The 142,478-nt window shown below is 40.5% G+C and overlaps 11 protein-coding genes and 1 non-coding gene across 17 annotated transcripts; 7 read left to right on the forward strand and 5 right to left on the reverse strand.

Annotated features, from left to right (window-relative positions):
- The first annotated feature begins 16,567 nt into the window (after window positions 1-16,567).
- On the forward strand, window positions 16,568-43,118 carry LOC106635712 (uncharacterized). The gene is made up of 14 exons (XM_089597223.1): window positions 16,568-16,613; window positions 16,679-16,806; window positions 18,953-20,292; window positions 20,386-21,065; window positions 21,150-21,318; window positions 21,402-21,575; window positions 39,211-39,325; window positions 39,400-39,531; window positions 39,744-39,767; window positions 39,910-39,945; window positions 40,042-40,203; window positions 40,286-40,396; window positions 40,917-40,978; window positions 42,163-43,118. Exons 2-14 carry the CDS (start codon window positions 16,708-16,710, stop codon window positions 42,446-42,448), a joined length of 3,390 nt encoding a protein of 1,129 aa, XP_089453349.1. The 5' UTR covers window positions 16,568-16,613; window positions 16,679-16,707; the 3' UTR covers window positions 42,449-43,118.
- A 1,246-nt stretch (window positions 43,119-44,364) lies between these two features.
- Window positions 44,365-52,414, reverse strand: LOC106635711 (cell division cycle and apoptosis regulator protein 1). 3 transcript variants are annotated; one of them, XM_014347794.2, is made up of 15 exons: window positions 51,925-52,414; window positions 51,137-51,264; window positions 50,795-51,066; window positions 50,482-50,718; window positions 50,151-50,411; window positions 49,847-50,072; window positions 49,488-49,771; window positions 48,229-48,571; window positions 47,220-47,285; window positions 46,930-47,136; window positions 46,680-46,859; window positions 46,288-46,605; window positions 45,852-46,218; window positions 45,439-45,779; window positions 44,365-45,354 (listed from the first exon to the last, which is right to left on the reverse strand). In XM_014347794.2, the coding sequence occupies exons 1-15, from the start codon at window positions 51,980-51,982 to the stop codon at window positions 45,061-45,063; spliced, it is 3,582 nt and encodes a 1,193-aa protein (XP_014203280.2). In that variant the 5' UTR covers window positions 51,983-52,414; the 3' UTR covers window positions 44,365-45,060. The 3 variants fall into 3 exon arrangements, with proteins under 3 accessions (XP_014203280.2, XP_089452672.1, XP_089452708.1); XM_089596546.1 differs by having other exon boundaries at window positions 51,131-51,264; XM_089596582.1 differs by lacking the exon at window positions 51,925-52,414 and adding an exon at window positions 51,473-51,503.
- Window positions 52,415-53,030: 616 nt separating this feature from the next.
- Window positions 53,031-65,500, reverse strand: bel (ATP-dependent RNA helicase bel). Its single transcript, XM_014347818.2, has 9 exons — window positions 65,334-65,500; window positions 63,607-63,841; window positions 62,132-62,222; window positions 61,215-61,702; window positions 60,463-60,926; window positions 60,083-60,387; window positions 59,704-60,003; window positions 59,361-59,627; window positions 53,031-59,289 (listed from the first exon to the last, which is right to left on the reverse strand). The coding sequence occupies exons 2-9, from the start codon at window positions 63,649-63,651 to the stop codon at window positions 59,216-59,218; spliced, it is 2,034 nt and encodes a 677-aa protein (XP_014203304.2). The 5' UTR covers window positions 63,652-63,841; window positions 65,334-65,500; the 3' UTR covers window positions 53,031-59,215.
- A 308-nt stretch (window positions 65,501-65,808) lies between these two features.
- On the reverse strand, window positions 65,809-67,661 carry RpL8 (ribosomal protein L8). 3 transcript variants are annotated; one of them, XM_014364523.2, is made up of 5 exons: window positions 67,575-67,661; window positions 67,118-67,265; window positions 66,693-66,834; window positions 66,254-66,567; window positions 65,809-66,058 (listed from the first exon to the last, which is right to left on the reverse strand). In XM_014364523.2, the coding sequence occupies exons 2-5, from the start codon at window positions 67,253-67,255 to the stop codon at window positions 65,879-65,881; spliced, it is 774 nt and encodes a 257-aa protein (XP_014220009.1). In that variant the 5' UTR covers window positions 67,256-67,265; window positions 67,575-67,661; the 3' UTR covers window positions 65,809-65,878. The 3 variants fall into 3 exon arrangements, with proteins under 3 accessions (XP_014220009.1, XP_014220008.1, XP_014220010.1); XM_014364522.2 differs by having other exon boundaries at window positions 67,546-67,616; XM_014364524.2 differs by lacking the exon at window positions 67,575-67,661 and adding an exon at window positions 67,458-67,539.
- A 1,830-nt stretch (window positions 67,662-69,491) lies between these two features.
- Window positions 69,492-73,372, forward strand: NaPi-T (Na[+]-dependent inorganic phosphate cotransporter). Its single transcript, XM_014364537.2, has 8 exons — window positions 69,492-69,529; window positions 70,911-71,383; window positions 71,454-71,538; window positions 71,630-71,735; window positions 71,830-72,151; window positions 72,459-72,717; window positions 72,790-72,905; window positions 72,977-73,372. The coding sequence occupies exons 1-8, from the start codon at window positions 69,520-69,522 to the stop codon at window positions 73,226-73,228; spliced, it is 1,623 nt and encodes a 540-aa protein (XP_014220023.2). The 5' UTR covers window positions 69,492-69,519; the 3' UTR covers window positions 73,229-73,372.
- A 1,081-nt stretch (window positions 73,373-74,453) lies between these two features.
- LOC106647932 (uncharacterized) lies at window positions 74,454-80,664 on the reverse strand. Of its 2 annotated transcripts, XM_014364508.2 has the most exons (11): window positions 80,273-80,664; window positions 79,783-79,947; window positions 79,499-79,696; window positions 79,308-79,427; window positions 78,915-79,032; window positions 78,719-78,842; window positions 78,508-78,643; window positions 78,241-78,330; window positions 77,478-77,857; window positions 77,200-77,396; window positions 74,454-77,117 (listed from the first exon to the last, which is right to left on the reverse strand). In XM_014364508.2, exons 1-11 carry the CDS (start codon window positions 80,274-80,276, stop codon window positions 76,811-76,813), a joined length of 1,839 nt encoding a protein of 612 aa, XP_014219994.2. In that variant the 5' UTR covers window positions 80,277-80,664; the 3' UTR covers window positions 74,454-76,810. The 2 variants fall into 2 exon arrangements, with proteins under 2 accessions (XP_014219994.2, XP_014219995.2); XM_014364509.2 differs by lacking the exon at window positions 78,241-78,330.
- Window positions 80,665-85,517: 4,853 nt separating this feature from the next.
- Window positions 85,518-87,728, forward strand: LOC106647911 (uncharacterized). Its single transcript, XM_089589038.1, is given in 9 exon segments — window positions 85,518-85,523; window positions 86,074-86,187; window positions 86,259-86,399; window positions 86,665-86,941; window positions 86,989-87,174; window positions 87,251-87,363; window positions 87,366-87,438; window positions 87,441-87,526; window positions 87,594-87,728. Coding segments are annotated over 9 exon segments (1,131 nt in total).
- Window positions 87,729-88,576: 848 nt separating this feature from the next.
- On the forward strand, window positions 88,577-89,930 carry LOC106647980 (alpha-ketoglutarate-dependent dioxygenase alkB homolog 4). The gene is made up of 5 exons (XM_014364572.2): window positions 88,577-88,765; window positions 88,842-88,967; window positions 89,048-89,140; window positions 89,219-89,616; window positions 89,691-89,930. Exons 1-5 carry the CDS (start codon window positions 88,664-88,666, stop codon window positions 89,848-89,850), a joined length of 879 nt encoding a protein of 292 aa, XP_014220058.2. The 5' UTR covers window positions 88,577-88,663; the 3' UTR covers window positions 89,851-89,930.
- Window positions 89,931-90,115: 185 nt separating this feature from the next.
- Window positions 90,116-92,160, forward strand: RagA-B (Ras-related GTP binding A/B). The gene is made up of 6 exons (XM_014364538.2): window positions 90,116-90,331; window positions 90,433-90,532; window positions 90,624-91,008; window positions 91,195-91,410; window positions 91,484-91,599; window positions 91,769-92,160. The coding sequence occupies exons 1-6, from the start codon at window positions 90,320-90,322 to the stop codon at window positions 91,861-91,863; spliced, it is 924 nt and encodes a 307-aa protein (XP_014220024.1). The 5' UTR covers window positions 90,116-90,319; the 3' UTR covers window positions 91,864-92,160.
- A 352-nt stretch (window positions 92,161-92,512) lies between these two features.
- Window positions 92,513-94,592, forward strand: CAHbeta (carbonic anhydrase beta). Its single transcript, XM_014364559.2, has 4 exons — window positions 92,513-92,961; window positions 93,081-93,165; window positions 93,475-93,662; window positions 93,756-94,592. Exons 1-4 carry the CDS (start codon window positions 92,869-92,871, stop codon window positions 94,155-94,157), a joined length of 768 nt encoding a protein of 255 aa, XP_014220045.2. The 5' UTR covers window positions 92,513-92,868; the 3' UTR covers window positions 94,158-94,592.
- Window positions 94,593-109,518: 14,926 nt separating this feature from the next.
- LOC111642775 (U6atac minor spliceosomal RNA) lies at window positions 109,519-109,623 on the reverse strand. The gene has a single exon (XR_002759591.1). It is a non-coding gene; the product is annotated as a U6atac minor spliceosomal RNA (small nuclear RNA).
- A 12,569-nt stretch (window positions 109,624-122,192) lies between these two features.
- ich (zinc finger protein ichor) lies at window positions 122,193-131,559 on the forward strand. Its single transcript, XM_089596783.1, has 3 exons — window positions 122,193-122,250; window positions 128,948-130,519; window positions 130,595-131,559. The coding sequence occupies exons 2-3, from the start codon at window positions 129,901-129,903 to the stop codon at window positions 131,410-131,412; spliced, it is 1,437 nt and encodes a 478-aa protein (XP_089452909.1). The 5' UTR covers window positions 122,193-122,250; window positions 128,948-129,900; the 3' UTR covers window positions 131,413-131,559.
- The last annotated feature ends 10,919 nt before the right edge of the window (window positions 131,560-142,478 follow it).

Genomic DNA, 142,478 nt, shown 5'->3' on the forward strand with positions numbered 1-142,478 from the left:
GTGAATCGGACGCGGGTATCTCATTATGGAGTAGAGGATCTTCCGATCCAGAAGATGGATGAGCACTTTGTGGTTTCAAGTTTGCTTTCACGTTGCGTTAATTGCATTTACGGTCCAATGCAGCGTGTACAACAGTGCCGGCGATCGGTTTCTAATGATATTTTTCGGGCAACGATCGTCTTTTACCTTTGAATTTTGACCATTTTTCCGTTGTTTTTGAACCGATGCAAGAAATGATGCTTTTGTTGTTCCAGTTAATGGAATTTTCGATGCAGGAAAAAAAAACCGAGAGTTCACCGGATACATGTGTACTCACCAGAATTGAGAAGCCTCGTAACACTTTTACCGTCAACGCGAGAGAGTGAAACAAATAAAAAAAAGGGGGGGGCGGAAAAAAAAGCGCACGTAAGCGCTGTATGTTAGTTATACATTTATATACTACCTACCGAGTATGAATTAGCGATGAGAAAAACTGCGCTCACAATGAGCGCTTTCTTCTCTCCACGCGACGTGTCGAAACGATATTTTTTATCTTTGGACGGCTCTGAAAAAAAAAAAAACAGTGTGTGCGATTATGCTTTCTAAATTGTAAAATTACATTGCAGCTGCAACGAAAGAAAAAAAAAAAAAAAAAAAAAAAAAAACGTCTTGATCGAGTGAATTATCTCTTGCGCACCAACAAATGAAACGTATACCGTGTTCCGGTACGAAAAAACAAAAAAGGCCAATTGCGCGTTTTCGTGCACCCGTCCATACTCTCCCGTTAAACTTTCGCTCTTTCACTCCTCGCAAATCTTCTTTTTTCCTTCTCTATATCGATCGGTATTGTTTTCTTATTGGCATTTAATTCTATTTTTTTGTTTTTCCAATCAACTCTCGCTCTCCATTCGCAACCGGTCGCTCGTGACGAGTGCAGGTGGCATACCTAGGTATACATGTAACACCCGAACCCCCTTATCGTGGGAGCAATTCTCGCACACTCGATTTTTCCCCCCTCGGTTGTTGTACCACTTCTAAGTGGGCTTTATTAATCGCAGTTCTGTAACCCGCGTTACTCCACCAGTATATGTACATCCATACTCTTATCGGCGCCGCGGGTGCAACAACTTGGGGATCTCTCGCGTGAAAAGTTCATTATTATGTTGATTAATATTATCTCGCTTGACTCCACCACGTGCTCATAAGCTCGAAGAACATTTGAGTAGTCCCGTTGATTTCTCGAACTTTCCAAATCTTCCTTGACACACGCGCGCGAGGAAAACTCGATTGAGCGCCTCGAGGTCAGGAAACAAAATTGGCTCGAGTGGCGGTACGAGATAGCGTGAACTTTAGAGGGGCTGATGTTCACTGTAGGAATGCGGATTGGCTCTATTTTTTTTTTTTTTCCCCCCCATCGCCGATGATGCTGATAATTAAATTTATCTCACGGGTGCTTCCTCGAATATATACATGGAAGGGCGAATCAGTGGGGACGTGGACTATTAAAGAAACTTTGGTTAAAGGCGCTCGTCACGATGCGTATATACTTTGAATGGAAACGAGAATCGGTATACCATATAATATTATATATTATACTAACCGTGTTGTCAGTATTATTAATTACGAGGATGATGTACCGTCACGCGCGTGTGCGCCCAAACGAGATGATGAGAGTGTATCTTATAATGCAAATGAGCGAGGTGCGAATAAATTTCCCTAAAACCAGTGATGCCAGTTGTGTAGACCCATGCAAATAACTTTCTTTGCGTTTGGAAAAGTATATACTACACGATCCGCCCCAGAACTTTCATTGAAAAAATGTCCCCTGGAATTCAATTGGAATGGGTCAACCCCCATGCCTCAATTGTCGCGATCAAAGCAGCCAAGCTCGAAAGTCACTCGGAAAAGTGTACCAGTTCACCCGAGAGCGACTTTACCAGATATAGCTATACTCCAAGATTGTCTGGCCACTGGAATGTCATTTCCGATATACAGTAAATAGCTGATCGGCGGTAAAAGGCAAGGCGAGAACACACATACGGTCCCTCGGCGTAGGTAGAGGGTATATAACGCTGCGGGGCTCGGTTGGCACCGCGATCGCCGACTATGGCCCCTTTTCCTTCCAGGACACACGAGAATGGCTCCATTTTTCTCTCTGCTTTCTTTCTCCCGAACGCTGGCGGGAGGAGGTTCGTTCATCCGTTGCATTGCACACGGGGGAGATCGCAGATTGACGGACCTGATAAGCAAAACACAGGAAACAAAAGGAGGCGGTGGATCGAGGCATCTTGATGGGCCGCGGTGAGTTGACGCGCTGATTCATGGGACTTTGAACGAACGATAAACGGTTTTGTACTTGATGTATACGTCTGGTCGTGATATTTCGATGAGCGATTTGAGAGCGATCGAATCTGCGGTTTATTATTTTCCGCCTTTGAAAGCATCATGTCTTGGATCATACAGAAAATCAGCAGATAACTGCAGTTCAAATAACGAGAAGGACAGAGTAGAGCTGAATTTGAAAAAAAAATAAAAATAAAAATAAAATAAGAAAGAAACGTCACACACGTATCCGCGGCCCGAGTCACAGGAAAAGAGAGTGCAAAAGTTCACCGATCGCAGCACATCGGCAAGCCAATCAACAACTCTCAAAACACACGTCAGGGAGTAGATTAAGAGAAACGAGGAGAAAAAGTTCGACTTGCCGAGCGAAGGTATATTATAGTTTATGGCAAAACGCGCGTGCGTGTAACACGTATATAGGTACAACCGTTATGATTGTTGGGCCTCGCGCGATGAAACCGGTATATCCATCCGGCCGGCGGATTTCCTTTGCCTCCGCGGTGTCGAGCGCAATTTGCGAGGATCTTGACGGTTTCTTTTTCTTCTACTCCTATACTCGCGTCACTGGCCTGTAGGAAGGAAATATGTTATAATGGCTCTTTTTTTCTTTCTTTTGTAAATCGATTGTGCGTCGCACGTGATTTTTCGAGTTAACGAATAAGGTACCGGAAATCTCGCGCATCACCGAAGCAGTCGAGTGTTGGTGGATTTCAAGAAGAATAATCGTAAATCTCGCCTGAGATCGATAAAATACCGATTTATCGAGCCGAACGAATCGCACCGCTACCCAACGAGCCTGCGAGAGACTCGTGTGCTCGTGTAAGTGCAAATACACCATGGCTATTACGTGTATTCCAATCACGAGTCGATACTCAACAGCAAATATTTATCTTCGAATCGCTCACCCATCCACACGCAGTGTATATAATATTATATATACATCAGCGGCTGGCTCGAAGGGTGAATTGAAAAGTGCCATTCTCGAAGTGAAATCAAGATTGAATATACGGCCGTACAATCGGACGTGTAAATACGTGTAATTATGACGTTAAACATCATCTCAAATGGCTTTATTAGCCCCATCCGACCCCTCGAATAGGAAATTTCACCAAAGAGAAGAGAGAGAGAGATAATCCCCTCTGTCCACGTTGCAACTCACAATGGCGTGTATTCTCTGGCATCAAAACAAAAGGGCCGCGCATTCAGCTTCACCTTTCAACATGCATATATGTTGCACGCGGGTCAGATCGCAAGAGGAGCACAATGGGCCTTTCATTCCGTTCGCACGCCCGAGATGTATACATACGGAGAAAAGCCGCGGTACGCCCCGGCCACGGCCGTGAAACTGTATAGCATATACACAAACAGGGACAGATAAGAATTTCACCTGCACTATGATACATATGTATGTATACCTACTTGTGTATTTATACTACTCGTCTTCCTCATTGTCCTCCCGTCGCATCGGTTTCGAATTTTTACACGCGTCTCGGGCACATGATACGCAACGCAGGGGTGTATATCACGTCCATAAAACAAGGCACCACCATAACCGGAGCGTCACGGTCTAGGTAGACATACCTAGTCATTGTTTGCGACTCTCACATTTGCAAACGACATCATCAGACAATGGGCCCTTTCCACCGTATAGTGAGAGAGCCCCCGCGGTTAGCTGCAGGTATATGTATGTATATATATATACGTATACTTAACGAGGCCTTTCCAACAAAAGAGAGACTCATCGCGTTGCCGTTCACCTTTTGCTCGCTCGCATTTTCATCTCTTTCGCGGTACACGATTGGTGTACCTCCCGCGCACTGTGTACGTATATGTATAGGTACCTATACATAAATACCAATAAGTTGTACTCTGTCTTATATATATATACGTGGGTACACCGTCGACTTTCTCGCGGCCATCATGCAGTTCAACGTAACGGGCCTCTCTTTCGCGTGCCGGTCTCTTAAATACCACACGTATATCGGTATAATATGGCCTATGCTCGAAAAATATGAGAAATCATCGTCATATTATATACACGGGCCCGAGTGTAAGTGGGTGAGTACGTGTCCGCGCGCGTCTTGCTCAAAAGTCGATTTGCGGATTTCGGTCAGCGGGCCATACTTACTTACTTACGGGCGAGCGAGAGTTCGTCACGCGCGTTTATTCTATACACCGTAAACTAACTCACGTGTACACATGTATATACATACCTGCATTTGTATGAATAACCCGTATACGTGTGGTAATACATATAGGCGCTCTGACCTCAAAGTTTAAGCCGGCATATACAGGTATAAATATATTGTACGTTTTACGTGTATAATTGGGAGGGCTTTTTTCAGGTGACCCACGCGAGTTTTCCTTTTCCACGTCAAAGCTTGAAATCACACATAATGGGGAAAGTCTGTCGATTTGTGTGGGCAGCGTGGAACTGTCCGATATTATACCGGGGTATATAGATAAATCGGACGGACTGCTATTTTCACGAGTGTACCGAGCATAAATCGGCCGAGTTGCTATATACGCTCGATTGTGGGGACATTTTATACATTATACACGTTTTTGTGGATAAAAAAAAACAAAAAAAAAACAAAACTCGTTTGTTCGGGCGTGAGATGGATTTTAAATCGATACGGTAATAATAAGTATCGGCGTAGTTCACATATATGTATATAGTATAGAGGAGGTGGTTCGACACGTCCCAATAACTATTTTTTTCTTTTTTTTTTTTTTACCCATGCTACACGTAACTCTCCAAATAGCTTTTATTACGTGACTCCTGCTGTTGTAGTTATTGCTACTAGTACTATTATTGTTATTTTTGTTGATTAAAAAGAGCAACAAGTGTGTCAATGGCACGGAGTGCACGCAACCCATGGTTTGACTCATCGCGAAACCACACTCGTGATGAATTGCTACTTGGATGCTCCCATAGGGAAACACTGCGGCAACACTTTTACGTCGATCGCTTGAACGATCCGCGCGAGGTAATTTATCCCTCCATCCGCCAAATTGGAGTCTCACCCCGTCGGCACCGCGACGACTCGTCTACTTTCTACATGCAAATTAAGGCTTTGCGAATCAAGTGGGAGATACGAGGAAATGGACTTACCTTGTATACCTGCAGGCACTGCGTGTGTGTGTGTGTTAGGTACCTTATACCTTGGAGGGATTTATCCGCGCTCAGATTTATAAACACCGCTAAACTCCCTTCGCTCCCTCGTCTCTCTCCAGTAAACTGCAGCATATTATGCACGTGCACTCGCGCGTTACGTGTACATCATGGGTACCTACATGTACATATACATATATACACGTACGTTAAAGCAATCGCGTAAATCAGCGCAGTCTCTCATTACCATTTTTTCCTCTCGCTCTTCCACTGCAGCCGCTGTCATCTTCATCTCGGGCGCGCGCGCGCCGACTTTCTCGAGCGTTACATCAACGCGAAATGAGCACTTGACGTGTATATGTATATATGTACATGTACATCGGCGCAGGGCACGTTTGCAATTGCAGATATAAACGATGACAGGCGCATTTCACGCGATTACGGATGAGGAGAGAAAAAGAGGCTGCGCGATGCCGTTCAAGTTTTTTTTTTTTTTTTTTTTCACGACTTTCTTACGTCAGTATAAATGCGCGTTTATGTGTCAATTTTAAATCTTGTTTTTTTTTTCTTAATTACGCGGCTTTGGAATGAAGTTTGTCCTTGTGCAGTATGTTTCAGCTCATTGGTCACGTCCTTGGCTACAATGAAAATTAACCAGTGTACGCGCGCGTACACTCATCTAATACAGGTACAATTACAGCATATATATATATACAAATGAGGAAAAAAAATGTAAATTTTGACTTTGGTGGGTTATTGTTGTCTTTGTATGAATCCACAACTTTCTTCTCGTACAATGAGGGTATAATACCTATATATATATATATATATATATACAAGAGTTCAATGAGGAGCCGAAGGTGTAGGAGTATATTCTCCCCATCGTCGAGTAATTACATAATCCGTGGTTCATTACGAGACTCGCGGTATGTACCTGCTTCGATCAATATTTGCATTTCTCACAGTGCATTGTACACATAATAAGTAAAATACAATGACGGGTATTACTTTTTTTGCTCGCGAATACATATATATATATATATATACCGGATCGCGCGTCGGTGTGTTTCATCGCGTTCACCAGCTCGACTGTACATTTAGACACCGATGCATTTACGGTGTTGTTGATGTTTTGAAATGATCATCGAAAACAAATTTTTTTTTTTTTTTTTCCATTCATCCCAAGCAATAGATCGAGAAATTACTCGGGTCCAAGAAACTCGTTCGTCCGAAAAGGCCAAGCCTATATACAAGCAACTATTGACGAAATACACGTTATTTTTTAATTACAATTACATCTCGGCACCCGCGCTCTCCCGCTTCAATTACAAAAAAAAAAAGATGAAAAAAAAAAAAAAAAAAAAAAAAAAAACACCTTCCGTCTTACCTTAGCTCGGCTGTTACTACTTTAACCATGAGTCTTACGTTACGTATCCACGCAAACATACTTCATTATCTCGCACAGGCATCTTCTTTTCACCACCACCATATAATATGTGCCTTATATTATACGGGTATGAGTTACCAAGCGGCGTAAGGAATCCGTTACCTATACTCCTTTCGGCGGAAGAGAACTGTCTGTCATAAAACATACTCTACTGTTTGTATACATCAGACACACACACACAAGACGAGCGAAGAAGGTGCTTCTCGAGATATAATTTCCTTTTTTTTTTTTCTGCTCTTCCATTCCCTCGGTTCATTACCGTAAGAATTGAGTAACGCCTGCGATGTTTTTCCCCTTCATCTCCAGGAGGTCGTCGGCGTATACCTATTAGACTGAGATTTCGTAATAGGCTTTTTTTTCTCCAGAGGTATTGTGGGAGTGGGGCTGGCTTGGGTTCTGTTTTATTTGAGGATGATTGCTCGGTTGTATATAATTTAACGGAGCTAACTCGTGCAGGCATCGCTGTACGGCTCCTGGGAATTCAATGTAACGAGCGGCATCCACGAGGAAGCCTATGTGTATATATGTACATATTATACAGTCGTTGCTTGAGAAAACGTTGTTATTAAATAACGCGGTGTATTGTCTGATGGATATATATCCTGTTGCCCATCTTGATGTAAATACATACGGCGTAAATAAATAAAGCATACAATATAATCCTGATTCACACGAAATTATTTATCATCAGGCACCTGTGCCATTGGTGAGTACCATGATGAATTACTCGGACGAAAAAAAATTACGATTACCTATACATCAGCTGCATCTTTATGTATGTATATGTGTGGTAGTACACTGAAGTTAAAAATAGACCTGATTTTCAGAGCGAGTTCATATTTTTTAATGGTCGATCAACATGATAAAATAATGCTCGAATCGGTATTGTATAGTGTCACCCCATGCTATTTGTCCTTAGCTCTTACACTGTTTTTCTACCAGATATCACAAAGCGTGTGTATGCCACAGCGTACGTGTAAATAGGAGTAACAATACATATATTAAAAAAAAAAAAAAAAAAAAATCAATTTAAAATCGCTCGAAACACAAGTCTCAGTGGGGACGGATATAATGTACCATTTGTAGAGCAACAGCTGCGTATAAACCATGAAGTCGTATGCGGTCAATTAAAAGCTTGTGTAGGTATGTGTGTACATTAAATATACTTGCATCGGGCACTCCGATTACTGTATGTACACCCATAAGTACTGATCAATGCAAATACGAGCGAGTGAGCGAGTAAAAGCGTGCATAGTACTTATATGTGGGTACATTTGTATAATTGCGTATATACGCATACATGAATAATAATAATACTTACTTGCTAGGAGTTGGGTTACGCATGGTTTGCTTATTTATTTTGGAAGTACTTCGTATATAGCCGTGGTTTTTGGTAACGCGAGATTAGTCGCCGTGAGGTCGTGCTTTGAAAAATGTGATGGAATCAACGAAAAATCAAAATTACATTTACGTGAAAAAGTGCCGATTTCGCAGCAATTGTGCCTCTTCTTCTTTTTTCTTTTTTTTTTTTCCTTCCATCGTGCTGGTTTTTGTGGAAAAAAAGCGTGACGTAGGTAATTGTTGTCGGGTAGTTTTGCGAAAACAACGTTATTTGTCCCGGTGAAAGCTCGGAATTTGAAAAAAAAAACAACAAAAAACGGAATCATGAAGTATATATGTGCGAGCAGCGATATATAGTTGTCTCCGCGTCACCTTGTACTACGCAACTTTTACGCGTACCGTACCTGCTGAAATGAATTTAAATCAATATATGAGCTGCAAAAAAAGAGACTCACTAGCGCATACAAACTCGTGAACGTAACGTATCCATGTAAAAGTGAAGAACGCCCTTAGCTAATATAATTATCATCAGCTTGAGCAGAGATTGCTTGAAGCCTCAACTCGCAAAGTACGTGTACAGGTCTTAAACTTTATCGTAATAACGCAAGCTTTTGAGTACAGATGATTTGAAAAATCATCGAGGCACTTTGAAATTCCATTACCCGAGCCAAGGGGCGAGGGAGGTAAGTAAGTACCTATACGCCTTGCCTTTCTCAATAATTTGCGACACACACGGTATAAGCCATGTATACAGCCTACTTACTTGTATCTAGGGTATATGTATATATAGGGTAGCCCGCACTCCGCTGTACTTATGTGTACCTATGGATAATGGGTTGCGAGTTGCGAGACAGAGAGAAACGTATGTACCTTATACACATACTTACATATACATGTATGCACACAAACAACTGATTACCCCGCGAGCTAGGCCTCAAGTTCAAAGGGGTTCAACGGCCTCCTCCTCTTCTCTCTCTTTCTCATCGCTCGCGTACTCCAATACGTATATTATGTATACATATACATATACTGCTGCTCACTTACGTAAAAGTTTTTTTTTTCTCATTATTATTTTTATTATTAAAAAACAATTTAATTTGACGTTGCGCTTTGGAGAATAGGATGGCACTTGTAAATGTGGAGTCATTGCTTTTTCGGCACGACTCGTCTCCAAAACAGGTTCACCGCGTAGAAATTTAGGTGCAGCCGATGGAATTTTTATTTATTTATTCAATGATCAGAGGGACAAAACTTCCCCCGGTCTTTTACTATCATAGCCGAGTACTTAAAAAAAAAAAAAAGTGTGTTTCAATAAAAAGTTGTAGGTCTCTTGGAAACACATACAATTTATGTTATCGCATTGCACGCTCTTCGGTAAAAAGTCGTATAGGTATGATCCTGCAGTTCTTTCAATGTTTATGGCTCTGCGAGCGATAAGTGATTTTACGCGAGGATTTTGTGCTCCCAGTGAAATGTGTTATTTTATTTTATTTTATTTTTTCTTTCACGCGAGTACCCATAAATTTGCACACAACACGCGTTTGAAATGCAGGAAGAACATGTACCTATACTCTGCGTATTTACGTGGAGGTCGTCGGAAGGAAAGTAACGGAGCAAGTGACAATTTCCCCGCGCTTGTGTGTCACGTCAAAAGGTCTTGGTGGTACTAACTTGTCGTCGCTAATTTTCCAAGTTTCTCCTGTCGACTCTTCTTTTTCTCTTTCAGCCATGTCATAAACAGCCAATTACCCGCGCAATCATGTACGCCAGCTTATATACAATGTATGTATGTATGTATGTATGTATGTATATACCGCAGTAAAACCAAACGAAAGAAAAAATTGAAAAACCTTTCCGCTTATCATCGTCAGCATTTACAGCGTAAATTGCCCACAACAAGGCGGCCCGAGTTTTTTTGCCCTCTCCTCCATCACCCCAGGATATCGATACGTGTATATACACCATATACACCTCGCGTATAATATATTTATGTACACCCACCCGGTATCCTGTATTCGAATCGACGAGTAAGTATATACAAGCTTGCAATTACGAAAAATTACTTACCAAAAGAGCTGCTGCCCCAATCACGAAGTAGGTAGGTGTGCAAAGATTACGCTCCCGCGGTCGGTGCTGTGTGTACATATATTGGGCTTTCGTCGTAACAATATGCTACAAAAGAAACGGAGAAAAGAAAAATCGCAGCGCGTTTAATTCGCGAAACGATCCGAGCCCCCAGATAAAAATCATCGGTCGTGTTCTTCTTTCCTTTTTTTTTTTTTTTTTTTTTTCAATCCACTGTAGCTCTGACTCGACCCCTATAGTGTGCATACTTTCACCCGCGCAAATGCCGGAAAGCCGCCGGCTGCCGGTGTACCATGGTAGAGACCGGCGGCCTTACCGGGCACGTGTAGACGCAGCAACAACTAAGCGTGTAGCGTAAATCGAGCAACCTCCAAAGGCTCCAAACGAGCTTCGACACTACGAGATGTAAGTACCGTATATGGCGCATGATGTATCTTTCTGGACTGCCAAGTAGAAAGCACGATGTATATATATATGTGTGTGAGTGTGTATGCCAAAAAATATATAATTATACGTAAGAACTACTGCACATCAATTAATGCGTGTTTTAATTATATGTACGTGTTTATGTATGCACAAGCGCTTATCTTTTATCGTCAGCGGGTGTACAGGTATACGCCTTTTGGCTGTACTGTGCGGTATACATAATATGAGTGCTTATTGTGTTCGTACCCCGTAGCTTGCCGTTCACGGTCGAAAGTTCGGAACAATAACGATTGCCTTTTCATTGCGTGGTGGTAGGGATTGTTTTTTTTTTTTTTTTTTTTTTTTTTTCATTCAGTTTCTCTTTTTGCAAGTATAGAACGGAACAGGTACCTACTGTGTATACCTGAGATCTATTATTTACAGAATTTTGAGAGCCTGTCCAACAAAGTTGAAACCGGGACTGGAAAATGTTGATACGATACATCATTCTTCTGTGTTTATTACTTACTGTCGAGAGACGGTAAAACAATAAAAAAATGAATGGGCCCTATGCGTATACATACCCAGTCATGAATTCAGTTCAAACTAAAATTCGTGTTTTTTATAATTATAGTGATGAGTAATTTATTATTATTGGTATCCAATGTACGTTGGCGGGCAAAAAATACTGTACCGCTTTACAAATTTAAATATCGGCGACTTCGCTATGGTGAAAGACCTTATAATCTATGTAAATATGTGATCTCCCTGTTTTTTTACTCCCGACTATCGAATACATGTTATTATTTTTTATTAATTTCACCCATAGACCAAAGTGCCGTACTTAACGTATTTTATGTACTTTTCATCGTGCCTAAATAAGCTCCCATGAATTATTGCTCTGATTCTTAACACAATAATCATAAAATACATATATATATATATGCATAAATATCTGATAAGTAAATAGAATCGGCATGTTATCGTAACAGTAAAAATATATACTAAAATTATTTTTACAAGCGTATAATATAGATACAATCGTTGACGACTGATGACGAATAATTTATTAAAAACCATCTCACATCTATACCTACAAGCTGATCGTGAATTTTCAGTATCAATATAAGTGTTTTAATAATTTATGTTTGCACAAACACAATAAATCTCTCGATCTTTAACGAAATCGCGATAGCACGTAACGCAAACCCGAACTGATAAACACACATTGTATTATATTACTTTCGAAAACACACACATACATAAATATACGTACATCGGACGTCGACTCTATAAATCATACATAAGCTTGTACTTATATAAAGAGACACTCGAGTGGTGAATGTTTTAAGCCGGCAGGCAGCCACCGATCACCGATAATTAGGTTATACCCATTCGATGGTAATTTTCATGCCAACTGCTCCGGGTGAGTCCTCCTATACGTATATACCTATACTCGAGCGCAGCACTGGGTGTAATACATCAACGAGTCCTCTGTAAATTGCCGCAACGGCAATTCTTGCACGGTACAGCTCTCTGATGTCACGATCCATCGGTCGGACGTGCTAAATGAGACATATCAACTCGGTAGTATGAAGAGATATATATATATACACCCGTATCATTAACCAAACGAAAGAAAAAGCACACCCTCGGCAGCCGAGACAAGCATCTCTGGAATTCCGAGTGACTTCCACTTCCGACATTGAAGTCACGCGTTTCCAGTAATTCAGCGATTTTCGTGTGCATAATCACCGAGACGAGTTGTTCGCGCTTCGCACTTAATTCTTTTCCACTTGGTGGTTTTGCGGGCGAAACAATGCCATGTAGGTACATAGGCATTACAAAAGTAACGCTTGCACGCGACGTTTGCTTGTTTCAAGTAGGTATACCCTGTCCGTGTGTGGTGAATTTTCACGCTTCGTCGCTCTATCGAGTACAGATTTTTCGGTGACTCTCGTTTCACAATATGGGCATTCTCAGGTGCACGCTAATCACTGCACGCATCGTGGATTTAACGGGCGTTGGCGCGTGAAATTAAAATTTTTCAACCTTAACGAGGCCAATCGCGAGCTAATCCAAACGGTATATATAGGCCTCGAGAATAATTGCAAGCAAACGAGGAGGAAATTCGGAGGAAAGTGAAAGCAACGAGGATTAAAAGTCTCCATATCCGTCCCATACGTATACTCTATATACGTGTACATGTACTCTTTAACTGTCTGGATTCTCTTTTTGTCCTACCGGACTCGCGTGATTTCCGCTTTCAAACCATCTGTATACATACATGTAAATCGTCGATCAATTTCGCGTCCTTCGATTAGCACCGGAGGGCATTTAGGGCGGCAAATCCATTATCACGCGCAGATGCAATTACCTACACATATATATATAGACACCTCGTGTCTCCGGAAATTGAACCAAACTAGCAAACTCGTGTCGTATGTGTATATGTTTTAATTGTCCCACCGTATACTACACGGTGCAAGAATTTTTTTTTTCATCCTGCCGTGTTTGTTTTGCATTACAGAGAGGACTGTTGAATTATTTATGCTCGGTGGTACTTTTTTTTTTTTTTTTTTTTTTTTTTTCATCTACTCGGAGAAAGTGCTGATCTCTCGTGTGTACCCTATTACAAGCAATAAGCCGGCCGCTAATAAAATGTTTCAGTTTTTTTTTTTTTTTTTTACAACCAACTTTTTTATAACCCTGTGGTGAACTGATCGAGCGCAAATGGGCGCACTGTTTACAATCAATAAAAACGTACGCAAATTCTCCGGGAATATTATCACTGCACTCAATGCGAGGGAAAAAAAAAAAATGTTTTTTTTTTCCCCGTGAAATATATAGTACATGTATGAGGGCGTATGAGGGTTCGCAGGAGCGCCGGTGTTATTGATTCGTCCGTAGCGGGCCGGGGATGAGTGACTCATTCCTCCTCGGTCATCCCACCCATTTGCGACCCTCCCTTTGCTTGCGCCTCCTTCTTCTTCTTCTTCCATCATCCGAACCGCCCCATCCACTCGTGGTGTAAGAGTAGAAAATTCCATACGCAATGTCCCTCTCCTCGTGTAATGCCGCGACCTCGACCCTGATCTCGTAGGCCAAATTAATCATTCGCCACAGCACACCTCGCACGAATGATAAATGCTCGCTCGCCACGCTCGATCGGCCGAACGAACGCGCAATAAGGAAAGGGGGAGAAAAAAATTGCACTTTGTACATCCAACATTATATTCATTAATTCACCAAATGTTTGCTCACGATACATAGGTATATATACTTTTAACTCCTTATTTCGCTCATCCACATAGGTACTGCAAGTATATAATGGCTCGTGTGTATAAATTCCACGCGGTTATTGCGCAACGGATAACAATATATTTACGGTTGAAGAGAAAATTTTCGTGCCGCGAGCACATTTTATTTCTCACGTATACCCTTATAATAATATAAGGTACGGTATAATTATCTCTCCAAAGAAGCCGTAACCTTACATATGCACGCGCGCATCAGTTCGCCAATCCACGCTCAAGACGTTATATTATATGTGGCGCCTGATACTGTATACTCGTACACACCCAAGAACAACACCCGCGAAAGATTACTTCACACACGGAAGCTCATACGAACCGACCTATACCTACCTCCTCGGTGCGAATTGGCGCATATTATTATTACTATTATTATTATATGTATGTATACATAACGCTCTCGTAATCGGCTTTCTTTCGCGAGCCACGATATTATATGGCCGCGTTATGAAACAAAAAAAATGGGGCTTGATGAAAATGTAATCGGCAATGGGGGGGATTAAAACAAAAAGTGCTGTCGCGAGCTTTTTCATCGAACCGCACTTGTTTTCAATTGTCACGGCTGGCTTTTTGAAAATGTTTCGAATCTCTCGTTATCGTGCAAAAAAAAAAAAAATCCAACTCGAATCAGCACCTTCAAATGGGGGCGAGGGGGTAATGTCATATACATTTCCACCACTTGCAGGACCAACTTCCACGGTTTGCAAATATATTATTAGTAAGTACTTATGCGTACAGTTCCGTTTTCTCGGAAGCTTTTCGTTGTGCCATTGTAGCTATAAATATACATGTATATGTATGTAGTCCAGTTGGCTGTTGAATCTCGAGAGAAAGAGTAGAAATAAGAGACAACAGCTACACGCGTACCTATATGTATACACGGGCACCTGGGGTCTATATTCGTCAACGGTGCATGGCCTCTTTTAAGTGTATATACACACGTAACGCGAGAATATACGTGAGTGTACGTCTATTTCTCACTTCCCGGTCCGGGGCCCCGTACAGTATAAGGTGCGTCGACTCTGGCAGACACCAAAGTATGAGTAGGTAGATTTACAAGCCGGCTGGGCGATCGAAAGCTCTTTCCTGCGCTGAAACGCGTGTGTGCAACGCTGGTGTATAATAATAATAACGATACACGGTGTATGTGTCAAGATTATCGAGTGCGGGCGAATATACAATTGTATAGTTATGTACATCCAGCGTCTCGAGGGTCAACGTTAAAAATGTGTCGATACGAGTGCCTCGTGATGAGGATTGTTTGACGATCGGCAGCTCGTTCCCGATCGTGCGAGTCGAGGAGCCGGTGTCTCTGCGCTGCTAAGACGAGCCAGCCGAACCAACATGAACAGGTGATGTATGGGCTTCTCGTGTTGTCAAAATTACGTGACTGATGCATCGATGGCTTTTAGTTTTTTAAACAGCCGTTTTGTAACTGCAAGGGGAGAGATGGTTTAAGAACTGTGCTGAAAGTGCAGTGAAATTCGTCGTTTCAGGCTTACTGTACGTATAATCGGTAGGCACGATATCTTAAGTTGCAGATACGTAGCCTTTTTGCATAACGAGAGGGGAGAGCATCGAAAATTCCTGAACGATGATTTTGTACAATAACAGTATCTGGATGAAAAACGTTTCAAACGAGCAAATCTTTTTTTTTTTTTTTTTTCATCCTCTGGGTAGGAAAATCGTCCCCAAGTTGCGAAGTTTATGGGGTGTACTGAATATCATTTTGCCACAAAAGCTACGTCGAAGCTCGTGTGCTTATTTTTATCTTGAATAGATCAGAAAACAAGAGCAAACAGTTATAATTCGGCAATTTGAAAACAAACACACGATGGAGCGATTAAATCTTCCGAGTGATGTATCGTCCCATTGAGGATCTAACGATTAACGTTTGTCGGCAAAACCGCGCTTCTTAACACCTTCGATTACGCCTTTGTATATGTATTTAAATATACAATATGCGAATGATAAATCATTGACTCTGGGAGTAAATTACTTCTTCGACTCCGATAAGGATAAAAGGAACGTACTTATATATGGGGGAAAAAAAAGAAAAGAAAAAAAAAACCGCAAGCTCAAGAGGGATTGCACAGCAGAGCGCAAGAAAAGCTCTCGGCAACCACGACCCCTGCCCTCGAGGGAGGGCTCCTACGCACACTCGTCAAGCGCCACAGCGACGCCGGCGCACCAGGTCCGATCGATCCGTCTGCAACCCTCCTCTCTCTCTCACCCTCGTTTTTTTTTTTTTCATCCCCTCCCCCCCCCCCCCCGCGAGCAGGAGGCGCGCGCTGCTCCTTGGACTGTCTCCTCCTGCGCGCCGTAGACGTGCACACCTCGCCGGCGAGGAGGTCTCATAGTCCGCGCACAAATTTGGCACCAGCGAGACACCCACGACACGTGAACTCGACTGCAGCAGCCACTTCCCCGCGGACAGAGTTGCGAGGGCGCCATGCGAGCTTGACGAGCTTGCGACAAACCAAAAGCTCGCCTTTTTTTTCCTCCCCTTTTCTTATTACGTTCGTGTTTTTTTTTTTTTTCCATCATAAACCGGGAGGACGAGCGTATCATCCATCCGACAGGGGTAAGGCGTGTGTGGGTGTGTGTGTGTGTGTGGTCGCGTGTGAGCTCATACGCGTGCTTGTGCAGGGCAGCAGTATAGGAGTAGCCCCTCTGCAATGGCGCGAGGTCGTTACGAGCTGGACGAGGACGAGCTGCGCTACGGGCTGAGGTACCAGGACGACCTCGAGGAGAACGAGAAGGGACTCGCGAGAGCGGTAAGACCCTTGCCTCACTCATGCGCGGCCCATCATCGAATTGGTGTGCATATTTTTTTTTTTTTTTTTTTTCTTTCCCTCGCCGAAGGAGTGTATTTGCGATGTATAGTTTTTCGGGGGGTGTCGAGGAATTCAACTATCCGCGGTTCATCTGGCCGGCCTCTCTGCACGATCTTGTTCGTGCCTGTACACATACACACCTTCGTTTCGTCGCAGGATTGCGCATAATTCGATCGCGTTTGGCCATTGGTGATTTTTCGTCGATAAACCACAGACCAACCAACCACGAATGCTCGACGTTGAAAAAAAAAAAAAAAAAAAAAAAAAATTGGCAGTACTTGTTCGTCGAAGCGCAATCATAAATCATACTTGGGTACGGTCGACAACGAAATCAAGTATAGAGTCGTTACGATTTTATCAAGTTAAAGTGTGGGGCACACCTATGACCCGTGAATTATTGATACCGCAAATTTTTAAGTGAATAAATAAAGATGAAGGATAAGAGAGAGAGAGAAAAACTTTTGCTCCTCCGTGCATTGGTATCGGTGCGCTGGATATTACAAAATTGAGCTCTGGCTCGGCTCCAAGAGCCCAACTCTATTTGTTTTTCCCGAAACGGAGTCTACATCTCGTGAAAAATTCGCCGACGCGGAGCGGAAAGCCATTAAGGAGAACCGCCGCCGTCGGTCCCTCCGAAGAGCTTTTTTTTTTTATGACTACTTTTTGCGCTCGCATCACTTATCGGGACTGATAAGGGCATCGGGTAATCGGTACCTGTACACATATAAGCTCCCTATCGGCGAAGCGAGTGAGTAGACGAGCACATTATCCGCAAATAAAACGGTATCGCGTGCGCGTGTCGTGTTTAGTGAAAAAAAAAAAAACAAAAAAGAAAAGTAACTCTGTACAAACGCGCCAAATGGTAAGCAGTTGGAAATAAGTTGGCCGGAAAAAAAAGGTATAAGGCCAGCAGTGGTACGTGCCGCGCAAGACGAACAGGGACCGCATGCGGCCATTTGGGATTGCGCCAATTTATTACACACGTACCTATATACTATATGGGTCGACGATCGAGAGATGGGCCCTTTTTTTTTTATCCTTTCCTTCTTTCTTTTCTTCCTTCATCTTCCTTGTGTTCTATGCAGTGTATAAGGTGACGCGAGACATACATGCATATAGGTATATAGTATACTGTGTGTACAGCAATGTCACTCACGGTCGTTCCGGTGCTGGTCCTTTAAAGCTTCTGGCCTCTCTCTATCTTTTTTTTTTTTTTTTTTTTTTCTCCCCTTCGGCGTGTACAGTGACGTCAAAGTTGAGGGAGGAAAAAAGAAAGGCGAGAGAAAATCGATCTTGACGAGAGGAGGCGCGTGTGCAGGGCATGTATATACGTATGTACATACAACAACGCGCGTTTGCACGAGAGATAATATATGAACACATATACTTTGCAGGGGTTGCACGAAATTATTTCACTTACCTGCCTCCCATGTCCGTGTGTATATTATACCGGCTGCTCCGCAAACTTCAAACAAGCATGTATATATGTACATATGATACTTTACCCGACCTTGGCCATTTGTAAATAATGTATAGATAGAACAGGGAACCTCACGGATCGTAAATTGCGGGTGTTATTGCGTTTTACTCCGACGCGTCTTGCCTGTGTATGGTGCGTTGCGTGCAGCCGTGGGTCATTGATCCAAACTCCTTGGTTTTGCCGCCGATTTTACAGTATATATATGTATATATAATTATACACCTGGTGCGGCACCTTCGGGTGTTGTGCATCGTGGAGTGTTTCTCTCACCTTTTTGTCCCCCTTTCTTTACTTTCTCATTTTGAAGTTGAAAAAGGAGCTTGGAGAACACTTGATTATGTATATATATATATATTATTGCAGTAAGATGGTGCATCGAAAAGACTTGTATATAAGATACGAGGTTGGCTGGTGTACGAGAAAAACTTCTGCCACTAGGACACGCTTCGGTATTAAAAATGTCTTTTTGTAAAATTTCATCAAATAGTAGGAAATAGTAGGAGAGGAAGGAAAAAGCCATTGAGTCATGCTCGTTTGTACATTTTAAGGAAAAAAAACTGATAAAGAATTATAATGGACTAATTGTGACTGTATGAATTTCCGCAGGGCGACAGCAAGGGCTCGTCGAAGAGGGGCACGCCACACACTCGGGGCACCGCCATATCGTTCGGGTTCCGGCGCCGTGGGACCGCCAACACCGGTATCCCCGTCCCCATAGCCAACCAGTACCAGTCGGACCAACAACACCAGCGCTCAAAGTCCGTAGGCCCGGAGCACGAGTCCCGACGCCGGCAGCAGGTCGACGACGATTACTGTTGCCACTCGAACGTCCGCCACCAGCAGTACTACACGTCCTCGGGGCGCTCGACGCCCCGTCTGGCCCCCCCTAAAAAAGAGTCGAGCGGCTTGCCCGTCCGCACCAATCGCTTTGGCTTCCGCAGCCAGACCCGCTACACCGACAAGGTCACCGATCTCGGCTTCGCCAGCTACGCGACCAGCAACCACCTCGACAAGCTCGACCAGTACCACCACCACCACCACCAGGACTGCTGTCACCACCATTGCCCCTGCGCCCACGAGCAAGATGCCGGCCTCAGGTTGCCCCGGCAGAGCAGGTCCTCGGCCCAACAGCCCAAGCCACGACCGTCCCCCGTGAACCATCCCACCACCACCACCACCTACGGCAACAACAACATCTACAATCACAACAACAACAACAATCCCAACAATCCCAACAACAACAACAACAACAACAACAGTTGTAGCTACCAGGTGGGCAACCTCGACGCGAACAGGAGGGTGGAGCAGGTGAGCAAGTACACCCTGCACACGTCGCACCTGCCGCAGCCGCAGTACGCGGTGCGGGTGGCGGACGCGAGTTCCAAGATCGCCAAGACCGTGGCTAACCAGAGCCGGAAGGTCGGAGTCCCGGGGGGGAGCGTCAGTAGCCGTGGCTGCAGCTCGAAGGAGGGCTCCGGCACCGAGGACTCGGGCCTGGGTAGCCAGCACGGCTGCTGCTCGGACGACTGCAGGTCGCGCTACGACTACAACTACGGCCCACATCACCAGCAGCAGCAGCAGCAACAGACGGTCAAACCGCGCAAGCTGAACGTCGTGGTGAGCGGCAAGAGCTTCGACGTGCGCGACGTAGACGAGGATCGGCACGTGGTTACCGAGATCTCGGTCATCCAGTTGCCGAGCAACTTTGCCCAGCAGCAGTTGCAGCGCGCGACCCCGGCGCCCTGCCACCCCGGCGGCTTAGGTCTGGTGCGCGAGCGCACGGCCCAGTACCAGCGGGCCATCCTCGGCAAGCAGGACAACCGCTACATCACCGACTCGACCAACTCCGTGTCCACGGCCTCCATGTCCACGACCTCGTCCGAGGGCTGTTACGACGAGGGCCTCGGCGAGGAGAAGGCCTACAAGGACCGCTCGCGCACCGAGAAGCGTCTCTCGGCGGTGACCACTACCGATCCATCCGCGTTGGCCACGAGTTTTTGCTCCGTCTCCTCGGGCGTGGTGACGCCCTCCGCCATCAGCTCGTCGTCCGCGTCGTCGTCGTCGTCGTCGTCGATGCTGCTGATGCGCTCGGCCGGGGAGTTGGACGAGGGGCACGAGTTCGCTGGTCACGGTGGCGAGGCCATGGCCGACGAGTACTCGAGCTGCGAGCAACTCGGCCGGGGTGGTAGCGACGGGCTGCGGCTGCTCTTGCCCCAACAGCCCTGCAACACCGTCACCCAGACGACCAGCCAGCACTTCCGGGCGATTTCGAACGCGGCCAGGAGTGGCGTCCTGCCCAAGAGTACTCTGAGGTCGGTGCTCCTGACCATCGAGGACCCGGCCTTCGCTGCAGTGGCGGCCACAACGACGACCCTCATCGACGACGAGACCTCGCCGGTCGACAGTCTCTTCGACAGTCCCACGGCCAGCGTGTCGCAACAGTCCGACGTCGTTGGTGGCAAGAGGGGCGAGGCCGCCACCGCTGCCCCTGTCAACGCGATGGAGCGCTCGGGGAACACGATAGACGACGACAGTCCCGGCACGCCGACCAACGCCTCGCTGAGCCTGTCCGAGGGCCGGGAGTACTTTGACGACGAGATCGCCGACCAGCCCGGCCTCGTGTTCGACGAGACCCTTAGAGAGGTCAGCTCCTCCGGGGCCGCGACCAACCCGCACAACAGCCAGACCCTCCTGGAGATGTCCTCACCGAAAGTGCAACGTGAGTCTTGTTACATACTTTTCCTTGCCACGCGATTTCTGGATGATTGTCATAATTATATACAACGTGGACGATTATTTGCAGGCGCGGTGCAGGGCCGGAGCGTGGAGAACAGCCCGATGCACGGGCGGAGGATCCATCGAGCTGGCAGCGTGAGCACACTGTCTTCCTGCGAGTCGCTCGCCTCGGACGATCTTATGATGGACTACGAGCGCAGCGACGCGAGCTCCTTCGGGGACGTCACCCTAGCCAAGTAAATCGTTTTTTTGGTTTACCTTTGAATCCAAGTCAATTGAGGGAGTGCGATGGGTTGACGTTGCGTGATTTTTCTTTCAGGGATAACTCGGCGTTCGTCATGCAGGATTTGGATGAGGTGACCAGTCTCTTGGATCTGGAAATACAAGGACAAGAAGCCATGAGGGAGTGGAGCTCGCTGGTGGGACAGACCCAGCAGGCGCTTTCAAATTCGGCCAACAACAACGCCAACAATAATCAGAACACGGAATCTGGGTGTGTAGCCCTTTCCTTTCTCTAACAGGGATACAATTGTATTTTGCCAAAAAAAAAAAAAACAAAACTGTTGCTATGATTTCGTCTCTGTGCGACGCGAATGACGCAAACGGTCTTTGTTTCTTTCTGGTGAAATATCGTTATTCCCGTCGATGACGATGGACGCAATCTTCACGATTTCGTTCCACGTCGAGTGAACAAAAGCTTTTTCAAACTAGTCAAAGATATCAGTGGTGGCACTCTGATTTTCCGCAAACGAAAAGCCTCTTTCCTGCTTTTTTTTTTTGAAAAGTTGCTTCATTTACACGCATAATGTTTCGTTCCCTCTCTTTGCTGCATGACTGTAGTGTTTTATTATTTACTTTAGCGCGTCACCTCTGCACCATATACGTATATAGGTGTAGTCCAATGTTTACTTCCTTAGATAAATTGAACGTTTATTATTTTTTATATTCTTTAGTCCCGTTGTACCCAGTAATTGTCTCGAGTCTTTATTTTTTTCTTTTTTGTTTTTTGTAGTTGTTATCGTACATCGACCTCCCCCAAGCTTCTCCCCTGAACACTAATGGACGCACACTCGTTCCATAAAACCCGACTCGAGTGGTTTATTACCGTCGTCGGCGGAAGAAAAATCAACACCCGCAATAATAAAAAATGATTCACGAGTGCGTGCGCCAACAAAGTGGCCACTTCCTACGTTAAAACATCTCGCCGCGAAACTGGAAAGTAGCGACTCGTGCGTGAGTCATTCCGCGACGCGAATACTTTTCAGGATCTCCCTCCATCAGCTGGACGACTTTTCTGTTTCGGGCGTGCGATAAGAGGGACGAAATTCGCGTGTGAGTTGGCTCGTCGACGCTGTTAATGGTTGTCGTCGGTTTCGCTGCGACGTTATGTATTGTCGTTTCCTCGGAGTCCAACAATTTACCGCGACTACAGCTATAAAGTACACCCATTGGATTATAACGGGGTTGTTATAACCGTTGGTTCCTCGCCGATTTTTCAAACATGGCTTAAAATAGCGACCGAGGACAATGTTTTTCTTAGTCTTTTGCGCAAAAAATAAGTGTCATCTACTACAATCAGGGAAGTTTCAACAAACAGTTGTTCCATGCTTTGTGAAAGTTGCACTTTTTGAAGTACGGACTCTCTGACTAGTTTATTACATAACTCGTTCGAGGTATACTGCTCACTTTTAAATTTTAACTATACGTGAGAATATCGATGGATCAAACGATTCGTATGTACCAATAATCGGGTTTTCTTATAAATTTCTCCACAAAAAAGCAATGACTTTTTTGAAGTTCAAATTATCGACGCAGGATAGACTAGGGAGTGCAGAGTAAGTTGAAATTTCGCTTTGCCGCGATGATCTCGCGGTGAAACGAGTTCCTTTCGTTGGGTGGCAGCACGTTCTCTGTACCACGATGCGCAAGTGAATGCTCTCTCATTGCGTATATGTATATGTCTGTATTTATGGCGTGTGAGTCATCGACAGCATCCTTGTATGTTTATGTATACAAGAGGGGACGAGATACACCATACAGTTCATAACGACCAAAATTGCTTTAACGATTCATCATTTTTATCGAGATCGTTATTTATTATTTACTCACTAAATAATGAGAAATTATAGATAACTAAACGTATTCATGTATAAATTCTCATAAAGTACATTTTTTGGATCTATTGTACAGCTCACTCGTGACTACCGATCAGAGTCTCACGTGATCTCCGGAAGATATGGATCAGGGAATTCGTGAGAGGTGGAGCTTATTAGAGTAGCGTATGGTCTATTCAATGGCAAAGTATTCCTAAGACGATCCATATTTTGATGGAAAAATGAATCCAACAAAGATTTTTGTACACGCGTGGATACCGATCACATTTTGCGAAGCTCGCTTTTCATAGGATCGAGAGAGACGTGACGAAGAAATGAGAAAAGTAAAGCTGCATTCAGCAGTTTTTGAGAAAATAGGTCGAACAACGTGTACTTAATATCCCGTCGACCGATCCCGAGAGTCATTCACTCCAAGTCCCACTCGAGAGTAAGGGTCCACGTTTTCGTTGGGACTTGCCGGGCCAACAACGAGTTACATCAGCGAAAATTTACTGCAAAAGTAAGTCAACAACCCACCACGGAATTCAGTCACGTTTCGTCTTTCGAACTCTCGTCCCTTGCCAATTACACCAAAAAATCGTTATGGAAATATGCGCAATTGTAGAAAATCGTCGCCGCGTTTCGTGAGTTTGCCAAACCATATATATAGGACCGGCTTTTCGAGTTCCCTCTTCTTCACTAGGATCACCGTACAAGATTGGCCAATCCACCTTTTGCCTGATTGAAACAGCAATTTCTTGGTATAGATCAACCTATACCATACAAGTGTATAGTCTCCCCTATAGAGAATAAGCAACGCATCCTACAAGCCCGTAGGTATATCCCCCTTTGCTCTTTAATCTGCGTGTATAGGGCTCCCTGCACACGAGAGAGGCTGAAAGGTACTATATTGTGCGTGTGTAAAAACGAGACGGAGGCGGGGGTGCGCAACGGTGCGGAGCGGTATAGGACATGGTGCACGCGAGAGAGAGAAAGAGAGAGCCGGTGGTCGCCGCCACTGGCGCGCGGCACGAGAAATTCCCCGGAGCGACTCCTCGGCAGAGAGCGAAACATAGGTATACCACACGAGTTGCTCTTGTCTCGGTTACCAGTCAGCCAGTCGGTATCGCACCGTCCCCCGGAACGGAGCCTATCGCGATGCTCCTTGTCGATGTCTTTTTTAATTATTTTTCGCACTTGAGAAAGAGTTGATCGATTTAACAAGGCTCGTCGGTTTGTGTTTTTCAAATATATATTGGGATGTGCAGCGCGAGGGGAAGATGCTTGGGTACAGTACGACGGGGCACTGAGGAACGTGCGTGTGGTTTTAGTGTTGGGAGGATGGTTGGATGGTGGTGTGCGCTTTTTGTGGTGTCATCGATACGCTTTTCGTCGGTCACAACTGGGCTGAACTACATGTGGGGAAAACATTTTTATTTATTTCTGTGAAAAAGTGGAACCATTTAACCTTCTGATTTACATGCAAATGTAATTTAAAAAGATTCAAGGGTATATTGGTCAGTTGTGTACGTTGGAATTAACTATTGACATTGAAGGTTTCGTCATTTTCCTGCCAAATTATTTACCTTACCTTTACAAAGGCATCAAATGTTTTCATGGAAATAGATAATTGAAAAATTATGTGATCCTTCCAACGTACATACAACTGATCATTAAACACGTATTATTCTGAACAACTCGGATGGAATACAAAATTTTGTTTATAAAGCAAAGAGTCACACGTTACTCGTTGGCGTCCAATAAAAAAAACGACCTGAACTTTTGTTGTTTTATCGACTCCTTTTTAGTTCACATCTACTGCATGTTAATCTTAATTTACACAATTGCAAATATCTTTGCCGAGAAAATATTTTTAATTTCTTATCTGTATTGTTTACCCCCGCAAAAATCCCGTATATTTTTGTTGAATGTTTTCTTCATCCAATGCATTGTGTAAATAGATTGTAAGCCCATGTAAATCACTCGTCTAGTCAAACGTATTTCGTGAAAAAAATATTATAGAATCGTGAAACTAACAGAGCAATGTCTAAAATTGCCGTAAAAAAGCGATTAAACTGAAAAATGAGTCAGAGATCGAACCAAGATAACTTTCTTTATGTTCTTGTTTCATGGCGACATATTACTTATCGTGTACAGTTTAAATTTCATTGATGGGCCTTAGACGTGTGATTTACTGATGTACAATAAAGATGATTCGACTCTGATGTCTGAAATAGGCTTGGATTTTTATAGTTTTAACTTTTCTTGCTTATTTTCAACAAAAAGCATGTACGAGTAATACAACTTTATCATCGTCCGTAATAAAACTATAATAGTCAAAGTCGCATCTTGGATAAACCCAGCCAGATGTAGGAAAAACCTGTAGTCATTGTTGTTAGTTGACGTTTTTTATATACATATACATGTATTATTTCTTATTAACAATTGTTATACATCATCGTGAGTTTACATTTATATACTTTTAATCAATCATAGTTTCATGATTTTCGAACATCGTATACTCACATATCACTTCTCAATGGTATACCGATGATTACTCAAAGTTGTCATAATACATGAGTAATTTTTTAAATAACATTTATTGATACTTTTACGCAACAAGCCAAAAAAACCTTGAACCAGAGAACATTTTAAAGCTCGCAGATGTACACTTTATCAGTTCATTAGTTACATAAATCAAATTAAAGTAATTGTATTGATTGTAGGCTCTCTTGTCTCACGTACCTATACTCAAGTAGAGCGAGCCAATAGTTTGTCACTTAGCGTTGACCAAAGAAAAAAAAAAAAAAAAAAAAAAAAAGAAAACAAAGTTTGGTAAAAAATCGACCCTACACGTGCTTGAAAAATCATTTAAGAGTCAAGCAATGTGAAGAAAAAAAAAAAAAAAAAAACAAAAAGAGGAAAATTCAAGACAACTGCAATGACCGGTGTTTCGGTGTTTCTGTGTTCTAGCGCGCTAGTTAAGCCGGCGCAAGTCGTCGACGAGGACGAACAGGGCGGCGACTACTACCAGCTGACGTTCCCTAACTAATCCGCCGATTGACGCTAAATAAAAGCACCCCGGCCACAGAGGCAGGAAAATAACGGGGAAAATCGAGCCGAAATACACTTTGTTTGATGAAAAGGGGGGACCTCTGTGTGCACGGGGGGGGGGGGAGAAAAAGTGAGAGAGAGAGAGCGCAGTCCGAAATAATCTCTCTCCCTCCCGAGGAGCCTATTTCGGATCACTCGCCGAAAATAAGATTATTCAGAAGCGTCATTTTTTTTTTCTCCTTCTTTCCGACGCCGCTGCGAGAGTCTGTGCAGTCGTTGTTTGTGACTCTTTTTGGTCGTTTGTTATATACCTTGCTCTCGTTGTTTTACCCCCCGTTTCCGGGCGCGCCACGCGTCTTTTCGGGGCTCCATGAATCGAAGAAACTTCGAGTGTACGTGCTTTTGGAAAATTGTGTTTATTCTTTTTTCTCGCAACCGTGACCAAGAAGAGAAAGTTTTTTTTTAACAGATTGTGCGATAGTCCGGCCGAGCCTGTTTTATATAATAAAGCTTTTAGTCTATTGCGTTATTTCATTGTACCGTACGTAGTGCCCATTGAAATTCTCTCGAGCTTCACAGATTATTATCCAATGTTGAATCTTCAAAATTTATTTTCCTATTAAAACCGTATCTATGGAATCAACAGTTGTACGCTGACAATGTTTTTTTTTTATTTTTTTTTTTTTAACTTGTTTAAATTCTAACACTGTTCGATTTACCAAGACAGAAAAAATAAAATACTTGCCATAATCAATGATTTAAAGGCGTCGAAAAAAAAAATGCCATTTTATGTCGGTGATGATTGCTGTTGACAGGTATGATGACTAATGTATTCGTTATCGAACTTTGGATTAACAATCAAGTATGTAATGGATCGCGAACGAATTAATGTTAAAAAGCTTTCTTAAACATACCTGTGGGTATTTCTCTCAATCTTAATGATACAATTAAAAATAGTAAAAAAAAAAAAAAAAGCAAAAATATTTATTTCAACGGTGTCGATCTTCCCGCCCATTTACACTTGCTGAATAAATGTAATTCTTAGGTGATTATTAAATATACGTACCTACACAGTCTTCGCAATAAGAATTATAGTTCTTCCCGTTGATTTTTTACATAAATTTTAAAGGAAAAAAAAAAAAAAAAGATTATCAATAAGTAAATGATTGCCAATTGTATTCGTCCTTAATGAATTTTTAGACGATGATTTTACGCAATATGCAAGTCCGTGACTTCCGCACCGATTTTACACGGTAGATAAGATTTTTGCCAATCCACCTTTATCATAACTAATATTGTATTCTTATTATTATTGTACTATTGATCTAACGAAGAAACAGTGTAACTCTCTTGCATTATAAGCAAAACAAAATAATAAATACAATTTAAAGTAATAATAATAATAATAATGATTTTCATAGAAAAACGGGCCTATAAAAAAAAGTGCGAGTAAAAATGTGTACATCACTCGAATGAATATGCCGCACGTGGTATTGAAAAAGAAAGTGTATTTTCTTTCAACAATACAGCTTTTGAAAAGCCGTATCGAGTGTGTCAAGGTGTGCTAAATAAAGGACTCGAGTGTGAACTTGAAGAGAGAAGCACTTGTACCACCACCAGTGAGAAAGAAAAAGAGAGGAGGGGGGGGAGGCGCGAAAGGAATTTAAAAGAGAAGAGGCGAACAAAAGGGCATTGAACAAAAATAAAGGAGGGAGGACCGATGGTGAGGCCGATGAGGAAGTGCGAGGAGCTCGCGGAGGCGAGGAGGTCGTCGACGTCGTCGTCCTCCTCCTTCTCCTCCACCGTCTCTTCTGCTGGAAAGATGCAGGGCAGCCTCACGTCACCCACCGCTGCACCAAAGCCCTCCTCGACCGCCAATGGGTAAATTATTGATTGTTTTTCAAAAATCATCAGCCTATTCAGTCCTTTTATCACCTATAACAATATATGTATATTACATTACACGTTTTATTGTATCGACTTGTATACATTTGGCGATGATAAAAAAAAAAAAACAGCAAGTTTTTGTATCATGTAAACGGAAAAAATTGGTGTAAATACTATGGGGATCACAACTCCAACGTAGTGCCGATCCCATGTTTTAAAAAATTGAGTGTAGCGGCAAGTAAAATTTGTACCATTTTTTGATAATATGTACAACAAACGATTCGAAGCACGCTTTCTCCACCGAACAATATAACGCAACCAGTGAAATTCAATATTAGATGCGTGCAATAAATATATGTACACTTATATTATACATACACGAAGGCAAGTGAAATTACCCGCATAGCTTTTTTTCTACGTAAACTCGAGTCTCGACAGGAAATGTTTTTACAAGATACGGTGAAATGTAAGTGAAGATAACGAGTCAGATATTTTTAGATACCTAGAAATGACAGAAAATAATATGTATGTATGTTGCACCGATTTTTTACGTCTAGTCACTGAATTACAAATTTTTTTTTTTTTTTTTTTTTTTTTGGAAATTTGAAACAAAATCTGTATTATCTGGTACCTATTTTCGTTGTGATAGATTTTGTAACACGTATACTTATACATCTGTACAAGTGGATCCGTGTAAAAGTTTCAAAAATTGTTTGCCAAAATAATATCGCGATGCGATTGAGTGAAAATGCGAGTACAAGTATAATCTTGCAATACCATTCAGAGTTACTTAGGCACGTATTATAAATATTGAACGTGTAATGCTGCGAAGAAGATAATACACGTGTGCGTGCGTGCGAGCAAGTATGCTTAATTTGAGTGTTGGCAGACTTGGGTATGGATACTTTTCCAAAGACTTTGCGTTGTAGTTTTTTTCTAAAAATTCGTCTTTACAGCTAATGATTTAGTATTTGGCAAAAAGTTTTAAAGAATTTAAAAAATATATGAACGTTTGATCAAATAATTTACAATAAACTCAATAGTCCAAAAATTGTATGAGCTGGAACAAATTTTTTGAAGTAACGTGTTATAAAAAAAAAATTTATTTAATTTCTATCAAAAACAATGGATGACATTAAAAAAAAAAAAAAATTATTTCCAAGTGTTGAAAAATCTACGAAAAAAATCATACCCAAGTCTGTGTTGAGAGTAAATGTAATAAGTATATTATATCGAGTGGACCCGCCAAATGCATTTACAATGACGAAATGGAATTACATTGCTCAAAGTAATAATAAAATATAGCGAAACGTACTCTATTTATTTTACCGTATTCATGTAACATAGAGAAGTATCAATAAATCTTGTTTAAAATGTTTAGCGTTAATTAATAATTACTGCTATCTAGTCACTTATCGAAATTTAATTTTTTGTTTAAATTTTTCTTCATATTTTTTTTATTTTTTGAATCAATTACTCTCCAAACAAACAATACATCAAACGAGTATTCATTATTTTATTCGTTCGACTTTTTAAGTTTAAATTCGCACGTTTTATCACACGAGCACTTTTGTTGAGACAAATTATGATTTTGCTCGTACTAAACGGCATATCTGTATGTCCATGTACACAATGTACTCGTGCAGACGCAAGAAAAACCATTCATCTCGTCTGTTTGGATAAAAAAAAAAAAAAAAAAAAAATAGAAGGGGGTTAAAAAAAGTTATCAGCTATGGCAATGGGAAAAGCAGTCCAAGCAACACAACACCATCACTGTAGGCGTCATCGATCAAGTTTACTCCTAATGTGTATATATACATGTATGCATACCGTGTAACCTGTATAGGCGCAAGTAGGCCACTTTTGTTACTTAACACTCTTAGCAAAAGTTCAAACCAATTAGTCGTCGACTCTTTACACCGATTCTCCGTCTTAATCGAACAGCATTACGTACTCGTACAATCTCACGTAGTATATGTATACTTACCCCTATGAGAGAGGGACACCCGCGCAAGAGTCCCCTATACGCGTAACCGCGGATAGTACGGTAGCGCCAACCAAACCGGTTTGGTGTATACATATCTCAACCTTGACTCGTTAAGCGATTACGCGATACAACTCTTTGTACGAGATATGTATACGCACACGCGTGTAAGTGTAACATATATAACACATATAGCCTCGCCGATTCCTCGCTACGCGTGTATATTACGATATGGGTAGGTATATATGACTCTTGCAAGATGAGAGAGAGGTACACACGCGTGGCTCTATTATACGCTCGATTTGATTTTTTAAGAGAAAAGAAACCGAGCGAGACCTTGCGCCGGTGTATGTATAGGTATTTCGTTCTTCCCCGAAGGTTTCCGCTTCTTGGGCTTTGTTTTCTTCTTTCCTCTGTCCACCAAAGGTTGACTTTTTTTTCCCTGCAGCTCGGGCTGTGTGTTCACTCAGCTCGGACATGGTTTGCGGGGAGAAAGTTTTTTTTTTTTTTTTTTTTTCTACCCGCGGGCTACACCGCCTTTTGACGGACTATTGTAAAATACAAAATAAAAACACATACCGAATTGCCCCCGCAATCAGCCGATTTTCTAACAGAAACGGGTGCTGTTTTTCGCGTATTAAACAATGGGGCGTGTGACTTTCCGAAAAAAAACACAATACACCAACAAACAATCGTGCGAAAAAGAAAAAAGGAACAGAGTACAGCTCAACGGCACCGAGAGTCGTTGGGATTAGCAAGAAAATGAGTACAAGAACTCTTTGCGCGTTGTGAATATAATATACAAGCATACGCGGCAGGGAAATAATTAGGGAAAGATTATTACCGCCAAAGGAGTGACGCTCCAATTATTCTTCGACTCGGCGCGCGGGTTTGTTGGTTTCGCGGAATATCCGCCGTGTGCCACTACGGCGATCCTTTTCTTTTCGTTTTTACAAAACTCTTCCTGTCTTGCTATATAATATATATACAACCCCATTTTATATAAATTTCATTTTTCGCGAACTCGTATATTGTTTTAAAAATATAAAAAAAAGATTCTTCACTAGTACATGGAGGGGGGGGGGAGAGAGAGAAAAAAAAAAAAAACGTCGTCCGGTCTCGGTGAGCTGTGTTAATTAGCTCGGTATGCACCTACTGCGATAAAACACCGTCTCTCCTCCATATAATATATATACTTACATATACTCATACCAAAAGGATTTCGAAGCGTCCTGCATCTGCGACGCGCTCCCCGGAGCCTGACGTCCCTTCCGGCACGACTCGTCGGCTCTTGTATTGTATTTTTTGCGAGTCGTGGCACATCCCTCCCTCTCTCTCTCTCTCTGATGGTTGCAGCGCGTACCTATATATATATTTTATAGGTTCGTTGATCGCTGGGAGAGTAAGTACCTGTTTTACCGTGTCCGTCGTAAAAAGATGCAGGAGGAATCTCTCAGTGGACGCGGATGAAAACGCGATCTAATCCAACAGGACACGGGCAGAGAGGGGGTTTGGGTTGTATACATTCATGGTACCTATATAATACTTCCGTCGATGCTAATTCGAGCAAGACTCCATCCGATGGTCCGTGATGGTCTCGGTGCTGCTTTTCTCTCACGGTCCAGAGCTCGCTCTCCCTTTGATGTTTTTTTTTTTTTTTTTTTAACTCTACCGAAGGCAAATTGTTGCCTCACGCTCTGGTGCATTCAGCCGAGGAAGGCATCATGTTTATAATACATTCCGTTCACGTTGCAATCAAATTTCATTTTTTCATTTGCTTTGCCGTATATCATAACTCGTGGTTAATTGATACTTTTCGTTTTATCAACACCACAGCGGAGTAATCCAATATTATTATATGAATGGGATTTACTTGCCTCAAAGTGTATTAGGAAAACATACAAGCGAGGAAGACACGGCAGTAACTATATACATTTATATAGATGTATGTATATACGTATACAATATACATATATAGGTTGTGCTTGTAACTTCCTCTAGGTGTGTGTGTAATTACGAAAACCTCGAGCACAACACAACAACGGTACTTGTGTATACTTAACATGTATATAGGTGCGGGTAGAAAGTTAATTCGCTCATGGCGCACAGGGGAAAAAAAAAAAAAAAAAAAAAAAGAGTCGTCCCGCGCAGGCGGACCCAATTTACACGAGAGAAAACTGCTTCCTTAGGCCCATTACGTGTATACACATATATTAGAGGCGGAAACGAATAAAGGAGCCCGTGATTTTGTAATTCGAGAGAGGTGCAACTCGCCGACTCGATATACGTGTTTTATATCGATACACTTAAGTAGTTGCGCTTGGTGTTGGGAAAAAAAAAAAAAAAAAAAAAACTACGACGGCTGTATACTTTCAACACCAATCAATCGCCGTGGGTAATATTGAATGGATTAATATTATAGCGTGTTGTCGTATAATAACGACGTGATTTACGATTTCATGCTGATATCTACACGCCCTTTTTTATTGATACAACATAATATATGTGATGTATTATCGGCCAAAGGGTATAATATATACTATTAATCTCTTCTTCTTACTATTTGCTTATTTCATCCCTCGACAGTTGAAACATCTCCAATATGTACGAATCTGTCCGCTGTATAAAAGCTCAGCTCTCTGTGCCTCCTCCTCGGCGCGTATACGAACCATCATCCACACATACCTGTACCCGCTATACACACAACGTATGATAGGAAGAACCACGCCATATTATGTAGTCCATCGTTGCACGTATAACCCCCCGCGAGTGTACATTTATATAGGTAAGGTATATTATAAGCATCGCAGCTGATGATCGCGATGCTCGCGCACGCGACTCGATACACACTTACTTGGATGCCTTGAAATCGCAATGCTCTAGATCGGATATTCTCCGCGTGCACCCACACTATATCATATACATGTATATATATATGTATATATTTATATGCTCTCTTCCTCGGTTTCCTTCCTGTACTTATACAAATCTACATACGTGCATGCGTTTTCCGTTTTCTTTCTTTTTTCCTTTGTTAATGAGCTGGCGCATGGGTATATACAGAGTCGTTTCACGCACCAACGATTGCCGTTATACCATAGCTCATAATTACATCGAGCATATTTACATTATATATACGATAATCGTGCAGCGCCTTGCAATGGATATCGAGCGATCGCAACATGTAATCATCATACGCGCTTATGGATCCCCAAGCAACCTGATGTTGGACAATAACATATTGTGAAAGATTATCTCGCGTAGGAAGTGCTACGTTTCTCTTTTTCTCTTCCTTCCAAACAGCTCGAGAGGATTTTTTTTTTTTTTTTTCATGCGAGCCTGAATTTTAATTGCACGGTGTCCTCAGCGGATCGCTATCGAGTTGCCTGGCTCTCCGACCGTATTACCTTGTCCTTTGGCTCTATGTTTTCCCGAATAATTTCCAAAGCTCGACGTTCACGTAACTATATACATTTTACGTAAAATTTCACGTTTAGCGTACCCGACGGCTCATTCAATTGTAACCATCATCAGCATCGTATAAAACAGCACGAGGATCATTCACGCTCCACATGGTCCGCGAAACAACACCAATTGCATTTTTATTTTTTTCCTTCCTTGGCGCGAAACTCGGGCTCTAGGTATATACGTATATATGTAGTTACGGGCGCTTCATCAACATGCACGTGAATCCAATAGACATGAAGGTTTTTCTTCCGGACTGCGTGGTATTGTTTAAAGGGCCGTCACCATTGACCATCGAAAATAATCGAGTTGGGGTTGAAAAATCTTTACTCCAATCGCATTGTCGCACAAGCCCTGTAACCCTGGAGCTGCAAACGCAATATTTTGCATAAAAAATGTAACATTACGGTAAAGTTTTCTCCCGCGCTCTCTCCTTGCCTCCTTTCGAATTTGCATAAAACATCGCGGCTTCCCTCGGGCCACGTGCTTATACACATATTATATACTATATACATACAGAGAGAGAGAGAGAGCCAAAGGCGGCGAGTCGTCACGTATAGTTGTGTTTGTCGATTTTTCTTCGCTTGGCAGCGCGAATCGGCAATACAGCCAGAAATATAAAGGAAAGAGAAAAACGGATAAGTAGCCGCACTGCGCAAAAAGTTTCCCCTATACGTCTATACCAGAGGCTATGTATAAGTACAAGCTCCTCGAGAGAGAAAACGTAAGGCGCCGCGCGAGTGAGAGTGTCGGTACTTTGTATATATTATGTTATACACACGCTATATTCGTATACATAAAGGTACTGTACCTGCACAACGATATATGTATGTTTATATACGGCAGACATGGGGATAATGGAATCGCGAAACAAAAGGAACGGGGGGTACTTATATCCGTCTGGAGTACACCGAGGGTCGCACTGTGTAGTTCTCTCGACCTCCCCCCCTCGCCTCGGTGGATGCGAAGATGAATTTAAATAGCTGGTGTGCTGGCAGCCGAGCTTTTGGCAGGCTCTCTTGACTCCGTGAGAGCTTTTCTTGTTCGTGACCCTCCTCCCGTGTGCGGGCGAGCTTTGAACTCTGTCCTGTTATGTGGACGGACGGGCGCGAGTATTATCTTGTATTTATCTCAAAAGGCAAGGTCTTGCAGTAAGTAGTAGCTTGTAGTTTTTTTTCCACTGAAGGCAAAAGAAAAATAAATAAAGCCCTTACGCGTATATAAGTTTTATTGGGTCCCTCTTGCAAAAAGTCGTCAGTCGGCGCACACGAATCTGCTTCCTCCTTTTGCTGATGTATATAAATATAGAGTAGCGGAGTGTCGCGTGCCAAAAGTTTTACGGGAAAATGGAAGAGGTGCACCGGAGATGGAGAAAGGAGACCATACAGCGGATGGGAGTGAATTTGCACGTGTGCCTCGTGCCGCGAATCCGATGGAGGAGGGCCTCTCTGTATAACTCGACTACTCGCACGGCGACGCCGGAACTTATATTTGTGTCTAGACACGCGTGCGTCTGTCTGTCTGTCCGCTTATATATATACTTACCATGTAATACGCGTCCACTGCAATATTTATCAAGTCCCATTGTCAATTAGGTGATGCATTTACACATTTTCTTCAAAAATATAAGTTACACCACAGTCTTGAGCACGATCGCATTGTATCTCAAGAGTTGTCGATTGCCAAAACCTTCGAATTCATAAATAAAGCAGAGTTTAGAACTAAAAGCCAACAAATGATGAGTCTAATTTCTTACTCCTGTGCTAACTGTATCCAGTTATAGTTACACAAGGACGATGCATCCTCCATCCTATAAAATATTATACACATCGCGGTTGGATACGCCATAAGTGATCCCCCGGCCCTTGGCGCCTGGCCATATCAGCATCTCTTTTTTTTTTTTCTTTCTCGAACAAAATCCAATCGATTTCCCCATCGGAGTCTGTAAAGCTTCACGGCAGAGGCTGTTGGAACAAAGTTTTTTTTTTTTTAATTGCTTCGCCGAGGTAATTTCAGGTTGGCCAGTCTGAAAAAGATGGAACCTACGTGCGGACAATGGAAACGTTTTTGTACACAAAAAGAGGAAAAACGCGCGACAATAGTCAGCGGTGGATGGTAATTCTCATTGAAACGATTCCGGTTTGGCGAAATCGAGGGTCGAAAATATACGCCTCGCGACCGTGCAAAGTATGAAAAGAAACTGAAAGAGAGACCATAAGATCGTACTGCAGGCGCTCGAGAGAAAATCCAAGCCAACTAGTAGACTGCGCGGAATACATAAATCACAGTTGCAAAACAACGAGCGACAAATCGGCTAGTACCGATTCCAGAATTTGTCACTTTTACACACGATCGCGTTCGCGTGTGGAACCCACCACAAGAGATTTGTGACACTTTCACCCGATACAATCATTATCCGCGTCGCGATCCAACAAGAGTTTAAATACAGGGACGCTCGACTTTTGACGCGAAACAGATTTTTATACACGTATAGGTAGTGTGTGCGATGTTTAAGTATAAGGCGTAAAAACAACACAGCGGTGGCGCGCGTTGACCCCAACTCATCCTCTCACGGCTCGGCTTCCGCCGTGATTCACCGGGTAACGATTTCATCTCCTTCCTCCCTGTGTATATACCTACTTGCACGTTCAGAAAAATGCCAACCACTACCGATAACTTGAACCATTATTACCATTTTTTTTTTTTTTTTTTTTTTTTTTTCATATCAAAACGAATCGAGATTTTGACGGTTGCTCCGTTTGTCTTGATGTGACACGATACCCGTACACGGTAGCCTCGTATCGATCGACTTTACCGAACCTGCGGGTGAACATATAAACGTTTTCGGCATCCGTTTCCATACCATCCAGAACCGAGCATCGTGACTCGTCGTCTCCTGAAAACATACACCTCCTTCGTTCTCAATATATATATATACACACGTGCCCACATACATATTCATTAACCATAAAATTATTAATAAAAAAAAAGAAAAAAAATCCCCGCACAATGGCAAAACTCCGCCCGCTAACGAGAAAAAGCAATTAAATAAGAAAAGGGCCCCCCTTCGTCGTCATCCCACGCGCAGCGTCGTATCGCGCGAGTTCACGGCTATATATACACAATCATCACCCGCGGCCCTCCTCCCCCTCCCACTTTGTATATATCCCACGGCTCGTCGTCGTCGCTCCCCCCCCCCGTTTTATCGAGCCGAGAGAGTCTCGGCCGCGCTTGCGCCGGGGCAGTGGAGTACACACACGCGAGTCCCGCGCAGCTCGGCGCGCCTCGTCCAGGAAACGACGTTGGTCAACGATGACCGCGACGGCACATCATCCAGCTGACGGTTACTCGACGAGCCTGGAGGCACCGAATCGTCGTCGGGGTGCTTAGCACCGACGGGAGGGAGGAGGGGGGGGGTGATCGGGCCGAAGGGAGTTCGCGTGTGTAGTGTACACTGGGGGGGTGCCTTCGATCGATTGGTCGTGCTTTATGCCACGGGTAAAAAAAACAAGTAATATATTATACGTGGGGGCACAAGTTGTACAAGTATCATTTTGGCATCGGTGCACCATCGTCGATTGGCCGAACTATGACGACAGCCAACTCGTCTCCGCGAGTGTTTGTTGTTGGTTACAACTGTGACGTGGTGCAGGTATTATTGCGCGGTGTCGGTGGTGGTGCTCCGACTGGGAGCTTTTTATAGCGCGTGAGTTGTTGTCCTCTTTTTTTCCTTCCCTTCGTCCCTTCTATAACTCATCGTCAGCTTCTCCTCTTTTCGGACTGTCGCACTTTGCGCGTGTATCGAGCGTATGTTATATGCATACAGGGTCGCCCGATTGTTAATTGGCGACTGCAAATCGAGGGCTCCGTTCTAACCGACCTTGAATCCGAGAGAGCTCGCCGTCCTTCTTCATATTCTGCGCGAGAGTCCACGGCCACGTGACCGTTGGGTTGACGGATTAATTGCATTGGTCCACCGTCTCGGGACATCATAATTGTACGCATTGTGACGGCTGTACACCTAAACGCGGGGGACAGTGTCTCTCTCGGGACCATTTCTAAAATTATACATTTATTCCTCGGTTTCGAGACTCGTTGCTTTGAAACATCACACGCACGCGCGGGTATACATCGTAAATGTACATGAGTTAACAATGGTACATATGGTTCATAGAGTATTGAGCGATATTGTTTACGGATGTAAATATACTAATCGTGACGTGCGCGCTCGTGTAGCATAAATCATCGCCTTTTATTTTCCCAAAGAGATAAACGCGCGTCCCTGGAATATAAAATGTAAGCGCGGCGCGCGTGCTCGTTTTTATATACGTGCGACACGCGATGATTAACTTGTTTCATGGTTGAACTTTTTTTTTCTTTTCCCGACAATTCAGGAGCTCGATCCTCGGCCACATTTGAACCATTTCAATGTCGCAAAGTCAACGGAACGCCCTCCCATCCGCGCGAGAGCGGCTATTCTCGGTCCCCGCGTTTTTTTTTTTTTTTATATAAGTACACATGCCACACGTGTGCATCAGTGTCAACAGGCGCGTACGTATATAATATATGCAATCAGAGTGAATGACTAAGGCAGCTCCGTTGAAGACTCTTCTCGACTCATCTTGTCCGTGATGCACTCGATTGCGCCATTGTGTACGCACCAGCGGTATATTATACACAGGAAAAAAGAAGAAGAAACAAAAACTGGCTGATGAGCTTTCGGGGGTATACACGTATATGCTATATATAATTCTTCGAAACAACGCACACGCGGCGGATGTCGTGGGTGGATCTTGCTCGGCTAGATTTAGATTTTCGACAACGAGTCCAATGCGCGCTTACTTTTACTTGCACTGGTGCGACAGTTCCCCGAGAGAAGCCGTCGGAGCGCCACCGCGGATGTCGTATTATATTGAAAAAGTGAGATTTCAGAGCTCAAGATCGAGGAAAAGTGTGGGGGGAGGGTAGCAAAGTATGAGAAACAAGCTCGTATGGGGGCTTGTTCGCGTTAAAACGAGTGGTACAACGGAGTAAAAAAAACAATAAAAAAAAAAAAAAACGAGAGCAAATGGCATCGTCTCCGCTGGCGGAGGTAGCGAGCAAGGGAGGCGCGAGGAAGCGCACCGGCATACCGCAGCGCTCGTCGATACCGCGAGCGGCCCATCTGCAGCCGGCAGATGTGCGACGCGTCGCCGAGGAGGACGGCCCGGATTCCGGGCTGTCGTCGGAATGCACGACGCCGACCAATGGCTCACCGCCACCTAGGCAACAGCAGGTCGTGCAGCCCCTACCTGCCGGGCAAATCCCGAGGAGGAAGATGGTGGACATCATTGCTGCTTCCAAGGCGCGCTTGCAGCTCGCGGAAGAAAGGTGCCTTTTCTACGGATGCAGGGCTCTACCCCCTTTTCTTCCCTCCCCCCCCATCACCTTTTGTTTGACCTATATCGACGATACGCGCCACATATATACATTTACGGATGATGATTTGAATGTTTTTCGTACTTGCATGCATTTTTACGCGGCTTTTAGAGAGTGCCACCACGTGTGTTGTACTTATCGATTGGTTACACGTAAAATTACAATAAAATATGCGATGGTCAATTCGAGTGTATTTATGGTTTTTTTTCTTTTTCTTTCTGTTTCAGGCTCAGTAACAATCGAGCGCGACTGTTGCACAGCAGGTCGAATACAGACTCGCCCCGGTCCATCGACAGCACGCGAAGCCGACAAGTGTTTAGTCCCCTCAGAGCGTCGAGAAATGTAATTCATATTACTGGACTATGGTGGATTCAATTTTTTTTTTTTTTTTATTTCTAAGTACGTCCTTTGTGCAGGTACAGTCGCCGAGCTTGGATTCCGGGGACGAGGGCAGCCTCAGGCTCGAGCGGGGTACTTACAGCTACATGTTTCAGGACATCGTTTCCATCAAAACGATGCTCCTCAAGCTGAAACGAGTCCTTCAGGAGGTACACATACATATGCGATAATCTCGGACAATTCCTGTCTTATAATTATACACATTATATATTTTGTGTTTTTGTTCGTTGTTGTTTTGCGCCTGCCACTTATCATGATTTTTCGTTTTTTTTCTTTTTTTTACTCCTTCACGCCACGCTTTCCACGTGTTTGTTTCGTCTGCGCTGTGTTTCACCCCTCACCCTACCCCCACGCCACGCAGTCAGGAGAGAACGGTTTGACGAGGGTAGGTGGTCCCGTTTTGTGTTTTTTATTACCTCGCGATTCATCGCTCGAGCTTTTTTTTGTTTTTTGTTGTCTCATCACTTTGTTGACGCCTGCTTTTGTCGTCGCAAATTATTAATCGGAGCTGCTTTGGTACTTTTCAGTCGGAACCTCTCAACCCATTCGATAATACTTTAAAGGTGAGTCCTCGTTGGCATTTTTAATCGCGAAAAGCGGGAACTCGTGAGAAAAAGTAAAGAAAGTAAAAATAAAAATGTACTCTCGTGAATTGACAGAATGGCCTCTTCTACAACCTGAACGACGGCAACGCGACGACGGAGGGCTCTCTCGGCGAGGGGAGAGACACCGTGGTCGACGAGCTGGCAGATTTGCGCAGACAGGTGGTCCTGTTGCAGGGCCAAGTGGACGAGAAGGACCAACAGATATTGGGTTTGCAGGTAAACGCGGGGTTCATGGTGGATTTTTACTGTATCGATCAAAGGGGGATTATTATTCCATTTTTTTTTTTCTTTACATCAGGAGCAGCTGGAAAATTATCGGAAACAGGAGGCTACGGAGTGCGCCTCGGCGGTACTCAATGGAAAGGATGTGCTTAGAGAGACAAGTAACGCGGCCACGCAAACGGACAAGGTAGCTTGTAGTTTTTTTACCATATCAAACTTTCGATTGCGATTAAACTTTACGCTAGGAAAGGTGCGTCCTTGAATATGTTTGTAATGAGTAAAGTCATTTGTTGCATTTCTTTTTGTCGGACAGAGAGGCGAAATAGCTTTTTATCGCGTTTATCATTAAATTCTTCGTTTTATGTTGTGAATGTAGCACCCGTAAAACTTTATTTTCACGTTTACTCGTGTTACGTTCGCTAATTTTATCAATTATCATACACCTGGCTGTAAAATTTTTATTTCAAAGTTACTACCCAGCACGAATTTAAATTCTACAGTTTCCGCAAACCCGAATCCTGGAATGTTGTTCATGCACTTTCTGTACATACTTTACATCTAACTCTCGTTTAACGACATTATCGAAACATTTGAACATTTTTGAAATACCCTTTACTATCGGATTTCCAAATTAATACGATTCAATTATTACCATATAGTACTCTGATTTTTTTACATTTTTTCTTTTGTTTTTTTTTCTCTTCAAGTTGCGACCACTCTCGACAGCATCATCGTTTTTACAGGATCACGGCTCGGGGTCTCTAGTTAGGTGAGGATTCAATCACATTACTTTTTTTTTGTGTCATTCACTAATATCGTTATAACCATTATGGACTTGACATTTTTTATCTAACACGTTGTGTGTTTTTTTTCTGGTGTACGTATAATTCAATGTAGTTACTAATTTTTGAAAATAATAAATAAAATATAGAAAAAAAAGATAACATATCTCATAAGCCCATTATAAAAATAACCAACTAATAAGCACACTGTACAATTAAATCCACGACCGGATTGTTGTTGCTGGTCCTATTGTCAACCGACGATATTTGGTGATGACGAAATACATACAGCTTGAGGATCGGGAAGGTAGAGTGCATTAGTCTGTGTGACATACTGTTGGGATGTATACTACTTTGCGCCATAAATGTCCTTATTTACATGCACTTGTTGGAACACTTGCATTTTTTTTCCTCCGCTTTTAAATTTTTCGCATACCTATAATGTCTGTTACACATTTTAAACTCCATACTCCTCTCTGTTAATTACTGTATAATAATTGCATGCACATGGTTGATGCTATTTGCTCTTTAATCATGTATTGATAGTTGTACTTTTTTCAAATATTGTAATTATATTTTTGTAAAAACATACATACGTGTATAGTTGTTACGAGGTATCTAGAATTTTATTTTTGTCTTTCAAACGCGATATTTCCGTTAGACTTGGATTGAAAAAAAAACCACATATTGTACATACATCAAAGTAATAAAATTAAAAAAAAATCACGTTGTATTTTGTCAATGTTCAAGATGATAAAATATTTCATTACGAATCCAATTGGCTAATTCGATTTTTCATAAAATACTTGAGAGCTTTCGAGGAATTTCTAAAAAAAAAAAAAAAAAAAAAAAAAAAAAAATCAGCATGCTACCTTTGAGTTTTAACTCGTAAGAATGAAAGTAGTCCTTAAAACTATAACGGATTGACATTGAGTAATGTTCCATGCTGCAATGGTTAGCCACTTGGGGTGAGTTATTGATCTTTTAAACCACTAAATTACATATTTAACGTTCAAAGTGTCAGTGGGCAATGCACAAAGAGTTTAATTTAAAAAATCAAGAAAACCTTACGTACCGCGCTTTGTGTAGTTTCAAGCTGTTTACTTAAAAAAAAAAAAAAAAATTCCTGGGCTAATCTTTGAAAAAAAAAAAAAAAAAATATCAATTTCAGCTCGAATGATTCGTGGATGGGGGAGCAGCAGAGGCCGACGGCGCTAGCCCTCGAACAGCACCACCAACAAAACCTGAGCCCAGTAGCGAGCGACAGCAGCAGTAGGCGCTCCTCCACGGAACATCGGCCGTCAAGGCTACGTCCACCCAGCAGTCCCCAGCAGCCAACCTCCGCAACCGAATTGACGAGGTCGGCGATACCGACGCCCCGGAGACTGGTCACGCCCACCCTCATACCGAGGACAGCAAGGGCTGTCTCCGCGACGGGCCGAGCGCACAATTCCTAGCAGCGAATCCGGGTACTTTTCGTTGTCGACCTTTAAACGGGGGGAAGGGGGGCATTCACGTATCCGTAGCTCTCGTCGGGCACGAGGGTGAGTCACTCGAACTTGCGAACGACACTTTACAGAAGACTTGAAGCGATCAAAGTGCTCATGTAATGTAGGATTCCTCTATTTTTGTGCTCAAACCAGGAAAGTGCTTCCAAACGTTGGACAAACTCCACTCGTCCATTTAGCATAATTATCGTTACTTTCAGTTATTCAAAGAGTTGTACTATTCTACTCTTAGTGACTTTTAAAATCAACCTCTGCCTGATTGTATACTATTTCGAATGTTTGACTAAGTTACACGCTTGGAAGCATCTTCGAATTGGTTGAAGCATGATTTTCATTTCGAAACCAATGGCCGAGGTTGTTAAGAGTGTGTGTGTGTGTGTGTGTGCAAGTATTTTGAACATGTTGAGATGAGGTGAGCTCGATTTTTGGTTAACAATATTAATCAAGAATAATCGACAAGTACTTACATTCGATTGTACATTTTCATTTTCGCGCGGTTATTGTTGTGTACATAGTCGAAAGGTGTTGAGACTGAGGGCATCCATCGTATAACTATTATGTTTATTTTCGTTTTGGTCATTTTGTAATGATTTTTTTTTTTTTTTTTTTTTTTCAGCCTTGAGAATATGTAAATACGAGTCTTTGTGTTTTGGTTAGTAATGCGTACAAATAATAGCTACGTTTTAGATGAAATTTGCGTATGTAGCATGAATAATACAGATTCCTATTTAGGTAACTTTAAGTGCAATGTCTTTTCGTATATTGTTTAAGCATCATCAAAAAACGTCGTCTTTTACTACATTTTGTCGCGTAGTTTTATTTACAGTAAATAAATCATGGAAAATGTCCAAAGTCAGCTCGAATAATTTTTTTTATTTGTTCACTGTACGTCATAATTAACGTATCAAAGTAATCTTTGGTTCATTTATGCTTAAAAAATATCAAAAGAAATGATTAAACAGTATTTCCGAGGATGAAAAAGATGTGGTAACGTTCTTTTTTGTCATTTAGCAGGGTTGTACAGATTTATTTCAAGCTTTGTTATTCTAATTATGAATTTACATACAATTTAATTTATTATTACTATTTTTTTTTTAGTTGGTGCTATAATTTAGTGATTGTCAGCTAAAATTTTCTTTTTCGGAAATTCATTTGGTCTGAAATATTTTTTTACTTTAGTGGAATGTACTTAACGATCAGTTTGTATCGTTTTTCAATTTGTCATGGTCATTATTTCTGAAAAAGAGTAACTAAAATTTTGGTTATTGTAATTATAAAGGAGAAACTGACTAATGAATAATTTTGTACGATATTAGGGCAGTTTTAGTATGACTATAGTTGAATACTATAATTAAATTCTCGCTTTAAAAAAAAAAATAAATAAATAAAATAATAAATACGAGTATTTCGGATATAAGCTCAGTTGTACGCTTATACAGTTGATGAAAATTCATTGGTATATATGATTTTCAGTTCTAGGATTGCGTCTTTCGATTTTAGAAGATAAAATTCATCAGCAATTTTTAAAATTCACTGTTATCGCGCAATTAATTATTGAGGCTTGGACTGTAACGGTATACGAGATAAATCAACTTATAAAACAAATTCATAAACATTCAAAAATTAAGTTCAATATCTTCCGTAAAAACTAGCTATGATGCTTTAATTTGTTCAAGACAAAATAAATAATTACTTCACTATCTGTTTAGCCAATAAGTGAAAATCATGAAAGGGAAAAAATAATTTTTAACAAATTACGCCTGTAACAAGAAATAAATAATTAAGTTTCATTTTTGAACTATAACTTTCAAATACAAGTTATAGCATACTTGTGTATGATAAAAATGCCATTGCAATATCTCGAGGTTAAACTGCAAATGATGGTAAATAAAGTATATTTGCTGGTAAAACTGATTGATTTTTTTCTATCCTTCGAAATTTTTTAACATTTGCAGGATTTGAAATAAAAATGGAAATATATATTCAAATGAACATGTATTTTGACTTTTATAAATCTTGCCATTTCAGTAATTTCGATACAATAACTGTACATTTACATATGATTCTTGGGAAGTTTACAAAACACTCAATGTAAAAATTAACTTTCTGTTTTGAAACTAACTGTGAAAGATAATATGTTTCAAACACAATATTAACGTAAAATAATAACATTTTGACTTTATAATAATACACAAATATGGAATAAAACAGTTTAAAGTTAGAAAAGTTGTGAAAACCTCTAGAGCAATCATAAAACAATTTACAATTGCGATTGCAAAAAAATGTTTTCAACTCCTAAATGATTTATACATTTAAAAATAATGCGATGGTTCGTCTAAACACGCACGCATATATTACCTGAATTTTACAATAAAAAAAAGAATATTTTGGTGTATAAAAAGAAATACGGAAAAAATGATCTCACCCGATATTCCTCGATTACATAAAATACTTTCGATACTTTCATCGGGTGAAGCGTATCCGCGAATTCGAACGTTGTTGGATTTTGGTGCATCTCATTCAGAGGTGTAAACGAATAAATACAAACAATTACGCAAATTTTACTTTTTATCCTTCTCCTCCTCTGTAGTGATCTCCTTCTTAACTAAAACTTTATTGTCACACTTTTTGTCCTTATCATATTCGGTAGGCTCTTTTTTTATAGTAACTTTATTGTCGCTCCATCGAGTATCACCCTTAGATTTGCACTCAACTTGTGCACCGTTCACTTGTTCGGCATTGACTTTTTCGTCTTGAATTTCAACAACTTCGACTCGCTTTACGTCGCTTTGCATATATTTTGACGCGATATGATGTATACTCTTTAATGAAGCGAAATATGCATGTGATTCAGTCTGAAAATAAAATATTTTTACTAGTACGATACGATCGAAGAAATGGGTACACGAGGAAAAAAATCGATTTCGCATTCAACTTACCGTTACTTTCTTCAATTTATCATCTGCGGTTCTCAGTCTATCTTTGTATAACTTCAAGTCGTCAGAAAGATCTTTAATATTACTACTTTGTTTGGTCGACTTATCGCTTAAAGCAGCCAATTCACGTTGCAGTTCCATCATTCGTGTCTCTGTGTCAACACGAGCGCTTTCCGACCTTTGTAATTGACTAACAAGTTTCTGTACATCTAGTAATGAACCTTGGAACATTAGGAAACCTTCTGGTACTGACTGATTTTCTGATTGCTCCAAAGAACCTTCGCCTCTTGCTCTCTTGGAAGCAGGACCACTCCCAACAAATACTGGCAATAACTTTTTGTTTCCTGATTAATCCAAATATAATATTAGAAAACATTTCGATAGTTAAAACTGTTGTAAGAAGTGATGGTACGTACCCAGAGCGAGAGACTTTAGAACTTCTTCTTCGTGGTCTGCTTTGGCAGTATTTCCGTCTTTCTCGCTATCATCTTTTTTTATGTCTTTAGAATCTTCCTCTTTCATTTTATCAGTTAATTTTCTGTAATGTAAAGAGTCTCGTGTTACGACTTTTTGAACAAGTTTTCGAACTTGAGCGCGAGATAAATTCAGTCCTAAGGTGTAAATTAATTCCTCAATATCTTTATCAAAAATGTAGCCACAATGAGTTTGGTCGAAATACACAAAGGCCAAGAGAAGATATGGGTCCGACGTGAAGAGTCTAATTTTTTTCCTTTTTCCATCCTTGTCTTTATCTTTTTTTCCGTCTTTTACAGAATCATCATCCTATTAAAATATAATTTTTTTTTATTGAACAATTTTCATGTATATTACACCTTATGATCAAAAACTTACGTCAGACTCTTCATCATCGTAGTCATCATCATCTTCATTTTTATCCTTATCCTTTTCGTCACTTTTGCTTTTGGCATCTTTATCATCCTTCTTGTCTTTACTGTTGTCACTTTTTTTCTCATCTCTCTTGTCATCCTTTTTGCTTTTTTTGTCATCATCTTTCTTTTTATCGTCTTTCTTGTCTTTTTTTCGGTCGTCCTCTCTCTCCTTTGGTTTCTCAGGTACGGCGTACAAGGATCGATATATTCTAAAGCCAAAGTCGCGCATTAGCATTTCGTTGAAAAGCTCAGCAAACAGAGATACCTCGAACGAGTGTTCCTTTAATTTTAATTCATTTATGAATAAATGAGAAGATTAAAATATAAACAGATACTTGTGTATTTGTAAATTACCTTTGTATCTTCTGGTCTGTAATCTAATAAAACGCTAAGAGACATACACGTGCAGTCGAATTTTCCACTCTTGGCCGTTCTTGACGGATGGACTATTATCTGAGGATTATCCGGGAAATTGTATCTTTTCTCCATAAGCAGTTTTTCCCTATCATAAACCTTTTTCTTGTCCTCGTCATGCTATTTACATAATTTGTTTGAAAATCACATTATTTATTAATAAACGAAAATATTTCAACGTGTAACTTACTTCTTTATCTTTGGACCGCTTTTCATCTTTTGGTTCTTCTTTAGGTGATGGTGTACTTTCTTTTTCATTCTCTTCAATGTCTTCGTGTCTACCCTCCTCTCTGGCCTGCTCTATTTTCATAGCTTTAGTTAGTCTAGCTTGAAGTTGAGACTTTAGGCCCTTGGAGCTTAAATTACGAGCGCTTAATTCCAGGCGTAAATCATTTACCTGTCAAAAGTTAAATTTAATGTAAGAAAAACAGGCTGCCTTTTCTTCCACTTTCCAAACCGAAAATATTTTTCAACGCTTACGTTCATATTTTTTGGATCCAGTTCAGAATAATGGGTGGGGTCCTTTTTCTCCGTGACCAAGTCGTCCTGAAAAAGAAAATATTCTATTAGTCTCGTTTAGATAAAACTTATCAATAACTACTACAAAACTGAAGCAGCTCCTATGATCAAACGACTCTACCAATCTTTTTTTCAGACATACATTCGTTGTATACACACAAGCATACTTTAGCATTATTAGAGTACTATTTTATTGTAAGTATTTAAACGAAGACGAAATGAATCTCCGCTCACGATGTGGACGTTTTTACACACACGGATACTGAGAAATACAGCTTAGACTCTCGAGTTTCCTGGTTCTTGGTGTCGGTGTTGGGTTTCATATATTATATAATTATTAACTATTGTGTAAGCAAATAGATAGTAGTAGGAAAAAATGCAGGAACAGAGTAAACGATTTTTTTTCTGAGTTGTCTCTTTAAGTTGACAATAAAGTCTGTTTTAATCCTTTTTTTAAAGCTCCGATCTGAAATCTTTCTCAGCTGCAACTTTCCCGAGTAAGACTTGTTCACTCGCTTGTTTGAGATAACGACACTACCACAGGCTCGTAATTCGTAATAACCGTGCAATGTCATTGATCAGTTTATTCAATTCAGAATTATGCATCTTTTGTACGATGTTCACAAAGTTGCAATTTTTTTATAGCAACTGTATAAAAAAACAAATGTTAAAATTATTTTGCGATCAATGAATAGGCACAGTTGTTCAAGTAAAAAAAAGGCGTCAGTTTAGTAGTGGAAACAAACGGCTGCACGGATAAGAAGTAGTAAACAACAGTAACAATAGACATACAGACAAGATATGGAAGAAGGTATACAACTATACGTAATAAATATAACGAGTATGTATGAATATCAATAATAAATAATCATAGTATAATAGTAGAGTAGAGTAGTGATGGTAATAGAGTAAGGTAATAGTATAAGTAAAAGTGGTAATGTATGTGGGATGATGAGATAGAGGGTAGTGCCTTTTGATTAGCAACGCCTGCGACAGCAGCAGCCTCATCAGTGGCATTCTCGGCCTGTGCACCACCAGCAGAAGCAGCAACAGCAGCAGTGACAGCAGCAGCAGCAGGAGCAGAATTGTCCGTATTGTCAGTAAGATTCTCGTTGGGCGCGGCTTGACGCGCCAGCTTACGCTCCAGCTGGCGCTTGTAGCCGAGTTGCAGGCTATCCCATTCCAGCCTGGTAGGCACACAGCGCCATACATCTGGGAGAAATAGTATGACGGTTTCAACGCGAGAGGGGACCACCCGGCCGGACTTGTGGCTCGTCTCTGCGCGCCTGTAGTAGAGCTCCAAGAAGCGGTACCTGCGCCGCAAGGAACAAAAACAAAACAATACCAACATTCTCTCTCTCTCTATTTCTGAAGTTTAATGCCTATGCTTCTTTCCTCTTAATCTTTTATCGCGTTTCTCTCGCAGTCTTTTTATGTTTTTTATTTTAAAAAATAAATAATAATAATAATAATAGTTATTATGCTTAAAAAGCACAACCAAGGTCTTTTGAAAAAAAAAAGTGGAAGCTTTAACGATCCCTTGTCTGGTCTGCGTGCAGCAGCAAATGTGTGTTCACACAATAGAGAAACCATCGACGTAAAACAGAAACAAAAGTAGTATACAACATATATCAATTTAGTAAAAGTAATAGTAATAATAACTATAATGGTGATAATAAATAATAATGTAGTTGGTGAGATTTTTTCACAAGCCCGAAGAATTAAAGCTCTGGTGACTGGCTGCTCTCTCTTTCTGTTTGGTGATCTCTCGCTCGTGGCTAGTACGTGAGTACGTGAGCGATTCTTTCTCCAGCTTTTAATATTTTATACTTAGCTTAGCGAATAAGATTCATTGTAGCCCAATTTTCAAGTTACACGCGAATTTTTGGTCCTTAATTAATAATCGTGATGAAAACAATGCATTTGTTAAAATTACGGAAGAATGAGTTTTGAGTTATCACATTTAAAATCACTATACTTGTGAGAAATATTATTGGTATTTCCAATTAATTAAGGATAGCCAAAGTATATATAAATTTAACGCGTGTGTAGTCTATTATACACTATAATTTTGTTTTCAATTTTTATTTAACAAACAAAAAATAAATAAGTAAATAAATAAAACAAAATGATGAGAAAATTTTTTACAGTGAGTTATGCATGAACCCCGTTGCTCGATTAGTAATTAGCAAAGTGAAGGAAATTCATGTAATATTCATAAGTTCATACCATTGAGTGCAGTTGGATAAATCAATTCCAGTCAAAGCCTTGCACGTTCTAATTGCAGTTTTAATGAGGACAGATGGATCCTTTTCGGGGTTTGGACCATCAAGTGATGGACTCCATGGACCACCTATTGCCATGGTTTCGTTTTTTCCGCGCAACCCGACCAAAAAATTGATCAAGCGTGTGGGGTGGATGTAGTCACGATCGTCGCTTCTGTCTTTTTCCTCGGCTAGGCCGCAACATCGTCTATATATTTCTTCCATAGCCGGCATGGAAATGAGCATGACCTAAGAAATGTTTTTAAATTATTAAATAAATTCAAAAACTTTTTATCAACTTATAATTTATAAAAATAATCCAACTTTGGCTGAGAATAAGTAATCAGCATCAGGAGGTTCCAGTACAGCTGTGTTTTCATGACAAGAATCAACTTCCTTATGCATGACGTGGAAGGAACAAGGTTTGTTCAAAGTGAATGGCATGTGCGGCGGAAAGGCGTCCACCCATCTGAAATTGGTGCAAAAAAAGTCACTGGGAACGTACATGTTTTGGTAACGTCGTTTGATTTCCAGAACGTCAGCTTCTGGCCTGCATAAAGAAATAATCAAAGGGTTAATGACACTTATAGATCCGAATAAATGATGCAAAGTAATATACCACACTTACAAATCGAGAGCTATCTTTGGTATTTGTACCATGTACCGGGGAACTACTCTGGTTCTTCTTCGTGGTCTCGGCGATTTACTTCGTCTCGTCCTTGATGGACTGCGTTCTTCTTTTTTTTCTCTTTCTCTAATCCTATCTTCTCTTCGTCTCTTTCGTTCAATTTCTTCATCGTCTCTTCTGTCTCGGGGGGATCTGTCTCTAACTCTTCCAGCCTTGTTCCGATTCGTGACCAGTGCCGTGGGAGTCGTATTTGTGGCAAACCTAATGTAATTTTGATGAAATATGATGTTTTTCATTGCGCTATAGATTGTACAGAAATATTTAATCGTACCTGTTATTTGCTCCATCAGTAGGAGGTGGAACAGCATTGTAAGTTCCGGACGTTCTAGTAGGTTGAGTTTGTCTAGGAGTCGAGGGTGCTGGTTGTGATGTGGTAGTGTTATTTGTGTTTCCCATGGGAAGCACTTGTATTCTAGTTGCATTCCATTTAAATGGCATATTGGGATTAAAAGATGCTTCTACCAAAACGCGATCACCAACTGATGGGAAAGGACCTTTGCCACAGGCACTAAAAAAATTATTTCAATTAATGAGAATATTTCTCATATATCTCATAGTTTTAACTGTGCCAAAGTAATAACTACCTAGTTTGGAAAAATACATCTTCATCCACGAATCCAAAGTTATCATGGATTTTGGTAACTGTTCCTGTAAATACTCTCTGCTTTGTGGAAGAAGGAGGTACATTTTGCTGAACCTGCTGAGTAACTCCAGCCACTGATTGTGTGAATGCATTGGTATTTAGAGTTCTTGGAGTAGGATATGAAACTGTAGCGACCTGTGGATACAACTGTCCAGCTATACCAGATGGTATATTTGAACTTATAGTTGCCATTGACGCCATTGTTATGTTTTGCTGAAATTTTATTAATAAATTATTGAGCTCGAAAAATCATTGGTTCCACAAAATGATAACCAACACATACTTGCTGTAAGCCTAAACTCTGTTGGTACACTTGTTGGTTGGGCTGTTGATATTGAACCATTGGTTGTCCACCCATACCACCCATAGCTTGACCCAGCATTTGTTGCTGTATATTTTGTATTCCTTGTCCTTAAAGACAATGGACATATTTTATTCACAGAACACATTATGTTAAATGCCACACATATAATGATACAAAATTAAGTAAAGTCTGATCAGTTATCTCAATATCAAGCCAGTTTATGATTCTTTAAAAAGCGTTTTAGTCTAACAAAAAAAAAAAAAAAAAAAAAAAAAAATAGCAACAGCCTGCATACATGCACACAAAAACACTCACTGAAATACATAATCTATAGCTCTTTAATTTGATTTCACGGTTATATTAACAATTTCCCAAAGACATCACTGTAGGGCAAGTCAGCTGTGCAATGCACTTGTGCCCATGTCACATTTACCCTAAAATAAACTTCCTAACGCTGACAGAAGATTGATCAACCCCAGATTTGCCTATTAGTCGGTGTCATTGATCTACCTGCTTTCTCTCTATTTCTAACTTTCCCTCTCCACTCGATAAACACCTCTAAATTTTGCCGAGATTCTAAATTTAACGCACTAGGCTTGGTAGCTGAAGCGAGCTTACACCAATTCCTATCATGAATCTCTCGTGTTGAAGTGTAGGGATTGCACCGGCACATTGTTTTACCTCTCACGCGGAACGCGTAGAAAATCAGAAAGTAACAGTTTGATTAATCCATTGGGTAGTGGTGTATAAGTACTGATAAGACTCACCAGGATTGCGAACCCAGGGCGGATTCTTGCCACCGCCAAAGGGTGATATGTTACTCATGACTTGATTATATAGTTACTCCTGTACACGGGGGAGTGGTCTTCCGCACCGGCGATACACCCAGACTTTGGTGCGTACCTATATATTCTCAAATCTTGTTGGGAATGTATAATATAGACATGGACGTCTATTTATCTTCTCCTCTCCGTGTTGGTGTCACTCAACTCACAGTTCACTCACAGTACAGCGTCTTTTACACCAGCGCCATGTTTTCTTGTTGTACACGAGAGACGATGAGAGACGGAGACGGAGAGTACGGAGGCCCGGTCACGACATCTACGAGTGCACAAAAACACGTGTACGAGTGCACGAAAGCGCGCACACAAGTTGCAAAGCAGACGGTTTTTATCTCATTTAATTTACTAAAGTACAGCTTATAATTGTTACATTGTTACATGGGAAAGAGATTTGTTCGAAATATGTATACTTATATAAACTTTATAGGTACATATTTACTTTGAAGGCTGTATTCCGCAAATGCTACCAGCAGTTCAGTTACGTAGGTCGTGGTAATGCCGCATATGGTCAGACGGCGCTAGCGTCAGCCTGCAGGCTGTTGTACATGTATACTAAACTGTCTAAACTGTCGGTGTAAATTTGTGGTGTCAATTTTTGGGTAATAGATAAGATAACTCTGCGCTTCAGCAGAGTTTAAATTAGTCGTACTTAGTTCATAGTTCAAATCCCAATATACTTACGGCAGAGAGGCGGAAATAACGTTGTTGATTAGTATATCTATAGGTACAATGTGGAAACTAGTGAGCTTCCTTTTAAAGCTCACTCCTAAGTCCTAGACGTCCTAGTCCTGTGAAAGACTGAAAACTTGAGCTTACATATAAAATTGACCGACGATATGGCACAAAACGCTGATGCGAACTCACCTATACCTATATATTGGCAGAACAATAAAACGACTGACACCAAACATTTACTTCTTTGTCTTGAACTTTATTTGTATAATTTTGCTATTGAACACAGGAAGGAAAGACTGATAGGAATGAGTTATTAACAAAAATGCATACATTTTTTTTTAATGAAAACCATCATCAATGGCATCAATATCTTTTTATTTGTTTTCAATACACGTGTACAACGTACAGCGATTTGTAGATCTAATTTTTTAATATTTTCTTTGAATCTTTCACTTCTATTCTGTCAACTAACGTATAGTGTAAATATTTCAATTACTTAAAAGACCGACAGAATTAGTACGTCACCTTTCCGCTTTTAAAACGCACAGCTTTACCCGCTCACCCCTAAACTTTACCCCTACTTTTTTTTTTTTTTTTTTTTTAATTTTTTTTTTTTAAGCTGCGAGAAACGTTTGTTGTTTTTCTCACAAATTAATTTACTCCACAATTACATCTTGGAAATTCAGCAAACGCGTGCGAGAGCTTTAGACCCAAAAGACGAAAAAATTCCTATGAATTCCTCTTTGCAGTAACAACAGAATAAGCTAAGCGATTTTACAAAAATACAAGGTAAAAAAGCACTGGGTTTTAAAAGAAAACAATAAACTGCGATCCAGTACTAGAATTTTAGATAAAGTTAAAAAAAACTATTGCACTCATTTCAACAGTATAGGCATAAGTAACTTGCGTACAAAGTTTTAAAAACCAAAAAAGGTCACTTGAAAGAACAATTTTTTCTTCTACCTGGTAGGAAAAATAGCGTTCGCACCTAAGTAGTGCGCATCCAATCAAGGCAGTCACAAGCAACCCTCAAGTCCTGCTTAGAAGGTCCCTCGGGTATTTGTAACGCCGTGGTAGGTATGCGTAACCATCAGGTACAAAAACTACCGTTTTTCATCCGTTTTGCGTCAACAATATTTTATTTTGCCCTTTTACCACTCGCTTCGCATATTTCCTAAAACTTTTTTTTTCTTTTTTTTTTCTTTTTTCATCCAACAAGAGGCAAACGCGTGAACAAAAAATGCACTCACTGATATCTTAACTGCTCGAGGTATCCAATGGTTGTGAGAATATATATAAAAAAAAAGAGTTACGTACATATTATCCGTGTTAAATTTAATAAATTGTGTCAGATTTTCTAGTTAAAAGCGACATTGTGAAGCTTACATTGATATCGTGTGCCGTGTACAACCATTGTCCTCCTCGACTACAACAGTTTTTACAACAGTACGAATCTTTTACATTTCTCTTCTTTCTCGCACGCCGCACTTGTTCTGTCCCGCAAAAATGATACTTTTTATTTTTATTTCAATTTCTTCCTTCTATCCCTTAATGTTCCCTTGTGTATATTCTCCAGTGTATAATGATTGCAGTCACAGTCAACGTTCCAATTTTTTTTTCCTCCCACACATACTCTCTTAACTCCTTCAAGCAAAGCAGACAAACTCCATCCGACTTCAAGCAGCTCGGACAGATACTTCTATTTTGATATATATGTTGTAACACAATTAATTGTGATGTTCATAGCCCCCCTTCCTCAGTACAACTCGCAAGCATACACCCATTCAGTGACACAGTTGCACATTCATCATTCATCAATAGCTTTTTGCATCATTCAAATTCTCTCTAAATTAGCCTCCTGAAGTTGCGTTGGGTATAACTTCTCTTGCTATTAATAATATTATATGCTCAAGCGAAAAGTACGCTCACGTGAATTCTCGGCCCGCGCCCGAAACCCATTTGTTGTAAGTTGTACCCATTCACACCTGCTTCTTTTGCTATTCTTTACTTATTTATTTGTTATTATTTTTTTTTTTTAAACAATATGAGACCGTCGATATCTTATCGCAATAACGTGAGACTGTTTGTGCCCGAATTTAAATTCTCAGAGGACTAAACGTGAAAGCGCAATGAAAAAAAACGTAGACGATTTAATAGCGTCGTAGAAAAACGAGAGACGCGTGAACACGGTTACGAACATTATATGAACAATGATATGCCCTACCGATAGGAAAGCAGTAATAAGGACAAAGGAACCAACCTACCATTTGATTTTTATGTTAACTCGTTTATGCAAGTAAAAATTAAAAAAAAAAAAAAAAAAAACTTTCCAAGAGAAACAATTGTCAAATCGTTTAAATGCGCAAGTTGTGTCGCAAGGATTCTCCGTTTGACGACTCACTCGACAACACCTGATGGCAAATCAAGAGGTACCTACAACGTGATTGAACAATGCCTCCTTACTTGACTCAATATCAGGACGATCGAAAGGAAAAATATGCGCATCTGAAATCTTGTTTTTTCCCATAAATACAACACTCAATTGAATTCGACTAACTATTGACTCGCGAAAAAAAAAAAAAAAAAAGAATTATCCTTTACACATATATGTATATATTACACGTAGCGCTGCGTCCGTATGCGCTTGAACTTTTTTTTTCTTCCTAATTTAAGGGCTCCGCCAACCGAGACTTCGAAAGGTTTTCGGCCGAGGAACAATTGAGAAGAAAAACAAACAACATAGTAAAATAGAAAAAAAAAAAATTAATCATAACAATATAGATATGCGACGAACGTCATGCGTCGAGGAGCACTCGATTTTTATGTCGCAGTTCGTTGCTTTCTCCTCGTCGTCGTGTTACTTTGCGATTAATTACGTAACGCTGTATAAATAACACTTGTACACGCATGCACTTTCTTGCTTCTATATTCTCTCATACTGTGGAACTTGGTGCGAAAATATCAGTGCCGAGGAGATTTAGTCTCGAAGTATTGTTTCTGTGTTCGTTTTTTTTATAACTGATATATTTTTAGTTGCTTTGAGGGAAATATTTGTTGCCCTATGAATATAAGAACACAAGTAACAAAGATAAGTAGCCAATTCTTTGTTGAAAAAGAAAAAAAAAAAATTTATCGATCTGTTGTTGAAATTCCAGAAATAACATCAAATAATTCACTATTTGAGGTTAAGGACAGAGTTGTATTTTTAACCACTTGGAAATAAAATTAATGTGATTAATGGTATACAAAGAACAAATGGCAGTTAATTAAGAATTAACACAAGTTATAGGAATATAGCTTTGAATACCACGGCTTGGAGAAATTTTGAAAGACTATCGATTGAAGCAGTGACTGTGTATAAAAAAGGGCTTTAGCAAAAAAGTAGATAAACCACATGGCTATACTCATCGACAAGGACATCAGTAATTGTTTAATCGCATCAAACGAACGCGTCGCGACCTGCGCTCACTCTTGTAATTTTCTTAATTTATCTTCTCCCTCTCTACGCGCGCGATGACATAGCGAATTGTTTGTACTCATCATTTTTCCGATGAAATAATTTATTAATCCGTCGATGCGAATCTGCTTGTCTAGTACATTATTATGAACGCGAGAGAGATAGACAGAGAGAGGGATCAGTCTTTTTCATTTACATAATTTTACTTTTCTATCACACGACATATTTAAACACATTTGTTCCGACGAAACACTTATAATTGAAAATACTATACAAAATGCACACTACGAGCGCGCGCGAGTATGCCTTCTTTTCATAAATACTTGGCAAATAATACATTTGTATTTGTAGATCATGTTAACTCTTGGGCTTACCCTAAGTAGCAAAAATTTGTTCAACGATTCTGGAAACACTATAGCACTATCACTTTACAATGTTACCGGCATTACAAAGAGATGCAGAACTGTGTATGTTTTTAAATATATTATTTTTTTATTCATCAAAAAAAGTATTGAGAATCGAATTTTTTCATTGATACAGCTCAAGTGCTAGTTTAACGTGATCGCGCAGAAATTATTTATTGATCTATTATCGTCACCTAGAGTTTACGGCAGCACTGAGAATACAATCGAAATAAATATATTTTTCAAAGCTTTTTTTTTTTAAATTACAATTAAACTATTTTTGTTACTATTATTATTATTTACAAATAATTACCAGGGTGATCGATTCAGAAAGTTCAAGAGCGTCAGCGATTTGCCTATAGCAGTGGTCCCTCGCTCTTTTTCTCTCTCTCTCTCTCCCGGAATTTCAATACTTTGTAAACATCGTGTATAACGAACGTTCGGCCCCCTATAACGAGATATCGGACAGCACAGCACAGTTCTAGCTTTTTAATTTTTTTAACTTTATTTATAACTACCTAACTCCATTCGTACTGTTAATATTTTTTATTATTCCAAACTTGAAATCGAGTGTTATTTTCTTTTTTCAATAGAGAACGATCCAAATATTCATGTGTCTCGTATAACAAAGAGACATTCGACACCCAACCAGGCTGCGATTCGATAATTTTTTTCTCTCTTCGTTATTCCCAGCAGCTGCTTTTTTAGCTCTAGTTAACATAGCATACCTCTTTTTCGTAAAAAGGAAAAAGGAAAAAAAAAAAAAAAAAAAAGATTCGAAACCCGTAATAATCAAGTGTCACAAGATCGTTCAATATCACAGACGTCTTTTTAAAATTTATTTTGCTGTTTGTTAATTACTTTTACGGTACGTACTTTATTTTTACTTTTAACGTTAATTATATTATTACATAGTGCACATCATACCGTGTCTTTTTTTTTCAATATAAATTAAACACGGTTACAAAAAATGTTATGCGATCACTCGACGGCTTCACACGGGGTTATCTTTGTTATTTTTTATTTATACTTGCGACGAGCCGCAAAAATTAATCAATCGTAAGTTACCATTCACTCATTCATTTAGATGCTTGCACTTCAAGACTCGCATGCTCACTTTGTTTTTTTTTCCCCAATCTCCTGCTCTTTTCCTCCCTCCCAGTACGTAAACTGCTCCTGTAACTGCAACCTTACTTAAACTATCGTTCTTTTTTTTTTGTATTTGACAATTTGCTAAATCAAACCACGTTTCTTTCCCACTTGTAATAGACTAAAAAAAAAATAATAATTACTTGTGGGATGTTTTTTGTGTATGGGTATACATGCCCTCTAACCGCAAACGACGATTTTACACGTATGTATAGAGAGATAAATCGCGAAACACACCAATCGTAGGTGGTATTTTTCATCTTCTATTTGTCACTCTCTTACATGTTTAATTTGTCTATAGTGTTTACGCACACTTTTTTTGTGACTGAGATCCAAGTCTCGCGTCTCGCGAAATCAACGAATGTCAAGCTCGACATATACATCAGCTGCTCGTTGTTTGCGAAGAGGAAAATATTATAATTATAGTAGTAGAAAAAAAAAAAGATAAATACATTCGACTCTTCTTAACCTGAAAGACGCGCGTTCTCCAGTTATTTTATTTTCCACATGTCGTATTATGCCTTGGGACATTTTTATTGACGATATTGTTCATGTTAATTGTATATGCGAATCTGAAGTAAGTAATAGCGCGGTCGCCGAGGTTTCGTTTCTTTCTCAAACTTACCCCGTAGCGCTTCCGCGCAACTGGATCTTCGTATTAATTTTATGTCTCTTTAAATCTTTCGGGACGGCAAAGGACAAAAGTACCATTTGTCGATGATAATTTTTAACTAAGTATAAGAAAGAATCATATTCACGAACTTTTTGAGTGCTCGGTGATGAGCGGAAATTTTTATCTCTAAAAAATAAGAAAAGAAAAACTAAAGTCACGACGAGCCGTACATGCTGCGAATAATCTCAAAACAAATATCCAGCAATTGATAAAAGTTTTTTAGGACCAATTCTTAGTTTTTTTACACAAAAAAAAAAAAAAAAAAAAAAAAATTAATAAACGTAATGAAACGCCGCTACTCAAAATTCTGGTACGATAAAAAAAAAAAAAGAAAAAAAAAAGATTTAATTAATATTGATTCAGCTAACACGTGCGCTGGTCAGCGCAACGAGACGTTTCTTGTCTTTACAAGGGTTGGGACCCCCATCAGCGTAATCTCGTAGCTTGCGCTGTTACTTCACTATCTTTATATTTAAGGAATTCTAAGGCGATTTAAGTTTTTTTTTTTTTTCTTCACGCTGCCAGCATTGCACATTAAGAAAGCGTACTGTGGCAGTTTCGATAGCGATATACTACTTGAAAATGTCTCGCAATGCTTACGTTACTGTCATTCGCGCGTGTTCATATTTTGTATCCGTGTAAATGTTGTGTTAATGCTCGTACCATTTTGTTAATTTTGCGTTTGTCGTAATGCGCTCGCGCAAATAGACTGAAACGGCTGGTGTCGATGTAGCTTTTTGTTTGCCTCGCGTGACTTTCCTTACATTTAATTGAATTTGCATGTAGAGTTTAGTAATAATAATAATAGCGTGGTGACGACGGTGTGCTTAGGTAATTATTCATGTATCTGCCAGATGATTACCACCAGTCAGGACCACCATTGCTATTACCATTGCTGTTGGAATTGTAAGAACTATGTCCTCCATAATTGCCTGTGAAGAATGAAACAAAAATTAGGTACACCTTTTCAGTAATGTCCAACAATTATAAAAGTGCAATTTACCTCCATATCCACCACTGGGACGAGAGAACGCGTTACTGCGGTTAGGAGGTCCGCCTCCACCCCCAGATTGACGGCAATCACGGGCACCAAAGCTACTACCGAAGCGACCACTCTTGGGAGGTGGACGCCTGCCTCCACCGTACTTCAGATCAGAGGAGTACATATTGTCTAACCAATTCGGGAGCTCTTGATTCGCTTCGGAGAGTAAGTTTACCAAGTCACGCACCAAATTGGTATTCTTGTTATTAAAGAAAGATGTAGCTACGCCTGTAAGATAGAGGAAAGTATTATATTTAGCTTGTTAATTATGATTGATCGATTGAAATTTAAATCAAGATCTAACCTGTATTTCCCATACGTCCGGTACGACCGATTCGATGGACGTATTCCTCGACGTCGCTGGGAAGATCAAAGTTAATGACATGGGTAACATGAGGGATGTCTAAACCACGAGCAGCAACAGCAGTGGCAACCAAAATTGGTGTATGACCAGCACGAAAACTACGCAGTGCTTCTTCACGTTCGTATTGTGATCTGTCACCATGAATGCTGGCAACAGGGAAGTGAAGATTATGGAGGAACTCTTCCAACATATCAGCTCCCTTCTTGGTCTCCACGAATACCAATGTCAAAGACTCGGCGTCTTGAAATAAAAAAAATACTTTTGTTAGTACTCCTTTAAAGTCAACAAAAATAAGATCGTTTGTTTTTCTCATACTCACTTGTTTCTCTAAAATCATTAGCTTGCAGCAAATCAAGAAGATAAGATCGCTTTTCATTCTCATCAACCCAAACAATCTTTTGGGTGATATTTTCTGAGGTGGATCCAACTCTGCCAACGGCTAAGAAAATGTAATTGCTCAAGAAATCTCTGGCCAAAATCTGGATTTCTTTGGGGAAAGTGGCGGAGAACATAAGAGTTTGTCTTTCGCCAGTTGGAGGCATGTTTTCACCCTCGACAATGCGTCGAATTTGTGGCTCAAAGCCCATATCAAGCATACGATCAGCTTCATCAAGTACCAAGTAACTGCAAGATAAATATTCATGTGAAAAATTATTCATTATCATTGAATCAATTTAAGATGCCCGTAGCTATACGTACCGACAATTGTGTAAGCCGATCCTGCCTCTACTCAGCATGTCAGCCAACCGACCTGGAGTAGCAACGAGCAAGTGACATCCGCGTTCGAGGTCACGCATCTGCTCAGAAACGTTAGACCCACCGTAAACGACGGATGGGCGCATACTCGATCTGTAGGCAAACTTACGCGCCTCGTCGTAGATCTGAGTGGCAAGCTCACGGGTGGGTGCCAGCACCAGACCCAGCGGGTACTGCTTGCGTCGTCCGGCCACGTTTGGTGGTGGACGAGGTCCACTCTCATAGATCTGATTCAAAATCGGCACGAGGAAAGCCGCAGTTTTACCAGATCCTGTTTGGGCGCATGCCATCAAGTCACGCCGGCTCATGATAATCGGAATCGCGTACTTCTGTACGGGCGTTGGCTTACTATAGCCAGCGAGATTGATACTGTTCCTGATTATCTCCGTCAGCTGAACGTCTTCAAACTGTCGTGCAAACGAATAACAAATAAAGAAAAAATTAATAATGAATACATCAACCAAGGCAGTGGAAAAAAATAGTTAAAATTGATTTGCAATAATGTTACGCTTGTACACTGAGGAAAAAATAAAAATGGTAAGTATTTATTCCTCAAATCAAAAAACGTATTTCTTCAATATACCACGCGTTACGTCAAAATATGAGTACATTATAAAATCATATTGTGATATTAGTACGTGGATACATTAAAATTAAAAGGAACGAAAGATTCAAGAATATGTATGTGTACTCACGGATGTGATGTGGTCAGGTATGTTGTCGCCGGATGCCTCAACCGGGATATCGTCGTATTTGTCAAAATTGATACCGGTGAGCTTCTCCCCGAACAACTCCAGCTCGAGCCTCTCGTCTCTGGCGGTCGGTACAGTCCAATCGATCTCTTTGCCACCGCCGCCACGTCTGTTATCGTCATTATATCTGCCACCGCCACCGCTGCCGCCGCCACCGCTACTGCCCATGCGATCGTTCCTCGGCTGTTCTTGCCATCTGTCGTTGACCGGGCGGTTGTCACGGCCACCATCTCGGTCGCGCCCGTACTGGTGGTCACGGCCATTATCCTGGCGCCTGTTGTGACCTCCGAAGTTACCGAAGTCCACGTCGTTGCGCCGGAAGCGTGAGTCTACGCCACCGCGGCCGCGGTCACGGTCACGATCTCCACCTCTGTCGCGTTCAGAATAGCGCGATGAAGGAGGTGGTGGTGGTGGAGTATCTGCGTACGAGCCTACGGGATTATCAAGTGGTTTATTTTCAAATTTCACACAAATGATTTTTCCTGAATAAAGGTAACTCGAAAGAGCAGAATAGTAATGTTCGGGAAACACGATCGGACCAATCTAAGAGCGCGGATTTTATCGGAATGACATATTGTCTTGGATTCAGACAATAAGAGATTTGAATGTTGGAAAATCAGGTCAAGTGTGCGTAACTCAAGTATTGTCCAAATCTTGAAACACTTTTGGTTTTACACGGTCGCGTTTATTTTCAGAATTGTAGAGTCAGTTCTATTGTATTTACATTATACAGGTAGTAGTACAGAACGGTTGAAGGCAAAATTTAACGAAACAATGCACGCTATGCCAAAATAAATCCAACAAAAAGCACTGCAGTGTTGTATACTAAGCTAACAATAAATATAAATTATTATACTCACTACTAGAATTAGCAGACTTGTTGCGAAGATGCGGTGGGACGTAGCGACCCCCACTCGGTTGGTGGGAGCCCTGCAAGTCCAGACCAGCTAACTGTAAAAAAACAAAAAAACAAAAACCGTTAACGATATGCTATGCTTAACTACACTGAATACATACATACGATTGCACTCGCGATATTGCAAATAATAAAAGCAAGATAAAAAATTTATATTGTCCAGCGCTGATATTGCAAAATCCGGATAAATGATAGGTATACAAATGTATAGGTAGAGAGCGGCAATACGTTACGCGATACCAAGTCCATGCATGTAATTTCTACGTTGCATCGGCATCGTCAGTTGCGATAATAAAAAGCATTATTTCTCACCACGCGGTTTTTTCTAGATAAAAACTGTATTTCGTAATTTTGTACAAACACTTCGGAAGCTCGGGAAAACCCGTTAAATGGTTTTTTTTCTAATCAATAGAAAAGAAAAAAAAAAAAAGAAAAAAATCAATTGAACTCAAATGCACGCAGTCATGTAGTTCTTACGTATCGGTACACGGGAAAAGGGAGTAAGAGAGAAGGAAAAACGTGTGCGCAAACGCGCAAGGCAAGTCTCGATCGAAATACTTATCTCTCGGAAATGCCCGCATGTGACGCGTCATCATCGTGCTTTATATGTACATATTTGTATAAAACTTGACGCGTGCTAGCAACTGTAGACAACTGCTGACGATGCTGCTCTTTGGTAATTAGAGAAGCGTCAAAGAATAATAACCACATACTTAGTACAAAGAAGCGAAAGATCTGCCTTTGTAAGTGTGCCACAGCTCACACATTTTCAAGCATTCTTTGTCGTTTTTTTCCATTGGGCTACGATTACTACTTCAATTTTTACTTCCCAATAGTAAAAAAAAAAAAAAAATTGCGTTGGCTGCAGCTCATACAATATAGCTTTTGAACGTACGTTAAGTAGGTCAGATGCTTGGCTCATTTGAATGTATCGTGTCTGTAGTGTACTTTCACACTTGTACAATATCTCAACATAGGTTGTAACCATGTCGCAAGGATGAGATATTGTTTTATGTCAAACGGAAAGTTACACCACTATATTAGTAATTATAAACAAAGAGTTGAGTCGCGATTATGAATTTTGACAAGAAAAGTGTACCGACCACCTACTTGCATTGTATATCAACGAATTTTTAATTTAGAGCAGTACAACAATGGGACCCTAACATGTATCGCACATGTAAGCAGCATCAGAAATATTATAAGTAAACAAGTAAAACATAGATTACGGGTGTCGTACAGAGTCGTACGTTGGTCACGGCAGATCAACATTAAGAAAACTAATCAATGGTAACTCATTCATATACCTATTTATAAAAATCGTTGATGACAATAATTTTATTCTGGTAAATAATGGACATAAAGAGCATGCAAAATGACTAAGAAAAGCTTCCCAGCACGACTAAATAATGTACTTACTTGCTGCTCTAGACCTGATCCATTTTGGTTGGGTGCATTACTCATATTACTCCGCCTCGGTGCGTAGTTTTCGTATCGCTGGCGTTGGAACTTGCTCTACTCTTGGAACACAGAGACACTAATAATTCCACCCTCGAGCACCTTTGCACTTTTAAAGTCTTTGGATTTACTTTTATGTGTCACAAAATAACTAAAGGGAATCTCGATATCCGTGAATTCTGGACTTTAATACGCACTGCAAAAAAAATTAAAAGATCTATGTAAGCATATGAGCTAGTCAGACGGGAGTGATAGGCGCTTTCCTCTTGCGGATGTCGTGTATGTGTGTATGTGTGGCGAGAGGGGAGAGGAAAGAGGTAGGGGAAAAATTCCAAGTCCAAACGAAAGGTCAGGCTTTGCGGATGTGTGAGTGCGCGCGCACTCGCATTCAAGTAGACAAGGTATACAAAGGAAGCCCTGCTCTACACTTGATGCCTTTCTCTCTCTATTATAATGTTCTTCTCCTCTTTTTTATGACCACTATGCTGAAAACTTAAGCTTTTTCGTATAAGTTCTTTGATACCAATTTTCTTTGGCTTGGTAACGACATATATCTTTCAAAGTTTCTAAAAATAAATTTATTTCATTTAAGTAATCAACAAGCAATTCTACTGTTTGAATATGTTGTTAATGAGTTGTGTTGAAATTGAGGAATAATTACTGTTTTAGGTATCATCGTTATCTATAGTAGATTATGTCTGCTCGCTCCAAATTTAATGATAGCTTAACGATACATCACCAACTTGGCATTGAATAGATTTGTTGATTACGCTTGGAGCAGCTCGGAGCGCTCCTTTTTCCTATAGTCAATGTAATAGATTCAATACATTGACTACAGAAAAAAGGAGCGCTCCGAGCTACTCCAAGCTTAATCCCGAACAAATCTACAAGTACATTGTACTGGATTTTAAGAATTGGTACAGATATATCAAAAGCTGAAAATTATGTTTACAATAAAAAATTTAGCTACAATTTACAATACAAGACAGTCAGATACAAGGTACATCAATAATAAAAATGATTTGGCTAGAAAAATTAATGGAGGCCCGTCGTTAAAGTGGCAAGACCGTCTGCTCGATTGTCCATTAAAGGAATTGCAGGAGAAAACAAAAACGCGAAAAGGAAAAAAAAAGATGCTAGGATGGAGATGAAGGTGAAGTAGATAGAAAAATTTAAGAAATCGTTGTACAGGATGCACTCTTTAACATACCTGATGGACGCAACAACTAAAATAGTCACTACGGAATGGCCGCCACGAAAAGCAACACGCGCTCTTTGAAAAAAGAGCCACGAGACGAACGAAAGATAGATATACCTGTATATATATGTTAGTTCACGAGGTGAGGGGGAGAAAGAGAGAGAAGAGAGAGAGCTACTCTGAAGTGTGTGTAGAGATGGCAAGATGGCTGCCAGGCGATTTTCGTGCCTCTTCGGAAAATGCCGTTATCACGGCCGTTATGACGCTTTTTTACTCTTGCATCTTCTCGACAAGGTTGACGCCTTTGTAATTCGTTAACAGGAAAAAAGAGAGATAAAAATGTTCTACCTGCGACTACCGGATTTCCTCTCTCGTTAACAAAAATTAGCGAAGAGGGTCGATGGGAGAAGAAACAAAATGGATGATGGCCCTGTTACCCAGTAGTGTAGTTTTTCCACACGAGGTAGCGGATAATGAATGCGATAATTACCTGCGAGCGAACTGTTAAAAGTCGACGACCGGCTTGTTTTTAAATTTGCTTTAACGATTGCAACTTTTATTTTAAATAATTTACAAATTATGACGCACTGTAAGCGTGTAGCGATCCTTTCTACTACAGCCTCGAGGGCTCACTGCAGATGATTTTCGTGGTGGCACGACGGTACGCTGGACTGTGGAGAAAACTGTGACAGCGCGCTCCCTCAGAATGCCGAACTACGAACTAATGGAGCAGTCCTCATTCCGCTACGTTCCTTTGTATATTTCAATTTCTATCTTATCAGTTTTTTATAAGGAATAAAAAATTTATCCTATTTCTTAGGATATGTCAGAGGACGAATAATTTTTTTCAAACCACTTAATGGAATGATATAGGATAAAAGTTTTTTTCGCAACTGGTTTGCAATGTAAAACATTTTTATAGAGATTTTATGATACTGGAGTTTCATATAATAAATAAGGCTGTATTTAAGAATTTTTTTAGTAATTTTTTATTTTTTTATTATAATAAAAGCCAAATGATGTTTAGCGATTAATCTAAGCATCCTTCTTTGTGTCGGTCTTGCCTCCTCTGATCCTACCAGTTCTCCTGGCAGCAATAAGACCAATCTTACGACCAGCGCTGGTACCTCTCTTGACTGTGGAGGCTTTACCAATATGTTGATGGTTACCACCACCATGAGGATGCTCAACAGGGTTCATAGCAACACCACGCACCTAAAAGAATATAAATAATTTTGGATTAAGTACAAGATCTTGTGTGCGCATTACAGTACTAAGTTTAGTTAATTTTTGTTCTCAGTTAAAGTTTGTCCTTCAAAGTAATTCGGTTTTCAAATGTCTTTTACCATCATTGAGGTCTGACTTAAAAAATTTCTCATTTATAAACAATTCAATAATTATGATCTTCACCTTAGGCCAGCAATTGCGCTTGACTCTGTATTTGTGGTAGGCACGTCCAGCCTTCAAGATGGGTTTGTCAATACGTCCACCCCCAGCAACAATGCCAACCATACCTCTGTTGGCAGATGGTATGATTTTTTTGGCTCCAGAGGGAAGCTTTACCCTGGTCTTCTTTGAGTCAGGATTGTGAGAGATAACTGTGGCATACAGTCCTGATGCTCTGGCCAATCGACCCCTGTCACCAGTCTTTTCTTCCAAATTACAAACAATTGTACCCTCTGGCATTTGTCCAACAGGCATAACATTACCAATGTTCAAATGGGCTAAAAACATTCAAATTGACTAATTATTCGTTGCAGTTTATAAGGTATGAAGAACTGGTGAAAATAAACAAAACCATTAGAGCCATGAATGATGAAATATATACACATTTGAAAAATTAGCTTACCCTTCTTTCCACAGTATACAAATTGACCAGTGAACATTCCCTCGGGAGCAATGAAAAGTTCTTTTCGTGTCTTGAACTTGTAAGGGTCACGGAAGTGAACGACAGCTAAAGGTGCACCCCTGCCTGGATCATGGATGATCTCCTAAAAAGTGAAGACTTTGACTCCAGTGCTTATAACTTTTTCACTAAGGATAGTTAACAGTAGCAATCTGAGTTTTACAAATACAATTGAAGCAACCAGTAATGTATCCTTAAAATTAGGTGTACATCAAGTAAGTATTCTGTTGTCAAAGTAAAATTAACCTCAAAATTATGTTGATTGATTGCATCTAAACAATAACAAAAGTAAAAAGAGGACGAAACAATCCGCACGAAAGCTAATGCCCAAGTCTGTATAAGGAGAAAAATAATATAAATAAGCATACCCTCACGACACCCTTGGTATACCCATGCCTCTCGGAGAAGTCGAGAGATCGGAGTTTGGGTGCTCCCTTCCTTTTCTTGGTGTGGGAGCGGAAAACGGATCCAGCTCCTTTACGCTGTGCACGGATGACACGACCCATGGCTCAGTTTCTGTAAATTAATCAACAAAAAAAAAATATTCACTCTCGGTTCGAGAAACACAATCACACGTGAGAACTGCACGAGTTCGCGAAACACCGGAGTTTCCAGCTCAGCTGACATAACCTCCGAGCAAGGCAATAACGACGAGCATATCGATCAATTATGATAAAACTTTTTGGTATAAATCAACAAATACGAGACCACTTGTTAAGAATAAATTGTGATATTGGCTTTTGCCGTGATCTTGGGGTTGATGTCAGCGAGCTGGGGTTGATATTTACGGATTTACCGAGACTAGAAATAACAATCAAAAGTTACCGTAGAGCCACGACAGTACAGAAAGAAAAGAGAGTTTGTCACTTGACTCGTTGTTGAACGCCTGGAGATTTTAGATTTTATGGTGGTGCCCGCTTCGTTAAGTTGGTATTGTTGGTAACGTGCAAAGTACCTAGACGCAGCGCGGGAGAGGTTTGATTTTTGGAGACTGTATTGCAGGCCTTTTTTATGCGTCGTACACAACAAGAGCACTTGTATTGATGATAAACAAACAAACAAACAAAAATTGTTATTATTTCTGCACGAAGCAATAAATTTTACGTAATAACTTTTCGTTTTCAAATTTTAGAAAATCTCAATTTTAAGATTCAAAAAATAACCTACTTTTTTTTAATTTTAAACTCTCAAGGTAAGTAGTGCTTTTTTTTTAAATTAAAAATAAGCTATTGCCTTGTTCTATTTGGGTGAAATGCATATGATAGGACGAAAAATATATTTATCAAGCAAACCAGATTTTACTACTTATACTGCGAGAAAAGAAGGCCTTGATCGAAATCGTTATTATCATCACCGCTGGAAGTAAGTTTGTCAGGCTCAACATATTTTATAACACTTTGATACAAGTGCACAAGTAGATGTGATTTGTATCTATTTATTTCACACTTGGGAAACAATTGTTTCTTACAATAGTGATTTTTCGCAGTTTTGGAAATTTCCAAATGATGGGTGTATTGAAAAAACAAAAAAAACAATCTTAAGCTCCTCTCGTTGGTTTTTTTTTTTTTTTTTTTTTTTTTTTTTTCTTTATCTTTTGTAGCAAAGCTGCACGAAAACCTACGACGTATAGAAACAATTTATTTGGCGGATAAAAAGTTAACATTTAAAAGTCAAGAAAATATTTTCTTCTGTGACGACTGGAATTACAATTATAGTTAACGCGATAAACGAAATTCCTCGACTATAGGTATATCTTGGCGACTTTAATAACTGTTATTGAACTAATGAGTTTGTTGCTTTGGATTAACTAGTATCAAAATGAAAGTGGGAAAGTTTGAAGTACAAAATTGTCAATGATTTCACGGATGCGATCACTAAGAACAATAGGTACACGTTGCGATAAATTGAAAAAACGACAACCCAAAAAATACGATATTGTGAAACCTCAAAAGTATTTTTCCACTCTCTTAAATTCACGTATACTTCCATAATTACTTTCCATTTGTTTCGAAAGGGTCCGAAACAAGCTCCGAAAAAACGAAAAATCACCATCGTCACAACAATCGAGGGATTTTTTGTTTCGTTTTTTCACCCAAGGTTGCACTACTTTCGGATAAAAACTACCAATAAATTGCGCTCTCAGACCCGTAGTTATTCTCTTGATACGCCGAGGGCCCGTAATACCCATACACACTCCCCGAACTCGCAAGCTCTCCATCAATTCGCGCTACGTACGCTCATATATTCACATTGTTCCGCTACAACGTATACATCAGTTGATCCTAAATATAATTATTATTATTATTATTATATACATGTAATATACTCGGCATAAAGTGACGATCGGTCGATCGGTTTGATCCTCGCGGTAAAACTTTGGTATAAGTCATAATATGTAAAGTTCGCATCCGCAGTGATTGCGTTTTCTCTCTTTTTCAATATACACGCCAACATAATATATATGCACGCGAAGGTTTAGCGCAGCAGTCGCGTTTGGCGCGTAGACGCACCACTACGCATCCTCATCGGGCTGCCAGCGTTGGCCCGATTGATTTATAAACGGCAAATAACAATTCATAAATCGGAGAAGAAGAAAAAAAGCTTAAAAATCAAAGGTAATGTCGGAGCGAGCGACACTCGATTCATCTCGGGAAAATAAACGCGCTTGATTCAAGTTTACGAGGAGCGGCGCCTATACGCGGGAGGACCATTGAAGCGCGCAGTGCGTCGTCGGTATACTTTATCGAAGCTTTCTTCCACCGGCACTCCGATGACGAAAGGTAAGAACAATATAATTATTTACTGCTCCTTGTTTGTCCGTCCCTTTATACATCGTACAATGTATCATTTTCAAGTGGTACACACTATATGGATTCGTTATGATTATATCGCGATTGAACGAGCATATTGTAAGGAAAATTGATTTTAAAAAACGTATGTATAGTCGAGAGGGACAAATCGTGCTTTTCCGCAACGGCATGCATGGGGTTCCCCGAAGTAAATTGAAGCGCCGCAATGTAATAGCCCATTCATCGTTTCGACCATCATCGTCGAGATGTCAAACGCATGAACGTATACATGTATACAATTACATACGTAGAGCACTTCAATTGTGCGCACCGGAACCTCTACCGTGCAGTGTATACGTACGTACGGGTCCTTTTAGCCTATCTTGTAATTGAAACGGCCACATGATTTCGTGGTGGTGTACAGCAGCCATATACGTAAAATAATATTCACGAAGTATTTGCATAGGTATAAGTGCGTGTCCTTGACAGTGAGCCTGGCAAAAAGACATTTTTGCACATACGTATGGTTGATACAAAAGATACTCTGTGATCTTATCAATGACACATTTCGAAACGACTCGATACAAGCTCTCAACTGTTTCGCGCGCTCATCGAGAATTACTTTTTTTTTTTTTTTCTTTTTAATTTCCATAATGTATATAATTAAGGTGTTATATATATGGGTGACTACATAATTTTGGTAAAAGTTTCAAGAGGTCTAAAATTAAATCGACGACACGTTTTGCCGATCTTATCTTTTTCAATTATTCCATTTTTAACACATATTATACATCAGCAAAAATGTTTAGTGATGAAACGAGGAGCCCGAGATAAGGGACTCCTCTATATCCGATGTGATTTCACTCGCGATAAAACGGACAAGGTCCATCCTACGGTATCAGTGTCGTACATATATCTAACTCTAGGTGTACCATCAACAACAGATGTTATCAAAGAACTGATATATGATGCTCATTCACGAATTGCACGCGCGTCAATGAAAACAAAAAAAAAATGCATCACATGAATTAACGAGCAACCAAAGTGCAGAGATAAAAGTGCCTCTACGCGTATACGTACCAATATTGCATAACATGCCCCTGTATATCGTCTTTCCTTATAAGTGAGCTGCCTAAAACGCGTAAAAAGAAAAAAAAAAAAAAAAAAAAAAAAAAAAACAGGTACAACAAGCATCGATCTACCTCAGGGGAATCTGCGCTTCCGTGTACTTTGCGATGAGATATGTAGAGTAAAAGTATAGTTGTATCACTGAAAATGAATAATAGCGCACCTGTAATGGGTATATGTACTTGTACGCGTATAAACTAATCTTTATTCGGTGCCCGAAAAAAAAAAAAAAAAAATTGCATAGAAAAACGCGAGTGCATGTCCTGCCGAGACGTGTTGTGGATCCTCGTGTTCTGGGGCTTCGCCGTGAACTACATGCTGCGAAACAACCTGAACCTGGCGATAGTGGGGATGGTGGTGCCCCGAGAAACGTCCGCAGCAGCCTCGGAGTGCACGGGCCCGAGGAACGGCTCGGCGATCGGTGCCGTGAGACACGTGGACCACAACATCACGGCCAGCAGTGAGGCATCGGGAAAGAGCTTCGACGATCGGTACCACTGGAACGAGTACCAGCAGGGTTTGGCGCTCGGTGCCTACTACTGGCTACACTGGGTCTTGCAGCTCCCGGGTGGCCTGCTCGCTCGCAAGTACGGCACGAAAATGGTCTTTGGTCTGGGCAACCTGCTCGTCGCCCTCACCGGCTTCCTCATACCCCTGGCTGCGCACTACAGTCTCAATGCCCTCATCTGCCTCCGAGTGATTCAAGGACTGATAGCTGTGAGTTGATTCTTTTCTTTTGTTTGTACTTACTTTGGAAAATGGGAAAAACTCAACCGAGAGCTTGCAGGGTGTCGTGTGGCCATCCATGCACGACATGACAGCCAAGTGGATACCCCCAAACGAGCGCAGTCGCTTCGTCAGTTCTTACCTGGGTGAGATATTGCTAAATGACAATCATTGTAATTGACGCATCTCCAAAAATCACGTTGAATCACACGTACAGTCGATCTGTCGACGCTGCAGGTAGTTCGGTGGGCGCAGCCATCACATATCCCCTGTGCGCCTTCATCATCGCCGCTTACGACTGGGAAGCTGTATTCTACGTCACCTCGGTCGTTGGTATCGTATGGTAAAAAATTTGTTTCTTCTTCTTCTCCTTCTCATTGGGTATACTTATGATTTTTCGCTTTCATTAACACATCCGATGCATGATCGTTAACAAGGTACGGCTTTTGGCTAATCTTGGTTTACGACACGCCTCGTGATCATCCACGAATATCGGATGAGGAGAGGAACTACATCATCAAGAGCCTCGTGGAATCACGAAAAGACAACGACGACGACGACGACGACGGTGTTGTTGTCGGTGACGATGAATCGAGAAAGAAGCGGAGGAGCAAAAAAGTGCCGTGGGGGGCCATTTTGACGTCAGGTCCGTTTTGGGTGACCATTATTGCTCACTGGGGCGGCGTCTGGGGCTTCATTACTTTCATGACCCAAGCACCCTCCTACTTCAATTACGTGCAAGGATGGAACATCAACGCGGTAGGACAATATATACTTACACCTATAAATTATACAAATCTCGACGCTCTTGGGAATCACGATTACCCGACAGTGACGTGCCTAGAGCGCGTCATCAACTAGGAGTCGCCAAAGAGATTACCGTATAATATACTATCCTCTATACTTTATGATGGGCAAATAACAATGAAACTCGTATCATCTCGTATTTGCACGTACGCCAAGCGGTGCTGTAAAGAACAAAAAAAAAAAAAAAAAGTACGGATGATAAATGCGTGTAAACAACAAGATGTATGCTAACCTTTTTTTCTCCCCCTCCCCTCCGCAGACTGGCTTGCTCTCGGGTTCGCCGCACGTGGCCCGCATGTTGTTCTCGTACACGTTTTCCATGGTGGCCGATTGGCTGTTGCGCACCAAACGCATGAGCCTCACCGGAGTACGAAAATTCGCGAATCTCGTCTGCGTCGGGGGACAAGGCGTCCTCACCGTCGGTCTGGCTCTTAGCGGCTGCGAGCCGGCTTACGCCACCTTTTTCATGATTGCCGGCACGGCCATCAACGGGGCAGTCTCGTCCGCGACGATTCCAGGTAATAAAAAGAAGCGCGTTGACGTGACATTTTCAGGTCTAAAAGGTTAAAAATAATATTGATAATCCATAGTTTTCGTGGAGCTCAGTCCCAATTACGCGAGTGTGCTGTTTGGCTTCTGCAATCTGGTCACTTCCCCGGCTGGTTTCATCTCGCCGCTCGTCGTCGGTCTTCTCACCAACAACAACGTGAGGATTTTTCACACCACACTCCAGATTATTCGGGACCATACTAAAATCGGGATGAACAACTTTTTCAGCAAACGATCGGCCAGTGGAGGCTCGTCTTTCTGATATCGGCGGCGAATCTGGGCTTCAGCGCCATCGTTCATTTGGTTTGGGGCACGGCGGAGGAGCAGCCCTGGAACAACTGGAAGCCTAGGGAAAAGAGCGCCAAGGAGAACGTCGAAGGGGCACACCACGAGGTCCGAGGGCTCATCGCGGAGAAGCCCGGGAGCGTCGAGGAGAAAGACAACGAGGCGCGAGACACACCGACGACTCAAAGGCCTTAAAATTATTTGTTTTTTCTCTTCCGATTTAGCGAATCGGGAGATTATTGTAAATATTTTCAAACTGCATCAGCAGTGTGTATTTATACAGTAGTGGCACTCTGATGGATACGTCGAACCAAAGATGTTAGGGAGGGGGGGAGCGAATATATACACGTTTGTTTGTTACCTAGTTTTACAATAAACTCAGGATGAAAGTTTCGATGCCAAAGTAATTATTTGCGGAGAGAAAAAAAAAAATTACCCGATATATACAAAGTAATAATATACTGCTGCGACGCGAATTTCGGGATGACGACCGCGCAAAGCCACGATGTGAAAGATTGCAACCGTCGATTGGAAAAGCTGATGAAAAAAACGAAAAAGGAAATAATAAAGGTATAACAAAATGAGCACTGCAGACCGTAGGGCAATAACGTAGCTGTATGGGTAAGTTTCGTGCAGGTGGACCAGGTTATTAAAAATTGTAACAAAACGTGCCAGGGTCCGATGACCCACGTGCCAAGCAAAGACGAGAAAAAACAATTAATCGACAGTATAAAGCAGAGCTCGAGCGCTCTGTGCGATCTGCTGGAAGAACTGAAGAAGCACAGGACCGAGGTGAAATGTTTACTCAACACCTTCGACAAGCTAACCAAGAAGCACGAAAAGTTAAAGCTCACCCGGCAAAATCAACTAGAACAGGCGAGTACACCCACATTACCCACTTGTATACTTTGTTTCATCAAATTTTAGATGTGTTGAAAAAAAAAAAAAATTCTTTTTACGTAGCTTAAAGATATTCATGATTACGTGAAATGTGAATTGTCGCCGTTGATAAAAGTCGAGACCACAAAAGCGTCACGGTTGGACGGTACTGGTAAAAATCGCGATGAAGAAAATGAAAAGTTGGAAAAAACATTGGAGGACGTGGTTTCGCAGTACTCCGAGTTGCTCAAGGAGTGCAAGAGGCAAGCGGAATTTAGCGCCGAGCGAGCCAAGCGTATTCAACTCGAGGATGAGAACGACAAAATTTTGTTCGGTCTTGTCTTACGATGCATCAGAAAGGCGTTCAACATAAGAGCAAACATCGAATGCAAACGAATAAACGTTAGTTTTATGTTCGCACACTTGGTAATCACAAATCATACAATGGCAACTTGAACCATTTTTTAGTTTGTCGACTACATATTTCCCGATGGAGTACAAGACGAGGATCAGGAGTGTGATTAAAGAAAAGCCAACGAAATTATCGTATGTATGTTATTCTCTCACTGAAAGATTTATTTGAGAACAGATCTCGTTCCATCTCTAATACATGCTCATTCTAAAAACGCGTGCAGCTTAGGCACGCGCATTCGATTGATTTATGTTGTAAATAAGATAAAACGCATATACCTTTTTTTATTTTGAATACGTAACAGCAATAAATATATTTATGTATATATTTATATCTTATAATTACGACGTGGTCTCTCTACACAAAATAGCTCGAAATTTCAAAGCGCGCTAAGCTTCCGCGGTTTCCAACTTCCATTGGGTATATTCAACTACCCGAAGTGACAGAGTGCGTTTTTAAGCTTGGTTTTACGACTGTTTTTTTCTTTGTATGATTGAAATTTCGGTTGCAATGGCGGTACAACAAGCGGTACGAAAATCAAGATTTGTCGCGAAATGAAATATTTTGAACGAAACAATAACAAAAGCACTGTCTCACTTCGGTTGTGCACCCACTTTTTTTTCAATTCACCAAAGCCCAAGTAGGCTACTTATTATCATGTACTTATTCCTTTTATTTTATTTTCTTCTTTATCAAGGTACGTAGTCGGTAAATGGACCGTATATATATATATCATTAAATGCCTATAGCCGCAAATTGTTACAAGGATCAAAATCAAATAGATGAAGATTTTTGTCAAAATGTTACACATGATTTGTTTTTTTTTTTATGTTTTCGTAGAAATGTTTCAGTCACATGCAAAGATTTGGTCAAAGTATTTATAAAAATATTATAAAAGTATAAATGGTATTCAATAAATTTGCTTATTTGCTCATATAAATAAAAAAAAAAAAAAAAAAATCTGATGTACGTATTTATAAACGCTTAAACTCGTAATAATAAGTCCTTGGACAATCAACGGCTGGCGACTAGATTTGCGCATTGACAAGATCCGAAGTTCAGTGCATGATAGATTATTGTAAATTACTCTCTATGTAATCTTAAACGTCATTAAAATTTGGCCTACATTTATGAGTGCCCTCTGAACGAGCAGCATGGGATCTTTGGAACTTGTGTGTGCGATCTACATAATATACTGTGTACGATCGATTAAGCATCGAATATTCCTGCAAAGCGTATTTAGAATACATACAGTTCGAACAATAACAAGTTGGGAAAAAAAAGATTTAGTTGAAGACTCATCGGTATTAATAAAGTATTTTTTATGCATAGATTAATCAGTGCTTGTTTTTATAAACGGTAATTAAAATTTATGGCTGATGAGCGATTTTGAGCAAAAAAGCTTTTTTAGTCAATTATTATGCGCTTAAGCCATTTCACTGATAGCATTCTTTGGTAAATGCTCAGTTAAACAATACTCAAACATGTATCTTTTTATCTTTATGCATGTACTATTATGATGTAAATTAGAAAAAGTTTTATAAATATTACATTAATTATTATAATTATAATAATAGAGGATGTAGCAAATCAATGCTAAGTGTTTATCACATTCAACAACCCGAATAAGTAACGAGTAACAAGCGAGGATCGATGAATGTTGCAATTGCATTTATATTTCTATTATACCTGCGCTTAACTCTTTATCCGGTGAAGCATTTCCCTGTTTGGTAAGTTTGAGTACTTTAAAATTGATTTTTTTTTCCTAAAATGGAATGTCGTTATAAATACTAATACAAGACTAAAAAACATTTTATTCAAAACTCTACGATATTCGGCACCAGTTGAAATACTTAGGGACGTACTTTGTTGATTTAGTATGCAGTAAAATGTATAACGAACCTACATTTTGATGTACAAAATTTTCAAAACATAGACTCATCCGTCTCTCAATTGAATACCAATCGTATTCATACTTGTATTAAAATAAGATGCAAAAGTCGGTTATTACAAAGTCAGTACAAACAACAAACGTCAAAAGCGTATTACAAAAGTATAAAAAAAAAATTGTAAAAACACTTTAAACTTATGTTTAGTACCAGATAAAAAGTTAAGATGAATCTATGTGTAAGCCTTATAGACTCACGCTCGTATTTTCTTACATCGTAGAAGATAACCTTGCATTCCCACTTATGTGAAGTACAAGACAAAAGTTTTTTTTATAATCTACATAATTATTAACAGCACAGCTGTTTTATATATCTATGATTTTATGTTAGGATTTTGATCTAAATTCTTGAGAGGTTACTTTCATTTTGATTTTTTTTTTTCAATAAGTTTTAATCATCATATCATTGTAGTTGCATCGATTGATATTGCTACGGTATTTTGCAAGATATTTAGATCGAAACCGTAAAAATTGTTTAAAAAATTTTTTTTTATGCATTTTTTTTAGAACACACTTGCCTTCTTTCTTAACACTAGAATTACTTCTTGTATGGGGATGGCGGATCCATTGCACAAATCATCGCCTTGACGACACTGGCAGCAGCTAGAGCAGCATATGGCTGCCATTCCTTACCTCGTGACCCATCCTTGTAGTCAGCAATACCGCGGACAACCGCAAAATTATCACGACAGTTACCTAAAACGCTGTCAACAACTGCATCCATCTCCGCATCATAGGCCAATATGCCAAAGCGGCTCGAGAACTTTTGGCGTAGTTGATCATCGCGGGATACACAGCGACCCGAGGCTATGGGAGCTAAATGAATTTGCTGGCAGCTGTTATTTCTGTAAATGGACGAAAAATTAAGTTATGGATACGTGTTGATAAATTATCAATACAAAATAACGTTTACAAATAAATTTGTACCTTGCGTATAAAGCATCACCCTTGGGTGCACTTGGATGAGAGACTTCAATTACATCTCTTTCGCCAATATTCATGTAGAGTTTATCAGATTCTATGGGTGGGGCTTCAAAATTATGTTCAGATTGTGTGCCTAAATTTTTGAGGCCCTGACGCATATACGTTTGCCATGGCGCATCAAAACCTTCACTAGCATTCACCTTAAAAATATTATTCGTAAATTTTTACCAATCTAGTTAAAATATTCTTCATGATTATATTACAATATTTTGAAAACCTACTTGTTTCTTAAGATTTGCTGCAATGTCCTGCAAACCCAAATTCGGAGGGCAATACTCCTTAGTCTCAAAGTGATAGCTACCGTCATCATGCATTTCTGCACTCTCACAGTACATGTAAACGAATTTGTTATTCTCCCGAGTGGGATAGGAGATAACCACGTCACCGAGTCGCACGTGTTTTTTGTAATCAGTGTAGTGAGGTACACCACCACCCACGCCCACAAGAAATACGTAGTCAACCTTTTGGAAGGTACCAAGAAGTCGAGTAGTGGTATTGCCGGCAGCAGTCATAGCTTCCCGAGTGTGGCCCACAGTTGGCAGTTTTGTGCAAACGATTCGATGTGCGCCAATGTCACCCAGGGTGTAAACGTTAGATTCACCTAGTGTTGGGAAAAATAATACATTAGTCGAAAACGGAAAATAAATTTGAAACTCAAACCATAAACTGAATTGAATAAATTTTTCGATGAAGCATTTCATAAAAGCAAACACACTTTTCCACACAAAAGTAAGCATGTGAAATAATTCAACATTTTTTATCTAATTTATAAAGATTTTCAAAGTAAACGAATGATTCCACGGATGTGTCTCCATCACCATTCATGAATCGTAATTCCAGAAGCAAAAAAATTTTTTTTCAACGATTTTTGTTATCTATGCGTTTCCAAGCAAAAAGCTAATTAGACAAAACACAGTAATCAAGTAGACTCCACGCAAGCGACTCGAAAATCTCGAGTGGCGTCATTCTGACGCATAACTTTACCGAAACGGATTCGCCGAGTCACCCGTGGGTGTTTTGCAGTTGCATAATTGAGATTACTGACGTCCGAGTGATCTTCAATGTTTTCACTTCCTAGAGATTCACGCCAAGAAGGAATCGATTTCAGTTATATTTGTGAGTTAAAATGTTATACATCAAATTATGTAATGTATATACGTTACAGCTGAATGGAGCTTTCATTTAATATTTGTCATAAACCGTTATCAGTTTCATTGATATTTCAGTCATATATAAGTGTCATTTACTCACCAACGGTATTGTATCGAACAAAAGTTTCTTTGTTTTCAATCATTGAGTCGACGGCGAGTTTTTCGCAGTACTGGGCTGTAATTATAGCTATGGTCGGCTGCTTCGCACCAGTCATTGTAGGCATTTGCTTAACGACCTACAAAGGAAACAATTAAATTAATTGAAGTTTTTATCATTTTAACGGCAAAGGAAGAAACTTGACGACTATTACTTTAATTTGAACATCTTGGTGCACGACTCGCGTAAAGGCACCGTTATCCATCGCAATAACAAGACCTTTCTTTTGTAATTCCAATATTTTTTCTGCCACGGTATCGATATCCCAGCCATGATCCCTAATACAATTTTTCTTATGAAGATAATAAGGTAAATCACAAAAAAACTGCAATAGATTATCGTTTACATACTCAGCCAAGTCTTGAATTGTCAGTGGGTTTGGATAAGCAGATTCAATCAGCTCAAGAATTTTTTCGGTAGTTATTTCGATGACTTGAGTACCTCCTAAAGAAGTTTCATCTGCTGATACTGTAATCATAAAATCATATTTACTTTTTTCAAGTTTTTAACCATTTTTTAACAATTTAATCATTTTCATACAAGCAGCAAGATAAAATACTTCAGTCGTGTCACTTATACATTTGCATGTGGTCTATAAATTATAAAGGAATTTCTTATGCCAACTGTTTGATCAATACTAGCTTGGTAACCTTTGTTTTCTATGCCTCCTTACAAAGTCTCGAATAATCAAGACTCAACGAGCAATATATTATTCATTACATAAAATGTAGCAATATACTCACATGGCCTAGCCGGAAGTTCAACTTGTTCTTCAATCTGTTTTAATTCCACTTCTATGCGTTCAACGGGAGGATACTTGTTTTGTATTAATTTCATAATTTTTTTAATAAATCCAACATAGTCTGAAATAAATAATTCAAATGTCATTTCAATTGATGTATCTCAAAAAATATTAGTTTATCAGGTATCCTACCTCTTGGAAACTCCTGAGGACTAACGAGTTCTCTGAAAAATTCTTGAGCCACAGAAGGCCGAGATTCAGACGGTAGATTTTCAATAAACCAAAAATTCAAAGTTCTCTGCTCCTGTGTATGCTTTTCACTTTGTGCACTGACTAAAAATACTTTGAACTGCAAAGATAAATGTGCTGGTTTCGCAACATCATTGTTGGCTGAAATTCCGAGAAAAAAAATGATTAATAAAAAAAAATGAAATTCCGATACGTGTTTGGAAATGACGAAAAGAAAAAACATGTACCAGTCATCTGTTTGTTGATAACAATGCCTTTGTGATCACCTCCAGCTACATGGACGTCCTTATGATTTCCATTGGCCACAGTTTCAACCGCCTGTTTCTTTCTCTCAATAATCAAAGTGGTAGAATTGGCAGTTTTGCACTTTGGTGTCATGACAATTTGTTCAGCTACTCGCAAAGAAAAAGTTTTAATTCAATAATATCATGATTCAACTCGTTTATACGCATAATGACTTAATTGAGCAATAATAGTACATCTAATACAAGGACAGTTCTCACGTCCCACAGAGCCTATTATACATATATACAGAGCAAGCAATGGGGCAACGTGTCCCGAAGCAATGCCAAAGTGAAACCCAAGGCCGTAACGAATTTTTCTGACAGAAAAGTCACGTGTGACCCGATAAGCTTCACCTTGCGATAAATGATTTAAAAAAAAACTCACTCCGAACTCATTATCTTAACTAAATGATGATGTTACCGTCTGACTCACCCATTTTTTTTTAAAGTAATCGTTGCTCAACAATCAGATCAGATAACTTGGCAGGCTCCTTATTGATAAACCGTTGCAGTTGCAAACGCCTCCAAAAAGGGTAGGTACTAAGTATAAGTACCTAATAAGTAAGGGTCTACACTATGTATACTCGTGTTGTATCACACGTAGAGCCGGTAAAAGTACAGGTATTATACACAAAAAATAACTCTACACGCACGCAGAGAGAGAGACGGAAGAAAAAAGAAAGACGCCACTATAACGTTGTTTACTGCGAATTGCACTTTCCGGATGCATTTTCTGACGCAGCTACACACCCACGAAAAGTCGCGCGCACAATGCAGTAAGCCGCACCATCGTACCGCTGTCGTTGATGCACGGAATAGACTGATGAAACGGGGAGAGCAAGCAAGCAGCCTTATTCGTGCGCGCCATATAGCTCTGTCTCTGTTTTTCTCCCTCCTCCTCCTCCTCCTCCTCTTCAGTTTCGCGCCACCTTTATTTTTTTTGACACTTTGCAGTACCATACACCTCCGCTGCTACGCTACCCCGCTTCTCACTCTTATCAGACTGCTGCACATGCACAAAAATTGCACAACACCTTTTATTTGTTTTCACGTTTACGATCCGCCTTTTTTTTTCCTCCAGCAGCATAACGTAAAACATCGGCGCGCTTAATTTATTCTTCCGGGACGTTGTTGGTATATAAATACATATATTATATAGGTAGCCCAGAAGGGTGCCGAGGAACAGCAGGGAAGGCCTGAGGGGTTTATACACATCACTTGCTCGTCGGGACGGGGAATGTAGGGCGAGCAGAGCGAGAAGCGCTAATTTTATGCTCAAGTGTATAAATATATATGCATGCAGCTACTGTGCAATCACATGCGCGTATACGTGTGTGTGTTGATAGAGTGACGCTTGTCGATAAAACACGCGGCAATGAGTAATCCTTGGGTTTCTTTTGGCTTCCTTTTTTTTTTTTTTTTTATACACTTATTTTCCTCCTCTTTGGCCGCGAGAACGATCGCTCTGTTTGCTTGTTCGCGATGATGATTCAATCTGTAAAAATAGAAGCTGCTGCGGTTGGAATATGTTTTCACACTATTATCCGGCTCTAGCTCTCTTTTTAACGCCATTAGGAGCTTATGCGTACAAGTGTATTCGATTGGAGAAATTGAAAACAATTTATTCATTTACAAGCTTTATTTCCTTTTTTTTTTTTTTTTTTTTTTTTTTTCAATACTCCGTACGGTTATCGTTATTTTACATGTATATTTTAAGGTTCGATTAGACTTGAAGCTTATACGCGTGTACATTTTGAACCGGAAATTTCATAGCAGCTGCACGACATATATATAAGTACGACGACACGACTACTTGCGGCGCGTCCGTTAAATGTTTGCGAAAGGCATTGTCATTACGTAAAATGACGTAACCGCGTGCCGAGACGGGCGTGAAAAAAAAAAAAAAAAAAAAAAGAAAAAAAAAAGGAAGTGCGCGGTTATCACACTGATGAGTGGAGGTAATGCTCCGAAGGATCGATGACCTATAGCTATTCGACGCGTAATTTAATTGCTCGCAAGTACCTAATGGAAATTAAACTGCTCAATAGCTTTAATAAATAAACTTGACTGTACATAGAAACCGAAGAGTATCTGATTTCTCTGATGGTCGTACGGGATATAGATATTTTCTGGGGCAAAACAGCATTCAAGTGACAATAAAAATTATACACATCATTCGGAGATTTTATTGGCACGTGAGAAAAAAAAAAGTCCGCTTACTTCATTTAAAAGTGTTTGTACGGGAATGGTGTACTTTGACGATCCTCCAACTCCTCGTGTTCGATTACCGCGATCATTATTTAATTTGTATCAATTTCACTTTGGGGCGGCTCGGAAATTTTATTTCACCGAAGCTTATTGTAATTGGAGATGATTGGCTGGTTCTCGTTGAAGGACAAATAAGTGTCGTTGGCTTTTTCCATGCATCATCTCTTCGCTCCCTTTGGCCCCGTGTACACTTCTGTCCCATAATATTACAAAGTCAACGTTACTATGATTTCCTTTTTTCAGTCGATAAAGTATCTCTACTTTGATTCAAGTATAATTTACTGTATTTCTATTTTAATTGTGCTTAAAACTAATCTTATCAAGTAGAAAAATTAAAAAAAAAAATTGGTAGTGAAATCACGCATATAAATGGGACGTTATACCTTTTCAATTCTTATTTTCATTAAATATTATTCGCTAGTTTTTTTTTTACATTTTAACAAAAAAAAAAAAAAAAAAGTTTAAAACAAACAAGACTCAGCTGGGTGATGTTGGCTGTAGAAATAGTTTCATGCCGTCATCGTTTTCAACGTGTTTTACAGGATTTACACAAGAAAAAAATTTTTAACTACTTGACAACATCACATGTATACGTATATTTACTGTTTTAAATCCATCAAAATGTTATTTATACGACGTAACTTTACAGAAACATTAATCAAGTGCTCAGACACTTGGACAATATTTTTCTGGATGAAGAAAGTGCGATAATTCGTATTAGCGTGTCTGGATTCATTTGAAAATTTTTCAATTGAAAAATACTTTTGGATTAAAATACGTATACCTACCCCGATAAGAAAGTTTTTCAATTACGAAATACCTTGTGTCGCACGAAATAAGACATATCGTATTAATTTGATGTTTCTCAGGGACCGTGTTAAATACACAAGTTGAAAATCTTTGAAAGTAAATCAAAGTAATTTTTCACTCCAAGCATTAGCGCGTGTTTTTATTTTTTATTTTTTATTGCACCTCGCATTTAATTTTCGCTCATTAGAGCTTACAGTGCACGTAAGAGTATATTATATATAGACGCGCTCTCGTGGTTAAGTGTGAACCAACCGGGTCGATAATTACATGATGTTCCGTGCAGGTGCTTTTTTTTTTTTTTTTTTTTTTTGTAAGAGCAAACCCATGAAAAATCTTGTTTTAAATGAAATTTCCAAAACTCAGTGGCTCAAACTCGTCTTTATAGACTTTTCAAAATTTCTGATATTTCACACGTAATTTTTCGTACTAAATGTGATAGCGAACGAGCGCACTATCAGCCATAGAAAAAGAAAAAAAAGAACTATTGAGCAATATACTCTGTATAGGCTTTCTACAATTGACGCGTGGCACACGCACTAACTTGCGTACGTTGGCCTTACTTTCTCCCACTCGCTAATTAAGTGTACTGTATACGCGAGTGGATGATAGCCGTACGTTGGCATGTAGTCATTTTGGCACATTGTATCCGATTGCCCGACACCAAGTGATCCAAAGCTCGAGAAAAATCGCTGGAAACGTTGTTTGTTGTCCCTAAGATCATTTAACGAAAGTGAGCTCGAGAGCAAAACAATTCTGCGACGTACCTAATTAGCAGGTCAAGAGAATATTTATCTTGTGTAATACAGCGATAAGTTGGTTCTCTGTGAGTCAACTGCTCATGAGGTATCCAATACATTTATTTTCCTCGATAAGTACCAAGTTTGTTGCATGTCAAACAATTGAACGAATGATCATTATTTGCGAACAAAGTCTACTTTTTTTCCAATTCGACGAAAAATATCGTAAAATCGAAGAAGCAAACATCCCATAATAATAATAATAATTAAGGTGTCTGATACAACAGTGCCAGCTATAAAAAAAGAAAATAAAATTGAACAAAAATAAAACGTTATGCCTGTATAGCTTGGCAAGACTTCTCGTTCATTGGGATCCAGCTCATACCTCCTACACATATCCCTCGTACGTGTGTGATTGTTGATTCGCACTTTGCTCAGCGCAACATTGTTACGTGCAGTGACGTGAAAATTTAGATTATCGACCGTAAACTGAGAAGTAAGTACTCGATTGTTCGGCCGTCGAGGCTTCGACCTTTTTTTTTTTCTCCTCAACGCCCGTCGGTGCCAAGGACACGTGCTACTGCGAATTGTCATGAAACCTTGTGTGAACATTTCGTATATATAAATATAGCTTAGCTATGAAACTGCGGTGAAATTAATCTTTGACTTTATTTGCAAAGTAAACAAACTTTTAACGTTGGATTTTATTTTTTTATTTTTTAATTGATACACGTCACGCAACTTTCACGCTGCACTTTTTTCGCTGCCAAAAAATTTAGAAATAATTTAAAAAATGTGTCGTTTACACTTGTGGTATTAAGCTGATAAGAAAGTGTAGGCGATAGTTGGAAGATAAGGCTTTTGATTGAACATTTTTATGTCAGGGTAAAGCGGAAAAGACGCGTATAGGAAAACAAAAAGTGAACGGTCCCCCCGAGCCGATACCTCCGTATCAAACGGGATTTCCTTTCTGCTGTAATTATCTAGAGCTATTTCTATTGAAAAAAAAAAAAAAAAAAAATACACTATACGCGTCACTCTATACGAAAATTATTCATTCAAGTGTTGAGATACACATTGTCCCATCCGTATATATATATATTATATACATGTAAGGGGAACGCGTTTCTTCGTTTGACATTTCAATGTTTTCCCTCGATCTAACATATATCTCACCATTAAACGTGTTTTATTCTCCCGCGTCTCCATTCGACTCCTCAAGTTCCCGGCTGCACGTAAGCTCCTCTCTCGCGCATCAGCATCACCTCCACAGATGCGAAGAAAAAGAAAAGCGGGAAGGGAGAGGGAAAGAAAATGCAGAGCTCTTCCGCTGATGGAGTGAATGGAAAAAAAAAAAAAAAAAAGTTATTACTGGCCTGATGGTCAGGCGGCGCTGTCTTTCAGGCGAGTGACCTCCGTTGCAATCGCGCAATCTGGGGCTCCCATTAAGCCCGCAGTCGGGGCACAATTTTACGGCCCTTTATGACGGGAGGAGAAGAGAAAGATGAGCCGTCGAGGGGTGCTACATGTGTGCACATGCACAGGTATGTATATACGACTATACGAGTCTCAAGCCGCGAAAAAAAAAAAGAGAGACCTGCGTCCGCTAAATTATGCACGAGAGCTCGCGATTTTTTTTTTCTTTACCGATTAGTTTAAAGATTTTTTGCGCGCGCGTCAGTGTATACACGAGTGAATGAATAATATCATGTCCAAAGGAAATGTGTGCACGAGGATCGATCATTTTTACTGTCAATCATACAGGTATGTAAGAATAATGCTGTAAAATTGCGGTTTTTAGGGTTTGGCCTAAAGGAACCTTTCCTGCCTCCTTGCTGGGCGGGAAAGCAGCAATATATAGTTATGTCCGTGAGGCACGGATTTGAGTGGCGCTTGCTCGGGAACTGAAAAGTAAAAACGACTGCAGTTGCAAGAATAATGGCAGGATGATAATTGCGTGTTGATGGTAATGCTATACCAGCCTCGTCCTCGTAGAGCTGTTTCCGCTGCGCCTCGGTGATGACGGGCTGGACTGAAGGGTGGAGGAAAAAAAAACAAATTCAGGAAAAAACGTTTTCCTCTGCAACTCAGCAAAATATGAAAAAAAAAAAAAACCCCAGCTGATATTGTAGTATGTTCAGGGGGATTATTGGACAAAACTACTATACTACTACTACGTGCGATTTGCAATGACAAACTCGTATATATATATATATCTACGGCAATTGATGCTACGTACGCGTATATTACGTATATAATGTACGTTGTATGGTACACGACGAGCCTTGTTTTGTAAACGGCGCTTTCGTCATAATATGACGTTGGATCGTACATATATACTATGGGCTCGTCAAAACATCGCTCCAATGCAATAATACCTCCTCTGTGAACTTTTGCCATTTGTGCAAAATGTCACAAGGTACAGAGCAAAAAACGGCAGCAGATAGGTGGCACTTGGGTCCACACGGACGATACCGATCTCGACAAAAATGGCCTGCCCGTGCACAGCAGCATGTACAAGAACCTCAGGTGCGTACAAATAAAGGCGCTCCAACAAATCTTTCTTGTTTTCGTTAAATTTAACGATTTTTCGCCGAACGCAAGACAAACCTGCCCAAGGAGATCATGCAAATACCGGATTTTTTCTTCGAGGACACCGACGGTTCCTCCTTCGTTCACCACAACGTCGTGCGAAAGTACCTCGAGGACTACGCGACACACTTCCATCTACATCCTCACGTCAAGGTGAGCAAAATAACTCAATGCACCAAGTACCACGTGAATCGGAAATAATGGTACTTTTTTTTTTTGCTAACTAGTGGCACGCCACTATATATAAAAAAAAAAAAAAAAAAAAAAAAAAACAAAGGTAAAGAACTATTGTGTTATTCTGAAGTACCGATTTCTAATTTAAACACAACTAGAACCCGATTCTAAAGTCCCACAATCGCGCTGTACGAAAGAAGTAAAAGTCTGAATGTTAAAAAAAAAAAAAAAAATACCCGTACAGCTGAGCACCCTGGTGAACCAAGTAGAGCCGGAGAATCTGTCCAACGGCCAAGTCGTGTACGCGTTGAGGTGCACCGACCTGACGACCGGCCTCCAGAGCGTCAGGACGTACGACGCCGTGGTTCTCTGCAACGGCCACTACACGGTTCCCCATGTGCCGGAGATCAAGGGCGTCGAGACTTGTACGGGCGATTGTCTGCACAGCCATCGGTACAGGAGCCCGGAAAAGTACGCGGGCAAGACCGTTTGCGTACTACAAGCACGCAAAAAAGGTCCGTTTTTTTTTTTTTTTTTTTTTTTTTTTTTTGTTATATTACCCATCGCGCGATACACGAATCAATAGAGAAGGGGTGAACGCAGATTTACTTGAGCCACAACTTTCCAAAGCCGGTAGACGTGAAAATGCCCAGGGCGGTGGAGCAGGTGCCGGGTATCGATAGTATACAGGCCAACAAATTCGTTTTCCGCGACGGCTCCTCGGCGCGGATCGACGCGTTCATCTACTGCACGGGCAAGGTCACGCTGTGCATTTCTTTCTTACCCGAAGATCCGTTACGTATACCTTACTTATTGTTAAATAAAAACAGGGTACGACTTCACGTATCCGTTCGTGTCGCCGAAAATCGAGATCCGTACGGGGGACAACCACGTGGAGCCGGTTTACAAGCACCTCGTTCACATCGACTGACCGAACTTGTTCCTATTGGGTTATTGGGTCTGCCGGCCCTCGTCGTGCCATTTCCCATGTTCCACGTGCAGGCGCAGTAGTACATCCTCGGGGTCGGGTCGAGCTGCCGTCCCCGCGACAAATGAGCGACGAGTACGACCGGGAAAAACGGGGCTTGCTCGACAAGAGCGTCGCCGTGAGTTGTCGACGCTTTTTTTTACCTTTTTTATTGAATATTCCCAACTTTGTTGAATGTCTTGCAGCCGAGGCACATAAACAGGATGTGCGAGCGTCATTGGGCCTACTACGAGGAGTTGGCCGCAGCGGAGGATTGTCCGCTACAAGAACTACCGATGCAAAATCCTCGATCGCGACAATATCGCCGTCACATACTGTAAATCTCATTGTTAACGAGGTGTACGCCTCGGAGGTTTTTAGTACTTGGTTGGCGAATTTCACCGTCATAACGACCATTGTATTGTTTGTCGGGATGTGTTTTTTGTTCATTGAGCCATTTGGCGATGGACAATTTTTGTCCCATACGTCTACATGCGCAGCACAAGATTTTTGGTACTGTTTTTAAGCTCGTATCTTCTCATGTAGAGGCTCAAGTGTATTTTTCCACACAAGTTGAAATAAAAAAGAGATAAAATACATGAAATTTGGTATCCAGTTGATCATGTGGTTGGTATCATATTACGTACACACACAAGTTGCTCCAATTACAGATTGTTGCATTTGGCGTAACACGCAATAAGGTATCGTTTTCGAAAGGAATTTTGACCGTAAAATCACGGGTATCGAGGCAAAACTAGTTTTTCCAGCTTTAGGTTCATATTTTTGTGGTAACGTCAAGTACCTAACAATTTTGTACAGATCAATGGGCTATACCTGTAGTTTCGATAAAAATAACACATTTGACGAAACACGTACGATATATTTTTTTCCGATTTCCAGCTAAAAATCGTAAAAGTAGGTATTTATATTCTAATAATCCGTTTGTTCATCAACTGAAACTTATTTTGTGGGTCATTTCTTTATGAATTCGTCGATGGATATTGTTTTGAAAATCTGTCTTGAAAAGTTCGACCCAATATCTACTTGATAGATTTAGGTATAAGAAAAAAAAAAAAAAATTTTTGAGTTCGTGCAATTTGAAGTTTATTTGCTCTAAAATTTTCATCAGCAGTAGGTAATGTAGAAATGGACGTTTTAGACATATATATACATATCGTGCATTTGTGGCGTCTGCTTCTCTCTTTAGTATCATATTAATATTTTTGTTTTTGTATAGTTTAAAGTTTAAACACATTATTGACAATTTTGTTTGAAAATGGAAACAGTACGACCCTGTGGCTGCAAAGGCATTCGCACGTGTTTAATTTGCGAAAAAGACTTTAACATTTTAAAGCCGGACTTTGCAGACGAGTGTAAGGTTAGAAAATTACATTTCTTTATCTTTAATTAGTTGTTAATGTAACAAAGTAACGAGTGCATCAACCATTTTATAGAAATTACAAAGTTACGTTTACTGCCCTCACTGTGACAAAGCATGGCCAGGTTGGGACATTAGTTTATACAAAGAACATCCCAATCATCAAGGGATACATGTTGATTTTCCTGGGACATACATACAAGTACTGTTGTATTTTATTTTACTGTCAAGTAAATTTATCGCATAGCCAGTTGAAGAAAAATCATGTTTTTCTTATTTTAGTTAGATTTTTTAAATAATGACGAATGCGATGCATTAATTAATAGCTTGGATTCTTTACCATGGGATACATCTCAAAGCGGCAGAAGGAAACAGGTATGAGAAAACTTGTAATTATGATGATAGTGAAGGTAATTCAACATGCAAAATCAACACTTTTTCGATTATTTTTAGAATTTTGGACCTAAAACGAATTTTAAGAAAAAACGCTTGAAACTAGGAAATTTCAATGGATTTCCAGAGTGTACAAAGTTTGTTCAAGATAAGCTTAGTCAAGTTCCAAAATTAAATGATTTTCAAACAATTGAACAATGCAGTCTTGAATACGATCCTCAAAAGGGAGCTTCCATTGATCCACACATTGACGATTGTTGGATTTGGGGAGAGAGAATAATCACAGTTAACGTACTGGGAGATTCTGTGCTAACGATGACACCGTACAGGGGCTCCAGAGACAAATACAATTTAAATTGTGTGGAACACTATCAAAATGAAGACTTACCAGAAATGAATTACGTTGTCAGATTACCTATGCCAGTGGGCTCGTTAATGGTCCTGTATGCGCAAGCAAGGTAAAATAAATTTTGATCAAATCTTAACGTTTTGATTTTAATCAATATCGTTTTGTAACGCAATATCTTTGAAGGTACCAATGGGAACATGCTGTATTGAGAGAAGACGTAAATTCGCGTCGTGTTTGTTTGGCGTACAGAGAATTCACGCCTCCTTATCTTCCTAACGAAAAAACAAAGTGCAGTGAGGAATCGTTGGAAATACTAGAAAAAGCAGTCAATTTTTTTCATTGACAAATATAAAGACGCATATTAAACTGCCTACATGTCAAGTCTTTGTATACAATTGTAAATATATTTATTTGTTAATGGAGGTCGAACCTTTGTCGTATAAATAATTTTATGAGATGGTAAATAAACATTTATAGGTATACCTTTAATATTCACGACTAAAGGTAATGTGTCACCATTGACGCCTAAGCGAGTAAGCGCCCCTACCCTCCCTGTTGCTGGGAATGATAACCTAACCTTACTCTTTAGTTTAGTTTTGAGAGTTCTGCGATCGCTCACAACGCAAGTGGGCTGTTTTATTTCATACCCTTTGTTTACGTCTTACAAGAACGTTGTGCACGTTTGTCAAGTATCTGTACTAATCAGGATAGACGAGACTGCCAGGGTTAACCGGGCAAAGCGCCATCCTGCTTTCTGGTGGTCGCTTTTTGGGTAATCTACGAGGTACGAGTGCTTCAGGGTAACTGTCAAGATGAAGAAAAAGGTAAGTGTTGTTTCATCAGAATACGATTCGCTACAACGCCCACTTTTGTTATAATTATGATCAATATATTAACACAAAATGAGAATTGTTTGTTGTTCCAGGTGCTTCTGATGGGCAAAAGCGGCTCGGGGAAGACGAGCATGCGAAGTATCATCTTTGCCAATTATATTGCCAGGGATACTCGTCGCTTGGGAGCAACAAGTAATTGCTTATATGATCGTTACTTTTTTTTTGCGCCAGTATAGCTCTGAATACTTGACATTTCAATGAGCAAATTCCTAATTTCTTTCAGTTGACGTTGAACACAGTCATGTGCGCTTTCTTGGAAATCTCGTTCTTAATTTGTGGGACTGCGGTGGGCAGGAGGCCTTTATGGAAAACTATTTTGTGTCACAAAGAGAAAACATCTTTAGGAACGTCGAAGTCCTGATTTATGTTTTTGATGTTGAATCACGTGAATTAGACAAAGATATGCATTATTATCAGAGCTGCTTGGAAGCCATACTTCAGAACAGTCCTGAAGCAAAGGTATTTTGTCTCATTCACAAAATGGATCTAGTTCAGGAGGATCAGCGGGATTCGATATTTAAGGAGAGAGAAGAGGATTTGAAAAGACTGAGTTTGCCTCTACAGTGTACTTGCTTCAAGACTAGTATTTGGGATGAAACTTTGTACAGGTATGTGTCACAACTTTTATTCATTTATTTTTTGCTTTATATTCTGTGAACTATCAACATCCATATATTGTTATTTCACTCTTGAAATCATGCTTTATGTTTGATTATTATCACAAAGTGAGTTTGGATTTATGTTAATCCAAAAATCGAATGTTCCGTTAAATTGAATACATTCAATTTATTCAGAGCTTGGTCTTCCATCGTTTATATGTTGATTCCAAATGTCAAGGAACTCGAGCAAAGCTTGAACCAGTTTGCCAATATTATCGATGCTGATGAGGTATTACTTTTTGAACGTGCAACATTCCTTGTAATTAGTCATTGTCAAAGACGGTATCATAGAGATGTACACCGTTTTGAAAAAGTATCAAACATTATCAAACAGTTCAAACTTAGCTGCAGGTGTGTATTTGAGGTTTTTAAATATAACAGGGCAACAAAACTTAAAGTCGCTCATTATGTATTCTGTTTATAGTAAATTAGCTGCTCAATTTTCCAGTATGGAAGTTAGGAATAGTAATTTTGCAGCCTTTATTGATGTTTTTACATCAAATACATATGTGATGGTTGTGGTATCTGACCCAACTATACGTAAGTAAAGGCACATAACAGTGTCCATTATAGATTTTTACAACCTGAAAATTTAAAAGCATTGATTTGTTGCTTCTAAATTTTCACAAATATAACGTAAATATGTTTTACAACTGAACAATTTTCTGTCAATACGGGATTGTAATAAATGAAAATGTATTTTGTTCAGCCTCTGCTGCGACGCTAATCAACATTCGAAATGCACGTAAACACTTTGAGAAGCTTGAACGTGCCAGCCAGAGCAACTCCTCTCTGAGCAGATAGAAGTTGGCCCGGCCAAGGCGAGATCGAGCCGCCCATCACTGAGTAATTGAGAATCTAGGGATTTGTTACAAAAAAACTGTACATGAGACGGCTCTTCGCTTATGGTCTTATTTAACGTACTATAGACAAGAAAAAAATTGAAAAAAAAAAAAAACCAATTTGATGTTATTAAGCAAGTGTTGTAGAGTTACTGTGTTCACGTATTAATCGTACACAGATATCTGTTTACAAAGTTCTCTACATCTCTACACTTGCTTACATTATAATGTTTTTTATTATAAGTGATACATGACCTTATTGAAATGCTACATAAATAGTTTTTGTTTTATTCGTCAAATTATGCAATTTTGCGTTTTTACAAACAGCCATGAGCTAAATAAGTCTGTATTTTTATTTTTATTAAGACCTAATACATAAATGTACGTTTAAACTCTTGTTAAGTAAAGTGAGATTTTTTTTTTTTTCTGAGATTTCTTTACTAGTCGCAACCAAAGACAGCTATCTCCTTTTTGATGTGACAAAAGACATTGCTCATCATGAAATATAAATTTCCATCGATTTTGTAAAATTCAGTAAACAGCATATAGATTTGTATTATACTTTTATTGGATCAGCAAAATGTTTTTACTTGTGAAATAAAACAGTAGAATTACTTTGAAAATTTTGAACATCACATTGTTGGTCGAGCTCATCATCATCTGGCGTTCACTAACGGCCATCTCGAGTTCCTGTTTAAAAGTCCCGCGCTGCTCCGTTTATTCTCTCTCGATCAGCTGATAAGTACATGTTTGGCCCCTCTCTCTGTCTTCACGTGATCGTTTTTCGTGCATGGCTCCGATATTTTAACCCATTGATACGAGAGTTATGAGTATAAACACACGCCACGCTGTACAAGAGGCAAATGCATAACATTAGCCAGTGTCTGGCGATAGTGTCGCGTCATGCCATGCCGATGACGATAGTGGTCTCGGATGAATCGGTAACAACGACAATCTGTAAGAAGCCATGGATCGGATTCTCAAAGGTGTGATGAGGTACAGAAAGTGCCACAGGGATGTCATGGTCAAGCAGTTCCAGCAAGTCAAGGATCATCCCGAGGTAATGCCAAGGACCTGGTAGGTTCGCTAAAGCCTTGAACTTTGACCTATACTCTGTGTTTCACGATGCAATAACATGCGTTTCCATGCGTGCCTGTGTGTGCCTTTGTGTTTTCTCAGCCCCAGGCGGTGTTCTTTACCTGCATGGACTCCAGGATGATTCCAACTAGGTTTACGGAAACTAATGTTGGAGACATGTTTGTTGGTACGACAAAAACTACGTGGACACATTATCATCGCATTTATAATTAACTCATAGTGCTCATCCCTCTCTAACGGTATACATGTAATGTATTATGAAATTCATAAACTCATGCGACAGTAATAACTCATGTATTATCACACGAGTTCTCGATTTACCTACCTGTACCTATTTCGAATCCCCCCACAAGTTGCCGCATTTTAAACAAAGTTTTGTTTACCTCTTGCTCCTTCAGTCATCAAAATCGATTTAGAACTACACTTCAACACTGATCTACCATGCGTTCATACACTGTCGTTGTTGTTTTTTTAGTTAGAAACGCAGGCAACATAGTACCACATTCCCATCATTTCGATGACGAGCTGACAATGTGCGAACCAGCTGCGCTAGAGCTTGGCTGCATCGTCAATGACATAAGGCACATTATCGTCTGCGGACACAGCGACTGCAAGGCCATGAATTTGCTGTACGCCCTGAGGGACGAGAATTTCGCCTCACAAGTAATTTATCTTTAATACACGCTCATACCCTGAATACTTACCGGATTCTAAAATGAAAGCATGAATAAATACACGAGGATCATTCGAGCTTAGGCGAACAGGCGACTGTCACCACTGCGCGCCTGGCTGTGCGCCCACGGTACCAGCAGCCTCGCCAAGTTCCAGCAGCTGGAGATCACCAACTTCAAGGAGCCGCTCATGTTCCAGGCGGAGACGCCGATGCGGCGCTTTGTCGCTTACATCGACCCGGAGAACAAGTTTGCCGTCGAGGACAAGCTCTCGCAGATAAACACGCTGCAGCAGCTGCAGAACGTCGCGTCGTACGGTTTTCTCAAGCAACGCCTCGAAAAGCACGATCTGCACGTGCACGCGCTCTGGTTCGACATCTACACCGGTGATATCTACTACTTTAGCCGAGCTGGTAAGCGCTTCGTCGAGATCAATGAGATGACGGAGACGCCTCTTCTCAAAGAAATCAAAAAGTACTATTCCTAAGAGTCCGTGGTTGTCTGCCATGTGTTGTGTACCCATATACGCTTACCTCTGATTTAATTTTGAGAGGCTAAAAAGAGATTGTAATCAAAATGAGGGCCTGTCTAGTTTTGTAAGATTTGTTTCATGTTTGTTTTATATTTTATACTTGCTGTTTTTGCCGATCGAACAGAGCACAAAGGAATCAAAGTCAATTTTATTAGTCGAGTCTCAAAATGCTTCGTGTACAGTATACACGTATGCACTAGCAATATTACATGTGGATGGAAAAAGCGATTTTTGCAGAATCACAATTTTTTTCCTATATACAAGACATGCGTGCCTTTTTTTTTAACCTGATAGCATAAAGACGAATAAACAAAAACCACTGGGTTTATCAACGAGAACAATAAATGCATTTACACTAGTTTTTATCGTGATTCACGTTGTTGTTATTGTTGTTGTACTTAACGTGTACACGTTTAATCTGAAAAATATACATACACATGTGTGTGCACATACAGTTATTTTTTTTTTTTAACAAACAGCCCGGTATTTTTTAATCGATCACCACATCATCTCCCCTATTGCAGCTCTCATCAAAATGATACAAAGTTTCTCTTCTTCGTGCCTCTTATGTATATACGTGTGCAGTATCCCGCGTGTGCTCTATGGACCCCTACATTATTAACCGTGCGAGAATTAATTGCTCGGAAAATAAGCCGGCGATTCTATCCATCTTAGCGCTTTTTAATTAATACAAAGTCAATCGTCTGTAAGTACAACGGGTTTTTTGTACGCTCCCGTATGCTTGAAAAAAAATTATGAGCCGCAACTTGTCTACCCGCTCTTATTTTTTGTTGTTCTCTGGTCCCTTTATGACACTTTGAGAGCAGATCTTGGATGCATCAGGGTGAACCAAAACACCGTGAATGCACACAGGTGGCGTTAATCTTGTCGGAAAATCCGGGGAGAAAAAAAAGAGGATCACGAGGGAGAGAGATGATGGACGGATAGTCGGAGGCGCGGGCGTTACAGGTAGGCGCGCACCCGGTGAACTAGAGCATGCCTGCGTGCACTCGTCTGAAAGAGAAAGCAAAAGCTAAACCGTGTACATGCACAACGAACCGCGGACGTCAAGAGCCACGGATAACACAACCGACTTGGTTTCATCCTCGCGCCAATACATAAACAGGAGTCTTTCTCTTTCGCCTGATGGCGCTCCTCGCTATTGTTGTATCCATATCTACGTATGTCCTACCATACCGTACAGAGCCTCGGATCGTCTTATAAGCGGATCACCACCGTCCCCTTTGACGTTCGGTAATCGTACATGGCTATTGTTCCCCATCAATGGAGCTCATGGAGGAAAAAACATAGGAATAATACGTACAAGCATGTCAGTGGATAAAAAGTATCTTGGTCGCGATATTGTTTTTCAATAATTTCACGCTGTCGTTGCTCGACGACTGCATCAGCCATCATTAGCGACATTATTACGAGCTGGGGCTTTTTTTCCCGCTCCTCGCCGAGAGCTGTTACAATTCAATGCTGTTAGTACAACTCCGCTTCGGGTAGCTGTACTCGTGGCGATGAAGAAAAGAAAAAAAAAAAAAAAAAAAAAAATTGGCTGTAAGTAACAAAGCGTGGTAAAAGAGTTTGGCTGTGGCTTCGGAGTATGGAAAATTCATGCTCGACGGCACGCGAGCGCGAGTTTTTTTTTCATATGTATATTTTCCCTCGCGCAACACTGATATGCAGCGCACGTTCGGATCGGTATCACATGCATTTCGATACAAATGTATATATATATACACGTACAATTTCGATTGATCGGAGGGTTATCGGTACGAGACAGATTGTACGAGCATATAATTATGTCGTTCCGTAAGTAGCACTTGACCCCGACGCGTGTGCCTTTTTTTTCCCCCCGATCGGTATTACGTGTGTACTCGTAATGGCCGAGGCGATAATTAGGACGCGGATCGACGTGTACGGCGTGCAAAAACGTGCCCTTTTTCCGGTCCAACGGCTCCGCTCGAGCATAGAAGTATCTATAGTATAACTGAAAAAACAAAACAGATGTGGGATTGTTTTCGTTAACGCGCAAACGATTACCGGCCATTCGTAGGTATGTGAAATTTCACCGCGTAACAAACTTTTTTTCCACTCACGGAGTGAAAGCTCGTATACGAAATTGATTAATCGCCATTATAGTTATACACGCTGTTGGTTGTGCGGATTGTGTCTACCTGTCAGCCTCTTGAACTATATATGTTACAGCCGATCGGTCAAACGGGATAATGGCGCGAGTTTGCCTCCCCCATGTGAAATGTATGTATACTCGTCAATGGCTTGTGTTTTGGTCAACACCACAGGTGCGCGCAAGATTGATATGTTGTGGTGCGAATCGGCCTCCTTCCGAAACTATATCTCGTATACCGTGTATCGTCTAATGCTACTCGGGCCATTTCTGCGATCGACCATTGGAGCAGCGTCGTTTTTTTTTTTTTTTTTTTTTTTTTAATCGGTATGAGGCGTGGACAAAAAAAAAGTGCCTGGGATCTAACGTTAGTTTCGAACGGAGATCGCCGACGAAGGGTAGCCTTGTACTAAAATTTGGTGGCCTTGTTTTTTCTGTAACGCGGCAAACCGCGGTGGTGGGCCAAATCGGGCACTTTAGTCAAAACAAAAGGTGTATACAATTCGTACAAGAAATTTGGCGGCCGATAAATAGAGCGAGAACCAAATAGCGGCAGTCCGCAAACACACGCAGGTATATGTATATATGTACACTTACACATTGAAAAGAGAAAGAAAAAAAAATTGAGCGACCAGCTGCCGCGCGTCGCGACGCGCTACGGTACAGTCGTAGCGATAATAATAATGACACGGCGTTTCGGCGCTTTCCTCGCGATTGTAGGTAGTACTTTATAAGTATACCTGATGCGAGCGTGCTCCACACACTACTTTCACGACAAGTATATTAATTTCGCGAGCCCCCCCCCCCCACGTCTTTATTATCTCTTGTAACATGAAAATGAGAGGAAAATTAAATTACAGGTTTTTTTTTTTTTTTTTTTTTTTTTTTAGTACCGATTAGCTGAAGCCTCACCTTTTTTGTGATACGTAGTATAATATCTAACGCAGTGGTCGATTAGTTATTGTAAAATATAATCGCTCTGTCTGTGAGAAAAATGAGACTGTTTGGCAAAAATTATTCCAAAAATCGCGCAGGAGAAAATCGGTAAGCGTGTCTCAATGAGCCAACGCGGATCCGGAGGCATACGACAAATTGATCGCGTTGAGAAATGATAAGAAAAAAAAAGGAGGAGGGCGCGAGACAGAAGAGAGAGAGAGAGAGAGAGAGGACGTGTAGTCTCCGTGTATAACAAAGTCGACGTGTGTCGAATCGCGTGCGCGCGCGCTCGAGCCGACAATATTTTTGTCGTTGCACTTTTGTTGTTACGGAAATACTCGACTTTGCGGACTGCAAGTGCACACAGCTTGGTTTAACCAGATTTGATGGCGCAAATCTCTCGAGGGGTGCAACGAACTCCTTTTATCCTCGCTATTGCCCAATGATATGATGGTAAAGTGAAACACCAAAGGTGTCGTGGTTGCTTACGCTTATTAACTTCAATCTGCCTGTCTGTCCATCGATCGAGTTGTATACCAATTTTTTTAAATTTTCATGTACACGTGGTACAAAATTGTCAATGGTCGATTGATTAAATTTGGAGTCTCGTCATCGCGATTGCAGTTGGTTTGATCAATCTGGTTTTTTATTGTGTCGTGTTTCGAAAAGTACGTAGTGACACGAAATACGTAGAATTTGTCTTAAAAAAAAAAAAAAAAAAAAAAATACAGTGTCAGATATAGTGTAGTCGAAATAGTTCATCAAATCGAAAGTCATGATAAACAATTTAAGGTAAACCGCGAGTTAAAAAAACCTCATCGATACACTTGTGATATTCATCACGTTTTCGATCCCCAAATATTATTTGAATGAGCCCTAAATTAAAAGGTTTATTTGGGCAAATATTTTGAAACCTCTTGTTTCAATTCGAGATTTTGCCTGGAGCATCGCTCTTTTTATTCAAGCAAATAAGCTTCGACATCCCCTCGCAAAGTCCGCACAGACGCTCTGCTGTAGCTATATATGTCTCATGATTATTCTTAGATCAAATTAAACGACACGCCGGCCGGGGTCTTATATATATTATCAAAAGATACCTCCATCGTCGGATTCACATTTGCATAATAAGTACATGTAAGCATTACAGTATATTACCAACGGGTATATGTCTGTTTGGTATACATATAGGATACCACATAAATATATAGGTACACCATACGGCAAACGGGAAAGTGAGGCATCGTTAAAATGGACAAGAGCTCGTCGAGTAAGTATATCCGTATATAGTCATAACACCCGGCCACTATATATACAATACATCGCTTATTTTAGATACACGTACGTACATTTGTACCTACATAATGTTATAGGTACATGTACACATACATTTATATTGTACTTGAAACATCAGAGACGCATGATATGAGCGATATATATGTCGAGCGCGGGCAAGTTCAAGGAGAGAGACAATAATCTGCTTCCCGAGTACTTAGTCACGATTCACGATTTGTAATGCACGATTTTGTTGCGTTCACGCGCGCTCCTGGCCACTCTATGCTGTATACTTATATACCTATAGACGAGTATATGAATAGGAAAACCACGAGCACACACACCTACATACCTACCATCGACACGTGTGTACAATGTAACGTTTACATTGTGTGTGACGCGAGCGGGAGCAAGTTTTAAGTGTGTGCCACTGACCCAGAAACACACTTTTCTCCCAGCGCGAGGCAGTATCACACGACGCGTATAGATATATCGTGGAACACATATGTGAGGGGGGGGATTCTACGTCTGTACATCGTATATACATATATAAACTACCGCGCTCTTCGAGAGGATGTGGGGACCCTGTACCACACTGTTGGCGTATTTTTTATACATATATGTATATAATATATACTCGATCTTAATACCACCAGAGAGCGAACTCACGCCGTGTAGGATGATATGTATGTATGTATACTTACGCGCCGTGAACCTGACACGGAAACTCTTTCTCTGCTTCTTTATCTCGGCATTTTATATACGTATACACACTTACCTGTAAGTACAAAGGTTAAGGCCTACCTGTTTCAGCAAGTGGTTTTTTTTTTTTTTTTTTTTTTTTTTTTTCGTCAACGAGTTACGCTTCACGTTGCCTTTTCATCAACTTGATTGGGGAAAAATATTTCAAAGCATCGCTTGGACAAAATAACAATTTAGTGTAAAAAAAACTTTTAAAAAGATCCAGGGAGATCTTACAAATAGCTGAGCAACGCACGATGTGCCTTTTATGTATTTTCTCACGCGTTCACTCTTCAATCTGCTCTCTCGTGTATTAATTTTAATTGAGTAAGTAGTTTTTTTTTTATCGCAATATTTTGCAAATTGAGATTTTTTTTTAAATTTGTTATTTCAGGAATGTTCAGGTCCACCTCTAGTGAGTGTCTGTGTAAGTACTGAAAGAGCTCATGGGGCACTTGACTCTAATACAATCCGTGAAATATACAGGTGTAGTGAATTTTGACCCCGTAATCGTACAACTTGGCACCTTTACAGCCCATGAAAATGATGAGGAAAAAAAAAATTGTAATACCGAGGAGAAAGAAAAAAAACAACAATTGCCACAACAAAAGCGCATTACAACATAGTGTTTCTGTACATGACGCACTCAGTTGTACATACTTACCAACCCGTCAAGATACGTACACGTATACATAAATGAGGTAACGCATATAACCAGCACAACTTTCAAAATTACTTATATACCTTCATACATATACATTGTATTATATGTACACGCTAGGATAAAGCGATGCACCAGTCAAAACAAACGTCTGTATTATCCTTTAGTTACGTACAGGACACGTGTATATATATATGATAATAATAAGCACATACAAGTATAACCGAACGCGCATCCCAAAAAAGTTAACAAGGTCGCGCGCGTATATGCTTATAACGCCTACGGCGCAACGTTTCGCATAACATCATCCGTTAATTAGGTGCGCACACGTACACTCTCTCTCTCTTTCGCCTTTTCCCGTTTCCCTCCCCTCGCACCTTCCCCCGAAATGTATAAAAACGAAAGGAAAACCTGTTTCGTCGCCTCTCGATGTACATACATGTATGTACCTATACCCCTCCCTTGCGTACCATACAAGGTGTATATATGTATGTAAACCGCAAAATCCCCCCTGCGTGCGTGCGTCTTGGGTATAATATATACAGAGGAGAAAAAGATGCATTGATAAACACTGACTCAAAGTATAGAGTAAAAATCGGTAAAAATCGGATCGTATAGGTCCTCGTGGGCTCACACAACAACTCATGGTCCCATTTTCGTAGATCGAACAAAACATTCCAACACTCGTATACTATATATACACCCATAAATTTAATATACCATACACAAATCAGTATATATGTATACATATCTCATACCGATCTAACTATATCCTATTTATAACTTACTTGCTCCTCGAGGCGATTCGGAACGGAACTAACCCACTCGCCGCGGAACGAAAGTATATATGATATTATTTGCCTAGCACGAGCAGGGGAAATGAAAACACACGACTGCTACGGCAGATTTTTTTGGTTTTGCGCTATTTACCATTCGTGGCAAAAGAAAGCAAGAGTTTTATTTACAGACCGATCCCTGTGGTACATGTACATATATACCATAATATTATTATCTACGAGCTGGGCACTACTTGTATATATAAACGTGTACACCTAACTGGTGGAAAATATATTTTTCCAAAATACCTGATTCCGGGCATCTTTTATCTTTTGTGTACGCGTTTTTTTCCCCCCTCGCTTCGGGTGCACCTGCGCTCGCGCTATTTACTCTTTTTTTTTTCTCTCGTCGACCGGGAAATGCTCTCCTTGATTCTTACGCGCTCTCGACCGCGTGTCTTCGCAGAGAGAAACTTTCCATTTTTATAATGGACAGCCGCGTTGTGTGCATCGTGTACGCGCGGGGGTTACCGCGTATACGCTCTAATCACACGGTAATGACCGTCGGGGAAAAATTTCGCGTGTCAGTTCGAAATCACGTACTTGCAGCGTGATGTTTACGGTTTCCTGATGGGACACTGGTTTTTCTTTTTTTTTTTTTTTTCTTCGATAAAAGATTAGTGGCTTCAAATAAAAAATCGGATCGGAATATTCACGAGACGTACCCGCACGCTTCACTTTTACCGATTCACCTCACGATACACACGTAAGGTGTATTTTTGCCGAAGAAAAAAAAAAAAAAAAAAAAAGAAAAAACAGGCGTCGACCACATACAGCACAAGATACTTATAACTCCCGTGCGCCGAGGCATCGAATCGATTCAAAGAAACTTTTTTCCCACCCGCGGGCCGATTCACAGTTACATTACCGAGCGCACACGAGGTAATCGCTTCTCCTTTTTTTTTTCCTTCTTCTTTATCTCATTCTTTCCAAATGAAACAATCAGAGGAGAAAAAAAGAAAGAGAGTATATAATGACGTGGTGGAGGGGAGTGGGGGGTGAAAAAAAAGAAGGAGGAACGGAACGAGCGAAACTAGTCCTTCCGTCCCGGTCTCGTCCGTAAGTGGGTCGCGCGATATCGAGATGGAGAGTGAGAGATGCTGCTCCGGGCTACTGCGCTCGTAATACCTATATATGCTATACACATGTGCGGCTTATACTCATCGCGTATACACGACGCGCAATAATTAATACATGTTGTATACACGAACGCTAATTTCACCCCAAAAAATGCATTGGAGCTCTCGATACGTATATACCTACACCCATAAGATTTCGCGTCCACATTAGCAGCTGTTCAACGTAGTTTTCATTCAAAGTACATGTGTACGTGAAAGGACGATCGTGCAACTTCCGAGACTTGATGAGCTTCGGATTTTTTTTTATTTTGAAAGGTTTTCTTTGTACAGGTATGCGCGTGTTATTGGGTGGAGGAAAAAAAAAAAAAAAAAAAAAATTATGAAAACAGAGCGCACACCCTCCATGATATATTATATGCCATTAAACTTGACCATCGACAAATCGCTATGTTGTATCAATGGCTTAATCTTTTCTGGCTCCGAGAATAAGCAACGATTCAGCAAAGGGCCCAGGAGATGTAAGTCTATTTTTTACAAGTAGGTACACTTGCACGTGTTTTATTGTCATCTCTCGGGTCAACTCCTCGTGACGCGCTTGTCCCCGTTTCCTCTTTCTCTCCTTTTTTTCCATCTCTCTCGGCGATGCCCGAATAAAAGCAAAACCAGCTTATTGCATGTATACAGTACACACGAGAAGCGGTACAGTAATAATTTATTCGTATAATGTATATAAAAATTAGTATCAATGTATGCCATGCGCGTCTGTAAACCCCTGAATATAATATTTGTGTATATTTTTACTGCGATTACACCGAAAAGGTGTATTATAAGGCACAAGTATACTTTATAGTACAGCCAAAATCGCGAGTTTGATGAATAAAGTGACCCTGTTACTGCTGCGAGATATTTCGCTTCCTTTCCGGTCCTGTGGTCAACTCCGCCGTTCTCGTCACACTTTTCGCGTTTCGTACAACGGGGCATCATTTTTTTTCCCCCCTTTGCCGTCGGGGAAGGGAGATTTCCTCAAGTGGCGTCGATGTTACTGTTTTGACGATTCCCCGTTAGATTCACAATATGTTGTGTACGAGATTAAAAAAAGAACAAAAAAGTACAGTACACCATCCCCGTACCTGTTATTGCTTTCGCGTTTGCGCTCTCTTGCAGTGAGTATATAATTCATAGCGGCCAAAGGATTATATTATCCATTAGGCCAGAGAAATGAAAAAAAAAAAAAAAAACAGGGCAAGTGAGTGTGATTGCACGCACGTGCCAGGGGTGTATCGGGAGGAAACCACTCCGACAAAACCCCTACATAATATCCAGTAGGTTGTCGAGCCACAAAAATAGGTGCACACACACGCGAGACAAGGATTTCTAATTTTTCATTTAAAGCGCGTAGGGTCGCCTCCAAGATATGTGGCACACCGTGGATGTACATACACGTAGGTGCAGTACAAAAAGTCGAACGAGTGGCTCTCTGGCTCCTATATATGTATATATATATATATATACGTGTATGCGTGACACTTTAGTCGTGTGTCTCTTTGGAATAAGTATAAGTATATCCTTGTAATATACTTGGACAGTTGTCGGCGCCACCGAGTGAAAGTGCTTCTCGGACGTGTGGGTACAGTATACACATGCACGGGTGCCGGACTCCTGCGGTCACTCGAGTCGAAAATTTTCGTCCACCGCTCCGTTTCTGTTGTTCTCGTCCTCGTTTTTCTGTTGTTATTGCCGTTTGTTACGAAAATTCATGCAGGCAGGCAAGTGGGTGTAACCCCCCCCCCTCCGATATGTATACACGAACGAAGGAGGAGAGATAAAAGGGACTCGGCCCCATCTCCCACAGGTATGGTTTTGCGATTTTACAGGTCTCCTATCGCCTCGAGTGGATGGATGTTGTATATTGACCCGGTTCTCGAGCGAGAATAGTCTCGGAATGATTACGTTTTCTTACCTGGCAACCCAGACTCCTCGTGCTTGTCCTCGTTGGATTTTTTTTCCCCTACCGTGGGCGCAGCAAACGCCCAAAGGTTAAAACAAGGCCTAAAGTAGAACAAAATTGTTATTGTTTTTCTTTGCTGATCGATCACTGCACACCAAACTCGATGTAACCGCGAAATGGACCGAATTGTGCACTATAGTATCCAGAGACAGTATCCGAGCATCGTTGTAATCCATCGGCCGCCGGTCAACGATCCGTCAAAAAAGAAAGGTTGGCAGTAATAGAAAAAAAAAAAAAAAAAAAAAAAAAAATTACTTTGCTACATAAATAACAATTAATAAATAACGCCACACCGCGAGGAGGAGCATCAACTATACAGGCCAGAAAACGGCGAGGTAATTACGCAACTTACGGAGGCGCACGGGTGTGTATAAAATATACGTATACAATCACGTTACACGACGCCGGCCGGGGTAGTGATGCTGTCGGGGTATAAAAATATATATATACATACATGTATACCAGTGGACGCACGGAAGTGCGAAATTACGAAACGATAAATCCAATTACCCGAGCTGCGCTTCTTGCTTTTGTGGGTATAAGGTGTGCGCGCGATGCATACATGGATAATCGGTGTAATGTGTATACACTGTGTGTACTTATACGCGGATAACGCGAAGGGGCCTCTGTTTCGCTGCTCTACACCATCTATACGCTTCAGGGGGGGTGGTTGTGTTGGGTGTGTTACGTCGTGTGTGCAGCAGAGTTACAGCGACTGCGGCTGTTGGCGGATCGTGTCCGTGGTTTATGTAGCTTGTTAGGTTGATTGTTAGTTCGATGCCCAATTCAAAAAAATAGCCTGTGAGCCAAGGAACGAAAAAATCATCGCTGCCACACGAGTGCAATGCGACACCCCAGACCTTTTATCGTTGGGCGGCAAAACATGAAGCAAACGCGCCACCGTATACGTATGGGCCCTAAAACCCTTATATCTGAGAAAATTCATGTATAGTCATCCGACATTCCGACAGCTTGTATGGTCATTGACCTTATAGCATGTGAGCCTGAAACAAACAAAACAATAAAAACACGCGCGTAAGAAGCAACGATCGCGATTGCGAAAAGCAACCTCGCGATTATTCGGCTCGGCGTGTGTATGTATATATACGCGATGCGCCCACCCGAGCCCAATGTGTTGTGCCTATATAATACTTTCGTTGCGTAAAAGGACACTGCCTCCTTTGCTCCTTCTCGCGTCGTTGCTTGGCCACCTCCTTTCCCCCCTGGCTGTTATAATAACCATGGGTTTGTACTTAATTTTTTTTTTTTTTTTTTTTTACCATCCATACACACAAATCCGAGTCTTCCTCGTTGTTTGTACTGATGTATAAATAATACATACATGTAATTTTTTTTTTTTTCCTTTTGGCTCGAGTATCGTTTGGCGAACATCTCGACCAAACCAATCCCGCCGTTACGCTTCTACGTACACCGGGCGCGTGCAAATGTAGTTATGCGCGAATTTTTCCGCGATGCGGCCTTTGTAACGTTAAATAATACGCGTGTACCTGTATTACGCGTTTGCCGGTGTGTCGGTTTATTATTTGTTTTTTTTCCTCCATTGCGAGAATATATACCACGTTATTTTTACCGATCGCTCGAGATCGGCGTTGTGTATAGTGTATACATTTGTAGAATAAACCTTCGGTCCTTCGGTTTCCATCCGGCGATAAATAACAATAAAGTATAGGAAGAAGGGGGGGGGGGAAAGCAACTCGGTTTGTCCCGGAATCATCGATCGCGAGGGTCCAACCTTATACATATATACTCGAGAATTCCTCGTTGGTGAAAAATCGGCCCTCGTAAAGTCAAGTAGTGGGACCCCGACGTTCATCCCTCCGTGGAGCCGCAATAAAATCCAAAAACCTGCCTCTGTGTGGCGTCCTAAAAAAGCACCAACTCCCGCACTATCACGGCCGTACGGAACAAACATCGTGCAAGTACAGAGGAATGAAAGGAAAAAAAAAAATCGCTAAAAAGTCCCCGAAGGTCGGGCCGGCTAATAAACAAAGTCCACCCCCCCCCCCCTAAATATAGAAACAATGAGTCTTCCCCTCGTGTAGTTATAAAACCGCGCCATCGTCGGCTTTTGTTCGTATTACAGCCCGAGCACAGAGCGTTAGTCAGCCGAAAGCTATACTCGATCGGCGAGAGAGAGAGAGAGAGAGAGATTTACGAGGGGAAGCTGCTACTGCATGGGTATACATGAGACAAACGGCGAATTTTCTCAACAGCATCTTTTCTTGTTCTTGCATCGGGGCAAGTGCTTTGCTGCTCTGAGAGGGTCTTTGCGCACGGGTATATATATATATATATATATGTATACAGTGAGCGCAGTCGGTGGTGCTGTAACGTAGCCGTAACTGCGGGAAACGGGGTTTTTCGTTCCTGCTCGTTTTGTGCTCGAGAAATGAAACGAAAAAGAGTGGGGGGGGAGGAAAAGGCGAGGTTGTAAAACGCTCGGACAGATAAGAGAGCGCCAAGGTCGTGGTGGCTTCTTCTTCTTCTTCTCCTTCTTCCTGTTTTTGTTGTTGTTGTTGTTGTTGCGGTATATTAGGGCTTCCGTGAGAGAATGGAGGGAGACAGGGCATGGGATAGATGATTGATGGGGGGGGGGGAGATGCAGTATAGTCCTCTTGGTCGATTTAAGGAATTTAGCTTCGAGGACCTGCTACACTTTTGCCTTTTGCGTGTATACTTACCACTGTTGCTCGATTTTTTTTTTTTTTTTTTCAATCTTTGGTATTAATTTACCGCAAATCGTCTGATTATTCTTCATCATGGCAGCACTCTGATACTTTAGTTTTCTGATTTTTTAAATAATTTTTTTTTTATCCATACAACACGTTTTGAAGTGCTGCGCACTCTTGAAGTCATTAAAAAAGACTTCATAAATCATTATAAGTCTTTCAAAGACTTCATAAGTCTCCAAAAGACTTCAGAGTGCGCAGCCCCTCGTTTTGAAGGGTTGTAACCTTTTTACGTCACCCACTCGAGTCTTTCACACATCGATTACTTAAAATTAATTTATTGATCTTCCGGAACAAATGAAAAAGTGAAAAAAAAAAAAAAAAATAGTTCTTTCAAGGAACGTTTCTTCAACTGATTAGTCGAACTGTTTATTCTGCAATAACCAATTCGATAACTATAAAATGTGCAGATTGATATGATAATTTTGAATTAGAAAACCACAGGCTATCTCAAAGTATACCTATGTACATGTATACATAAGGTATAGATTAACGCATAGTTTTCCGTGAAGTCAATTCATACCCAGACACACACACACACACAGATTTCACGTGACTAAACGGTACAATGACCCGAGTTTAGAAATTACTTACAATAATGTATACAATAAGCAACACCTACACATAAACACAGACCCGAGAAACCTTCTGCATCAGGTACGACTTGGTTTGTAAATATCTTTTTTCTTATATTTACATGACGATCGTTGTTGGGGACTATGTCCAGTATTGCAGAGCAAATTGTTACACATGGCTTGTACCTATAATAATTGGTAAAAATTAATGCTCGAAGGCTGTAACGGGACAATTAAATCACCTCATCAGTGACTTGTGACTGCTAATGTACATATACACATGCCTATATGTAAGTTTTGCACTCTGCAACCTCATTTCGCCACTGGTGTGTAATAAAAAATCGTTCGATTCAGTAGAGCTGATCAAGTGGCACGTACGATTATAATGCCATTGGCAATGTCTTTTGTGAAAAAAAAAAAAAAAAAAAAAAAGTAACCCAAATTACACGCTCCAAACTCGTTGTATTTTTTTCCAGCAAAAAATAATAATAATGATAGTTTTTATTCTTGCAGAAAAAAAAAAATATATATATGTATCTCGTACTCTTCGAATGGACGTTCAACTTTGTAAAATTCGTGCAAAACGTCAACCCCGAACCCTATACATACGAAGCAATAAATCCCTCCGATTTGTCACCCAAGGGACATGTACTCGTATGTGAAAATATATAATTTGTCCAAGTTCACAGAGAACAGCAGAGAGTGCGCGCCTTCTGCTCCAATATCCGACGGACCGCGGGGGTGTGGTGTAAATCATTTTAAGGTCCTGCAGCAAAACGCCAAAATTAAAAGCGGCGCACCCTTCTCCGCGGGGTAACCCGTCCAAAAGCGAGGGTGGATGGGACCTTCCAGGAGGACGAACAAAATAAGATTCGGTGTAAATGCCCCCGGCCCCCCCCCCCCCATCACCCTCTTACGTACACCCTCTTCCTGTCTAGACGAGACGTGCTTCGAACTCATGTACACGCACACTTGTGTTATTTACGACAGAAGTTGCTGCACGTATATAATACGTATACCATAGCGCTTCATGTGCATGAGAGGGATGGAGGGAGCGTCGCGACACGACAATATAATATATGGGTCCAGTGCTGATACCTGCCGCGCTGCTTCTTCGTTGCGCCAATAAACGTACATATACATGTATACTAGAGCTCAACGGATCTACCGGCTCTGTATATAGGTGTGCGTAAGCGCGTGCTGCAATATGCACACACACACACACACACACACAGAGTTACTCACCTGTTACCTGTGTATATATATATCAACAGGTTCGAGAAATCCCGCGGTGCAATTTTGTTCCTTTGGAAATAATGGGCCCTCTTTCGTGTGTACTTTTGGGGTGGCGCGTCACGGGGCGACGGGCCTCGGAAATTTTCCGGGTGGGGAAGATTTTGCGGCTGCTTCCGTGGAAGATGACAGAGAGATAGAGATAGGAGTCCTCTTCTCACTTTTTTTTTTTTTGGCACCTGCCCACCCGTGGGGTGAGATTTTTCTTCTGGCCATTCCCCATTATGCGGGGGAAAAACTTCCGGGTGGTCGGTGAACCCGAAACTTTTTGTGCACTTTGCTCTCGGCTCTGTTATTCGTGCGCCTGCAACGTACCTTACAGTCCAGCTTTGCGTCACGGAGACACTTTTGCTCTGTTATGATTTTTGCGTTTTTTTTTTCCTCCTCCTCCTCCGTTGTCTGTCGATGTATATCGATCGGATAAAAACACGGGAGGCGGTGGTGTTTTTTTTTTTTTTTTTTTTTTTTTTGAGAGGCTCGACCTCGAGTTCAAAGGGCTCTGGCCGACGACGTTTGAAGTTTCTTTTTCTGTTATGCGGATTGATTTGTTTCACCGAGGCGTATTTGTGTGGCTTTTATTTTTTACTTCGCTGTTGACAGGATTGCGACTCTATGTTCCCGCAATACGTCAGTTTGATAAATTGCTTTTTTTTTCAGAAAAACGATACTTTAGAGTTATACCTACACACGCTTTTTTTCCCATGTATTGTTCCGAAAACCAAAGATTGTGGGTTTTATGTTACGGCGTGTCGTAAATTTAAATTGTCAGAGCGAGAAGTGAGATTGCTTTTTTATTTCAATTTATTTATTTATTTTTTTTTAACTGAAGAGATTCTGAATAATACTGCACATTCTAAAATACAAAGTTTGAATTTTCGCGCGCTTTTGTCGATCAATACAGTACCAGAGCATGTAAAGGTCGGTAATGCTGTGCCCCTAGTGACGAAGCTCCAGTAGGTACCTTTAAAACAATTGTTAAAAAAAAAAAATTTACTAATTACTTCGATAAATTAAAAAAAAGTTGTATTAAACAAAAAATGGTCGTAAGAGTCGCGCAATGCGACAAGTGCCTTACGAGTATTTGTGTTCCATCCTTGTCTAGGGGAGTGCTAAACTTCTCTCCTTTCATACAACACGTTGATGTGTCATAGCCGACCTCCTTATATATGAATCGATGGCGGATTTCGCCACTTGCGGGAAACACTTTGATCATCGATAATTTAATTTCTAATCAATTTATTTCGAAAATTTTTGTACATTCAAGTTCTTTAATGTTATGTGTATGGTTATACATAAATTAAACACGACAAAGTACATTTGTTATAACTTTTTATCGCATTTATTTAAAAATGTCGCAACGAATTTTTTATGTTTTTTTGTTTTTTTAAAATTAAAATCACTAAATATCGTCATTCTTCACTAATTTACCCGTATTTACTTTTCAATACCATTTGAGATTGTAATATTTGCCCCATGGACAGTTAACGTGCACTAATAACTGCGGTGCGCGTAAAAAGTCGAGGTTGCAGCTGTATATGCAAAAATGCAAGGACACATCTTAACGCGAGATAAAAGTTATTGCCTCCTGTCACTCTATCCGATTAAAAAAACAATGTACAGCTCTCAGCTTTATGCCACATGCTTGTAACGAATTGCACGAGTACAAGTGTACGAGCTATTTGCCGTACGTAATTATTGTTATTCAATTACTCGTACATTGCAATTGGGTTTGAGTTACGGTGAACGAGGCTTATCGTATCACAAATATTTATTTTATTCATTTATTGTGTTGAATTTTTTTTTTTTTTTTTTTAACTTAAGATTTAAATTATCTTACTTAAATATAAAGATTATTCACTGTACTACATATCGTGTGTATTAAAATCCATTTTAAAATAAAAAAAATATTCTATACCTTGGGTATTGTTTAGCATGATATTTTTTTTTAAGGAACAATTGTATTTTAAGTTTATTTAATTTTTTTTTTTTTCAAGATCAATTGTTTTATATTTTTATAATCCCTAGACAAAAATTTATTACCATTCATATTTTTAATGAAAAAAAAAAAATGTATGACCATAAATATTTATAACGTATTATAATGTATGTTGAAGTGAATTTACAAATGTATAGAAATGTAAAAATTTTTGTTATTAAAATATAACAAAAAAAAAAAAAAAAAAAAAAAAAATTGAAGTGAATTGATGAAAGTTGATGTGTGAAAAAATAATTTTTGTATGCACACCCTTGAGCTTATTAAACTGAGTTCAGAGAGACAGAGCAGCTTGAACGCGGCCTTAATCACTGCGCACGTGCAGATGATAAACTTACTTTGCACCTTTAAAGAAAAAAAAAAAAAAATAATAATAATATACACGCAACTCGAGCACAACCAAGCACTGCCCGTCTTTCTGCACACTTTGTGCATTTGGAACACTTTGAGTTCTACGGGGAAAAAAATTATTCGTAGGGCACAAATTACAAGGTATATTACTTTTGAGAATCGCCAAATTGACAAATAAATCAAGAAAAAAAAGCCACCCAAAACCCATCGTATCTCGATGACTGCAAAAGTGCGCCTGCAACGCCAAAAAAGAGCGATGGTTGGTAAAAAAAAAAAAAAAAATTCCCTCATCAATTCACCCCTGCTGGGTTTTGTCTCTTCACGTGTTCTCACTTTGTTAACGCCAAAGTCGACACGCGACACGCGCCAATCCAATACTCTCGTATCCTTGAGGCCCACGCTGCTGCAGTACTTACCTACCTATCGTACACGCGCAAAGTGCGACAAAAAAAAAAAAAAAAAAAGGACGACCAAAACTTGGAACAAACCAAAAACTCTACTCGACCATTGGCAAACGCGTGTGGGGAAGCTGCACGACACGAGAATATGAATCCTCGGTGCGCCGCGGGTGTGTGTATATTACAATGCGTGAGCGTGCAAACATTGGCCGGGCCAGACTTTGCGCCTGTCGTCGAACATTTCATTTTCAACGAGCCGTAAATACATGCCCATATACTTGCACAGCCGCTGGCTCTTTCGGGACTATATTATAGTGTAACTGTGTGTGTGTACCTTCGTACATGCAGGGTAGGTACCCGTATGGTTATTCAGGGCGCGTGTCTCGACTTCCGCATAATCTGCCAAACACGTGGTACGTCGATGCGGAGACGCGCGACCGCCACACGACCCTCCGAGAAGACTCGATTGTGCGCACATTTTCATCCCTCTCGACCTCCCGATGACCGGTTGCCTGCTGCTGACGAACGATCGTATATTGCCTCTATACGTACACATACACATGTATATATGTATGGCTTTTGACTCGAGAAACATGTGGTTCGCATAAATCAAGATGCGCGAGAATGCAGCCGAGCTTTGAGAGTTTTGCCCTTTGATTTGGCCCTCGCTCTTCTGTTGTTGTTGTTGTTGTTGTAGTGTTGTGGGAAAACATTTTTCGATCCGCCTCTGATCTGTCGCTTATAGCAGATACAATTATTGTGTTTACGGAATTGTTAGACGACAATATATATTAAGGGTTAATTATCATCTCGAAAATCATGGATGAAGCTAGTATACTTACTCCATAGGAAGTCAGATGGTGATATTTTTTTTTATGTTAAATGTCCAAAATTGTCCTAATGCTAATAATATTTACTGTAACACATTTTGCAGTAGATTTACATAAGAAAATATACATGTATTTAAGGCAAAAATTGATGTTATCTACCATCTCCTCTCCAAGACAGGAAATATTTTTCTTATTTTGGAAAATATACAGATAAAGATTGGTTAAGTGTCTAAAAATCAACCAATACTTGTCGAAACTCTGAGATCGTGTTGACTGTATTTGCAAGCGGGATAAATCTAGATTCATCAAATCTACCAGAGAAAAAATATTTTTTTAAATAGTAAATGTACAATGCCAATATGAAACAAAATTATTTTGGACAGATAAAATAGTTTGACAATCATGTTGATTGCTTTTTGGAAATTTTTTAATTACTTAAAAAGTTTGTAATAGCAATAATGGCTGGAAATTTTGTAAATTTCTCCAATTATCTTTTATTTGTTCTTGGCCTAATTTTATTTTAGTAATGGATTTTCTTTCTACAAATTAAACTTTCTTTCGTTTTCTTTTTTTTTTTCTTTTCACAAGGATACTTTTGGGTGTTCAGAAAATACTGTTAGTCAGTCGTTAGCTGATATCTTTATAAATTAAAAATATTGAAAACATTTTATGGAAGGTGAAGATGACGCATTACAACGTAAAATTTTTCGAAGGTTAACTTATCACTTAGGTAATTATCGTAGTGCGAGTTGTGATATTTAAAAAAAAATTTGTAATCTCTTTTAGAAGCATTACAACTCGAAAGTTTTTGTGTCACTTGGAAAATAATTTTTTTCCTAATTTGTCTAATTAGAAAATGTATGACAACTTCTATTTTAAGTACTTTTCATGGAGGAAAAAACTTCATTTTTTTAAAATAAATTTTACTCTTACTATGAAAATTACGTACTGAAACTTCCACGGAAGAGACAGCATTCCTCATAACTTACTAAACAATTATACTGTAAATGTAGCTAAGACTTACTTTTATGTTTCCAATTTCAAAAAGTATCCAATGTAATGATATACAAAGCTGTATACCTTCTGAACCCACACACAAAAATTACTTGAGCGCAATGTCGCTTAATTACTGTTAAATAGGAACTGTCAAAAATTTCAGTTTTCCGATCGACTGACATTTTTAGAACTATAGCAGAAGTAGCAAATCAATCTTATTAAATCCCAAAATAAGGGCAAAATAAGATAAAACACGTTCGATGGATATGACCAACCGCTGAGTGTCTATATATATATATACAAGTATGAGACTAATAAAGAGGCTCAAGCTCGAAGGCCAAGGGAGGGCTGTAAAGTCATAAATCTGTAAATTATCAGCCGGAGGTCTGAAGAGACTGTCACAACATTTTCGCCACCTAAAAATTTACCCAGGACATTGGACTCGGGTGCATATGCTACGGCTCATCCTCCGATGGTCACGTTACTTCATAGTTTTGGTGATTTTTTTCAACACGGAGTGTAGCACATTTTTTTCTTTTTACTTGTACCTTCGAAAGCAAACTAACGCCCGCCTTTGATCTTTTACTCTTTTTAGGATAAACATGTCTTTTCTACATAATTTTTGAACTAAACAAAATAGTTTAATACCATTCAAATAAACATTTTAATCTTTATGAGATTATTTAAACTTTGCTCAACAATAATTATATACCTATAATTTTCTTAAGATAATAATAAAGACGATTTTTACTTGTAAAAGTTTTTCTTATTCAATCTCATGTCTTGTAAAATATTTTAGAAAAAAACCCCAATAATTTAATAATTAGCTTACTGCTTGATTTTCTCATCGCTTTGTAATGGTATCGATATTATTTTGTACTTAACATGTATTGATTTTGAAAGACAAGCAATAAATAAATACTACTAACATTTGATGTCGGCTACGTTTTCTGCGCTCCTCTTTTCCTTTATCTTTCTTAGTATCACTATATCATCCTGATATACTACGTCCTAAATAAATGGAAAGTTTTAAAAACCTTGTGTTGATGGTTTCAAGTATCATTATAACTGAGCACTAATTATCATTTTTTTTTTTTTTAATACTTGATTTATTAAACGCCAGAAAAATATGATGACATTTAATTTTTTTTAGTACGATTTTTTAATAATAGTCCTTTTTTTAACAAAGCTTTTGTTAAATTTCTGTAAAAAATTACTTTGACTTCATCAAAATCTGGACAAGAAAAACTTTTTTTTCGTTTGTGTATCAGGCATCATAAAGTGTATATTTGTTAAATATTTACTAGATTTTCGTAACAATGAATACTTTAATTCAGTTGTATTTTAAATAATTTTATTTAAAATTTTCCGAGGAATTCACATGAAAAAGAAATTTTTTTTTCTCCTTATGTACTCTCTAGGCAACATATTTACTAGAAATTTTAACTGAAATCAATTATTAGTGCTTTGATTAGATAGTCAAAATTTCGTGTGGGTATTAAATATGTATTTTTAGTTATTAATTTGTTGAAAATAGCACTTTGAAAATATTGGATTCTCTGTAAAAATTTCACTAAATACATAGAGTGTGAAATTTGTATGGATGTATACCTACAAATTATTTTTTTTAAATATAGAATTTAGAACGACAATGTAAAAAATAATGAACAAAATATTGAGTATAAGCTTTATCCCAACTAATTCCGTGGTTTTTCATGGTAATTAATTGCTGCTTTTTTTTTTTTAAACTAATTTCGTCGTCTAGAGTTCAACTGGAAACTGTACTGATCGTACAATAAACAAGAGCACATTTTAAACTGTACACTTCTTGCAGAACACACGTATAATTTCCACGTGTCCAGCAGTTGTCCCTTGAACTGTAGCATAAGTAAATCGATTCGTCGAAGGACAAGGAGCGCGTAAGCCATTTTTATTGCCGTTTTCCATCCGAAAAGCTCAACTCTACCATAATAAATTATGGAAAAGCCATGGCACGGCCGAAAAGCAGAGGCAAAGCCGTAGTCGTAACATTAGGTAAGCAGACACTCAAAATCCGTTGGGTGAGCGAAAAAAATTGGGCGACCTCGAAAATGTCATAAAAATGTCCATACCCGCACGCAATGCACTAGGTATCCATGGAGAAGGTTATGCAGCTGACCAAGGGAAAAAGACCGAGACAAAAAAAAAAAAAAATGCATCTAGCGGGATTTTTTCCTCTGGTAGAGCACAGTTTTTCCTCTTTTCAGTTTCCACTCGCGACTGGCATGGGTGTACCCTAACTGAACCGATGGACCCTTTTTTCCAAAGGGTTCTTTCTGCACGCACACTTTTTTTTTGCGCGTAAAGCTCTTTTGGGTGGCAATAAAATTTAGATCCTTTACGGCTACGTGTATCTGGAGCTCTTGGGGGGCTTGGAGGCGCCTTTGAGTGATTTCGAGGCCTACACGGCTGTATATTAGGCCGGTGAATATTCCGGTTTCGTAAACAGCATTACACAGTAAAAAGCTTGTAGGAATTGTATATATATATATAACACTTGTGGACCGGGAAATCGTAAAAGCCGCATGCAGCGCAAAAGACGGGCGGAGTCGTGCTGCAGCACTATACGGCTTCTGAAATCTGCGGTGAATATGTATAGCAGCTTAGACTGTTATACACCAGAGGACTAAAGGATTAGCTTCACACGCGGCATGTTGTTTCCACTCCTGTTTGCTGTAAAGATTTGTGAAATGGTATTTGGTTGCATGAGGTATCTCAGGAGGATTGACGTAATGCAAGAAAGGGTCGTCCGTTTCTTCATATACGTATACGTAATACATGTCGAGGGTTGTTCCAAATTCCCTTAAACTTTTGTTAAATTTTTTTTTTTTTTTTTTTTTTTTTTTTTCTAGCCACCGCTTTTAGGGAACACGATCTCGATGATAATACTTGAAAATACTGCCAGCCTTCATTTTTTTCAATTCACTTCTTAATGTGCACCCACGCACCAAGAGTTAACTTTGCACAAGCAGAGATGGCGATGTGTTCAAAAATGGAGTTTATCTTTTGGTTGAAACATTACAACGCATGTGATCCCACATGGGGATTGCTTGGAAGTTTACGATGAGTACCAACTTCTTCTATTCAGAGATAAAGGAGACTTTGTGAACATAAAACTTTGAAATGTGAGAAAAGTTTCCTTAACATGTATTCTACTACCACTTAACGCTCATCATTGTTGGCAATCCAGTTGCAAATTTCCACAACCCGTACAGATAGTAGTGCTGTAGCTACGAAACGAAGTTCCAAATACAATATTGCCAGATCACTAGAATGCATGCATTTATATGTTTATTCAATAACACGTATTTATATATAAATATTTGTTATTAAAACGTAAATTGGAATAATCTATGATGTAAAAAGTAACGCTAGTGTAGAGAGTTTTGAATAATATCGTACAATATTCATGGATGCATCCAGCCGGTATTTTTTTTAAACCAAACCGTAGCTGTGACGCAAAGTGAGTTATGTTACACTTGAAGATCGGAAGTAAGTAAGACAACCAAATACTTATATACGCATTGTTGAATATCATTTTGAATTACACATTGTGTTTATTAAGGAGATGTTCATGATCTATTTTTGTTGTTGTAATCAGTTATGTATTGTCAGGATGTATTAAAAAATGTTAAAAAAAGAAGAAATGGACGATGCAATGAAGTTATTTAAAGGCCTTTTTTTCAATTATTAAAGTTGGAATAAAAATCATTTTGGTGGGCATCGACAACAAAGCCTAACGCTTGCTTTAAAATACCTTCCCCGTAAAATATGATTAACATCAGTTTAAGGAATTTCTAGAGTAGTCGTTAAAATTTGTGCACGCGCAAGATAACTTGAACCTTGAATCGCGTGATAAATTTTCATAAATACAAGACAAACAACATGAGCTGGCGTACACGCGCGCACCTACTTGATGATAAATTAGCGTGCCGAATTATGGGTGTGATGAAAGCGTGTACAAGCACTTCTCACTATTTTATTATAACACGAGATACTTTTTACATGTATATATTACTAACTTGTGTGGGTGCAATATGTGGATGGGGTGTAAGACCGTGACGTTTGATATGTTTGATGCTGCTTCATACACAGGCTCTGTGTGTGTATTTGGACACAAGTACATCACAGTGCGAATAAAACGTGCACTCGTGTGCAATTATAATCAAGCTCCAGCGCGCTTTCATTTTTCACAGCGAGGATGTTGCTGATGCCCGGCCAGGACTAGCGAGTCTATCTACTATACTCTGTAAATTGGGTGATGGTCGTCTCTTTGTAAAGGAGTCAACATTACGATTCAATTGTATTCAATAACTCTTGTACTAGTTGTATTATTCTCAATACGATATGTCAGATATGCTTAAAAAGTATGGTTTTAGAGTTGGCGTTTTCTTGACTACATATATATTGTCATGTAGGACCATGTGGTACAAAAAAAATGATTGTAATATTTTAATACTATATGTGATTACTATCATTTACACGTGTGTTTAATATAAATATACATGGGGTCAATGCCCTAAAATCAAGTATACAATTGATTAGGTTCACACGTATGCAACTTTTCGAATTTCGGACCTTTCACTAATTAATCATATTCGAACAATTTTTATCTTGATTGAGTTATCATCGAAAAAGTTTCCAAAATTATAATTGATTCGAAGTGTCGACTTCTCTGGAAAAAGACCTATCAATATGTGTACGATCAGGATTGTTCTTGAAATCATTTATATTTTTCAAAACTTTTGTCTCTCCGTACTTTATGATTTATACATTTACTATTCACACGTCTGTCCAATTAACATAAGGTCAATGTCCTAAAATAAAATGCATTATAGATTAGGTATGTACGTATGCAATTTTTCGGAATTCTGACCATTCATAAGCCAGTTATATCTGAATAATTTTTATCTTGGCTCAGCAATTAATCCAATTATCAAAAGAAATTTTTAATATAATCAATATGGAGTGTGAGCTTCTCTGGAAAAAGACACATGTGTAAGATCAGGATTGTCTTAAAATCATTTTTAATTTTCAACTTGTTTATTTTCGTCTTTCTGTAAAAAACCAGAGAAAATTTTACATACATCTATGATTTTTACCTGTTTTGAATGATTGATTGTTCCTCTTGTTCAATCAATTACAAACATGAAGCTAGGATCGTTATTATAATGTCGCTAAAATCATAAGTGGATTTCTTGGTCTAAAAAGCGAGAGTGCGCGTGTCTCCTCTGCGCTGTGGTAAATTAAATCTAATTTACGCAATAGTGAAAGAGCGAGTGTGAAAGTTGCTCATAGTTGATGATCTACAAAAATCTTTGAACAATTTAATTAATGCACGCGCCATTAAACGGTGCATTAATAAATATCTATTTGTACATACGTCATTACTCCTTCAAATTTTTTAAGTGTATGGTTAATGTAGTTTAACGATGGTTTGAAAAACACCTTTTTTCGGCTTTTCTGCGTTTATGATTTTAAAATTAATTTCTTTACTGCAGTTGCAATTGAAAGTCAGTATTTTATAGTTGCAGTTTTTGCTTCCCCAACAATTTTTTTGTTTGATGGCTCAGCTGTATTTTATAAATAGTTATTGCATGTGTCCCTTGGAGCTATTTTTTTATGATTCAGTAACGTTTTTATGTATAGATAGGTTTAGGGCGTGCAGAAAAAGGTAACGTACTAAAACGATAAAACATTTTAACTTGGCTTCACACATTTTATGTTCTTTTTTCTAAGAGAGACGTTTTTTTGAGATTTTCTTCGCTACAGTTGATTATTTGGATGTTGTCTTTATTACCGTAAAAACTATCCATGCCTGATGGAAACGATGTTGGATTAACTAGGCATATATCTTTTTTTTATGTTTTTATGGAATTAAATCAAGTTTCAAACACAAACATTCAACAACATTTTTTTGCTATTTCAAGGTGTGCTGACTATTTTTTGTAAATCAAAATCAATTCAATCAAGAAAAATAACCTTTTTTTCATTTGAAACATTTGAAAAACTGATGTAAGATTATAATTATGATAATCATTTACGCGTGTTTTTAATTTACGTGAAATTAATATTCTGCAATAAAATATGTACTCGATTAGGCATACACGTGTACAAGTTTTCGGAACTCGTAATGTAGCCGCAACTAAATAATTACTATCTTTGTGACGTCATTATCTATTAAGTTTTCGAATACGATTGTTTCAAAGGGTCGACTTTCCTGGAAAAAGATCCATCAACACGTGTAGGACCATAATTATCGTAAAGTCATTTTTATTTTTAAAATTTGTACAGTTTCATCGCTCTGTACGTTATTGTTAATAGTAGTGTATGTAGTACACCTAAAATAAGAAAAGGATAAATAAACCTACACTTGAAAACAGTAAAACACCAAAAAACTTTATTACTTTTCCAATTTGCATCTGTCAATCAAAGTCAATTAGATCAATAAAAACCAAGTTTTTGTTATTTTAGATACTTGAAAAATTGATCCCAAAGTATTATTCTTATAAGATTTTTTAAAGTACAAATGTTTAAAAAATTTATTAATTATAAGACATGTCATGGTGAAGCAGCAATTTAACACGTAAATTAGTGCACTGAAAAAAATCTTGTTAATCCAAATAAAATTTATTTAAGTATAAACGAAGTTTTATTTGCATTAAATGAATATTTATTCAAATCAATTAATATTAATTTTAATCAAATATAAATTTCTTTATAACGTAATATTTAATAAATTTAAATATATATTTTATTTTATTCAAATAAATTTTTAAACAATTAAGGGTATTTTTCTTCTAAAGGTACCACAGAATGCGGATCATGGAAAAATATTGTTTTATTTTTGGACAAAAAAGGGAGCTAAATGAGCAATAAGGGCTCATCTCTCTCTCTCGAAAATTTACAGTTTTGAAGACACTTTGAATCAAAACGAGGATTTTTAAATTTTTTTCTGTTCCATAGAAATCTGAAAAATGTAATATTCTCTCGGAAAATTCACGCAGGTCAATTTAGGTGCTCAAATTCACACGTTTGATGTTCTACAGAGGTTTAGTGTAACATACTCGTGAATTTGTGATGTCAGTCTTCCCAAAATAAAAACTAAAAGCCCTTAACTCCGAAGAATGTCATGTACCTTCGCGAAGTGTTGGATCATCGACTCGGAAGGTCGTGGGTTAAAATATAGCTTCAACTAAAACCTGCAATTTTTTTTTTTTTTTTTTGCTAAATATCCGTAACGTCACCCATTGCGTTACCATGGGATAATTATGTTTCATTGCAGCCCATAAAAATCATGATTTGTTCCAGAAAAATATTAGAAAAATTCATCTTTTCAGTCTTTGTTCAGCTTTTGAAATAATGAAAGAACGATTTCACGATATGATCCAAAATCTTGGTTGAAGTATTACAACGCATGTGACCCCACATGGGGATTGCTTGAAAGTTTACGATAAGTATCAACTCAATGTATCCTATTCAGGGATAAAGGAGACTTTGAAAAGTGAGAAAGTTTCCTTAACACGTATCCAACTACCACTTAACGCTCATCATTATTGGAAATTCAGTTGCAAATTTCCAAAGTTCCACAACACGTACAGATTGTAGTGCCGTAGCTACGAAACGAAATTTGTGGAACCAAATCCCCAAAGAGTATCACTCCGATTTATGATGTTTTATTACCCTGTGTTTGAAGCTCATAATTTGTTTACAGTCCAAGTCTACGAGCACCACCGACTCGTGCACAAAATTTTGCACGCCTCCCAAAAAAAAGCAAAAAAAAAAAGCACACCCGATTAATGGAGAAACAGTAGCATCCCTCTCTAGTTGGTATCCATACCCTGTTTGCTTGTATTTTTCTTTTCCCACCTTATTACGGTGGATCGTTGTCTCTCGCGGGGGTAAAACGTACCACCATCCGAGACACGGCGCATCCGTCAACGGGAGGGGGTGAGAGAGAGAGAGAGCAGTGTGGTGTACGTACACAATATTATATAGCTCGACGCACCTCCGGCTCGTAACCATCTCTCTTTCTCTCATTCGGGGCCTGGGCATGGGTGGGAGTAAGCAGCGAGAGAAAGAAGGTAGAGGCGAGTGCAAGAGAGAGGGGCCCCGACGGGCAATCGAAGCGCCGCGCGCAGTAAGGGCCCACAGGCCACACAGCTCACTTCTTCCTTGCCTACTTATAGAAACTAGTCGCACTTTGCCCACCGGATCGAGCCGACCTTCCCCATCAAACCGACCGCACTTATCTTTGGAGATATTTTCCAGATAAGAGGGACAACAAAAAAAAAAAAAAAGGAGTAGGGGAGGCGAAGCGAGGAGGCCCGTGCGCGCGTGTTTCGTGTGTCACTCAGTACCGATACCTCGTTCTGGACTTACAGTGGGCCGTCAGTCAGTGATCCTCGTTGACTTTGCAAGGAGACACGCGCACTTTTTCAAAATCAAGGAAAGCGCCCCCGGTCGATCGCCGTAAGCAGTGCGATATTTGACAGTCGTCGGGACTTACGGCGTGTGTGTTCTCCCACACCCGAATCGGTTGATCAGTGTCCGTCGTTGTACTGTAAAGGGACCGTGGGGTACGGAGAAGCAGTTCACGTTGGCTCGAGCTGCAGACGCTCCGGTGCCGTTTGTGCATCGGCCAGGAAACCATATACCAACAGGCCCAAGGGACATCGCGCCTCCGAAGGCTCTCAAGTGGATAAGCTCGTTCGTCAAAGTGCGCCGAAAGTTTCTTCTTCTTTTTTTTTTTTTTTCTTTTTTTTTTTCATTGTTTTCCTCTTCTTTTCTTCTTTGTTGTTTGTTTTCATTCCACGCAAATAACCGCGTGTTTATCATTATTCTGGTGCGAAATTCCCTCACCCTGTTTTGGTTAATTGTGGACTTGACGGACGAACGAACGAAGACGCAAAGTGCAGGCACGTAATACGCTTCTGGTTGGATCGATGCCGACGGTGCGCGCGTGTTGCCCCGGCGATTATTACTTTTGACCAAAGGATCGTCGAGCTGAGGTTTTAAAGAGCCAACGGTGTCGCTCGTCGCACATGCCGTGCGCACTCGCGACCGAGTACTCCAGTCCTAGGTGATATTTGTGAAAACGTTCGGGAGTCCCGAGGACTACAAACGACACCACTCTGGATACCACGTTGGTCCTATGTGAGTATTTCCTTTTATCATCATCATCATCGTTGTTGTTGTGCTATTATTTATTTTGCCAAAGGTCGGTCTTGTTTCGCTGGATTTTGCCGCTCGGTCGAAATATTTGTTTGTGTAAATTTGTCGATTGGGGTGTTTATTGTGCGTTGAATGTTCAAATGCAAAAGTGAGGGGTGGGGGGAAAGAAAAATTTTGCGAAAAGTCAGGGAAAATGGTAGCAACGATCCACGAAGCTTCCTCGCGGTAACGAGGATTTGAAAGCGCACGTATGGCAGCACACCGCGAGTAGCTCCATCTGTCAGTCCTACTTTCCTTGATCTACTTTCTATCTTTGCGATAAATCAAAAGGCATGCACGTCTGATGTTCAAAGAGCCATCCGCGACAACAATACACCATACCGATCTCCCCTTGAAATATCTCGTTTTGACAATTAATAAAGCGAACATCCGTGAGTTTTAACAATCGTAACAAACCAAAGTGTACATTATACCCGTCAACGACGAAATATTCGTTCTCGGCTCGATAAAGCGGACTCGATGCTCAACTTTCACAAGTGTCCTACTAAGCGCCGATCGTCGGGAAAATACTTTGGCTACGTTGTTTAGAATAACAATAACAATTATTACAAATCTTTCTTGGCACGACCGTATCGATAATTTAATTGAAATGGCGCTTTGCCCGTAAACTCGTGTGCAATATGATCTTATGGAAATTAAAATTTTAAATGGACTTGTAAGCCAGTCCCTTAGAAGATTCTCACGGTACGCCGATGAGACCGGCTAGTCAAATTCAAATCAAAAGCAAACGAAAGGAGAGGTAAAAAAAAAGAAAAAAAGAAAAAAAAATATATAGGCGGGGGGAGCACAGAGAGCATCGACAGCCCGTCATTCCTTCGCGGGCAAACGGCTCGCGCTCCGAAAATTCCCAAACGGGCACACACGAAAACGACGAGCGGACCGACGACCCGAGCTCCGTTATAATACTTTGCTCGGGCGTGTGTCCTTGCTCATTGAAACGGACTTGTGTGTATATTATATACTCTCGAGGAGAACAAGCAGCGCGACACACATGTATGTATATATAATAATATACACACCGGCTCGACTTCTTTGCGTAGGTGGTCAAACGGAAGAGAAGAAAGGGGACAAATTTTTTATTTTTTTCCTTTCTTTTCTTCTCTGCTCGGTGATCCTTGCGTGTTCTACGTACAATGCGCGAATAGTCGACTTGGGCCCTACCGAAAAACCGCGACTCCTTTCCGCTCCTTTCTCCGTTTTTTTTTTTTTTTTCTTTTTTTTTTCTTTCACGGTCACGAATGCCTACCCCATTTTTTCTTTTGGTAATGGTAATTTCTTTTGGCTTTTTTGAAAAAAAAAAAAAAAAAAAAGAAAAAAGGTCATTCCGTTTTCCGCGACTCGTGTGCGCAAGTACATGTTGGGGGCTCGAAAACACATCCGCGTCTCGTCGTCCGCGAACTGATGGGTTATCCCACCGTAGCGGGTAATAAATGCCGGCAAATGACGGAGAAAGAGACGGAAAGAGAAAGGGAATGAAAAAGAAGAAGAGGATAAGGAGGAAGAAGGCCGAGGAGAAGGATGCCGGTGGGCCCGATGCAAGGATAAACAGCTAGACCATACGCCTGCCTACTCGCCGCAAGTGGGAGGAAGAGGAGGTGGAGGTGCCTGCCGCGAGAGTAGGTCAGTGTACCGAGCGCGGGAGCACGTGAATGGGCCCCTCGCGGCGCGAGAAGGGGAATGGGGGTGGGGGGGGGCTGCGCATCGGGAGAAAGAAAGTGGGAGGGAGTAGTAGCGTTTCCGAGTCTCGAGTTCCGCGAGGAATGATGCCCCCTTCCTTTCCTCTCCTTGCCGATACGGCATATATCTATATATATTGTGGCTGCGGTCTACCCACTCCGGATCGCCCCTTTCTCCGCGCTTCTATACTTAATGTCGATCCTCACGTATATACACATAAGTATATGGTATGTATATATAGCTTTTTCTCTCTGCGTGTTGTTCTATGCTAATGTTTTTTTCTTCCTCGTTTTTTTCCCCGCTACTCGTTGTATTGTCTTTCTAAGCTCGCGCCCTGCCCCAAACACTCGTTTGGGCCATTTTTTTTCCCCTCTCATCTTGTTGAAGACGTTTCGACGGATGACTCTGCTCCTTCGCACATCTGCTCCATTTTTAACTGTGTCGCTGCTGATGGCAATCTCTTGCCGAATCCATAGGATACACGCATTTTTTCTCCGAATGCCAATTCAAGCCTTCCGTTTGGCCCGTTTTTAACACCATTGTCTATCATTGCGTGTTATCTGATTTTTCTGTTTTTTTTTTTTTTTCTTTTTTCTTTTTTAATAATACCATTGTAATGCATAATGACAGCGTGAAACGCGTGACTCCGCAGGTACGCGTTAAACGACTGAAATCGGATTAACGAAAATTTTTCGATCCCGAAACCATACGGTGTATAACCGATACTCCCTCATTTCCGAAACAATCGGCTAATTTTTGTTTGCCTACATCGCGCGATAATTAATCTTGGGGAACCCGCACGAGTATACCGGCGTACCGGTACACACACACACGCATTCGACTGGCGGCCGACCTGGAATCCGAGCTCGTACCGATACTCGTTTGAAAAAAAAAAAAAAAAAAAAAAAAAAAAAAAACAACAACAACAACCGGCCGCGGGACCTTCGCTCTACCCTCAGGGCTCCCCCCCCCTCTCGTATTCCTATCAGATCAAATCGGCCATTGATTAGGCTCGCGTGGCTATACACCAGAAAACACCGATCGCTCCTCCTTGATTTCCGAAGCTAGCTAGCAACAATTTCTCCGTCTCTCTCTTTGGCCTATCCTCGGCTTCTTTCTCCTGTAACAGGCCGCGCCGAGCCACACTTTCTCCGTTCGCGAGCTCTGCTCGCGGGCACTTTTGGTGCGCGCGCGTGTGTGTGCCAAGCGGGTTTTGTGCGCGAGTTACTTCAAAAAACGGCGTTACTTGTACACGACGACAATCCACGGAACGCGATGGGAGCTGCGGCCGTGGCTGCCGACGTGTTCCGCTGCCCGAGACCATCCGTCTGGGGTTTGTGCCATTTTTCTCTCTCTCTCTCTCCCTCTTTGGTTTTGTTTGGGAACACAGTGAAAGTGGTTCCGACAATTTTTCGATCCGCTGCTCGGCTGCGCTTTTTTCTCCCTTTTTTTTTTCATTATTTTTTTATGCCTTGTTTTTCATGAAATCGAGAAAAGTGGGCTCTTGAGCGTGAAATCACCGTTTGCTGACCCAAATATTCTAATCTGAGGCGAGCGCGTGTACATACGGGCGACAGCTTTGTTTTGTACGAGTCCCATCATAAATAATATCGAAAGGAGAGAGAGAGAGAGTATTTGCTTGTTTTCGTTGTTGGTTGTCCAGTATATTATTATATACCTACCTGTGAAAAACTCTCGCTTCTTTTCCTTCAAATGTAAAACCAGACCTTAACATTGAATCCTTATCGGGCCTCGTTTTCGAAAAACATTAATAACCAACCGGTTCACGTCGAACTCGCATTTTCAAAAGTCGAGTTGTTCCACACCCGCCATATACGTGGAAAGGACCGTTAATTTTTAAACTGCCCGATGCTTGCAAGTTTTTCAATTTAACCGACATACACAGTAATATGACATGACGCAAGTTTGGAAGAAAGAAAATTGAGCCGCGGTTGGAAAAAAAAGATAATGGCGTTAAAAGACTTTCGTTGCCTTTCGAATCGACAAGTGGAATTCTCGACGTTACGCGCTTCTTCGCGCGGCATCGAAGTCCCCGGCCAACCGGGGGGGAGCTCGTCATCGGACGTACGTGCATTGTGCTTTGCTAAAAATAAATTTTTGATCATCGATAATTAATGTTACTTACGAATAGCGAAATTTTTTTCTTTTTTTGCACCAAAAGTATTACATTTTGCGTCCATGGACACGCACACCTTGCGCCTCAGAGCGCCAAAGGGCCGAAACGTTCATTTCCAACGAGGACAAACCCAAGGGCCCTGCAAATGTATGCCCACCAGTGGACGACAGCTATAACATACACTACTTCCAATTCGACGAACTTCGTATACCCTATCCCAAAGTCCCTTAATTCCTCGTTCTCGCTAGCACTGCGTTATCTTACGGCCGTTTTGACAGAAGCTCATTAACGCGTATATAGGCACGTACACCGTTGGTATTACTCCAAACTCGATCGTCGTCGTGCGGCCCATGTACACACGTATATAATGTAGATACATAACGCGTGTACATGATCACGTACCGCTACAATTTCCAGCGACAGATAGAGGACCCCCATACAGCAAAAACCGAGATACACCAAGTATATATATATATGTACACACGTTGCGCCATGTGTACCTGTACTTTGGGTATATACTAATTAAATATATCGCGTAACGGCTCGTGTGCTCCCCATTTAGCCATTGTCGTTGCATGCTGATATATAGCGTTGCGACATCCCTACCGATTTTTCCGTGAACTCCATCATTCGGCATTTAGCGGCACAACCCAAAGACGAAGGCCACCGTCGCGTAACTCCTCGTTGAAATGTCTACCTGGAAGCGGTTTTTATAATTATGCTCCTCCGTTATCGCGAGTGATACGCTTGTGTTGGCTGCAGGTTCGACGAAAGTGAGATTAGACCGTAGAATCGCGATGAATATATATGTGTATGTCCACGTTCGGCTTAACGTATGTGACGGTGAGGGAGGGCAGCGAGTAAAAAAAAAAAAAGGCCAAATTTGGCACTCCGACGTATACGTATGTGAATGTATATATATAGGAGGAAGAGGAGAAGAAGACCTTTACCCACTGATCTCATTGTCGACTTACTTTGCGCGCTGTCTTCGCGAGCCGTGCAAGCATCGAAAGACGAACGGGTATATATATACACACATCCCGAGGTAACGGGACTTGTCTCGGCGAGCGAGAGCTGCGTCACGCGCCTCCACCTCCTGTTCCATAAGTGTAGGTATATAGCTTCCCTCTCTTTTATTTTTTCCCCTCTTCTCCTTTGTGCGCGCAAGGATATGGTGCAGAGCAGCTCGAGACGCGTGCAAGAGAAAGAAAGAGGTAGTTACGCGCAAAGTGTTTGAATAAATTTTCGGTGGATTCCTTTTTCTTTCTTTTATTTCTTTTTTTTTTTTTTTCATCTCTTTGCGCTCAAGCAATGGCGACGGATACGCGAGAGTTTATTGCGCGTACTTAATTGTGATTGATGCGACGGCCACTCGGAATTTTGATTTTTGGAGCTTATACGGTATGCTCCTTTTTTTTTTTGTTTCGTCATCCAAACGACCGCGTTTGACAAACCCCTGGGGAAAAGATGGACATAAAAAAAAAACCCCAAAGAATTGCATTTTTACTTGATCTTCGGCCGAGTAATGATTATCGGTCCCGAAGATGCGGTCAATTCCCAAGTCCGTCCCGCAGCGCACGAAAAATAACGCACCGACGTGCAGCCGTAAAGCAATGCGCGTCCTTATATAATAGAGCTCGGCGCGTCATATTGTTTAGGGTCCGGCTCATTTCATCCCGCGACCCGCCGATTTTCGCCGCTCGGGTTCATCCGATCTTGGAAAAAACAGTACGCCGATTCTCGCTGCGTTCCTTTTTTTTTTTCATGCGGTAATTTCGACGGGGCAGGCGTATACTCGGCCGCGGCTGGGCTAACACGCGGCAGCAGGCGGTGTCCCACTAACCCAGTTAACGGCCCTCGAAGCGAGCCGAGCGGGGTCTTTCTTCTCTCCGGCGGTGTATATACATGCACGAGGAGAAAGAGCCAACGAGACGACCACCACCACAACCACCGCCATTACGACGAGAATTGACGACACGCGGAAGGAGGTTCCTCGGTGGGATGGGGGGAGGGGGGTCCTCCTCCTCTAGACTCCCGATAGCGTCTCGGAGACTGTGCTCGGCAACTCCTCCGAATGTCGTACACCATCGCCCGTGCCGGTCTCATTAGAGTATATACCTGATGTAGATTTTCTAAGGGGACAGGGGAGAAGGGACTCATTAGACTACAGGTATACATGGACATGTGGTATATATATATACCTACGCGTGTACATGCTCAAGAAATGGGTACGGCTTCGCGTTTCTTCCTCTTCTTCTTCTTCTTCTTCGGCATTCTTTTACTAGCAGTTTTCTTGCGCTGGTCCAACTACAATTCAAGCGGAACTTGTTCATCCGTCACGATTTGGATGTATAGGGCTGCTTTTTACCTGCCTTCATGTACAACTGTTTTCGATTTACGATTATGTGGTTATTGTTCCGCTTAGTTTCATGTATTAGTTAATACGTTGGTACATACCTACATGATTGGGAGAAAAAAAGGTTTCGTCCTTGGACTTTGTGTTCGTAAAAACAAAAAAACAAAATAAAGATATAAATTCATGAACTCTTTGATCGTACATTGTGTGTATTTTACAGCATATACTTATATTTTGTTGTAGGAAATTAGTGTAGCAATGGTCAGATGATGACTAAAATCCGCTCTTATTAGCCAAAACCGAGTCCCTGTAAACACATATTGATTAGAAAAAGAAAGCGCAACACAAATCCAGCGAAATGGGTGTACCCATAACTGTGCAAAACAATGAGATAAATAAAAATGAAATGAAAATGAAAAAAAAGAAAAATTTGTCTCGTTTGTTCGTAGGTCCTCGCGGCGCCGTTGGCGGTTGCAACAACGGCAGTAGAGTGGATCCCTGGCTGAGCAACTCGTTTTTCTGCCCCTCGGTCCCGAGCCCGGGACACCCAAGGATCGACGAGGGGCAATCGACACTCCCTGCCAACAACGATTTCGCCTTTCCCGACAACAACAACAGCAGCAACAACAATAACCCTCGTGCGCCCAGTCATTACCTCCAACGTCAGGCCCAGCACCACCACCACGTAGGCCAAGAACGCGACAGCAACGGCTGCTACGGCAACATAAACGACAGGGGCCCGAACAACAGTACACCCGGCAACACGAGCCTCGGCTACGTCGACACCACCACCACGACGCGCTCCAATGTCACTGTCGGCTCGGATCCGTACGGAGTGATCAACGGTTACAACAACAGCTTGGCCCCGCGCGCCACCTCCTCCTCGCACCAAGGCCGCCAACTGGTCCAGTTGCTCAGCACGCCCGCGAGCTCGTCCACGCGAAACGACCAGAGCTCGTCCGACTTTTTGACCAGCTACATATCGGGCTTCCCGAGCCGGGGCAGCCCCACCGGTGTCAAGCGCCAGCAGGAGGCCATCGACGAGCAACGCGCGACCTCGTCCTCCTCCCCCCCGAACGCACCCCCCAGCTACGCCAACACGTCGCTCCTGAGCTCGCTGCTGTCCAACTCGCGGAACACGGGCGCCGGCGTCAAGATCACCGGCTACTCGAACCGGTTGCCGAGGCCAGGCAACCCACCCATCAGGCCCAACAACAACAACAGAGGCGGGCCGGGCGTCGACGAGCCCCTTGTCATACCTACGAGTCCAGAAGCCACCGGCAACCTGCTGCTGGGACCGGTCAAGCTCGAGTATCCGGAGGCCGCTGGACCTCCGGATCTTCGAGAGGACCACGTCAAGGTCGAGTACATCCTCGGGGACACGGGCTCCGATTTCGACGACATGAAGTACGAGCAGCCACAACAAGGTGGACCCCACCTGCAGGACGCGAGCGAACCGCCCCACAGCAGCAACAACAACAATAGCCCCAGCAACAACAACAACAATAACAACAACAACAACAACAATAGTAATCAGAGCAGCGGTCTCGGGGCAATAGGATCGAGTATGTCGGTGGACAGCGTGGTTCTTTCGCCGTGGAACACCCTGGTCAATCACGACATCAAGCAGAGCCCGGACATGGAGGAGTGGCTTTTGATGGGCAACGATTCCGAGGAGTCGTATACCGAGTTGAGGGCCCCGCCGAGCCTCCCGTCCTTCACCAACTGCACGGCCAACGTCGGCTGCATCAACGGCATCAACGGACGCCACTACAACACCATTGCCGTGGCCAGTCGAACTCACACGGGCTCGCCAACGCCCTCCACGAACAACAACAACAACAGCAGCCCCACCAACAACACCGCCGCTTCCGCCGCCAATCTTGAGTACTACGAGTCCTCGGTCGTTTCCTCGAGCACTCCCTGCCAGCCCCAGCCGAGTCAAAAGCACCACCAGCAGAGCTTGCACCACCACCACCATCACAACAACAACCACCACCACCACCAGCAGCAGCAGCAGCAGCAGCAGCACCACCACCACAACCACAACCACAACCAGCACCAGCAGCATCAGTATCAATTTTCGCAGCCACCGGTGCCGCCGTCGGATGAGTACATTGACCAGTTGGTGAACAACATAATGATGAACTCGGTGATAGCTGACACGACGGTCTCGGGTAGCGGGCCGTCCTCCGAGCAGGAGACGCCCGATTGGGAGGAGGATATACACAAATTCTTGGCGTACCCGCACGGTCCCAAGACCGAGGAGCCGAGTCCCATCGTAGTGCCGAGCGTCGCCGGCCGGCAATACCAGCAACAACAGCTCTACCCGGGCGGTGGTGTTCATCCGCACATCCCGGGAGCGTCCCAGAGCATGTTGGTCGATTGCTCGTCCCCGATACTCCAGAACAGGTTGCAGCCGTCTTCGGGGGCGAGGTGCGGCGAGGCGCCCACCTCGACGAGCCTGTACACACCGGCCGGCAGTCCGCCCGGCTGCGTCTCGACCTCGTGCAGTCCCGACCAGCCGCCCCACTCGTCGTTCGTCGCCCCCTCGAACCCGAGGAAACGGCCCCGGGCCTCGAGCAGCCACCACCCGTCCAAGAAGCACGCGCCCTGCGCCTCGTCCAGTCTCGACATGGGCAACGGGTCCGGCGACGGCTCCGGACCGGCGAGCACGACCTTGGCCTTCGGTGGCGCGGAGGCTGGCCTTATGACCGCCAAGGAGAGGCCCATGCACCGGTGCTCGGTGTGCAGTCGGGGCTTCCTCAACAAGAGCAACATCAAGGTCCACCTGAGGACCCACACGGGCGAGAAGCCGTTCAAGTGCGACGTGTGCAGCAAGTGCTTCCGCCAAAAGGCCCATCTGATCAAACACCAGCAGATACACCGACGGCTCGGTAATGAACAAGCCTAGGCGTATTAGGGCAGGCGCGGGTTTTCTTCGCCCACACAACCCCCCCCTTTTTTTTTTTACTTCCACATTATTATCATTACGTTGTTTGTACACCGCGACCCCCTTGCCCTACTACGATCTTACACATATTGTGATGTTTGTAATCGCGCGCGTGACTTTTTTTTTTTTTTTTTCTTTTTTTTTTTTCCTTTTGTTGGTGTTTGTTCTTAACAAACGAACGAGCGTTTTGTCATTCGTTTGTTTTTTATAAACTAACAAGCAACTCTTCATCAAGATTGTAGATAGCGAGTTAAGGTCGCCGAGCCTGCCTTGCAGCAGAGAGATCTCGTTTCCCGGTGCAGCGAAGCACGTTTTGAAACAAACTAAATACGACGACAACGACGACAGCAACGACTGTTGTTCATCGTGACGTTGCGTCGACGATGACGACGACGACGACGACGATGATTATTTTCAGCGGGACGCGCCCGCTGCCGTGAGATACTTACACATATACATATACATATTTATATATATATATTATACCGCTGAACGGTGCGGCTCATTGTTCGCGAGTCTTGCGTTTAGCTGTAAAATGATGATTAACTTATGTTTACATACATATATAAATATAATGTGTGTGTATGTGTGTGTGTGCGTGAGAGAGAGAGAGAGACAGGTACCCTCGGTCGCACCGTTATTATTATTATTGCTCTATTTTTATTTAAATCATTTTAATTACGAATTATCATGCTTACAATTTTTATCATGTATTTTTATAACATGACGTGTATGTTTTGTGCGCTTTGACTCTTGTTAGTACTGATGTTGCGTCGTTATATGTATACATATACCTGATACGTGAATGCATGTCGAGTCGCGTGTGAGGTGAAAGTACCTATTATTGTACATCGATACGATTTGCGTCATTATCAAGTTTACCTTTTTTTTTTTTTTTCAAACAATTTACAACAACTTAAATGTCGTAATTTAAGAGCAACAACTTTAACGTGTGTTGTCGAGTTGTAAAGTAACTTATTTTTTACCAACTTGACACCTTCGACATGTACCTATTCGTGAAACAGTACGTTCTACCGTTACTCGTCTCCAAAGGGTTTCATAATAAATTAATGCCCATATTATGAACGTATGACGACTTTGCTACCAAGAGACAAAGTTTTCGGCATCACTTGGCTCAGATGAAATTATTTTTTTGCGATGTGATCAATTATTTTTTTATTGATTTGATAACTGTGATGGCAAAAATAAGTCATTTAAGGTTTGTGCCATAGTAGGGACTACTGGAAAAAAAAAAAAAAAAAAAAAAAAAAAAATTATCATTCTATTTGATGCTGTCCCTATTATGAAGCAAACTCACAGAATTTTTTTTTTTTATTATTTATCTACTCGAAAAAATGATGGAGCTTTTTTTAATCAATTTTAATATTACGAAAAATTTACGAATTTTCAATGAATTTTTTTAATGGATTGAAATACTTTGTAAATTCGTCCACTCCCACGTTCCGTGAACAGGGACACGTTTGACGAGTGGGTACTTTTGCCTTAGTGTAGGTAGTTAGATTTTTAAGCGCACAACACAATTCCTGGGTTTATTGTAAGTATGTGCTTTTTTTTCTTTTTTAAATACAAATTTATCGTTTTAAATCGAAATTTTTCGTTTAGTCGCGTTCACTGGTGACGCCATTCTAGTGGATCTTGTCAGAATAAAAACCTTTGGACAGGTATATCAGTTTGTACGTGTCGCGGCAAAGTAGGTAAACGCGTAACACGTGTGGTACAGTATAGGTACTGTACATTTTTGAAACGTATATAATATGTATATATATATGTACACGTGTGTGTGTGTAATTGTAAAAAAAAGCGATCCTCGATTTTTATGCGACATCAGTGCATGTTGCTGATTGAATATTTTATTTTTTCATGCCTGTTGTTTTACTTTAAAAGTATATTGAAAATTGAATGTAACAGCGTTATTTTTTACTTTTTACCAACTTACGATTGTCTTGTTTAATGAAAGTAGGTGAACCAATATCGTGTTTGCACCGTTTACCCTGCCCAGCTCGACAAGATTCAATACAATTTTTCGAATCTTTTTTAACGATATTTGCTTTTAATTTGTGCGTTGGGCCAAATGGATCGCATAGTTTAGTCTACTTTTCCGTGACACGTTTTAGTTCTGTCGAGATCCAGCCTGTCACTACTAGGTTAACACGACGAATTATCGATAAAATAAAAAAAAAAAATGCGTCAGTTCTCGTGCACGAGATTAAAAAAAATAATAATAATAAATAAAAAAAAATAAATAAAAAAAACATAAGAAAGAGATGTACTTGTTGTTTTTTATTACGATAATTGGCGCAGGTTTTAGGCGAATTATGGCGCGAAAAATAATTTTCGTATCCTATGAAATGATTGTTTATTCTTTATGGTGTGCGTCTTCGTCGACTTGAATCATATAATTTTGTATAAAACCAGGAAAAATGATTATTTATAAATATGAATGTTTAATTAAAAACTTAATTGTTACCACACATGTGTATATTCAACATTATTCTTTTTCATTGTTCCTCTCCTCTTGTATATACTTTCTAATCTTTTTTTGTAATTCTATAAGTAGGTGAGAATGATAATTTCGAAGAAAAAAAAAAAAAAAAGTGGATATTTGCCGAATTAAAGTAACGGTACGGAGTTTCGAGAACTAGAAAATAATTTAATAAGATTAATCGAAATGTCCCGCCTCGGAGTACAACGAGCATACCTAACGTATAATTATAAATTGCAAATACAATGTTTTCTTGAGTTTGTTGTTTCACTATCGGTTTTCTCCGATAACATACTTAATTTATCCATTCAATCGATACTTCGTCCCGGCGCTCTTTGGTACGGACAATATCGGTAACGAAGTGTATATTATTATGTTATTACGGGCCATAAGTGCGTACGTACATGAGCGTAGCTCGGCTACGCCCAAGAGAGAAAGTTTCAGGCTATACAGTGCTCAATTATAATCGAAAAAATATCACTTTTACGTATGCATTCGGGGAAAAAAAAGGTCTGTTAAAATGCAAATCGGGGCAGGATAGAGAGAGAGAGAGAGAAAAGTAATTACATTTTTCAGGAATGCCCCTCGAGAGATCATCGTTGCTGGAGCTTATACGGTAGGAAGGTATCCGTAAAGGATGCCGCGTGAGTGTAATAAACCCGTGTGTATACGAAGAGAAAAGCCCGGCGCGTCTTCTTTGCGCCGCGGAACAGACATTGTAGACGAGCCATGATATTATTAGCAAAGAAATTTTATACTGCCTCTTTGTATTTTTCCTAAAATTTCTACTTTTTTTGTCGTATCGAGTTGAACAAAAACATCGCTGTGTCTTCTTCTTACTGAACAGCATATGTGACATTAAAAGAGAATTACTGTATTGTCAACAAAACAAATCAGATTCATTCTATCAATGTCTGTTATTAAAGAGAAAAAATTACAAACCGACCACAACTATTTAGGTCTTTAGTAAAAAAAAAAAAAACTTCGGAAAAATAAAATTATGTTATTCCAAGTACAATTTGTCACAAATAACTGACTCGGTTAATTATAAAAGGTTAAAATTCGTAGAACTTGTAGATAAGGTATACCTACAGACAAGTATCGATAACGTGTTACCAACAATGTGTTATTTTGGAACTTTTTCATCATTAGTAAATTAGTTATTGATGACAAATTGTACACAAAAAGAAACAATTATCATATTTTGACGGCATCGTCAACAAAACACTTCTAAATTGAGTCTAATTCGAAATTTTCACTTTTTTTAAAACACACCCACCCATTAGACTTTCATTAAAAATTTAATTTGATTAAGGCAAATAAATAAGTAAGTCATGTATAAATAATATTTTTTTTTAAACTGTAGAAACAAAAACATGTTTTGTAGGTCTAAGAAATCTTTTTTTTTTATAGCCCCTCGTTATTTTAGTATTTAATGTACAATTGATAACGACATTAAATTATTTGCAACACATGCTTTTTCACGTTCAGCAAAATTCGTAACATATGCCCACCGCGGGTCCAATCAACTTTTAGAGCACAATTAGATTAACATATGTGCACCTACAAATTATGTATATATGTATGTATAAAGCTCGGCTTTGTAGGTAACATACACGCTATACACATGAAATACGAGGTCAGCGCGCGACACGAGCGTTCAATACAATGATTTCAAGTTCAATAGCTGATGCAGGTGCGCGTCAATTGAAAGCCGCAGCGGCAGAGAAAGAAAGACGTGCGTGAGTATACATATATGTGCTTTGTTCTGATTAAATTTTTTTTTTTTTTTCCCATGGCAAATCATTCGCGCGACCCATTAGGTACATACATACACGTACAATCGTATACGTGGACGCTCGTCGCGATACACATATAACGGAGGAAGAATAATAGGTACACCTTAATAATGGGCGAAGAATAATACAAAATGTATTCGGCACGCACGCGGTGAAACCCTTTGTCAATGTAGCTGCCATAACGGAGATCGCCAATTCTTGTCGGCCCGACTAAATACGGGTTATCCCGCCCAATGGGTTCGACCCGGCTTGAGACGTATCGGGTGATCGGCCCATCGGTTACAGGCCAGTGACCCAGTTTTTGGGCGGCTATGGCTATTGGGCCCCGCGCTCCAACGTTTTAGGAACGAGTATACTATGAGGTACCCGTCATCAGGTATCTCCTTCATTTTCGACGAGATGGCCTGCCTAAACTCTCAAGTTTTATTCCAAGCGAGTTTGGTACGATAAGCGCGTGAGTGATCAGCCGCACGAAAAACGAGTTTCTACCCACAGTATGTATGTACATATGTATTATATATGCGTAAAATGGCACTTGCAGGGGATAAAAAGTGGTGAAAGAAAAAAAAGGCCATGCTCGTGCAGAAACAAGGGTATTGTTTCGAGTTTTCGCGTAAGTATACACAAAGAGCGTTAAAAGTCGAAACACGCTTGGGTATAGGGTAGAGCGGCTAGAATATAATGTACGTGGTCGGTGGTTGGCGTTTCGAGCTGGTGCAGGTATATCGGTTGCGCGGCTCTCTCGGCTTCGCGAAGAAAGTCTTTCACCGCGACGGCATATATATATATACGGAGGAGGAGGTGCGGGACGAAGCGGACCCGGTATACCACTTCTCTCTCCTTCCCTCCACCAGACACAAGCCGTATAGGCGCGCGCCGCGATGTGTTCCACTTACGTGCCGCGGCACACTTAAACGCCACAGCACCGAGTCTTTCTCTCTACATCCTATTCGACCAGTCGGATGTTCTTTTCCCTTCCTCTTTTTCTCTCGCGCAAGATGCTGCGCTATTTTTGTGTATAGGCTGAGTTTCCGAAATTACATTTTTCGATCGAGCACCTTGTCGGTTTTTCTTTTCCTTTTTTTTTTTTTTTTTTTTTTTTTTTTTTTTTTTCTTTTTTTTCGCCCTTTTCTTGAACGTTTCGGCAGCTTTTCGTGGATGCAAAATGAGAAATGTTTCAAAATGGCACGGTCAAGCCGTAGAAATTTGCTGTTCTCCATTGTTTACAAGTTTATCAGTACATTTTTCTTTTTCGTGAATTTTCAACAATATCTTTTGTTTTTTTACATCATCTGTTTTGATGGGAAAAAAGGGACCGTTCTTTTATATTGTAACAAGAAAATTTCGAACGTAGAAAGTTTTTGGACTCAGTTTCTAGGAATTCTTTTGTTTTTTGCTGGTTGTAAAATTATTCATTATAGTTAAAATCGACCTCCACCAAAAACGTCGAAGATAGAAAGCTTCGTAATATTTTTTATTGGTTGACCCTCGATATCATTTAAATGGATTGAAATGGGCATTGTTTTGTAAACACTGACATATTTAGCAAGTTGGAATACTCGTTGAATATTTTGCGAAATGAAAAAACTCGATTTCCCAAAGAATTCCACACGTAACGTAAAATTGATTTTAACAAACAAATTTTTTTTCCTCAACAAATCTTTTGTGAACTCGTTCCTTTTGCCGCCAGTAATCTGTTGGCTTTCTATATTCTGTAAAAATATAGCATCAGAGGCTACAAAAAACACGAAAAACAGCCAAATTATTCAACTAATCGTATTGATCAAACTACGAAAAAAAAACGAACCAATTGAAACAACTAACGTTGATTGTCAATCAACACAAACACAGTATTAGCTTGCAATCGAAAACAAAAAATTTTTAAAAATTTATTATTGCAGCTCAAAACGAATTTTTTTTTTTTTTGTTCTCCTTCGTTCTTCCGTAGCAAGCTCGCGCCAAAAGAAAACTCGGCGAATAGGTATGACACTTGACATGTGAATCAGCGCCTGCAACCCGTTTCTTCGAATGAGATCCGATGAAGTTATCAGGATCTTCCGCGGAATCGACCTATACTCGCGCTGGCTTCCGACAAAAAAGCTGCGGCTCGGCGTTTGTGGATGCTTTCCACCCGGTCTTTTCCAGCGCCGGCGACCGGTTCGGTTGTAAAAGAACTCCCTTGCCAGCAGCGAAATAAACTTACCAAAGGAAAAACTGCAGTCGCAATAATTACGAGCGCGTATAAGTCGGTACACACACGTACACACCAGGGAGACTATCTCTCTGTGTGGGTGTGTGGGTGTGTGTGTGTGTGTGTGATTGTGCGTCATGCGTAAGTATACTCGCTTGAATTGTGTTGTGTCACGTGAGTGAAAATATAGTCTTATAGAAAGGTGATGCGCTTTAATTACAGCGTTTCGCAATGATTAATTGGTATTCGGGGCGGAACCGAGGGGTTGACGTTTTTTTTTTTTTTTTTTTTTTTTCATCGGAAATCGTGATGGTCACGATCAAATTTTGGCGAGGAGTACGTAAAATTTTTTTAATTTGAGAGGGCTTTGACACTGGTGGCACGATACTTGAAAAGATTTTTTAAATTCGCCGTACCGAAAATATTAAAAATGTAACGCGTCTATTATGATGATGATTATTATTTTAAATTGATGTTTACTGTCTGAAATTTAATGTTATTTGATGAAAATAAAAATTTCATCACTGAAAATTGTAAAAAAAAAAAAAACGAGATGAGGAGGCAGATGTTTGCTCGTTTTGTATAGGTACAAACGCATAAAAGATTAATTAATGTAGTTTAGCGTGCATATATATATATATATATATTATACCGATCCATCGTACGCACAAAACGAGGTTCGCTGCACGTTACCTACTTATTCGGAATTTCGCGTACAGACCATTTTAGGTATGTAAGAGTGCACTCTAACGCCTTAACGCCTTAACGCTATTTTTGTTTTCGTGCAGTTCTGTATACCAAAAAATGTCGCGATCCAGTTGAATCGAAGTCCTACTATCGTTGCGATGTGATGCTTCATACAGCTGAACGGATCAAAGATTAATGTTTGTAGTGCAGGGTTAATCAGTAGAAAAAAAAAAAAAAAAAAAAAAAAAAAACATCTTAATCAATTAAGCATTCACCTGGCGCTGCGACTCGTTAATGACGCGCATAATGCAAACACAATTCGCAATCGGAAAAAAAGCGCATACAACATAGAAACACATACGAAAAAACCGATCGCTCGGCTATCGATCCTCGATCACATTTCCGCACGTGCATACATGTAAGACAAATGCAAATATAATATACGCATTGGAGGACCTCGTTGTTAGCACGTAAGTGTATATCATACAGCTCGCGCTCACCCACGCCTAATACTCCAACATGTACGTATACGTGAGTAGAGTATACTTGGACGCACGTGTGTGCACAGGTAAGTTATATATATGTACCGGTATGATGGGAAAGCCCGCGTCAACTGGGACGGAAAGATTTACTGGCGCGGCTATTAGAGATGATGCTGGGGCCTTTTTCTCTCTTCTTCTTCTTCTTCGACTCCCATCGGCATAATTATTATTATGGTGTACTCACCGTAGGTTTGTATATATATATATACCTCATATTATACTAACTCTTGTCCGACTGTTTCGTTTTACCTCATTTGAATTTCCTCGCGCGCGTGCGTGTCTACAATATATATTTGTGCTTGCACGCGGTGGAGTGAATTTGTAGGATACGAATTGCTAGTGGATATATGGTGACTTTTTTGCGACTCTATAAGTACATACACAATTTATGGGCCATGGGGAATTATTTGCTTACCGAACGGTATAGGTGTAGTCATCATCATCATCATTATTGTTAGTCCCTTGTTGAAAAAAAGCTCCTCAACAAATCTTGGTGCATCCCAAACAATACAGTTGCGATCGACAATCTCGCGTGATGGGCTCAACCCGATCCGGCCTATTCACAGAGAAAGAGAGAGAGAGAGAGAGGCTCTCCTTCGTATATATAGTGTATATTTATATACAGACAATCACTATAGAGGTACGAGCGAGCCCCAAATGCACAAAAAAGGTCCACCTCTGATCCCCATTGTTTCAGCTCTCCTTATACAGGCACGTATATGTATTTGCAGGTATACCTGTTAATATGTATATGTATATATATATATGTACGCGGTTCGGCTTCGATACAATAATAACATGTATATATATGTATATTGTACGCGAGCGAGCGCCGTGTCTTTCTCTTTCATCCGCGTCTCTCCTCCTCCTCCTCCTCTCAACTCTCTCGGCACTGCTGTGCGCGGGACCTTGTTTCGTGACCCACATAATCGAGCAAGGCCGTTAACACTGTGTGTGCCAGCGCTCCTTTACTGTCATTCCTGCTGCCGTGTATATAGAGAAGATGCTGCTTCCACCATTGCAGTGTGGGTATAATAAATGTACACGTATATAAATATTTATATACACGCGGAATGGTGGCTCTCGCATGTGTGAGGACCCCAAAAATATATATACATGTATATCTTACGCCGAGGATTATCCGTTATGCGTATATGGGCTTTCCTCTTTTTCTTTTTTTTTTTTTTTTTTCTTCAAGAAAAGACTGCTCCACACAGGAGCGTCTTATGTTTCGCCAGAGCAAAAAGGGCAAATTTAATTTTGAACAAAAATCAAGGGATGAAGCTTTCACGAATACAGTACAAAATACATTTTTTGATGCGAAATGTGTGCGGTCCGGGTTGGCACACGTTTATACACTCTGTGTTTACACGTCATCGGTGAACCCGTACGTTATCTATTGGCTCAAATAGTTTGCGCATACAACATAAAAAAAATCATTCACCCCGTTTTTGGGGGTTTTTCATTGAACACGAATCTTGTATCAGTGCTGCCTCGTGCGCGGTATTTTTTTTTTTTTCTCTCGGCGAGAGCTCCCGAGCGCGCAAAACGTCACGTATGGTTTTTTTTAAATTATACCATTGTTATTCCAATTTTGCTTACTTCGTCGCGAGGGAGAAATCACGCGGGTATGCGAGCACGTGGTGGAAAAAAAAATGGCAATGGTAATTTACTTTGAAATACAATTTCTATTGGGTACACACAAGTGTTTGTACGTTTTTTTTTTCTCCTTCGATTCAGGGGGGGCATTTTTCCATCGATTATTCGGTCAAGAATTTTAAATGCCCATTCCGACCCAAATGTCTGTATATACTTTGAAAACAAAAAGCAATAAAATAAACAAACTATCCAACTTTCGGATGGAGAAGTTTTCTAAAAATTGTTCATCAGATCGCAATCGATCGGTTATACACCATAGCGTACCCACGAGGACTCGTTGCTGCGCTTATCTAAAGTATACAATATAAACTATGATCGTTCAAACGAAAAAAAGTGGCAAGGAGATGTATATATTTGCGAGTCGTGCCGTCACCTATACATAGCATCGGTGCAATAACTCTCGTATAATATACACAACGCCAATGGCACAGCTGTCGAAAAACATATACATAACGTTCATTTGTGCGGACGCACAACGCGTACAGGTATATAATATTGAAGCAAGTAAATACACGCGAATAGCAGGACGAGCGCGTTGCACGTATGTAGCGCTCGGTTGGTTAGTAGGGCGCGGAAATGGGCGCGCTTGTAATACGGCGGACGCCGTACATCGAGGCAACCGCGGAGAAGCTCACTTTTGTTGTACAACGTGGGTCGTCCTTTCGTTCGATATATTTCAAGTAGCTATATGTGTGTATCATACTCAATGGGTACCCGGTAAGGTGTTTGACGGCGCTCTTATCTCCAAAACGAGCCCCGACACCCTTCTCTTAATTTTAACTTTACTGTAGAATCGGTGCCTTTTTTCTGGCCACGTGCTACACTTTTATTTTTTGGGCTGCGTTTATTAATAGCACACTCGCGCGAGAGAAACCAACGCGTGTCGTGATTTTTTAATCGGCAGTGGTTTTTTTTATTTTTTTGTTTTTTTTTTTTTTTTTGGTGATTTTAGGCGGCGCGCATAATTTAATACATTTTCCAATATTGATTGCCCTCGTTGCGAATATTTTTTTTGCAGTACTGGATGATAGAGATGATGGAGGAAAAATAAGGAAACGTAAAAAAAAATTAATGTTCACACCATGTCCGCGTACACGAACGGCCGTCACATGGACAAAATACTCGGAGAGTAAGTATTGTAGGCGCCTTGATCTTGACACTTTGCTCCATTGTCGTGATGTCCTTCCATTCCGCGTCCCATAATGGCCTTTTGTATGTCGACGTAGGTGATGCACGTATGTAGTACATACACACCCACCACACGCTCCCGTACGCGCGTCCATACAGACGCGTCGTTCCCACGACTTTCCATCATTCTCGGTTTGCAAATCGGCCTATCTGCTTTATCCTTCTTGCGAACGCCATCGTGAGGTGTTGTTGTTTCTCCCTTACTCCTCAACTTTGATGTCCACCACTTTATTACGTGTGAACAGAAGGTGACGATCGTTACGGTCTTTATGGTTTGACATTCGGGTGTGGGGCGCAATAAATGTGGATTAACACAAATTTTACACGCCCTTAGATAAAGCATCGCTTTTTCATTTCTCGCGTCCAATGGGGCATCAACGCTGCAGAACTATTAGAGTTTGCGTGCTGATGAAAAATCAATAAGTCATCATCGATCATCGGGACTATATAAATATACG

The sequence above is a fragment of the Copidosoma floridanum genome, unplaced genomic scaffold, assembly GCF_036245765.1.
Source record: "Copidosoma floridanum isolate Cflo_tuat_1 unplaced genomic scaffold, Cflo_Japanese_pri ptg000001l, whole genome shotgun sequence".
In the NCBI taxonomy this organism is placed as follows: domain Eukaryota; kingdom Metazoa; phylum Arthropoda; class Insecta; order Hymenoptera; family Encyrtidae; genus Copidosoma; species Copidosoma floridanum.

What these genes read in the sequence shown, in the direction of transcription:
- LOC106635712 (XM_089597223.1), top strand. Translation starts at nt 16,708, where the DNA reads ATGGCGCGAGGTCGTTACGAGCTGGACGAGGACGAGCTGCGCTACGGG. An exon ending in CCCTCAGAGCGTCGAGAAAT is followed by an intron (nt 39,326 to 39,399) that starts GTAATTCATATT and finishes TCCTTTGTGCAG; the next exon opens with GTACAGTCGCCGAGCTTGGA. An exon ending in CATTCGATAATACTTTAAAG is followed by an intron (nt 39,946 to 40,041) that starts GTGAGTCCTCGT and finishes GTGAATTGACAG; the next exon opens with AATGGCCTCTTCTACAACCT.
- LOC106635711 (XM_089596546.1), bottom strand. Translation starts at nt 51,982, where the DNA reads ATGAGTAACATATCACCCTTTGGCGGTGGCAAGAATCCGCCCTGGGTT. An exon ending in GCCCTGGGTTCGCAATCCTG is followed by an intron (nt 51,265 to 51,924) that starts GTGAGTCTTATC and finishes ATTGTCTTTAAG; the next exon opens with GACAAGGAATACAAAATATA. An exon ending in ATAAATTGAAGAAAGTAACG is followed by an intron (nt 45,355 to 45,438) that starts GTAAGTTGAATG and finishes TTTTATTTTCAG; the next exon opens with ACTGAATCACATGCATATTT.
- ich (XM_089596783.1), top strand. Translation starts at nt 129,901, where the DNA reads ATGAAGTACGAGCAGCCACAACAAGGTGGACCCCACCTGCAGGACGCG. An exon ending in CCACCAGCAGCAGCAGCAGC is followed by an intron (nt 130,520 to 130,594) that starts AGCAGCAGCACC and finishes CGCAGCCACCGG; the next exon opens with TGCCGCCGTCGGATGAGTAC.
- RagA-B (XM_014364538.2), top strand. An exon ending in CAGTTCAAACTTAGCTGCAG is followed by an intron (nt 91,411 to 91,483) that starts GTGTGTATTTGA and finishes TTCTGTTTATAG; the next exon opens with TAAATTAGCTGCTCAATTTT. An exon ending in GGTATCTGACCCAACTATAC is followed by an intron (nt 91,600 to 91,768) that starts GTAAGTAAAGGC and finishes TATTTTGTTCAG; the next exon opens with CCTCTGCTGCGACGCTAATC.
- CAHbeta (XM_014364559.2), top strand. Translation starts at nt 92,869, where the DNA reads ATGGATCGGATTCTCAAAGGTGTGATGAGGTACAGAAAGTGCCACAGG. An exon ending in AAGTCAAGGATCATCCCGAG is followed by an intron (nt 92,962 to 93,080) that starts GTAATGCCAAGG and finishes GTGTTTTCTCAG; the next exon opens with CCCCAGGCGGTGTTCTTTAC. An exon ending in TGTTGGAGACATGTTTGTTG is followed by an intron (nt 93,166 to 93,474) that starts GTACGACAAAAA and finishes TTGTTTTTTTAG; the next exon opens with TTAGAAACGCAGGCAACATA.
- RpL8 (XM_014364523.2), bottom strand. Translation starts at nt 67,255, where the DNA reads ATGGGTCGTGTCATCCGTGCACAGCGTAAAGGAGCTGGATCCGTTTTC. An exon ending in ATACCAAGGGTGTCGTGAGG is followed by an intron (nt 66,835 to 67,117) that starts GTATGCTTATTT and finishes TTCACTTTTTAG; the next exon opens with GAGATCATCCATGATCCAGG. An exon ending in TGTATACTGTGGAAAGAAGG is followed by an intron (nt 66,568 to 66,692) that starts GTAAGCTAATTT and finishes GAATGTTTTTAG; the next exon opens with CCCATTTGAACATTGGTAAT.
- bel (XM_014347818.2), bottom strand. Translation starts at nt 63,651, where the DNA reads ATGAGTAATGCACCCAACCAAAATGGATCAGGTCTAGAGCAGCAA. An exon ending in GATCAGGTCTAGAGCAGCAA is followed by an intron (nt 62,223 to 63,606) that starts GTAAGTACATTA and finishes GTTTTTTTACAG; the next exon opens with TTAGCTGGTCTGGACTTGCA. An exon ending in ATCGGCTTACACAATTGTCG is followed by an intron (nt 60,388 to 60,462) that starts GTACGTATAGCT and finishes TTTATCTTGCAG; the next exon opens with TTACTTGGTACTTGATGAAG.
- LOC106647932 (XM_014364508.2), bottom strand. An exon ending in GACTCGGCGAATCCGTTTCG is followed by an intron (nt 77,858 to 78,240) that starts GTAAAGTTATGC and finishes TCCCAACACTAG; the next exon opens with GTGAATCTAACGTTTACACC. An exon ending in CAGCAAATCTTAAGAAACAA is followed by an intron (nt 77,397 to 77,477) that starts GTAGGTTTTCAA and finishes AATATTTTTAAG; the next exon opens with GTGAATGCTAGTGAAGGTTT.
- LOC106647980 (XM_014364572.2), top strand. Translation starts at nt 88,664, where the DNA reads ATGGAAACAGTACGACCCTGTGGCTGCAAAGGCATTCGCACGTGTTTA. An exon ending in TTCCTGGGACATACATACAA is followed by an intron (nt 88,968 to 89,047) that starts GTACTGTTGTAT and finishes TTCTTATTTTAG; the next exon opens with TTAGATTTTTTAAATAATGA. An exon ending in AAAGCGGCAGAAGGAAACAG is followed by an intron (nt 89,141 to 89,218) that starts GTATGAGAAAAC and finishes GATTATTTTTAG; the next exon opens with AATTTTGGACCTAAAACGAA.
- NaPi-T (XM_014364537.2), top strand. An exon ending in TGATTCAAGGACTGATAGCT is followed by an intron (nt 71,384 to 71,453) that starts GTGAGTTGATTC and finishes GAGAGCTTGCAG; the next exon opens with GGTGTCGTGTGGCCATCCAT. An exon ending in CTTCGTCAGTTCTTACCTGG is followed by an intron (nt 71,539 to 71,629) that starts GTGAGATATTGC and finishes TCGACGCTGCAG; the next exon opens with GTAGTTCGGTGGGCGCAGCC.